The sequence below is a fragment of the Salarias fasciatus genome, chromosome 16 (genome assembly GCF_902148845.1).
Source record: "Salarias fasciatus chromosome 16, fSalaFa1.1, whole genome shotgun sequence".
NCBI lineage: Eukaryota > Metazoa > Chordata > Actinopteri > Blenniiformes > Blenniidae > Salarias > Salarias fasciatus.
Genome location: NC_043760.1, coordinates 14,410,852 through 14,525,108, shown reverse-complemented (window position 1 = coordinate 14,525,108; position 114,257 = coordinate 14,410,852). Strand labels below are relative to the sequence as shown.

General features: G+C 41.7%; 4 protein-coding genes across 4 annotated transcripts; 1 reads left to right on the top strand and 3 right to left on the bottom strand.

Annotated features, from left to right (window-relative positions):
• Positions 1-1,242: 1,242 nt before the first annotated feature.
• On the bottom strand, positions 1,243-8,071 carry LOC115403425 (lactase-phlorizin hydrolase-like). Its single transcript, XM_030112309.1, has 12 exons — positions 7,418-8,071; positions 6,683-7,331; positions 5,046-6,605; positions 4,514-4,782; positions 4,098-4,388; positions 3,271-3,469; positions 2,900-3,090; positions 2,677-2,783; positions 2,316-2,450; positions 1,976-2,199; positions 1,582-1,815; positions 1,243-1,442 (listed from the first exon to the last, which is right to left on the bottom strand). The coding sequence occupies exons 1-12, from the start codon at positions 8,069-8,071 to the stop codon at positions 1,243-1,245; spliced, it is 4,713 nt and encodes a 1,570-aa protein (XP_029968169.1).
• Positions 8,072-33,067: 24,996 nt separating this feature from the next.
• Positions 33,068-45,191, bottom strand: LOC115403422 (lactase-phlorizin hydrolase-like). Its single transcript, XM_030112305.1, has 13 exons — positions 44,538-45,191; positions 43,803-44,451; positions 42,157-43,716; positions 41,625-41,893; positions 41,209-41,499; positions 40,562-40,760; positions 40,264-40,454; positions 40,042-40,148; positions 39,718-39,852; positions 39,381-39,604; positions 38,990-39,220; positions 38,756-38,887; positions 33,068-33,156 (listed from the first exon to the last, which is right to left on the bottom strand). Exons 1-13 carry the CDS (start codon positions 45,189-45,191, stop codon positions 33,068-33,070), a joined length of 4,731 nt encoding a protein of 1,576 aa, XP_029968165.1.
• Positions 45,192-66,169: 20,978 nt separating this feature from the next.
• Positions 66,170-72,783, bottom strand: LOC115403421 (lactase-phlorizin hydrolase-like). Its single transcript, XM_030112304.1, has 12 exons — positions 72,130-72,783; positions 71,396-72,044; positions 69,747-71,306; positions 69,213-69,481; positions 68,797-69,087; positions 68,145-68,343; positions 67,847-68,037; positions 67,624-67,730; positions 67,300-67,434; positions 66,968-67,191; positions 66,577-66,807; positions 66,170-66,378 (listed from the first exon to the last, which is right to left on the bottom strand). Exons 1-12 carry the CDS (start codon positions 72,781-72,783, stop codon positions 66,170-66,172), a joined length of 4,719 nt encoding a protein of 1,572 aa, XP_029968164.1.
• Positions 72,784-80,342: 7,559 nt separating this feature from the next.
• On the top strand, positions 80,343-112,439 carry LOC115403419 (lactase-phlorizin hydrolase-like). The gene is made up of 18 exons (XM_030112302.1): positions 80,343-80,410; positions 95,263-95,825; positions 96,663-96,694; positions 96,792-96,882; positions 98,403-98,487; positions 98,581-99,235; positions 99,322-99,970; positions 100,058-101,611; positions 101,701-101,969; positions 102,075-102,365; positions 102,463-102,661; positions 102,781-102,983; positions 103,063-103,169; positions 103,283-103,414; positions 103,524-103,747; positions 104,460-104,706; positions 104,784-104,893; positions 111,943-112,439. Exons 1-18 carry the CDS (start codon positions 80,343-80,345, stop codon positions 112,437-112,439), a joined length of 5,976 nt encoding a protein of 1,991 aa, XP_029968162.1.
• The last annotated feature ends 1,818 nt before the right edge of the window (positions 112,440-114,257 follow it).

Genomic DNA, 114,257 nt, shown 5'->3' with positions numbered 1-114,257 from the left:
AAAAGCAGTTTTTCACAAGCTGATTGGTGTGGTGTTCCAAGGACATTCCTTTGTCAAAAATAACACCCAGATTTCTTAGGCTGCCTTTAACTGAACAGTTCAGGTCACCAAGATGGTGTTTTATGGCAGACATGGCGCTGTCTGGGGCAACAATCAGAGTCTCCGTTTTGTCTGAATTCAGCTGCAGACTGTTTTCACTGAGCCACTCCTTAATTTTGGCCAGACATCTCATCAGCGACTTAAGTTTTTCTGGCTCAGATGACTTAAAGGAGCAGTACAGCTGCAGGTCATCGGCGTACAGGTGGTAGGACATGTCACTGAACTGCTGAATCAGCTTGCCAAGAGGGAGGATATACAGCAAGAACAAAATAGGTCCAAGAACAGATCCCTGTGGCACCCCCCACTGAAGCTCCACAGGATCAGACATCACATTGTCAACGGAAACACTGAAAGTTCGACCAAACAGGTATGAGCTAAACCAGTCCAAAACAGGACCTGACAACCCAACCCAGTCCCTCAGTCTGTTGATCAGGATGCCATGGTCGACTCTGTCAAAGGCAGATGATAGGTCTAGTAAAACCAGTACAGTGCATTTGCCACAGTCCGCAGCCATCATAATGTCACTAGACACTTTCAACAGGGCCGTCTCGGTTGAGTGAGACTCACGAAAACCAGATTGAAATATGTTGTGTATGTTGTGTGATGGCAGAGTTTGTTTAAATTCTTTAAGTATTTTCTGCAATATATTTCCTTATATCTTATATTTCAGTCAGAAATGATCACTCGTTCATCTGTAAAGAAACTCATACCGAAATAATTGAGGCTGAAGTGAGAGTCAGTTTAAAAAAATAATAGACTGGCGCCCTCCAGAGGTCATTAAGCAACACTGACACTTTGAAATAGTCCATCCACCAATCCAACCACTGAGTTTCATTTTGACTTGAATTATAGAGGGATGAGGCATTTCATATTGCTATCACAGAGGACTGATGAATAATGATATGGCATTCACAGACTGGCAAAGACTCATACAGATTTAACATGTAATATTTATTAAATCATTATTCACAGATGCCACACACTCTATTTTGAACAGCACAACAAAAAAGGTAGACAAGTGAGATATTTCTCAGCAGTTCATGAGCAAATGGTGGTCAAAATAAAGTTAAAGTTAAAGTTAAAGTTAGAGTTCAGTTAACATTAAAGTTAAAGTTTAAGTTAAAGTTATAATGTGAAGTTTCTTCACATTCTCTCCATCTTCATCTCAGAGCTCATTTTCTTCGCCTTCTTTTTAGTTTTCATGACCATATAAACAGCAATAATAATGCTGAGAACGGCTACAAGCAGAAGCGCAAAGAGGACATAAAGTCCCACTTCAGCATCTTCAGGCACAAGTGCCAAACCCAAAAAGTCCACTTTGTTCACGGAGGTTTCAGGCGGGTCTGCACCTGTAGCAAAAGGGTGACAAAAGGAAAAAAACATGATGAATTTCAGGAATTGAAAACAATTTTTTGTGTTTGAATTATTTTTTTATATTAGGAAGATGCTTATTATTATGATGATTATGATTGTAACCAGTACCAGTGCCAGTCTTCAAACACTCATGGGGTCCATGTTCTGGATCTGGAAAGCCGTTGCACTTGATGATGGAGGTATAACGCGCTGCTGATGTTTTGGGGATTCGTGGAAGGTTGGTGTCGGAGAAATTCACATAGAAAAGTCCAAAACGCTCACTGTAGCCAGCAGCCCACTCAAAGTTGTCCATTAATGACCAGGCGGTGTATCCTCTCACATCAGCTCCATCCACAAGACGGGCTGAAAAAACAACAACATTGATCGAGTTCAGACATACTTCAAAAACATTTAAAAATGTGACCAACTAAGATACCATAAAAATCTGAAAAGAAACTAAATATATTCTGCAATAAAGCTCTAATAGTTTTGTCTACTTCTTGTTCCCTGTCCACTTTATTACCTTTCAAGGCTTGGTTAATGTAGTTTTCGTAGTAGTATGATCTGTGAGCGTCGTTTAAGTCCACCTCTCCCCGTTCCGAAACCCCGTTCTCTGTCACATAGATTGGTGGGTTTCCATAGTTGTCCTTGATGAATTTGAGGAGTTTCCTGAATCCGAATGGTGTGATCCTCAGCCAGGTGGAGCCACTTTCAATCCAGGAACGGTCAGAAATGACTCCAACTGACCTGTGTATTTCATGAGAAATTAGTGAGTGTAATTTTTGTTTTTGTTTTGTTTTTTTTGTTGACAATTAACTCCAAAGTTACTGTGTCTCAATATCTTTTTTTTTACTTTAACTTACTTATCGGCTTCATAATCCTGCCACTGAGGCTCAACGTTGATATGGAATGCAAGAACTGATGTGTAATGGTTCAGCCCAAAGTAATCATGAGTCCCCTTGATCCTCTGGATTTCCTCAGGGGTGAACTTTGGAAGACTGCAAAAGAAGAAAAGATGAATTTTCAAACTTGGTCCGAGCCTTCTCACATGTATGACGTTCAGTCCTTCGTTAAGTTTAAACAACATGTTGGTGGGATGGGAGTATGAGTACGACAAAAGGGGATTTGAAGATGAATGTTCTGGCAATGAAGATTATTCTTTACCTAAATCTAAATATAAATCATAAATGCCAATTTTTTCTTTTTTCATTTTAGATTTCTTACCGTGATTCTGAAAATCCTCCAGCAGCGCTTCTTTCATCAACGAGTCTTTTCATCACCTCAGGATAATCGCCAACAAAGATGGGATGAGCAAACCAGCCAAGGAAGAACTGTGGAAGAAATCACAGGTCATCTGATTAAATGAGCAGATTTTGGAAGCAGTGGAGGAGGTAACACCAGGACCAAACAGCAAAGACAGTTTTAAGGTTGACATGTATTTCTGTACCTGCATGTATCGTTCAGCTGCAACCCAGTCCTCATTCTTGTACTTATTTCTTGGATATGAGAAGTCCGAATTGAGGGTGATGGAGATGATTCCCTTTTGTGTTGCACGATACTTGTCATTATAAAGATGCCAAACCTCAGCGTGGGACTTGATCAGGTTGTGAGCTGCAATGTACTGCCTGTTATGAATACCTGTAACAACAACAAAAGAATTATTTTCATTATGTTTTAGGTAATCAGTAATAAAATGTTGAGTGTGCTGAGTGTGCTGAATTTCTAATTTTCGACAAAGGATGAGACATTTCATACAAATCTGACAAAAGTTTCAAATTGTTCAAAGAACAGTTAATTTGACACAGAAGAATGTGTTACCTGGAGGAAAACTGCCATATCCATAGCCAAGGTTGACAATAATGTATGGTTCATTGTGGGTGATCCAAAACTTCACTTTGTGTCCGAGTCTGCTGAACACAACATCAGCATATTCTGTGAAACGCTGGACGATGGTTTCATTCTCCCAGCCTCCCACTTTCTGGAGAGGCAACGGAAGGTCCCAGTGGTACAAGGTAACCTGAAAAAAAAATGAAGGATAGTGTTTACAGACAAAAGTATGATAGGCAACACATAAAAGTGGTTCCTTTTTTACTACGTTTTTGTGGACCAAAGGAGAATATGATCCCCTTTGGCATATTAAACATTACATAAGCATTAATATCAACTTTATTTCAGCATGAGTACTTAACTATGCTTACTAAACTAACGTACTAAACTTTTTTGAAACAGAGGAAATCATACTCATGTCCGACTCGATCTTTATTGAGTGGCCCTAATGTTACAACACCAAACTCACATGACCATGCTGGATTCTTGCAATTCAGGGTTTGGGCAGTCAGTGTAAGTGGACACACAATTACGAAAAAAAAAATAAATAAATAAAAAATAAAAACTTCTTCTTGGACCAAGATACGGTGGGATGAGAGGATGTAGGCAATAACTGCCATTGTCTAGATATTTTTTCTGATACCTCATTAACTTTAGTTTCAACTGATTTCATATTCTCATCAAATCAAAACAACTTGTGCTTGTTTTTGACTTCACTCACCAAAGTAGATGTCTATTCAAATGTGACACACTCCAGAAAATATCAAATATACAGATCAAATCTGTCTGTTAGAGATCCAGACAGTGTCAAAACCTACCTGTGGTTCGATGTTTTCTGCAATCAAGGTATCGATCAATCTGCTGTAGTAGTCCAGTCCCTCCTCGCTGATGTGTTTGTTCGTGCCATCAGGGAGGATTCTGGGCCAAGCGATGGAAAATCGATAGCTTGAAACTTTCAACGTCTTGAGCACTTGCACATCCTCGGCAATCTTGTTGTAGCTGTCACAGGCACGATCGGCAGTATCAGCGCCGTTCACCTTGTTAGGAGTGTGAGAAAACTCATCCCAGATGCTCATTCCTTTTCCATTGGTTCTCCAGGCTCCTTCAATCTGAAATTAAAAGAATTCAAAACCATTCACACAAGACCACATTTCAGTTCCACTCAAAAATGTTTTCACTGCTGCAGGATGAATTATTGTGTGTTGCTGTTGAAAAGACGATGGCGTTGGCCTACCTGATGAGCAGAGCTGGCAGTGCTCCAGCGGAAGTCTTCAGGAAAACTAGCATAAAGAAATTTCTCTTCCTCTGGAATTGGGAATCCATTATTCTTTATCATATCAGCGTATAAATGTGCTGAGCGCTTTGGCGTCCTTGGCAGGTTGGGATTTTTGAAATCTACATAGTGCAGACCAAACCATTGTTGGTATCCTCTGGTCCACTCAAAGGAATCCATGAGAGATGTTGCCACGTATCCTTTCACATTCACTCCATCCAGATTATGAGCTGTATGATAAATGACACGACAGAAATGACCAACAACATTTAAAAAGGTCACTGACACTGTCAAACAAAGTATGTATTATGACTTGTAATCTCATATAGTATAGTGACTACTACAAAAGTCACAAAAAGTGAAAAAAGTAACATGAAGTGGTTGTAAGTTTCACAAAAATTTGAAAAACAAAAAACAATGAATGTGTCGATCAAATATTCACTGCATTATGGAACTTAACAAAAATACTACACAAACTGATGTGCACACTCACCTTTTATAGCCTCAACAATGTAAGTTTGGAAGAAAAAATTTCTGTCCGGGTCATCATATATGGTCACAATATTAGAAGCCTCTCCATTCTCAGTAATGTAAATCTCTGGATTTCCATATTCCTCTTTGATCCAGTTGAGGAGTCTTCTCAAGCCATGAGACACAGATCTCACATTTGGGATAGGCGTGGTTGGTTGATCATCCATTTCCTTCAGTGTGAAGTCATAGTCATTCTCCATGGATGGGGGGTTAATTGCATTTATTGCATGGCCTGCTATTCTTGAGGTATAATGATTTGTACAAAACATGTCAGCAGTTCCCTTGATGAAGTTCTTATCGTCATCACTGAAGGAGGGTAATCTTGACTCTGAAAGTTCTTGGAGTTCACTTTTGTTTCCAACTTGCCACTTCATTGCATCAGGATAGTCACCATTCTTAAAAATGGGGTGGGCAAACCAACCTAATTGGAATTGCATTGCACGGTCAGCAGCATCTACTTCACGGGGATTATTAGCGTCAGTAGGCTCAAACCACTCAGCATTCAGGGCAATGGAGACTTTGCCACCTTGGGAAGCACGGTACTTATCATCATATGTATGGTAAGCTGTAGCGTGAGCTTTAATCAGGTTGTGTGCAACTTGGTATGGAGCTGTTCCTGGATTTCTAATCCTGGGAGGATACTGTCCAGTTCCATATCCTAACCAAGCAATTGTGTAAGGCTGCTGGAAAGTTATCCAAAATTTCACTCTGTCTCCAAAAGTGGCAAAACAGAAGTCAGCATAGTCATTAAAAATATTAATCATTTCAGGATTTTCCCAGCCATTCAGCTCAGTTTGCAAAGCAGTAGGGAGGTCATAATGATAAAGTGTTACTATAGGGGAGATTTTTGCTGCTACAAGGCTGTTAATGAGATTGTTGTAGTAGTCAACCCCTTTCTGGTTCAGGGAGGAACGCCTTCCATTAGGAAAGATCCTGGACCAGGAAATAGAAAATCTGTATGAGTTTACCCTCAGACCTCGCAGCATGTAAACATCCTCTTTAAATCTGTTGTAACTGTCACAGGCTAAATTTCCAGTGGCGTCCTCAGGGATACCACTACCTTGTGCATTAGCAAAGGTATCCCAGACACTGGGCCCTTTCCCATCAACATTCCAGCCACCTTCAATCTGGTAAGCTGAGGTTGAAACACCCCAGCTGAAGTCTTCTGGGAAAGTGCCATAGTAATATTTCTTTCTGTCCAAAACAGATTGACCTGAGAATCTACTCCAAACTTCTTTAGCGCTAGATGGGACGGTGGAGGGTGGCAGTGGTCCTACTTTCTTTGACTTCAGCTTTTTCTCTTGTGAACTATGAAAGACTGTGTTTTGTGGAGCAAAACCATTTTTCTCAATGACATCTGAGTAAAAGTAGGCAGACTGTCTTGGGGTCCTGGGTCTGTCAGGGTCATCAAAGTTGACATAATGCAGACCAAAACGTTCGCTGTAGCCTTGTGGACCTTCAAAGCCATCCAGAAGTGACTGTACAGTAAATCTCTGCACATCTACACTGTCCTGTTTTACAGCTGTTGGAAAAAGAAATGCAGACATTTAGCCACAATACTGTGTTGGATGAATTACAGAATTATTATTCTCACCATACCTTTCAAAGCCTCGTTGATGTAGCTCCTCAGGTACTGTATTCTGCTTTGATCATTGATGACGTCCCCAGTGTTCTCTGTTGGCATCCCATTTCCAGTTATATAGATGGGTACTTTCCTAGTTTGTAAGTACACTGTTGAAATGTAGTTTAGAAGCCTTCTCAGGCCCCAAGGCACAGAGGAGATCCAGTCAGAGGCTGTGGAGCTCCCTGAGGGGTGCACAGCTGATCTGAAGTTACCCACCCCCTCAGGACCTGCGACGCAGCCACCATCAACATGTGTGATTACCCGGGAGGTGTAATGGTTCAGTCCGAAAAAGTCAGCCGTGCCGGCGATTCTCTTCACCTCTTCAGAAGTGAATGTTGGTAGTATTGCAGGCACAGAGGATGGACATGCTGCTCTTTTCGCTTCAATTTGAGTTTTCAGAATTGAAGGATAGTCTCCGGCTCCAAATATGGGATGTGCAAACCAGCCCAGCATAAACTCAAGGTAGCGCTCTGCAGCAGCAACATCTTCAGGTTTGGAGGGATCTGCTGGTTCTGCCCAGTCTGAGTTTAATGCGATGCCCACTTGACCTCCTTGTGCCGTTCTGTACTTGTCATTGTAGACATGCCAGGCTTCAGCATGGGACTTCAGAATATTGTGAGTGACCTGAAAAAATGCAAAAACAAGTATAAGTTGAATGGACCTCACCCCCAGTGAAGCACCAAGATGTTTATTATGAGTTTTATTATCACCTGATAGGCTGCAGTCACATAGTCCTTGACACTAGGAGCATGTTCACCAGTGCCATATCCAGCATGGCTCACCACCCAGGGACTACTGAATGTGTTCCAGGTCTTGACCCGGTCCCCAAATGTAGAAAAACAAAAATCTGCATACTCTTTGAAGGCCTCGACAATGGAAGCGTCAGTCCACCCACCTCTGTCCTGGAGAACCTGGGGCAGATCCCAGTGGTAGAGAGTGACAATAGGTTTGATGCCTGATTCAATGAGAGCGTCGATGAGGCTGTTATAGTAGAGAACTCCATCCTCTGATTGGCTGTCTTTGTAGCCTGAAGGGAAAATACGGGCCCAGGAGATAGAAAACTGGAAGGTGTTGACTTGAAGACCTCGCAGCAGGTACAGTTCATAATCCACCTTACGGTAACTGTCACATGCCGTGTCAGCAGTGTGATTTTCAAAAGCTCGAGCTTCATGCCCAAAGCGGTCCCAAATGGTCTCACCCTTTCCTCCCTCTGACCATCCTCCTTCAACCTTGAAAGACTCACTGGATGTGGCCCACTGGAAGCCAGCAGGGAATGAGTCAGTCAGGAAAGCATCTCGATCAGCTGCAGTTTGATCTCTAAACTTGTCCCACACAGTTTGGTAACTGTTTCTGAGGTCACTCATCTTCCCAACGTCTGGAACACTGTTGGTTGCAATCAGGAGAATGACTTGTGAAAAAAATTAATTCTAAACTGTTAGCCGCTCTTTTTCATCACAAAAATATATATTTATTTCATGATGTCATCCTCAACGTTGCTGTTTGTTTTTCTTTATTTCCATACATAACTACTTTTGCTACATGTTTTTAATGTTGTAAAACACAATTTTCATCTTATTCAAAAGATAATTATCCTGTGTCACAAGCTTTAACCATGTTGTTTGTGAGCTGAACAGTTATAATATCCGATTTTCACATATTTACTTAAATTTTACACAGAAGCATTTTCATAGATTTTCAAGCTTTCTCAAACCATACAATACCTTTTTGACGAAGAGTGCGCAGCAAAAGTGTCCATCGGCAGCTTTTTGTGTCCATGCTCCAGGCTCATGCAGCTGCTGAAAGCAGCTGCCAGAAACACCAAGAGGATATTCCCCAACACAGCCATGGTGTCTTGGTGTGAATGAGCCCAAGCAGGGCTGGCCTTTTATAGGAGACGAGTTTACAAGCTTGAACTTTCATTCAGACATAATTGCCATGGTCATGTTGTATTGATTATTTATGGTGCAATGTTCTGATATAACACATTGGGTCAAAGTAAAGGAATTAATTATATAAATATCTGTATAAAAGTTAAACATGAGGCTGTTTTGTTCACATAACCTAATAATGATTAATTAAATAAAGTAAGAAATATTAATCCATGAATCAAAACTTGGCCTTCAAAAACTGGAGTTTGTTCATGTGCTTATATCATATTTTAATTGTGTTTTGCACATTTGTAACTGGAAAACAATTTTTTCAAAAATGGCCTGCATGCAATACTTTCACTGCAGGACCTCAGACATTCACATTCAGCTTAAATAGGAACTGTTGGATTATCACCTATTATTATGTAAAGAAAATGAAGGAGTTCTGAGAGTGAATGTGGGACTGGCATTGTATCCTGATTTCAACATTATAAGATCTGGATCTAATAAAGACAAAAATAAGTTAATCACACAATAATTTTCCTACTCCCACAACTTTCAGACTGAAATTCATCCTTTACCCTCTTTTTTTTTTTTAGCTGTTTCTAAAACCTAACGTCAATATGTTTCAATTTCTATCTTTAGTTTTTTCATACTATTTTTATTGCAGTAGATTACTGGTTTTAGTACAAATTGTAATTGCTTCTCTATGTGCATTTTCCTGGTGGTAATGTTGTGACGCACCAACATAAAAATGGTTTCATGTATGTATTTACATCCACAAGACATGGACTTAGTTCTCCAATATGTTTGAAGCAACTCTCTGAAGTTCTTTATCCCAAGAAACCCGACCATATGTTTATTCTGGATTCCATGTCCTGGAATGAAACAACCGTCTTCTGCCTGTTTCATTATTAACACAACACTGAGATCCAAACTGAGACACTGGGGATGCTTCTATGAAAGCTTGCTACCTATTTGCAAGAAAAATACCATTTGTCTTAAAGCAATGCTGTTTTTAAAAACATGCATCATGCAACAGCTTTCACAGAATTTTTCTGGATAGTTTGCTATTTTGCACCAAAATGTATCAATAAAAATGGCTACATGTAGAAATTTTGGTCATTTTTGGAAAAATCCTGTGCATTTGTGAAAATATAATCATTTTAATAAAAAAATATATTTTTCCTGGAGGTTAGCTGTGGAAAATACTCCACACTTTCAATGCTTCAGAGGGGTTCTTCAGAGTTTTATTTATTTATTGTTTTGGTTTGATCTGCTGATGAATAAACTGTAATCATGACGCAGTGGAGATTCATTTTGTTGCTACTTGCTATAAAAATGATTCAGCAGAAAAAGACGTGTCAACCTTAGCCCGTTCAAGTTACACCCTGCATTTATCACAGTCTGATAACTGCACACTGATAAGAAAATGGAATGTTTGGAACAGCATGTACCAAAAAATATTGCAACATATTTATACTGCCTATAAAAATGTGCCACTGACGCCTCACTTTTTTTTGGTGGGGGTTGTTTTTTCTGTCTTTCACACACCAGTGTTGGCCTTTTATCATAAAACAGGCTGTTTTTCATCGTGGTGGTGTGTTTCATGATCACAGAAACCTTTGACTGATACATAAAACTATTATTTAACTTCCTGAGATATAAAACAAATTACCATACGATAATCTTAAACTAAGGAGGTGTTGTCAGTTCAGAGTTGAAATGTTCAGATAAAGATGGAGATTATTTCAACGTGCCATTCGTGACTCAATGATAATCATAACTGAGTGGCAACGTGAAAATTTCAAGGTACACAACACACAGAGTACCACTGTGGTAAAATACCCAAACCTGTTATGTTTTTCGTCCAGGCTTTACATATTCATTCAAAAAAATGTGTTCTTTGTAAAGAACATGAGGTTAACCCTGATCATCACTTGGCATCTTTGAAGTAGTCCAGTCTCCACAGTGTCCAAGATGATTACAAAATCTGCTATATACTCATAATCATTGACACATTGCTACACATGCAGGGTGATCAGGTGATCAGACCAGAAAAATCTGAACTTCTCCACATTCAATAGATCTTCTCAAATATATGTTTCAATTTGATCATATAAAAACTAATTTTACAGTATGAATGGTGTCATATTTTGTATTCAATGCCTGTGGTTCCACAATTCATCAAAAAAAAAAAAAAACGTTTTTTTTTTTTTTTTTGGGGGGGGGGGGGGGGGGGGGGGGGAATGTTATGGAGGCCTGGGGGTTCCAGCTGCCCGGTCGGGACAGTCTTCTCCCAACTGATCTGGAGAATAAGCTTTTGTGTTTGTGTGTGTGTGTGTGTGTGTGTGTGTGTGTGTGTGTGTGTGTTCTCGTATTTCTATCCTTGTTGGGGCCAAATGTCCCCACAAGGATAGCAAAACGTGAAACGACGTGCCTTGTGGGGACCTTTTTCCGGTCCTAAGTAGGAGAAACAGTGTTTTCTTGACCATGTTGTTGTTACTGAAAAAAGTAAAAGTGCAAAAACATTTCTTTAGGGTTAGGCTGTGTTGTGGTGTGGGTTAGGGTTAGGGTAAGGGTCAGGGTTAGGGGCTAGACATGAATGGGAGTCAATGGACGGTCCCCACAAGGATAGAAATACAAGACTGAGCGTGTGTGTGTGTGTGTGTGTGTGTGTGTGTGTGTGTGTGTGTGTGTGTGTGTGTGTGTGTGTGTGTGTGTGTGTGTGTGTGTGTGTGTGTGTGTGTGTGGTGAGCAGGTGTGGTTGGTGAGTGGATGTGAGTAGAAGCATACATACATGTGCAAGAATGCGTGTTTGCGCATGGGGATCGTTGTTTGGGGTTTGTAGTTTCCTTTGGTGCTTGAGGACTGTGCTCCCTTCTCCTGATCTCTGGTCTTCCTCTGGCGCTTCCAGCGCGAGGGTGTGATCTTCTCACAAAATCTCTGGCACCACCAAGCCAATTTAGATTTTGCTGGCGCAAAATATACAAGGGAGCTCAAGGAACAGTGCTTAAGAATTTAGCGAGCTCTAGTTTGTTTTGTAATATTTTTTTCTACCTGTCCTGTCCAGCATGGAAGCAGCAGAATGGAGGTCTGGCTGCTGTTATGTGCTCGACAGATTTGCTCTTTCAAGAGGAACTTATAAGTGTAAAGCTCCTCTTGTTAACGTGCTTACTTCATGTATTTTATTTATTTTAAGTACTGATATATGATATTGCTGGACCTGACAGGGGGACAGAAAGAAAGAGACAAGTGGAAGAAATAAACTTGTGAGCAAACAAGCAAACAACAAAAAAAAAGAGTGAAGAGAAGGAAAAGAGTGGAAAGATATGATGGTATTTAATTAATATTGACACTCCAGACGACCATGTACTGCACCTGCATACGGATATGACAGAAGGCATCCTACTGACTTGAAATTACACCAGAGCCACAGGAGAGACACATTACAGATAACTATTAGTCTAACCCACCACAAGAAAACAAATTAACCAAGTCCACATGTAGAATGTGAAGAGTGATTAAAGATCAACGTGATCATGCAAATGTGATAGTGATCATGCATATATGACCTCTGACCCCTGAGAAGATCAGAAGCAAGCCAGAGAGGCCCTCAGGGCCCAGACAATCGGCGGCCATCCCATAGCCCAGTTCCGAGCCACTCCCCCAGGCAGACATCCACCACCGGTCCAGAAGGGGGCAGAGGAAGGCCTTACCTGGGACCTACCTTTGTTAAAATTACCTGGTGCTTTATGGCCAAATCATTATTAGTTCTTTATCACTTTGAACGAACTTCTGTAAGAAATTTAAAAATTAGGCATATTTTGTGTTTTCCTTAAGGCTTTTCACCTGAGAACCTTCTTACAACTAAAAGCTAAAGACTAAGAACCTAAAGAAGAGCGTAAAGAAACTAAGAACTCACTAAAGGGTTAAAAATCAAAAGAAAACTAAAGGAACCAAAAAATTGTGGACAATAAAGGAATTGAAAGAAAACTTAGACTGATTCTTTGAGTGAAATCCTGTTTAACATCCATGCAAAGAGAATGCTCCGTTCAAGCCTGGAGCAGCACAAAAAACTCAGAGGACTTGACAGTGGCTTTTGAAGTGCTTGGCATGATGACTACAATTGATTCTACTTTGGCATGGCGACTATAAAATGCGTAGACAAACTTGTTTTCAGCAACTGTCATAGACAGATTTGTTTCCAGCGATTACCATGTTTTGAATGAAAACCTCTTGAGCTTGCCGATGCTTTTTTATGAATTACGAACTCTTAACAATGTTGAAATCAGCATGTTAAATACATCTCAGCAGAGTTTATAGCACAGAAACAGAGGAACATGAGCAGTGACACACCTCTCTTTGTCACAAATAAGTTGTAGGTTAAGCCATTTCCAATATAAAAGAATAAACCTCGGCTCACCAGGGACCATAGTTGACGTTACATCAGTGCACATGCTGTTTCCATGACAAAACAATACAAAGCACATAGTATGTCTGTTTACTGGGAGAATCTTGACTTCAAGCCTAACCAGCCATTTCCACTCAAATCCAACATTGTAACACAAGGCAGCCCAAGAAGTAAACGGAAAACTTACAAAACACAGCTAGCAAGCCCACAACAAATGCCACCACAATGATCAGTCTCGTGATTCCTTTGTATCAACGACTCTGAATCAGAAACAGAACAACAAATCAGAACATGAAGTCTTTCTTTTCTTGCTGGTAGGCCGGAAATCAAATCAAGCCAATCTTTATTAGGAACACACGTTTCATATTAAAAAGAAAAGCAACACAAAGCGTGTTACAGTATTAAAAATAAAAATCAGCATATAATAAAATAACACAATAGCCACACCTTCACCATAATCGGGGGCATGTCGAATATGGATATATGGATGCTAAAGTTGTTATAAAATCAATACTAGGTCATCAAAGTGCAGTTGGAGCATTCTGTTAGTGAGATTAAAGCACCCATATTATGCAAAATTCACTTTACAATGGTGTTGTAACAATGTGTCCTGAGCCTATCCACAAAACCCCCCCAAAATGAGAAAAGTCTATTCTCTCCTTCTCTTGCTCGCGCCACCTTTCAGCAAACGTGTGCTCAAACACTTGGTTTGGAATTTTCCCCTACATGATGTCAGCAAATGATTTAACTCCTCCCCCTGACTGTGCCCCCGCCATGTGTGTGTGAGAGTGGGAGTGGCCAGATGCGTTCAAGTGCAAACCGGAAAGCAGGCTCTGAAACAGCCTGTTCTGAGAAGGGCTCCTCAGAGCGGCCTGGACTGTTGGATCCTTTTGAAGACTTTTGTTGCTGGGACTAATGGGGTTTTGGGGATCTTAAACCCCTTGGGTGGGGGCTGTGTAGCGACCGTGGGGGTCACTAGGGGCACTAGAGAGCCGCTACCCCAGAACTGAGTGTTCCTCCGCAAAGGATTATGGGAGGCGGGATTGTTTGGGCCGTTCCGGGCTATTTGTGTGTGTTTTGTGCTTTATTTGTGTTTCCTTTTATTATGGTTGTGTTGTGTTTATTGTTATTGTGCTGTGGCCGTGTGTTCATTTACTTTTATTTTCATGTCCTGTTGGACCGTGGGCCAAGGGGGTTGCAGGGGAAGTGACATGGGGCCTACAGGCCACTATTATGTTTCTCTGTGTGGTGGCGTTTCTCATGTTCCCATGCTTTAATTGTTCTAACAATAAAAGCTGGTTGAGCAATAGAGCAATCTCCGCGCCATCTCTTGCCTGAAGTTGCCGCTCGATGCTACTATATATGTATATATGTATATATATTAGGGCTGTCAAAAAGAATGCATTAATTGTGTTAATTAATTTATGTAATTAATCTCATTAAAATGTTTAATGCAGTTTAATGCAAGCGCATCATGACAAGCCTCACCTCTACCAGCGGGTGGCGGTAGTGCACCCGCGTGGAATGCAAGCTGCCTGCAAGCTGCCAGCAACCGAAGAAGAAGAAGAAGAAGAAGAAGAAGAAGAAGAAGAAGAAGAAGAAGAAGAAGAAGAAGAAGAAGAAGAAGAAGAAGAAGAAGAAGAAGAAGAAGAAGAAGAAGAAGAAGAAGAAGAAGAAGAAGAAGAAGAAGAAGAAGAGGAGGAGGAGGAGGAGGAGGAGGAGGAGGAGGAGGAGGAGGAGGAGGAGGAGGAGAAGAAGAAGAAGAAGAAGAAGAAGAAGAAGAAGAAGAAGCCGCCTCGGCGGATTGAGAAGCTTTTTCGGCACTACAGACTGTTTATCTGCTCCTTTATTACGGATTATTTAGCAAAAATTAAGCACATACACTGTCAGTACATTATCATTAAGTATTAAAGGTTATTTAGCCTTTTTTTTCTGTTTCTGAATCGCGGGGGGCGGCGCAGGAGCGATTAGTTACTTTCACTTCTGTCTGCAGACCTCCTCCCTCCAGACAGATTCTGCTCTCTCTTTCCACGAGTTTTTCACTCTTTCGGTGTCTTTAAGTGGAGCCATCAGGCTGGAGCTCTGTCTACTTTCACTTTTACCGTCATGTTTTGTTTGCTGTGGCGCTCTGGTGCATGCGTAGACTGCCGCGATCACACAACGCGGTCTCAAAATCTGGCTGCTGCGCGGACGTCCACGGACCCAAGCGGAAAGAAATTCATGACGATTTTTACGTCACGCGGACCAACGCGCACCCATGCGGACATGTGAAGCGTGGACGGGCAGCAGAAAGGAGGCAAAGGAGGCCTGTCGTCAATTCATTTATCAAAACAGAAGAAGAAAGCAATATGGAGAGAGATAAGCCGGCTGGACCCATGGATTCTACTTCTTTGATTAAAAACTGTTGAAGCAGTTTTCTGTTTTCCACACAAAAGGAAACACTGGCTAAGAATGACCTGTTTAATTGTGTAAGAAAAAAGTGTGGTATCTCTTAGTTTTACTTTTCTTGTGGTACAACATTTGTTACAGACCTGAAAATGTAACTCCTGCCAAAAGCCAACTTTAGAGGGACTGCAGAGGGAGCACTACACACACACAGACATTATGTTATGGTGTGCATGTTTTAGTTTTTTGAATATTTATTTTATTTGGAGCCTTAAATATAAAAAACATCACATGTTAAATATATATAATCATGTCCTGTCCTTACTTTGTTTATGCAATACAGGAAAAAAGGGTATATTTCAGACATAGTTGGAAATTGCGATTACTTGTGATTAATCATGATTAATTAATTTGTAAGTTGTGATCAATCTGATTAAAAATTTTAATCATTTGACAGCCCTAATATATATATAATTCTGGGAACAGCTATGATCCAGTGCAGAACCCTCAAGCTCCTCCCTCTGGTAGAGGACCCGAGCTTGAAGGAGACAGACACAATACCGCGGGGTGGCCGAGAACACAGTTGGTTTGTTTTTATATATATATGTTGATGCAGCACTTTGCCCAAGACAAATTTCCCTGTGGGACAATAGAGTTTATCTTATCTTATCTTATCTTATCTTATCTTATCTTATCTTATCCCAACAGACAGTGTTGTGGAAAGTGCATCCCTCTTTTCGCTGCTTAGCAGTTTAGCAGTTTTATGGCAATTTTCCTAAGAGAATCATGCAAGTGCATGCAGAGGTGGGAAGAGATGAGTCAGGACAAGCTTCATAGACGACCGTGCCCAATAGGGCCAACCAGGTGGTGGGCTAAGGATCAGGCACTGAGTAAAGTGTTTGGGTGCTTTGGGAATCCCCAGAGAGCCTTGTGTCTTGAAGTGCTTATGACTTTACACACCATTGTAGATGACAGAACACAACAACCAACAGTGAGGGCCAAGGCAAAGGGATTCATTGAAGGCCTTTAGAGGTACGAGACAGTGCTCACTGCTCAAACTTTCCTTCGCATTTTTGAGCAGACATCCCCCCTTTCAAAATACTTACAGACCAGAAGAATGGATATCATCACAGCTCAACATCTGGTTGAGGGGACAGAGGAGGGTCTCAGGGAGTATGCTAGGGACTTTGAAGGAGTTAAGTGTGCAGCTGATGAGTTTGAGAAGTGGGTTAAAGGGCAACTCCGGTTTTTTGACACCTGGACCTTATTTATGCTCATATGTGCATACTCATATACTCACTCAGACAAATATCGTGCAGCTCAGAGTCCTTCAGAAGTTATTTAGATCCAACCCATTTAGCCGCACTTAGCAGGGGCCACGGCAATGGAGCTTTAGCGCGGGACATAATCTGCAAGATCACTAATTTCTGCCATATTTTTTCATCCAACGCCAGTGTTATCATAAAATCAGCTCGTCTACCGTTTTCAGGTGGGTCAGCTGACGAGCTGACAGTTTTCGCTACTCAGAGCTGCACGATGTTTGTCTGAGTGAGTATATGAGCATTCACACACCTATAAATAAGGTCCAGGTGTCAAAAAACCGGAGTTGCCCTTTAATGGAAAGCTTCAAGAGGAGGAAGAGTGTGAGCTGGTAGTGCAGACTGCCCTTCCTGAGAGAAGGTTCAGGAAATAGAAAATAATGCCAGGAAAGCTTGCAGAAGATGAGCAGCTAGCATGAGCTGATACTGACATCAAGGTCAAAGTTCACAATGTCATTGCGGACACAGTGACAGGCAGTATACATAGAAGGTTTTCTACCAATGCAAAACTTTGCTCAGATTTTGCCTGTCTAGACCCTTGAAACTTTGCTCATGTGAGGGAAAATAGACTCCCCAGCTCAGCTCTGGAAGAAATAAGCAAATGTCTGCTTAAGTTTGACAATAGAGCTGCATTTGACACATTATGTAGTGAACTCTACAGTCTTGCATGTCAGTGGGGCAGACTAAAGATGTCCCCTCTAGAGGTATACACTGTCAGGACAGCTCGTGGAATGCCACAAAGAAGCGAGAAGGATCCTTCCATGGAACAACAGGATGTTGAACTAGAGAGCAAAATTTGTTCCTCCTGTAAAAACGGTGTCACTTGTGTTCATCTCATCCTCTCCCAGTACAATCTGCTAACTGATGCCTACCATGTGATTGGACTGGCCTACAAGTTGCTATTAACACTGTCCATTACACAAGTAGTCTGTGAGATAAGTTTCTCAACAGTGAAATTCATAAAAAAAAAACAGACTCAGGGGCACTTTGACCCCGAAGAAACTTGAGGCATTCATGCTCATGTGCACTGAGAAAGAAATTCTCATGTCTTTGGACAATGATACTGTCGTAAACAAAGTCACAGAGACCAGTGCACTGCTCACACGTTCATTAATGTTTTAGGGTTGGCCATGTTTCTGTTTCAAATGTTTCTATTGAAAAGCACAGTCAGGTGTACAGATTCTATGATTGTCGTCAACAGATTAAATAAACTAGAATTTGGCACTCAGAGAGCGCAAACCTCCGCCACAGCTCAAATCAGTCACCAACAACCATGAGAACACCATATATAATCAAACAACATTGTGATCGGGGGTGTGATCGGAGTGGAGCGCTGCGGCATGCGGTGCCTCTCTCCGTCGCCTTCTCTCCCTGTGTGTGTGTGTGTGTGTGTGTGTGTGTGTGTTTATCTGAAAAGGAAAACCAAAAAGCAACATAATTTATGTTATTTCACTTGATTTTGATTTGAAAATGGACCGGATTCTCTCGTATTTTCCGTTCCCAACTGCCTGTGTGGTGCGATCTGCTCTGTACAGCCTTACGGTGTGTTTCCACCGGACGCAAATTTTTTGTGCGATGAGATTACATACAAAGTCAATGTAATGACGCGATTGTTGCTCAATCTTGAGCGGCGGGCGGCAGACGGCGAGCGATGACGCGGCGGGCGGCTGGCGGTGAGCGTTTCCAGCGAAAAATCCGCGAGCCTGTCGACTTGCACTGTCAGTCGTCCCCGCCCACTGCTCTCCGCTTCATCGCTCCACGCTTGTCGCTCGAGTTGAAATAATTGAACTTTTCAAGCGAATTCGCGCCAGGACAGCCTATCAGCATGGAGGTCTTCACGGACATGCTGCCGTAGGGCAGCGCAGAATAGTTGGCATAATGCCAAGGCGAGCGGCTTGCGCCAAGTGGCTTGCGGCGAGCGGCGTGCGGCAAGTGGCTTGCGGCGAGCGGCGTGCGCAGTCTCATTTGTTCACCACTTCTGGTAGAAACACAACGTTAGCCTGAAGTAGCGCTGGAACCGGCCGTCCAAACGCAGCTCCTGCAGAAGACGGTGGAACTCACCGAGCTCATACCGCTTCCGTAGGGCAGCATCCAGCCACACACACACACACACACACACACACACACACACACACACACACACACACACAGACAGCCGGTACACACAGGACTGTGGGACAAACATCGGAAGAATCCTGCCCAGAGACGGTGATGAGGAGGGCTGTGATGTTTCTGCAGGATGTTTTGTGTTGCATATTTGTACCAGCGTGACACGTCCCGTGAATGAATTCACACACCAGGGATAAGACTCGGGTGTCTAGCGCGGCACGGTGTCATTTGTCGTGCGAATGCAGTTGCGTTAAACGCGTCCGGTGGAAACACGCCGTTACAACTGGCGGTCCAAGGCACGCGCAGCTCACGGAGAAAATAGAGAGGAGCGGAGCGCCTGCAGTCCAGAGCGTGAGCCGCTACGCACGCGGCGGTCACCCGCGCCTCCTCGATGAACCGTCAGATAGGTTAACAGGGACGCCGATCAGACAGTCGGTGCGCAGCGCTTCCACTTCCGCATCGGAAGCGGCACGTCCTGTGTGAACCAGGCGTTTCTTCCTCCCTGTCGGTGGGCCTGCCCAACTATGTGAAAGACTCCCTATCTCTCAATGATAAAGAATCCTTTAAAAAAATTCCTAGATCCAGGCAGTGATCTGGATATTCACCAAAATTTAATGGATTCTAAGTTAGGCCAAGACCCACCTTTCCACAAAGTTTCATTGCAATCCGTCCATTACTTTTTCCGTGATCTTGCTAACAAACCAACCAACCAACCAACAAACCAACCAACCAACCAACCAACAAACCGACATGATTACATAACCTCCTGGCGGAGGTAAAAATGCAATGAAATTGTTCTCAGAACTAACATCCAAGGTCAACGCATTCTTAGTAATGCAACATTGCGCTGTGCTTCGTTTTCAGTTGTTTTACACATAAGAGAACAAAGAAAGGCTTAGGAAAAACAAAAAAGGGAATACAAAAAACAAAAACAGTACCCCCCCGACTGAGGAATGTCCTTGGAACACCACACCAATCAGCTTGTGAAAAACTGCTTTTTCCAAATTCGGAATATAGCTAAACTTCGCAAAATGGTGTCCTTCAAAGAGTTGGAGTTGATTGTACATGCATTTGTCTCATCTCGCCTCGACTATTGTAACAGCCTGTTCACCTGTCTCAACAAAAAAGAACTGGCACGCCTTCAAGTTGTCCAGAATGCCGCTGCACGGCTCCTGACCCGCACTCGTAGGAGAGCCCATATAAGTCCTATTCTCAAGGACCTACACTGGCTCCCTGTTTCATTCAGGATAAATTTTAAAATCTTGGTATTGACGTTTCGGGCTCTACACGGGCAGGCACCGGATTACATCAAGGGCCTGATCCATCCCTATGTTTCCACTCGCTGCTTGAGGTCCTCTAACCAAAACTTGTTAATGGTTCCCCGCGCATGTTTTAAAACTCGTGGGGATAGATCATTTAAGGCAGTGGCACCGCGTCTTTGGAACGAGCTTCCCTGCTCGCTCAGGTCTCTGGACAATGTCGATTCTTTTAAAAAGCAGCTAAAGACCTTTTTCTTTGAACAAGCCTTTTAGCCTGTATGGTACTGTTTTATCTTGTATATTTATATGTCTTCTGGCCTGCATGGTACTGTTTTATCTTGCATATTTATATGTTATTTTAGTGATTTTATTTTGTATGGACTATTTTTATGTGAAGCACTTTGTGACCCTGGTCTGGGAAAAGTGCTATAGAGGGTTTTCCCGACGTGTCATCAGGCGCATCATTGGCCCGGAAGTCGTCATCTTGGAGGTACTCCGTATCACAACAAAGCACGAGTTCTAAGGAAGATCCAGAGCGTTATCAAGAAAAATGAATGAATGAATGAATGAATGAATACATGAATTTATTTCGAGATACAAAAAATACAAAATATACAATATACAAAAATATACAAAAAAAATGGTAAACTAGAAAAAATTTGCAGTTCCTGAAGAAACTGCAAGTGTGAATGCTGAGCTGAAAATTGTAAACTGTAATGCAAAAGAAGTTCAAGAAGAAAGGTTGAAAAGGAAGTTGAACAAGTTTTGAAAATAATTGAAAAAAGTTGAAAAAGTTTGAAGAGACTGCAAAGAGTTGAAAGCGGTTGAAAAGGGTTGAAAAAGTTTGAAAACACTGCAAAAAGTTGAAAAAAGTTTGAAAAGTTTGAAAACGCTGCAAAAAGTTGCACAAGGTTGAAAAGGTTAAAAAAAAGCGTAAAAAACTTGAAAAAGTTGAAAAAAGTTGAAAAAACTTGAAAAAGGTTAAAAAAGCGGAAAAAGTTGAGAAAGTTTGATTAAGTTGAAAAAAGGTGAAAAAACGTGAAAAAGTTTGAAAAACTTAAAAAAAAGTCATAAAAATCTGAAAATTTTTAAAAAAGGTTAATAGTTGACAAAGGAGGAGAGAACAGTAAACAGCAGTAGAGTCAGTGTCAGAGTAACAGAGGATCAATAGAGCTCCAGTCTGAATGGAAAAATCCAGACTAATCAAGCAGCAGTCAGCACAACAGGTGTGTCTGTTGCAATGGAGACCAGCTGCACAGCAGCCATGACAGTGAATCAGCACTTTTTAATGGAGTGCCCATGGTTGAAGAAATGGCATTTCTCGGGGACCGAGAGGCAAAATTGAAAAAGATATTCACACAGTCAGATTCAGAAGCCTTTCGTGAATTTAATGGTGCAGGAATCATGTCTGTAGGATCATCCATTCAGCCACGGCGATTGTGCGAACACGAATGAAGTTTTGGATTCAGGCGTCTCCAAAATGCATTGGAGCGGATGGGAGAAAATTCTGCACTCTCCTCAAACAAATGCCTCTGGAGAGAGAACCATTTGAGATAGAGACAAAGTGACTCAATTGTACGGGTCACAAGAAAAATTCCTACGTTTTGAGGGGTTATTGTGCAAATTGAGCCAGAAATGTGGCCGTACGGACGAGAAAAGAATTTTTTTTTTGGTTAAATTTCAGAGCCTCCCGCACTCTAACTGCTACTCTCCCACTCTGGCTTCTCCAATACACACCCATTGTAAACTCCAAATACGGCTGAAATTCTCTCCGTACTTGAAGGCTCACAGTTTAAATTGGGTAAAAGATCTGGACATGATATAACATACCTGAATAGAGGACAAAAATGCCTACATTTTGCAAGTAAAATGACTTGTCTACGTCAAAGTATGACAAAGTTGTAAGGGGTCAAAGTTGAAGGAGTTCAAAGGTCAGTTGAAGGGTTTTCCCATCCACTTCAATGTTAAAAATAATTTTAAAAAGTTGAAATATTTCAAAAAGTTGAACAAAGTTGAAAAAGTTTAAAAAGGTCGAAGAAAGGGTTTAAAAAGTTGAATATTTTAAAAGTTGAATGGTGAAAATCGGTTAAGATTTGAAGAAGTTATAAGGTTCCAATGTTTGAAAAAATCTCCATCCGTTAACATGAGGAAAAAAGTTGCACAAAAGTTTAAATATTTCAAAAAGTTTAAAAGATATTAAAAAGCCAGAACATAGCCGGAATGTCCTTAAAAAGCTGCACATTTTGATATCTGAATGGTTCAAATCGGACAAAATTTGTAGGAGGACAAGCGTGCCAAAAAACGGCGGAAGAAGTCAGAAGAGGAATGTAATCCTGTGAATGCCTTCAGCATTCACACAATTATTGCCGTGTCATTGGTTGTACCAATAGGTCAGACCGAGAAAAACATTTGGAATTCTATAGACTTCCAAAAGTTAAAAAAAAAACAGGGTGAGAAATGCCAAAAACTAATCAGAGGAATGGAGGTACTTGTGGTTAGCAAAGCTTAACCAAGATCTACGAGGGAAAAATCTGGACAATATCCGAATTTGTTCGGCACATTTCTTGTCAGGTAAGTGAAACACAGTGCAACAGTTTAAGCTCATTAATGACTTCATATGTTACTTTGATCATTCATAAACGTTTAGCTTCTACTGAAACTTGAATTTTTCTGTCCCTAGCCTTAAGAGATGTATTACTCCTGAAGAAAACAATTTGTGTTAGACTGTAAAATTATTTTATGTAAAGAAAAAAAACATATTTCAGCTATCACACTATTTGTAGCCATCAGCTTGGTAATATTTGCATTTTAATCAATTAATTAGAAGCCCAACCCCAACAAAAGTGCTTGTCCCCACAGTCATTGATCAAAAGAAAGTGCTGTATTTTGAGTTTAAAAATATGCTTCTCGAAATATCGGGCTTTCTCTTGTAACTCAAGACCTTCCTGATATTCCTTTGCTTCTTCAGTCTGTTTTGACAAGCTTTCTTGTGGTTTCGACATGGCTGAATGCACTCAAATTGTTCCATAACACACAATCGCGACTACTGTCAGTATAATTGTTTACACTGAGTGTCTCCAATATGGCGGCGCAGCAAGGTACCGCCCAAGTCGTGACGTCGGTGAAAACCCTCTATACAAATAAAGCTTACTTACTTACTTACTTACTAAGTGACTGCACATTTCAAATGTTTCCAAGAAAGGAGTTCAGTGGTTGCCAATTTTTTTCAAAATCAATCAAATTATCATGCATAGTATATCTTATTTTTTCTGGATGAAGTGTGGCAGTAAGTTCTATGACCCACATCTTTAGAGAACTGGTACCTTTGCCTTTCCAGAGTTGAAGGATAAGTTTCTTTGCAATAATTATAGCATGTGAAATTAGACAACGTTGGGCAGAATCTAAATTTTCAATTTCCTTAAATACTCCAAAAACAATTAGAGTAGTATTTGGCGCTAATTTTATTGTCAGAACTTTGTACAGGAAGTTAAAAATCTCAGTCCAAAAACTCTGGAGTTTAGGGCAAAGTACATGGCTGTGTAATAAGGTGCCTCATTCTACTAGACATTTTTCACACATAGGAGAGCTGTCTGGTTAAATCTTATGAATTTTCTCCCTCGAATAATGTAGTCTATGTATAACTTTATATTGGATTAAGCAATGACGGGCGTTTATGGAAATGGCACCTATTTTACGTAAAGCCTGCAGCCAGATATCATCCGGTAAGGGGTAACCAAGCTCGTTTTCCCATTCTGTTTTAATATGAGCAGTAGATGGGTTGCTTGACTCTTGTAATGAATTGTAAAAATAAGAGATGCTCTGTTCTAAACCAGAACATTCACTCAGACATTTGTCCACGAAGTCAGTTTCAATACTCTGAAATTGTGGCAAGTGGGAACGGACATAATTTCGAATTTGAAGATATCGGAAAAAGTCAGAGCCTGGTAGCCCAAACCTCTCTTGTAACTGCTGAAATGTCATAAAGATGTTGTTTAGATACAAGTCTTTCACAGAGTATAAGCTTGATTCTCTCCATAAGTTAAAAGCCCCGTCTACACAGGAAGGATGAAAAGAGGGATTTGATGAGATGGGTATGTTAAAGAAAGTTTTTTGAGTTTGAAATGATTCATAATTTGTTTGAAAATTCTAATATTACTGGGAATTATGGTGTTAATGTTGTAAAGGACACTGGCTATAGGCGTAGATGATAACAAAATGGCACAGACAGAGGAAGGCAGTCTTCCTGTTCCATTTGCAGTCCTTTGGAAAGCAAGCTGATTCATCAAGTACAATTGAGATGTTTTTTTTTATATTTGTAGCCCAATAGTAATACATAAAGTTAGGTAATGATAGTCCTCCCAGTGATTTATGCTTGGTAAGATGTTCCTTTTTGATTCTATGGGACTTGTTCCATATGAATGGTAAAATAATTGCATCTAACTTTTTGAAAAAAGATTTTGTTAGATAAATTGGTATATTTTGAAGCAGATTTAAGTACTGTGGGAGAAATACCATCTTTATTGCATTTATTCGACCTACTAGTGAAATTGGGAGTGTCTTCCAAAACTGAATATTATTTTTAAGCTTCTCTAACAGTAGATTGAAGTTTTCTTTTAGAAGAGAGGTATATTTTGTTGTTATTGTAATTCCCAAATATGTAAACTTTTCAGCGGTCACTTTAAAGGGATGATTTGTGAGCCAATCTGAATTTCCCAATTTTGCAGGCATTATCTCGCTTTTTCCCCAATTAATCCTATATCCTTGGTTTGGATTCATATACACAGGCCAGAGGTTATTTTTCCTACCTTGACATGTTTCGGCTGCCAAGCTGCAGCCTTCCTCAGAAGTGTCATGTGATGTTGTCTGGTCGGCTGATTTATACAGGCTTTGGCGCCAGCTTCCTAATGGGTGCAGTAGGATGACAGCGCCATCTGCAGTCCGACTTCTTCAATACTGTGTCCCAGGTATGGGAAAGTTGATACGCCCCCTCTGCCCGGTTCACAGTCTGGGGGGCGCGTTTCCGGATCTCGATGGCCTCCCTGATCCAGCGGTGGTACTTGTTGCTTTCCGTGCCGATGATCTGGGCATGATCCCAGTCCATGAGGTGGTTTTCCCTCTTGCAGTGTTCGGAAATGGCAGACTTCTGAGGAAGGCTGCAGCTTGGCAGCCGAAACATGTCAAGGTAGGAAAAATAACCTCTGGCCTGTGTATATGAATCCAAACCATGAATACAAAAAAAGGCCTAATGGAACCTTATCGGACTAATCCTACATGTATATCCTGCAAAAGTACCGAAGTCATCAATAACAGAGAGAATAGCTGGAATAGATGTTTGAGGCTGTGATGCATACAGTAAGATGTCGTCAACATAAAGTGAGATTTTATTCGCCGTGTATACTGTGTTGTACCCATGTATTACAGGGTGCTTTCGAATGGTCTCTGCCAAGGGTTCTAACGCCAGTGAGAACAACAAGGGGCTAAGTTCACACCCCTGCCTTGTGCCTCTACCAAGCTTAAACTGTGTTGACATAATTTATTTCTGAGGATTGTAGCTGTGGGGTTTTTATATAGTAATTTTATCCATGAAATGAAATCTTCGCCCAACTGAAACTTCTCTAGGACTGCAAAAAGGTATGGCCATTCGACTTGGTCGAATGCCTTTTCTGCATCCAAGCTGAGTATTGCAAAGTCCTGTGGAATACTGGGTGAACAAATAATATTAAACAGACACCTTAGGTTATTCAGAGAGCTTCTATCCGGGACAAACCCTGTTTGATCTGAGTGTACTGGCTTACTCATCACAGTGCCGAGCCTTATGGCTAATATTTTAGCCAGAATCTTTTGATCAGAATTTAATAAAGAAATTGGGCGGTAAGAAGCTACCTGTTCCAAGTCTTTACCTTTTTTAGGAAGTACGGTGATAACTGCTTCATTAAGTGTTGGGGGTAAATTCTTGTCCTCATATGCTTGATTGTACATTTTTAATAGGTATGATGTCAGCTTAACTTTCAGGAATTTATAGAATTCGTTACCAAACCCATCTGGGCCTGGACTCTTACCATTTTTTAATGAACCAATAGCTTTATTAATTTCTTCACTAGTAATCTTGGCATTAAGTATTTTACGATCTTCTATATTCAGATTTGGCAAATCACAATCATCAAGGAACATTTGCATCTCTTCATGATTAGCAGTTGAACTAGATGTATACAGTGATTCATAAAATTGTTTAAACTTATTATTTCTTTGTGAGATGTCAAAATTGTTCCATCAGTAGATCTAATTTTGTGAATTGACCTGTCACTTGCATTTTCTGCCTCTAGCTCTTCTATTTGCTTTTGTACTTTGTTTGTTCAGCTTTATTTTGTTTTCTTTGAGAAGATTGAAAGGATATTACACACGCTGGGTTGGCCATGTTTCTTCGAAACTGCTCTTATGCAGATGAAAAAAAAAATAATGGCATCATTACAAAGTACAGAGAACAGTGGAATGATCATTTTATTCTTTATTCATAAGGACTACATATCATATTGGAGATTTGCCCTTTAACTCATCTTCTCATATGTGAAATCAAAGTTGTGATGGAACTGTTTTCTTTATTTTGCAGAGGAAAAAGAGATTATAGTGTTATTAGAAAGTGCAACACTTTTTATTTTATGTTTTACTTTTTAAATGTAATATTAAATGATTTCATTTTTAAGATTTGGATATCTGTGAACAGTTATTTGAAAAGAATATACCGTATTGGCCCGAATATAGTGCGACTCTGATTACAAGACGACGAATGTTGAAGAAAATAAGGCTACTTATAAAATAACTTTTTATTGTACAATTATTCTAAACTCAAAAACTCACAACAGAGATAACATTTCACGTGATTTAAGATAAAAAAAATATTACTGCAGTATTAAATAAAAAATATATTCTCTTTCTCAAAATAAGCAACAACAAGCAACAATTAAGTAGGCTCAAAGGTTCAATAACTGCATTGATGTAAATAACTTTATAACCATCAAATTCAACTTCATGAACATTAATAATTTAGCCCTCCGTGAATGTTGGATTCAGTTTAGCATGTAGAGAACAGTTCTTCAGAAAGAAAGCATGAGATTTCAGCTGGTCTGAGCTTTTATTACTTTCTCCTAAAGGCACTGTTTTATTTATTTATTTGCATTGCATACCATTTCAAGTTTGCTCTTTTGTTGTATTTATTTTATATATAGTTTTATAATGTCCTCACGCTGCCATAGAGGATGCCAAACAATATTTCACTGTACATACCTGTTGTCTAACAAGTTTTTATAGTGACAATAAAGCTCTATCTATCTATCTATCTATCTATCTATCTATCTGTAAAACTGAAACAAACAAGACATACATATAAGTGAACATATACACAAGATGTATCACAACATGCATCACTGTCTAAAAACAAAACAAGTCAGTATCTAAAATCAAAGCCGCTAGCTCAACGCTAACTATTAATGGAAACGCCATTGATATGCTAACGGAATTAGCATCTGTGTTGAAACTTCAAAACAAACTGACAAACTCACAAGTGTCAATTTCACCTCTATCCTGAACATCAACTAAGTATATTAGAGTACTTACAGGCAGATATTTTCGATGTGCTGTTTGAGAGGAACCTCTCCACACTTGCTCAGTCTTGTTTTCACACTGCTGTAGGTTTACACTCTGTCCAGCTCACTACCTCCCCCTAACGGAGCGGCTGAGCCACTGCGTGCAAGCAGAGGCAGTACAGGTCACCGGTACTTTGGCTCTATCTAGTGGCGCGGATGTGAAATGACAATCTAGTCCTCGAACCCATTTTTGAGAATACAATTTCTGGAAAAAAAAAATCGTCTTATATTCGGGCCAATACGGCAGATTAATATAGATATAGAATAACGCTGGAGGTGTGCACTCATCTTGAAATAAATCTACATTGTGAAACAACTGTAAATATTTTTGAAAAATATACTGAATGACAAGGCTTTACAGAACAGTGCACTATTATAAACTTAACATGTAAAGTTATAATTGCATTATTTTTTTTTTATTAATACCTCCTGATCTTAAGTGGGCCGGTCTGAGGCATAAAACTCCAGAGCTGAAAATGAGTCCCACTCCGGCCCTGCTGAGTGTTGAAAGAAATGGGAGGTCCGTGCCTGTTTTACTGCATTATTGTAAATTTTGAGTTGTTGACGTAATGATGTAACTTGGTTTCCTCCACATCCTTTCAGCCCTCCTGCAGTTTCTTTTCAATTTGTTGCTCTTATCGTTTTTTCTCCATGGGGGTTTGGATTGTCCTTTGATTGTTGTAGTGAAAAGTGGAGCTACTGAGTCCAGGCTGGACTTCAGTTTACTTTTAAAATCATCAAGCAGGTAAAATCATGCAGGTGAGATCACAGCAGGAGTGCTCTGTAAAACCTTTATAAAATCTGCAGCCACTTCAGAATTGAGGTAGCGTCTCCTCACTGTTCTCACCGGGGCTTCCTGCTGGTTATTGGTGATGTTAAAAAACACACAGTAGTGGTCAGACACAGCCAGGTCAACACCAGAGGACACACTGATGGAAAGACTGTGGTGTGTCCTCTGTTGTGAGTCGGCTGGGTGACATGCTGTTTAAAATCTTAACAGTTTAAAAGATTCAAAAATTCTCTGGACATTGAGTCCGAGATATTATCAATGTGCAGATTAAAATCACCAGTTATCAAAATTCATATTAGAATGAATGTTATATTTAGAATGACTGGCTAAAAGTTACGAATATTCACTAATAAACAGACTAGAGTAATTGGGGGTAGGGTGGTGGGGGGGGGGGGGGGGGGGGGGGGTGTCAATGTGCAGATTAGGGGACTGCTAAAAACAAAGGTGTGGTGCAGAAATGAAACTGTTAAAAACCACTGCACCAGTGACGTGCAGTCAGGGGAGGCAGGGGAGGCACGGCCTCACCTGTCATCACGGAAAGAAAAAAATATAAAATGAAAAAATAAATCAAGTGGTTCTATTTATTTAGCAATGTGCACTTTAAAGTTATTTTCCATGTAACCTCGCCATTTTTAGATGTTTTTTTTTTTTTTTCAAAATCGCTGAATTTTCACATTTACCGTTCAAATACTAAGAAGAGACGTGCTGTGAGGCAGCAGCCGGCTGAGCCTCACCATGGATTGCGCAATGACTGCAGTGAGACGGTAATACTGTCGCTCTGTGTGTCGCTATTAAATTTTTAAATATTTTTATTATATGAACTAAATTTACATAGTTTAGCGGATGTATATAATATACAGTGTTTTTAAATCAACAACTGTATGTGTGTATAACGTGTTTCTTGTGCTGAGCATTCATAAAGCGCCTGCGAAGAGGCACTTGGTGAGGCACGCAGTTCTCCTGCCTCATGCCAGGGGGCGCTGGTTACCCCAGGGATTCTTCTTACTACTCCACAGCGGCAGAACTATAGAATTAGTGACAGCAAACCACGGCAGACAGTTAGCAAGTCAGATGCAGCCGTCCAGATAGTTTTTCCTATTGCTTGGATTATATTCAAAATGAAGAAAGATAAGGAGGACTTCTACAAACAAGTTATTGATGCTTTTCTTCAGAAGGAGCGGCGCATGGACTTAATTTATAAGTAAAGGTAGGACGATAAAAAACGTTTTTTCTGTGCTTTTTTCTGTGCTGTAGTTTGTATATGTAAAGAATGCTGATATGAAATTTTAAACAAAACACGTTAACAGTTGCCAGTCAAATGGTGAATAAGCTACTCTGCAGGCTTCATGTTTGTCAATCTGACTGATGACGTCAGTGCCTCACCAGCCATGAACCTCACCGCACGTCACTGGTCAAAACAGATTCCAAAATAACCTAAGTCACATAGTTGTTTCCTCTCAGCAGTGAGAAAATGGGTTACAATTCACATGAAACAACTTCTAACAAAAACAATGAGTATTCTGACACTGTGGACAGATTAAGAGAAGACACGTTAGTTTGGCCATAGCTCACTTTTTTTCTGTAAATACACCCACGAGTTGCCCCTCCAGGCCAGTGTTTCTCAACTGGTGGGTTCTGGGCCTTGCCAGGTGGAAAAAAAAAAAAAAAGTTCAGGAAAAAAGTCTTGAAGGTCCATTTGTACTCCCGAACACTAGGTAGTGCTAATTCCCTATAATGCAGGTTGACACTCGCTTCAGGAACAACCTGGAGCTGAACACTAAGAAGACCAAAGAGATGGTCATTGATTTCAGGAAGCATAGAGGGAACCATGCCCCACTACCCATCAATGGGGTGTGTGTGGAGAAAGTGGCCTCCTTCAACTTCCTGGGGACCCACTTAACAGAGGACCTCACCTGGACAGCCAACACAGCAGCACTGGTTAAAAAGGCGCAGCAGAGACTCCACTTCCTCAGGGTGCTGAGGAGGAACCACCTGGAGGAAAGACTGCAGGTGTCCTTCTGTCAAGCCACCATAGAATCAGGGCTGATGTACTGTGTGACTGGTTCCCAGCCTGCACTGCTACGAACAGGAAGGCTCTGCAGAGGGTCACCAGAATGGCAGAGAGAATCATCGGCTGCTCTCTGCCTTCCCTGGACAGCATCGCAACCTCCCGCTGCATCAGTAAAGCGAGAAGGATCTGGGCAGACACCACCCACCCTGGCCATCAGCTTTTAGCCTGCTGCCATCAGGGAAGAGACTCAGATCCGTAAAATACAGGACAATCAGGGCGATGAACAGTTTCTATCCTTGGTCCGTCAGAGTCCTGAATTCAAAACAATAATCAATGTGAAGTCACTTAAATCTCGTGTGCAATAACTGTATATATCCAGACTCCTTTTGTAGTCTTGTTTCATGTGTACATTTGTTTTTTATTTTATTTATTGTTGTTTTATTTTTTCATGCCAATGCACCGCGCTTTGTGGCAGCTACTTAGATTTTGTCAAGCCCCCCATGTATGATGACAATAAATCATTTCTATTCTATTCTATTCTATTCTATTCTATTCTATTCTTTTCAGCTAGATCTACATAAATTGAGATTCTTCTTCCTCTTTTGAATACTTCAACATAGCTGTGCTTTTAATGTCATGTATTTTGCATGAAAACACACAGTCTGTTGAAAAAGTCTGGTAATGAAATGTGTGGTTGTTGTTCCAGCCTCATGATTAATGCCTGAATAAGTGACTGAATAGTTTTAACAAGATTCTGTTGTTTTATTTATCTATCAAGTGGCTACTCACCTAAAGCTACATATTTTGAGCCTTTTTGAAATGACAATATGAAAATACATTTTATTTGAAAAAAAACAAAAGAATATTTCCCTCTGCAATGTCAACACTTGTTAGTTGTTTTAGTTCATCATGGAACTTGTTTATTGTGTTGACATACTGTGATTTTATGGTCATTCTCTCAGGTCCAAACTGTCCTGTCATTTGGTAAATTTGAGAAGTTAAGTGTTCAGAGGTTTGGTTCCTGACTGGTCAGTTAGGGCTGATGGTGGGTCCTCAAGTCAGACCAGTTGAGAACCACTGATCTAGGCTTGACAGTCATGCTGAGAGCACCATCTGCTGGCTTGCATGTGTCTTCTCCCCAAAATACAAGACATTAGCAAATACACAAAAAGATGAGGGGGTGTTTTGTTCCTTCTAAAACTTTAGATATATATAGTGTTTTCAGCTTAACTATATTTACAAACAGGAGATACCCTTCCTCTGCCAGTGTTTTATCTCATTAAAGTGTTGTCTGACTCAGGTGTTCATATGAGCAGTTCATCAAAGTTTTACACACATTAATCAGTTTGACCTGAAAACATTTCATGAGACAATGAGCACATGTGTTTTCCTCCCATCTGACTCATACCCCACACTGACAGTTTCTGGGGTTTCAGATGCGAAACAGACCCCTTGTTGATCAGAGGTGGTGAGGAGAGAGCAGCATGCAAAGCAAATACCCAGCATGCCTGATTCTTACATCCTGTTGAGATGGATGGTCACCCTGGAGACGGGGAATAGTATATTATCAGGTGGGAGCAGAGGAGATGTGTCCTTGCCCTGCTTGGCCGTATTTGTGTGGATGTTGTAACTGAGCAGAAAAGTAGAGCCATGTCTTGCTTCCTGATGCTTGTGATGGTTTTATTCAATGTGCACTAAAGGAAGACCTGTTGAATTGAGTCTTCATTGAAACTGCCTCAAATCTCCAGAGCAGATTAAAAGTAAACTTGAAAAAGATGTACTAAGTTAAAGAATATGACGTCATTTTGTTTGCACAGCTCCTCCTGGCCGAACAAAGTTTACTCGCCTGGCCCCCTTATCCTGCGCAAAGTTTCTTCGGCTGGGTGATCCGCAGAGTCTTCTGTGATTGGTCAGATTGTCCTGCTTTACCTCAGCACTCCGTATTTAATATGAAAATAGAGCAGACTGAAGAGACCAGGCTGTAATAAATGAAGCATGAAGCTTCCACTTTTCCGTCAATCACTCATGAAGTCAATTGAATTCATATTCGTTTAACTGTCCTTGTTGAGATTTACATTACCTATACCTGTTTTTGTTTAACAAAATGTCATTAATGTTCAATGGAGAATTGCCTCTTTGGGTTATTTGTACATTGGAAATTAATTCTGGACTCACATCGTGTTGTAAACTGATTTTATTGTCTGAAGTGAACACATTTTCGAAGGATGGATTTCATGACTTTGATAATGTTCTTCAAACATAGTGGTTTGATTATACATTGCCAATATACCACAAACACTGAATACCCCCAGAAAAAAAAAATAAAAAATACAACTTGCATAGTCTTCACATAGCTCCAAAAAATAATGAACCAGAATTTAAAAAAATTATATAATTCTAAATCGAAGTACTTTCAATGGCATGCCAGAAATTATTCACATTGATTGCTATATTTAAAATATTTTTATTGTATTAGATTCTTAATTCTAAACATGATTAATACAGCCTCTATAATTCCCTCCTGCCAGGCATGAGTCCATAATTTGTCGAGAAAACTCCAGAAAGTCATTTCTTGTTCCTGGGGCTCCCGAAGATGTTCTGAGTCCCAACGGTCCCACTGGTCCTGGAGGTTGCTGGTTCCTCTGCCTTCCACACTGCCACGAAGCAGAAGCAGCAGTGGAGGTGGAGTTGGTCACATCGTAATATGAGCATTTTCAATGCCTTGGACATTAATTAAAGAGCGTCTCCTTCAGTCTGAGACTAGATCTAGAGTTGGATCAATAAAACACAAGGCGTCCTAATTCCAGTTGATTTCATGGTCAAAGCAGGAGTAGAAAAATCATGTAAAAATTACAATATATTTGAAAATAATTTCATATTAATGCAAAAATAAAATACATATTATTTATAGACTGGAATGTGCATAAAAACATAAATGAGTTTTTAGTTTGGGAAACAATATTACAAAAACAATAAATGGATGGAATTAATCAATTAAATTGTGCTGCATGTCAAGTTATAGTGGCATACTGTATCTGTCGACATTTTTTTAACAAGTATGGCTCCTTGGCGTCCTCAGCAAGAATAGTTTAGACAAGAATGACTTATATTAAGTTTTTGGGGAAAAATATGACTGGCTAAATTGAGTAAAACTGAAATGTTACTACATAATGATACATACCATAATACAAATAATGCTGCAGGGGTCTATTTCACCAAGCAGGTTGAAAAAACTCTGAGTGAAATCCTGAACTCTGTGTTGATCTCCTCTGAAAGGGAAAATGCTGGGTTTTCAGTTACACAACAGCTGATTTGAGTTGGATTACTCAACTTCAAGTAGTTTCACCTGGAGTTTAGCACGTGCACGACAACTATAAAAAGCCAGCATCAATGGAGCGCCGATTCGACAAGTCACCGTGGCAACAGAGTAGCGGAGAGCGGCAGCAGCGAAGGAGAGGGAGATGCCATGGCAGCTGCCCGTGTCAATGCGTAAGTTTAAATGTAGTCCTTTATATCAGAATATTATTGAATATTAAATATTATTACAGGGAAACTGTATCATTTAGTTGTAATCCCGCGCGGAAGAAGCGCAGCAGCTAAAGATGAAATATAAAAACATTTCTTACCAGCCAGCAGGGTCCCTTTAAATGGACTACACTTGTATAGCGCTTTTACCCTGCTTGACAGAGCCCAAAGCACTTCACACTGCAATATCACATCAACCCTTTCACACCATACTTGGTGGTGGTAAGCTACGACTGTAGCCACAGCTGCCCTGGGGCAGACTGACAGAAGCGAGGCTGCCAATCTGCGCCATCAGCCCCTCCAACCACCAACAACCATTCACCCTCACAACTTTCATACGAGGCAAGGTGGGTGAAGTGTCTTGCCCAAAGACACAACGCCAGTTTTACGCCTGCGGGAGCAGGGATCAAACCGCCAACCTTCCGGTTATAAGACGACCCGCTCTACCAACTGAGCTACTATCGCCCTTTAAGAAATACGCCGTGCTGGTGACGTAGGGAAGTTTTGGCGGACACAGTAGCAAGAGGGAGAGAATTGATGCCGCAGAGTGAGCAGCAGGATTTATTTCAGTTAAAAATAGCTTAAACAGTGCATAGAAAATTACCGGCCCAAGTTGTGGATTGTTTATCTCTGTGGAGACCCTAAATAAATGTTGCACCGCTGGAGCACCTCCTTCGTCTCTCTTACTCCTTCTACACCACCGGGAACCCTGGGCGCCAGTTCCCAGCAACGAGCAACGGTAAATAAACCAGCTCTCCCAACTATGGTTCGGGGACAGACTGGGAGTAACGGCGGTAACACATTGTTCAAAAGACCTCGGCATTATCTCATTGAGGTACATCATTTTAAAGTCCGAGTTAACCAAAATCAGCCATTTTCTTCTGAACACCTTAAATAAGTCATAAATGTGTTTCTTTACAACATATAAAAGCCATTCCTCCATTTATGATTTAATTTTGGAGGTAGACTTCACAGACTTTTTTCACCGCTTCTGTGTTCAGGATTTAATGAGCAGGTCAGAAATGAGGGCCGCGTTACGTAACACGGCCCTCATTGGCATAAACCCGCCCCCCGGATGCTGAGCGATATAAAAACATTTAGCGCATTCGCATCAGAGGTTTTCCCACTAGCTTTCGAGTCTCGGATAGCATCTCCTACGACAGTTTGCAGCTAGCTAACCAGTCAACCAGTCAGCTAACCAAACATGTCACCTCCATGTCGCTCGTGCATCTTCCCTGCGTGCCACAGTGTGCAGGGTAACGCTGCCGTGAGTTAAATACACCCGCACGGCCCGCCTCGTGGGTTGCCCTCGTCCCCGGGGGGCGTCGGCTCACCCCGGGCCCGTGACCGCGCCGCCGGGTCCGGGAGGCCTTCTCCCCGGGGGTCGCGGGGGTTCCTCCGCGGGGCGGTGTCCGACGCCGCCGCGGAAGGCGGATCAGTTTCGGAGGGGGTCGGGTCGGCGGCGGCGACTCTGGATGCGCGCCGGGCCCTTCCCGCGGATCTCCCCAGCCGCGGACCCACGGCTCCCCCGCCCGGAGCCGCGGGTCGACTCGGCTGGCACTGAGAACTGGTGCAGACCGGGGGAATCCCACTGTTTAATTAAAACAAATAAATGACCATTCTGATGGACACTGTGAGGAACGAGGCTGAGCACTCTCAGCATCTGACTCAGATTCAGTTTTGGCTCTGATGGCTCAAATTGGTAGGGCTGGGTCCATCTCGGACCCAGCTGGAGGCGGCTCCCCTCCCGCGTGTGGGCGTCACTCCAGCGCTTCTAACTGACACGCCCCCAGCGTTTCACAGCAGAGAGAAGTGCTTGTTTTTACACGATTTTGAGACCTTATTTTATGTACTTGGCAATTTTTTTAATCATTCAAATTTGGCTCAGTGGTTAATGACATGTTTATGCAGTGTGACAAACTCATAACACAAATTTATTTCTGCTTAACTCGGACTTTAAGCATATCTAACATTGTAAAGTAGCATAAATACTAAGTGGCTGATGGACTGTGCAGTTGTTTCACGTCACAAATCTATATCATGTTATGTTAAATAATTGATCCTATTTAATCTAATATTATTTTCTATTATTTGAGTGTAATATTTTAAAAATGTTATTGATACAAATATTTATCTTGTCTTTCATGTCCTTTTCTTCTTTTGGCCCAGATTATGAAGGTTTTATCTGCCTGGTGGAGCCCCTTCATTTACAACCAACCTTGAAACTGTCAGGAGGAAATACTCAAAATATTTTTGCCAAATGTTAGTTTGGAAAAATATACGCAAATATAGTGAAAGATGTCATTTATCTAGGATGAGGAGGACGCATGTCTGCTGCCTTCACAGAGGATCCAGAAAGTCATAGAGGTGTGTTACTGATTGTTCTCTTCCCATTAAAATTTTGAATACTCCTGTGGAACATAGAGCTTGATATTTAGCCAACACTGAAAATCCACTTACCGGTACTTAACAAGATAGAGAAATCCCATAAAGAACAGCAGCATCTGGACCTCCAGATGAAGAAGACAAAATTGGAAATTGAGATACTGGAGCACAAGTTGCAGGTGGGTTCACGGTCACAAGTGAATTATGTTCACTATTGGAACATGAACTAAACCCTTTATTTTATTTTATTTTTGTAGGAAATAAAGAAGACAAAATTAAATGTGTGTCATGTCTTTTATTTGCTGTGATGGTAATGATGGTGGTGATTTAAACTCCTACGCGCTCTGCATCTCCAATCTACGGTGGCCGCCGTACCAATGTTATATAAAAAAACTCCCATTTGCGAAGAACCGCAGCGCAACAAACAATATCTGCTGGGATGTGAGTGCGCGACTACGTTTGGTTATGTAGCAAAATATGGACGGAAAAGATTGTGAAATGTAGCGTATGGATTGAGACGTGAAGCGGTACCGTTCAAAAAGATAACTGTCCGGAAATGCCAAAACATCTATGCACGGTCTGTAAATAATCTCCCCGCGAATATTCAAATCACGCTGCAGTAATGCTGCTCCTTCATCTGCAGGATTGATGATAAAAGGACATGACATTTTGACAGCTACACAAAAACTCGCCAGCTGACTGAATGAATGAGGAAATGGAACAGCATGTGTGGCTGAAAGGGGGCGGAGCCAGAGAGAAACTTCAGGGTTGACTGAGAAAAGCCTGCTTCCGACCAGGTTTGAGTCACAGAGTGTGTTACTGCGGTAACTGACAGACAGTTTAAGTTACCTCTCCTCGTGGAACAGGCTGGAGTTACTCCTCTGTCTCTGGTTTGAGTTATCTCCCTTTGTGGAATGGAAATCTCAGAGTTTCCCCGGGTTATTGAACACAGAGTTTTCTTAAAACCTGCTTGGTGAAATAGACCCCAGGAGGGAAAGAGTTCATAGACTACAAGAGCGACAATGGTTGGTGACACATAGTAATGAAACATGTCGAGTAAGAAAGAAGAGAAGTGATCTTCTTCATAGTAAGAGCTCGGGGTGCACCCACTGTGTCCAGGTTGTTTCATTCCATGAATGGATCAGCTGTTTTGATTGATGCCCAGTGAGAAACTGTTTGCACCCATTGGGTGCAAGTACTTCGATGAAGTCAGGGGGACGTCAGGATGTCAGAGCTCAACCTAAACCTCTGCAATTGAGTATGTTCATGATCAGCATATTTGATGGATTTATTTAAGTAGTGGGAAAGAAAGAAAAAGAATGGATAAAGACAAGAATGATATGACCCCTTCCACCCTGACAAAAAATGCATGACTTGCATAACAGTCTTTTTCTATCTTGAAGCTTTTTTTGCAACCTATTCCCTTATTTTTATTTTCAGTCAGAAAGGATCCCTCAGTCATTTGTAATGAAACTCATACCTAAATCATTGAATAAACAACTGATCGAGAGGTCATTCAGCAACACTGACACTTTGAAAAAGTACATCATTCCATCCATCCATCCATCCAGTTTCATCCTTACTTGGAGTATAGAGGGGTGAGACATGATTTTTCTATCATTGGTGGATGATAACATAACATTCACAAAATGGCAGAAACTCATAGAGATTTGACAAGTAATATTTATTAAATTATTCACAGCTTCTTAACTGTCACATGTTCAATGTTGAACAGCACAACAAAAAAGGTAGACATTACATAGATTTCTTAGCAGAATAATCCCACAGACAAAAACAAAACATAGTGGTCAACTTAAAGTTAACCTTCCTACTCATATCAGATCAATAACTTCTCTATCGATGTTTCGACATGCCATTTACAGTCATCTTCAAAGCATCTGTAACTGCTATTAGATTATTCTTGGATGGGTCTTTATTGGAGCAATGTCATACAAGTGCAGTATGGTATGATGTATAAACAGTGACTTGAAGGTTGGTTGAACATTGAGAGCAGGTCTGTGTGTGTGTGTGTGTGTGTGTGTGTGTGTGTGGGTGGGGGGGTTTATTCCGTTGCTTTTTGTTGTTTCTAGTTTTGATGTTCTTGTTGTTGCACTACAGTAGATTTGTTGTTCTGACTTTGCACCTGTACGATTCATTTTCAGTTAATGTGGAGGTCCCCCTTGAAAACGAGATGGCTCATCTCAAGGGGCAATACCTCTGTTTAAAATGTAAATAAATAAAATATATAAATAAGGAACAAAAAATTCCTGACAGTGGGAAGTTGAGTACCAGAACTAGTAGTAGTAGCAGTAGTGGAACCAGGAGTAGTTGAAACAGCCGAACCAGGAGTAGTTCGAGGAGTAGTAGTTCCAGGAGCAGCAGTTCGAGGAGTAGTAGTTCCAGGAGCAGCAGTTCTAGGAGTAGTAGTTCCAGGAGCAGCAGTTGTAGCAGTAGAAGGTCTGGGAGTAGTTGTGACTAGAGCGAGATAACAGAAAAAAATATGGGGAATGTTGGTACACCAGTTGCTGACTTATTGCATTGTTTTTTTGGTTTTTCTTAACTATGACAACATCTTACCATCAGGTTTCAAACACTCATGGGGTCCACTGGCTGGATCTGGGAAACCGTTGCACTTGATGATGGTGGCATAACGAGATGCTGATGCTTTGGGGATTCGTGGAAGGCTGGTGTCGGAGAAATTCACATAGAAAAGTCCAAAACGCTCACTGTAGCCAGCAAGCCACTCGAAGTTATCCATTAATGACCAGGCGGTGTATCCTCTCACATCAGCTCCATCCACAAGACGGGCTGAAAAAACAACAACATTGATCGAGTTCAGACATACTTCAAAAACATTTAAAAATGTGACCAAGTAAGATTCCATAAAAATCTGATAAGAAACTAAATATATTCTGCAATAAAGCTCTAATAGTTTTGTCTACTTCTTGTTCCCTGTCCACTTTATTACCTTTCAAGGCTTGGTTAATGTAGTTTTCGTAATAGTATGATCTGTGAGCGTCGTTTAAGTCCACCTCTCCCCGTTCCGAAACCCCGTTCTCGGTCACATAGATTGGTGGGTTTCCATAGTTGTCCTTGATGAATTTGAGGAGTTTCCTGAATCCAAATGGTGTGATCCTCAGCCAGGGGGAGCCACTTTCAATCCACGCACGGTCAGAAATGACTGCAACTTCCCTGTGTATTTCATGAGAGATTAGTGAGTGTAATTGGTTTTTTTTCTTTTTCTTTTTCTGACAATCAACTCCAAAGTCAATGGGTCTCAATATCTTTTTTTGACTTTAACTTACTTATCGGCTTCATAATCCTGGAACTCAGGTGGAACGGTGATTGGGAATGCAAGAACTGATGTGTAATGGTTCAGGCCAAAGTAATCATGAGTCCCCTTGATCCTCTGGATTTCCTCAGGGGTGAACTCTGGAAGACTGCAAAAGAAGAAAAGATGAATGTTCACATTTGGTACGAGCCTTCTCACATGTATGACGTTCAAGATGTTGGTGGCATGGGAGTATGAGTACGACAACGGGGGATTTGACTGAATAAACTTCAACAGCATGCTCTGGCAATAAGGATTATTCTTTACAAAAATCAACCATCATTTTTTTATTTTTTACCGAGATTCTGAAAGTCCTCCAGCAAGGCTTCTTTCACGAGCGCGTGTTTTCATCATCTCAGGATAATCGCCAACAAAGATGGGATGAGCAAACCAGCCAAGGAAGAACTGTGGAAGAAATCATAGGTCATCTGATGAAATGAGCAGGTTCGGGAAGCAGTGGAGGAGGTAACACCAGGCCAAATAGCAAAGACAGTTTTAAGGTTGACATGTATTTCTGTACCTGCATGTATCGTTCAGCTGCAACCCAGTCCTCATTGTTGTACTTATTTCTTGGATATGAGAAGTCCGAATTGAGGGTGATGGAGATGAGTCCCTTTTGTGTTGCACGATACTTGTCATTATAAAGATGCCAAACCTCAGCGTGGGACTTGATCAGGTTGTGAGCTGCAATGTACTGCCTGTTTACCCTACCTGTAACAACAACAACAAAAAAAATTCATTGTGTTTTAGGAAAGCTGAAGTGAAAATGTTTCCAATTGTTCATAGAACAGTTCATTTGACACAGACGAATGTGTTACCTGGAGGAAAATTGCCATATCCATAGCCAAGGTTGACCACAATGTACGGTTCATTGTGAGTGATCCAAAACTTCACTTTGTGTCCGAGTCTGCTAAACACAACATCAGCATATTCTGTGAAACGCTGGACGATGGTTTCATTCTCCCAGCCTCCCACTTTCTGGAGAGGCAATGGAAGGTCCCAGTGGTACAAGGTAACCTGAAAATTAAGGATAGTGTTTACAGGTGGAAGTGTGGGAGCCAACACAGAGGAGTGATAGAAGTGATTCCCTTTTTTGTTTGTTCATTTCTATTTTAATATTGTGTGGCCCAAACCAGAACATGATCCTCTTTGGCATATTAAACGTCATATCAGCTTATATACCAGCTTTATTTTAACACGAGTGTGACAAGCTTTTTTTTTCAGACAGATGAGAAGATGTAGTGCAATGACCACCACGCCACTGTCTTGATATTTTTTTTTCCAACATCTCATTAACTTTGGTTGCAACTGTTGTCATATCCCCATCAAATCAAAACAGCTTGTGCTTGTTTTTGACTTCATTCGCCAAAGTAGATGTCTAATCAAATGCGACACATTGCAAAAACAATATCAAATATAAAGATCCAATCTGTCTGTTAGAGATCCAGACAGTGTCAAAACCTACCTGTGGTTCGATGTTTTCTGCAATCAAGGCATCGATCAATCTGCTGTAGTAGTTCACTCCCTCTTCACTGATGTGTTTGTTCGTGCCATCAGGGAGGATTCTGGGCCAGGCGATGGAAAATCGATAGCTTGAAACTTTCAACGTCTTGAGCACTTGCACATCCTCGGCAATCTTGTTGTAGCTGTCACAGGCACGATCGGCAGTATCACCAGCGTCCACCTTGTTAGGAGTGTGAGAAAACTCATCCCAGATGCTCATTCCTTTTCCATTGGTTCTCCAGGCTCCTTCAATCTGAAATGAAAAGAAATCAAAACTATTCACACAAGACCACATTTCAGTTCCACTCAAAAAGGTTTTCACTGCTGAAGGATGAATTATTGTGTGTTGCTGTTGAAAAGATGATGGCGTTGGCCTACCTGATGAGCAGAGCTGGCAGTGCTCCAGCGGAAGTCTTCAGGAAAATTAGCATAAAGAAATTTCTCTTCCTCTGGAATTGGGAAGCCATTATTCTTTATCATATCAGCGTATAAATGTGCTGAGCGCTTTGGTGTCCTTGGCAGGTTGGGATTTTTGAAATCTACGTAGTGCAGACCAAACCATTGTTGGTATCCTCTGGTCCACTCAAAAGAATCCATGAGAGATGTTGCCACGTATCCTTTCACATTCACTCCATCCAGATTATGAGCTGTATGATAAATGACACGACAGAAATGACCAACAACATTTAAAAAGGTCACTGACACTGTCAAACAAATTATGTATTATGACTTGTTATCTCATATAGTATAGTGACTACTACAAAAGTCACAAAAAGTGAAAAAAGTAACATGAAGTGGTTGTAAGTTTCACAAAAATTTGAAAAACAAAAAAAAATGTATGTGTCGATCAAATATTCACTGCATTATGGAACTTAACAAAAATATTACAAAAACTGATGTGCACACTCACCCTTTAGAGCCTCAACAATGTAAGTTTGGAAGAAAAAATTTCTGTCCGGGTCATCATATATGGTCACAACATTAGAAGCCTCTCCATTCTCAGTAATGTAAATCTCTGGATTTCCATATTCCTCTTTGATCCAGTTGAGGAGTCTTCTCAAGCCATGAGACACAGATCTCACATTTGGGATAGGCGTGGTTGGTTGATCCAACATCTCGGTCAGTGTAAAGTCATAGTCATTCTCCATGGATGGGGGGTTAATTGCGTTTATTGCATGGCCTGCTATTCTTGAGGTATAATGATTTGTACAAAACACATCAGCAGTTCCCCTGATTATGACCTTTTCAGCTGAAGTGAAGGAAGGCAATCTTGACTCTGACAGACCTTGGAGTTCACTTTTGTTTCCAACTTGCCACTTCATTGCATCAGGATAGTCACCATTCTTAAAAATGGGGTGGGCAAACCAACCTAATTGGAATTGCATTGCACGGTCAGCAGCATCGACTTCACGGGGATTATTAGCGTCAGTAGGCTCAAACCACTCAGCATTCAGGGCAATGGAGACTTTGCCACCTTGGGAAGCACGATACTTATCATCATATGTATGGTAAGCTGTAGCGTGAGCTTTAATCAGGTTGTGTGCAACTTGGTATGGTGCTGTTCCTGGATTTGTAATCCTTGGAGGATATTGTCCAGTTCCATATCCTAACCAAGCAATTGTGTAAGGCTGCTGGAAAGTTATCCAAAATTTCACTCTGTCTCCAAAAGTGGCATAACAGAAGTCAGCATAGTCATTAAAAATATTAATCATTTCAGGATTTTCCCAGCCATTCAGCTCAATTTGCAAAGCAGTAGGGAGGTCATAATGATAAAGTGTTACTATCGGGGAGATATTTGCTGCTACAAGGCTGTTAATGACATTGTTGTAGTAGTCAACCCCTTTCTGGTTCAGGGAGGAAAGCCTTCCATTAGGAAAGATCCTGGACCAGGAAATAGAAAATCTGTATGAGTTGACCCTCAGACCTCGCAGCATGTAAAGATCTTCATTGAATCTGTTGTAACTATCACAGGCTACATTTCCAGTGGCGTCCTCAGGGATACCACTACCTTGTGCATTAGCAAAGGTATCCCAGACACTGGGCCCTTTCCCATCAGCATTCCAGCCACCTTCAATCTGGTAAGCTGAGGTTGAAACACCCCAGCTGAAGTCTTCTGGGAAGGTGCCATAGTAATATTTCTTAATGTCCAAAACAGACTGACCTGAGAATCTACTCCAAACTTCTTTGGCACTGGATGGGACGGTGGAGGGTGGCAGTGGTTCTAATTTATCTGACTTTAGGTATTTCCCTTGTGAACTATGAAAGACTGTGTTTTGTGGAGCAAAACCATTTTTCTCAATGACCTCTGAGTAAAAGTAGGCAGACTGTCTTGGGGTCCTGGGTCTGTCAGGGTCATCAAAGTTGACATAATGCAGACCAAAACGTTCGCTGTAGCCTTGTGGACCTTCAAAGCCATCCAGAAGTGACTGTACAGTAAATCTCTGCACGTCTACACTGTCCTGTTTTACAGCTGTTGGGAAAAGAAATGCAGATATTTAGTCACAATACTGTGTTAAAACATTTTTTAAATGAATTAAAGAGTTATTCTCAACATACCTTTCAAAGCCTCGTTGATGTAGCTCCTCAGGTACTGTATTCTGCTTTGATCATTGATGACGTCCCCAGTGTTCTCTGTTGGCATCCCATTCCCAGTTATATAGATTGGTACTTTCCTAGTTTGTAAGTACACTGTTGAAATGTAGTTTAGAAGCCTTCTCAGGCCCCAAGGCACAGAGGAGATCCAGTCAGAGGCTGTGGAGCTCCCTGAGGGGTGCACAGCTGATCTGAAGTTACCCACCCCCTCAGGACCTGCGACGCAGCCACCATTAACATGTGTGATTACCCGGGAGGTGTAATGGTTCAGTCCGAAAAAGTCAGCCGTGCCGGCGATTCTCTTCACCTCTTCAGAAGTGAATGTTGGTAGTATTGCAGGCACAGAGGATGGACATGCTGCTCTTTTCGCTTCAATTTGAGTTTTCAGAATTGAAGGATAGTCTCCGGCTCCAAATATGGGATGTGCAAACCAGCCCAGCATAAACTCAAGGTAGCGCTCTGCAGCAGCAACATCTTCAGATTTGTGGGGATCTGCAGGTTCTGCCCAGTCAGAGTTTAATGCGATGCCCACTTGACCTCCTTGTGCCGTTCTGTACTTGTCATTGTAGACATGCCAGGCTTCAGCATGGGACTTCAGAATATTGTGAGTGACCTGAACAAATGCAAAAACAAGTATAAGTTGAATGGACCTCACCCCCAGTGAAACACCAAGATGTTTATTATGAGTTTTATTATCACCTGATAGGCTGCAGTCACGTAGTCCTTGACACTAGGAGCATGTTCACCGGTGCCATATCCAGCATGGCTCACCACCCAGGGACTACTGAATGTGTTCCAGGTCTTGACCCGGTCCCCAAATGTAGAAAAACAAAAATCTGCATACTCTTTGAAGGCCTCGACAATGGAAGCGTCAGTCCACCCACCTCTGTCCTGGAGAACCTGGGGCAGATCCCAGTGGTAGAGAGTGACAATAGGTTTGATGCCTGATTCAATGAGAGCGTCGATGAGGCTGTTATAGTAGAGAACCCCATCCTCTGATAGGCTGTCTTTGTGGCCTGAAGGGAAAATGCGGGCCCAGGAGATAGAAAACTGGAAGGTGTTGACTTGAAGACCTCGCAGGAGGTACAGTTCGTAATCCACCTTACGGTAACTGTCACATGCTGTGTCTGCAGTTTGATTTTCAAAAGCTCGAGCTTCATGCCCGAAGCGGTCCCAAATGGTCTCACCCTTTCCTCCCTCTGACCATCCTCCTTCAACCTTGAAGGACTCAGTGGATGTGGCCCACTGGAAGCCAGCAGGGAATGAGTCAGTCAGGAAAGCATCTCGATCAGCTGCAGTTTGATCTCTAAACTTGTCCCACACAGTTTGGTAATTGTTTCTGAGGTCACTCATCTTCCCGACGTCTGGAACACTGCAGGTTGCAATCAAGAGAATGACTTGAAAAAACTGTTCGCCTCTCTTTTTCATCACAAAAATATATTCTCATTTAATTATCTCATCCTCAATGTTGCTCTTTGTTTTTTATGTCCATACATAACTGCTTTTGCAACATGTTTTTACTGTTGTAAAACACAATTTTCATCTTATTCAAAAGACAATTTTCCTATGTTACAAGCTTTAACCATGTTGTTTGTGAGCTGAGCAGTTATAACATCTGATTTTCACATGCATTTACTTAAAGGTGTATTAAGGAGTTTTACAACCTTAAAAATACTTATTTTCCTCCATAAATATGTTACACATTTTTAGACATTACACATACGTACACATTACACATATGTTCAATGTGCCCTGACATATTCATTACAAGAACCTCCAGCAGCGCTAAATTGTCACTTGAAAGTTGCAGTGCCGGTCCGGCACCAGCATTTTTTTGGGGAGAATTTGAAAGGAATGACGTAATGCGCGCTCCGGCTGGTTAAGTTTCATTTTGTCCGCCATTACTCCGTCAGATGCTTAGTGAGCAACAACTGAGCAGGATCTTCCAGAAAGTAAGAAAAGACTGGCTTCTGGCACTGCCACAACTCCAGCACAGACTCCACCAGGTAAAAGAAACTTAAATGTTACTTGAGCGCTACTAAACGAGCGAAGAAGGAGTTCCCCTCTTCCGTGCACGCGAGCCACAGGCACGAGTTTTTCACTAAGCTGCATTACGCCCAAGGCCTGCAGGGGGCGCTGTTTTGCATAAAACGTGCAAACTACTTAATGCACCTTTCAAGGATAAGTTCGGTTTAAACAGTTTTCATGATGTTTATAGAATGAAGTACAACGATATACTCACCCAGAAGGCTTTTATGATCCGAACATTGCTTCGGGAGAAATTTTGATCCAGAATCGAGCGGCGCATATCCCTATACTGTTAGCAGACATGTGTATAGCCGCTCCTAAAATGGCTTTAATCCAAAAACTCATTAGTTTCACCAATATTTCATCATGGTCCGCTCACGCCTCTCCTCCACGACAGCCCGGTGTCGCGAGATATGTCATATATGCAGATATATGTTCGATTTGAATGAACTACTTGGTGGGCACGCTTATCTAGACACCTACATCTAGATATCTATGTCTATATGTCTAGGCGGTAGTGTGACGTAAGCAGGGGCTACGGAAGCCGCAGTGTTGTTGTGTGTGTGTGTTTTCGAGTGCCGATGCTAAATGCTAATGCTGCTGTTGCTAAAGAGAAAATCATTCAAAGTTCTCGTCCACAGCATCTTTATCCGACAGATAATCGTCCATTTTACACTACACTGGAAAAAAGCACTGTGTGTAGCCTCAGGTTGCCCCGGAAACAATGAGCCGTGCTGCGCATGCACGTGGCAGCCATAAACGAGCTTTCAGTTCAGAGGTCAGCAAAACAACCAAAATATTAATCTCTGTAATATGCTTGAAAGAAGTCCAGAGGCATTTGGTAGCGTCAGGATGTTTATTCCAAGACCAGGTATCAGAAACATGCGTTAGCATCGGTCCTCTTTTTTGAAATTCAAAATATGGTCACCCTAGACAACATATTGATCCGTGAGATAGTTTCTCACGTGCATTAATCTTAGTTTTAATCATGTTGGCTAACGTGACCAGAATTAAGACAACGGCATCCACACCTGGTGCGACCTGCGAAGGAGAGCTACACAAACTTTAGCTGTTCCACTTTACTTTATGAAGCTAATTTTTAAGTTATGCGTGATAAATCAGTGGAGTAAGCCAACCAAATAATATTTCAGTGTTTGTAACGTGCTACTAGTGCAGGACAGCTCTGCTAATATTAGTTGTTTCACTCCATTTAATGACGTTTGCTTTTAACTTGTGCTTGGTTAATCAGTGGAGCTAATATAAAGCAGAGATAAATGACATTTCACTTAATGTAGTGGAACAGTAATCGTTGTGAGACAGGTTAGTTTTACCCTACTGATGATGTGTTGTTGCAATAGTAATTGCACCTCATAAAATTAATTATTGTGGTTATCAAATTGAATTATCAAAGAGATGGAGATTAATATTTGTCAAAGGTGGAACGCTCCCACGGGAAAAAAAGTTATCTTGAGTAACTTATGGAGCTGGTAATGTGTAATGAGTAAGTTATTTAAATGCACCAGAATGTATCTTAAACGTGCTAGCTTGTCTGTGAGCTAACTACGTATATGTAAATATAGGAATGACATTCTCTTGTCTGCTAATTACTCAGCAACACACTGTCATGCAAACACACTGACAGAAAATTATTTGCTCTCCTGTCACACACACCGTGACACATTACCTGGAACTTTACTTATCTGATTTTGACCACAGTGCTGCCTGCTCTTTAAACTGTATATAAATGAATGTATGGCTAGTTTATTCCATAAACAACAAAAAATGAAAGACAGTGGCTCCAACACCATTCTTACACCAACATTAGTACGTAAACCTAGGTTTTATTTTTTCTTTTAAATGTGGCTGAACTTGCTGAATAGCTCATTGACTCTTATGTAAACTCAATTTAGTGTAATCAGTGGTATGCTTAATGGTTTTTTAGCACAGGTGTGCATTTTTCTCTGATGATGAAGTCACTTTGAATGATTCTGTTTGTTTGACTTATGCTTTATGTATATTTTATGCAGGTGGATAGCCACAGTGATGCCACTCAGCACATCTTCAAAATCCTGGTCGTCCATTGGGCTGATGGAGAGGATCCTGTCGATGTGTCCATCCTTCTTGAAGGCAAGGATATGTTGCCAGGATGCGGGGCTACTTCTAAAGCTTGTGCACTGCTTATAAGTCTGATTTATGCCCTCAACCTTGCATATCTGCCAGCACTTTTGAGGTGTTTCAGAAACATTTCCTGGAGCTGGATGGGATCAAGTTGTCCCAGAAGTACAAACATTAAAATCGAAGTTGCTGTCTTAAATGCTGTCATCACAGCAAGCATGTCACCTCTTTTGGACCCTGTGTTTACATTCAGCAGTACAGCAGCTTGTCTTGATATGGACCTTCACTCTTGATATATACACTTGGAACAAAAAAATCCAAACTTTTTAGGTATTTGTGAAACTGTAAAATGGTAAATGATGTTCTGCTTATACCGTTGTTAAGAATTGGCAGCTCACCTCTGAGTTCACCTGTGCCCTGGCTAACTAACTTTGGAAAGTTTGTTTCCCATTTTGTGTAGACTAATGCACCTGGTTTTTTTCTGTCATTCTTGTTTACAGATGTATGCAAAAGATAAAGTTAACATTTTATTCTGTTTAATAGCTACTTTTTTTAGTTGTTGATGTTTTAACACCTAAAGGTTGTAATTTGCAAACCTCAAAGTGCACTAATCCCGAGTTGCTGGATTGAGTGGCTGGAGACTGGCTGAAAGAAAATTAACATTTACAAAATTACAGTGAGTAAATCAACTTAAAAAATGAGTAATGAATTGTTCAACAAATAAAAACTACTTAATTATTTCATAACATTAAATACAGATTTATAATGTTAATATTATGTTGCTGTCTGGAAAAAAAAGTAATTCACTTTACTTGATTATTTTAAATAAATATAACTTCTAACTTTATGATAATGAAGTAACATTTACTTGATGTCTTCACATCTGTTACTTGTAATGGTACGTATATGTCACTTGTTTCTGGGAGGTACGTTCTAATTGATTTCAAAGCAGTAAAATTTACTTAAGAGTTAGTGCAAATTGTTACCAGGATTTTTTTAAGTAAATCTTAAAAGTTATTTTTTTCAGTGCATATAGACATATATATCTAGATGTAGGTGTCTAGATATGTGTGGACACCAAGTAGTAAATTCAAATCGAATATATATCTGCAGATATGACATATCTCGCAACACCGGGCTGTCGTGGAGGAGTGGTGTGAGCGGACCATGATGAAATATTGGTGAAACTAATGAGTTTTTGGATGATTAAAGCTGTTTTAGGAGCGGCTATACACATGCCCCGTCTGCTGACAGTATAGGGATGTGCGCCGCTCGATTTTGGATCTAAATTTCTCCCGAAGCACTGTTCGGATAAGAAAAGCCTTCTGGGTGAGTATATTGTTATACTTCATTCTATAAACATAGTGAAAACTGTTTAAACCGAACTTATCCTTTAAGTTTACACAGAAGCATTTTCATAGATTTTCAAGCTTTCTCAAACCATACAATACCTTTTTTGCGAGGAGTGCGCAGCAAAAGTGTCCAACGGCAGCTTTTTGTGTCCATGCTTCAGGCCCATGCAGCTGCTGAAAGCAGCTATCAGGAACACCAAGAGGATATTCCCCAACACAGCCATGGTGTCTTGGTGTGAATAAGCCCAAGCAGAGCTGGCCTTTTATAGGAGACGAGTTTACAAGCTTGAACTTTCATTCAGACATAATTGCCATTGTCACGTTGTATTGATTATTTATGGTGCAATGTTATGATATAACACATCGGGTCAAAGTAAAGGAATTAATTATATAAAGGTCTGTACAAAAGTTAAACATGAGGCTGTTTTGTTCACATAACCTAATAATGATTAACCAAATAAAGTAATAAATATTAATTCATGAATCAAAACTTGGCCTTCAAAAACTTTAGTTTGTTCGTGTGCTTATATCATATTTTAATTGTATTTTGCACATTTGTCGCCTGCCAGCGGAGCCGGGCCTGGAGGCTAGGCCGCTGGGTCAGGGGAACTGTCCGAAACGGCGGTGGCACTGGGCGCCGTGCCGGGCGGGGGACCCCGTGGCGGCTCCGGGTTGCCTTTCGGTCCAGGGTTGGATGCTCAAAGCTCTGCTCTGCTCTGCTCTGCTCTGATGGGGTTTGCTGCGCTTCGCTCTTCTCTGACACCATGCTAACTTAGCCAGAATTAGCTCGGATGGGAACGTCACGGAGCTCCTCTCCGCCTCCGTGGTTATGCTGCGGGTCCCCACGTGCTCCGCGGCCGGCACGGAGCGTGTCTCCACCTGGGAGCAGAGATCCGGAGCTCTCCCGTCAGCCTCCGTGGAGCTTGACCCCTGGAAGGCGCAGCCTGCTTTACGCGCCTCCGTGGAGCAAGCCGTGGCACGGCAGCTCCGGATCTCCGCTCCCGGGCAGAGACGCGCTCCGTGCCGGCCACGGAGCGCGCGGGGACCCGCCGCATAACCACAGAGGCGCGTGAAGCAGGCCGCGGCTGCTGGAGCTCTCCCGTCGCCTCCGTGGAGCAGCTCCGGGCCGTTTACCCAATCGGCCCCAACTCTGCCCCTGGAAGTCAGGCACACAGGCGCCGTGACAGCTGAGGCCGACTCAAAGTGCTTCTCTGCTGGGGAGAGGAGCTCCAACGTTCCCATCCGAGCTAATTGTTGCTAAGTTAGCGAAAATTGTCAGCTGACCCACCTGAAGACGGTCGACGAGGATGACGATGGATGAAAAAATATAGCCGAAATGAGCAATTTTGCAAAGATTATGTCCCGCGCTAAAGTTCCATTGCCGTGGCCCCCGCTAAGTGCGGCTAAATTGGTTGGATCTAAATAACTTCTGAAGGACTCCGAGCTGCACGATGTTTGAGTGAGTGTATGAGCATGCACACACCTATAAATAAGGTCCAGGTGTCAAAAAAACTGGAGTTGCACTTTAAATACTACTCCTAGGAGTAATTGGGCATATTTTGTGTTTACCTTAAGGTTTTTCAACTGAGAACCTTCTAACAACTAAGAACAAAAGGCTAAGAACCTAAAGAAGAGCCCAAAGAAACTAAGAACTCAATAAAGGGTTAAGAAATCAAAAGAAAACTAAAGAAACCAAAAAAATTGTGGACAACAAAAAAATTGACAGAAAACTTGGTCTGATTCTTTGAGTTAAATCCTGTTTAACATGCTCCATTCAAGTCCGGAGCAGCACAAAAATCTCAGAGGACTTGACAGTGGCTTTTGAGAAGTGCTTGGCATGATGACTACAATTGATTCTACTTTGGTATGGCGGCTATAAAATGCGTAGACAGACTTGTTTTCAGCGATTGTCATGTTTTGAATGAAAACCTCTTGAGCTGGACCCATGCTTTTTCATGAATTACGAACTTCTGTTCTTCTGTCACTGTCCATAGCTGCCAGAGCCAGAGCTTGTTTCAGGCAGATGGCTCAGTAGCAACACCGCCTGCATTAAGGCACACTTTGTTTTTTTTTGGGGGGGGGGGGGGGGGGGGGGGGGGGGGGGTCAGGGGAGGGGAGTGGTTTGTAGGCGCAAAATGTCAGCTTGTTAATGTAATTGTTAGCTATGTAATTCATTGATAACACCCCGAATTTTAGCCTGTGTCAACTGGTCACCCTACAAGATGTTGAACGTCGCCTGCAAACCACCATTCACGTTAATTAATTATCAAGTCAATTGTGTGGCATAAAACATAATGTTATATAATAGTATGATGTCGCATAACTGGGAGGCTTTGTCTTGTAGCCCCTCAGAGTCAGAAGCGAGATCCAGCACCAAGCACCAGCCGTGAGCCCACAAGTCCAGAGAGGGCAGGTAGGATTGCTTATTAACTGATTATCATTAGAATTAATATAATGAAGAGTATAGTGTAGACCTGGATAAAAGTAAAATGAAACATACCTGCATATTTTGTCATTCAAAATATCCTAATTGGTTAAGTCAAAATGTGTTTTACATATTAAATGTGCTAAAGCCTGACAGATTATTATGTTTTATTGTGATACAGGTGCATGAGAGTCCAGGGAAACTGGAGGAAGTGTGAAAGGGAGAGCAGAAACTTTCCTTTATCCCCATGTCTATCGTATTATTGAACAGCCGGCATATGGTAAACCGCTCCAACTAGGGCACCGGCTATTGAAGGACGGACATTTTTGCCCTGTGTTGCTTCACGGGAATGTGAATCTACATGTGTGTTCTTCTCATAATGTCCTACTTTTGTTACTGTTGTTTTTATATGTACGTACATTGTTTTTATATATATATATATATATATATATATATATATATATATATATATATATATATATATATATATATATATATATATATATATATACATGTTGATGTAGCACTTTGCACTTTGCTCTAGATAAATTTCCCCGGTGGGACAATAAAGTTTATCTTATCTTATAACAGACAGTGTTGTAGAAAGTGCATCCCTCTTTTCGCTGCTTAGCAGTTTGATAGCAATTCTCCTAAGAGAATCATGCAAGTGCATGCAGAGGTGGGAAGAGATGATTCAGGACAAGCATCATAGACGACCGTGCCCAATACGGCCGACCAGGTGGTGGGCTAAGGATCAGGCACTAAGTAAAGTGTTTGGGTGATTTGGGAATCCCCAGAGAGCCTTGTGTCTTGAAGTGCTTATGACTTTACAGACCATTGTAGATGACAGAACACAACAACCAACAGTGAGGGCCAAGGCAAAGGGATTCATTGAAGGCCTTTTGAGGTATGAGACAGTGCTCACTGCTCAAATTTTCCTTTGCATTTTGAGCAGACATCCCCCCTTTCAAAATACTTACAGACCAGGGGAACGGATATCATCACAGCTCAATGTCTGGTTGAGGGGACAGAGGAGGGTCTCAGGGAGTATGCTCGGGACTTTGAAGGAGTTAAGTGTGCAGCTGATGAGTTTGAGAAGTGGGTTAAAAATGGAAAGTTGCAAGAGAAGGAAGAGTGTGAGGTGGTAGTACAGACTGCCCTTCCTGAGAGAAGGTTCAGGAAAAAGAAAAGAATGCCAGGAAAGCTTGCAGAAGATGAACAGCTAGCATGAGATAATAATGACTTCAAGGTCAAAGTTCACATTGTGGACACAGTGACAGACAGTATACATAGGTTTTCTGCCAATGCAAAACTTTGCTCAGATTTTGCCTGTCTGGACCCTCAAAACTTTGCTCATGAGAGGGAAAATAGACTCCCCAGCTCAGCTCTGGAAGAAATAAGCAAATGTCTGCTTAAGTTTGACAATAGAGCTGCATTTGACATATTATGTACTGAACTCTACAGCCTTGCTTGTCAGTGGGACGGAATAAAGATGTCCCCTCTGGAGGTATACACTGTCAGGACAGCTAGTGGAATGCCACAAGGAAGGATCCTTCCATGGAACAGCAGGATGTTGAACTCGGGAACAAAATTTGTTCCTCCTGTAATAACTGTGCCATTTGTGTTCATCTCATCCTCTCCCAGTACAATCTGCGAACTGATGCCTACCATGTGATTGGACTGGCCTCCAAGTTGCTGTTAAAGGACCTATATCATACAAAATCCACTTTTTTAAGGTTTTAAGCATGCCACAAAGTTGATTTCCCCTTAAAACCACTCACAAAATGTTATTTGCCTTCATCCACACATGTCTGAGTAATCTTTTTCAGTCTGCTTTCAGTCTTTTACAGCAGCCCCTCCCTTCGGGTAGAAAACAGCTCGTTTGAAACTCTTCAAACCTAAGTACGTCACAAAAGTTGAACTCCTCCAAACCACTCTTCTCCCACCTCACCCCCGTGCAGACAACACGCAAACTCTCCTCTGACCAGCACGCAGCTGATTCGCATTTTCCACTGAGGAGACCCCCCCCACACACACACAGAATGGCATCATTACAAAGTTAATGTTATACTGTGAATAACAAACTTGCAGAGAACAGTGGAATAATTATTTATTCTTTATTCATAAGGATTAGATATCTATAAACACTCATTTCATTTAGCAAAAGGACATTCTGAAGTTGTGAAGAATCGTGTTGGAGATTTGCTCTTTAACTCATGTTCTCATTATGTGAAATCTAAGTTGTGATGGAACTGTTTTCTTTCTTTTGTGGTAGAAAAAGACATTATAGTGTTATTAGAAAGTGCAACACTTTTTATTTTGTTTTTTGAATGTAATATTCAATGTTTTCATTCTTTTATTTCATTTTAAGGGTTGGGTATCGTTATAGTTATTTGAAAAGAGTATAGATTGATATAGATAGGCTATAGAATAATGTTGGAGATGTGCACTCATGCTGAAATAAATCTACATTGTGAAACAACCCTTACTTGCACTGAATTGTAAATATTTTTGAGAAATACACTGAATGACAAGGCTTTACAGAACAGTGCGCTACTATAAACTTAACATGTAAAGTTATAAATGCATAATTTTTTTAATAATACATCCTGCTCCTAAGTGGGCCGGTCTGAGGCATGAAACTCCAGAGCTGAAAATGAGTCCCACTCCAGCCCTGCTGAGTGTTGAAAGAAACGGGAGGTCCGTGCCTGTTTTACTGCATTATTGTAAATTTTGAGTTGTTGACGTAATGATGTAACTTGGTTTCCTCCACATCCTTTCAGCCCTCCTGCAGTTTCTTTTCAATTTGTTGCTCTTATCGTTTTTTCTCCATGGGGGTTTGGATTGTCCTTTGATTGTTGTAGTGAAAAGTGGAGCTACTGAGTCCAGGCTGGACTTCAGTTTACTGTTAAAATCATCAAGCAGGTAAAATCATGCAGGTGAGATCACAGCAGGAGTGCTCTGTAAAATCTTTATAAAATCTGCAGCCACTTCAGAATTGAGGTAGCGTCTCCTCACTGTTCTCACCTGGGCTTCCTGCTGGTTATTGGTGATGTTAAAAAAACACACGGTAGTGGTCAGACACAGCCAGGTCAACAACAGAGGACACAATGATGGAAACTGTGCTTTATAACCAGGTCCAGAGTGTGTCCTCTGTTGTGAGTCGGCTGGGTGACATGCTGTTTAAAATCTTAACAGTTTAAAAGATTCAAAAATTCTCTGGATATTGAGTCCGAGATATTATCAATGTGCAGGTTAAAATCACCAGTTATCAAAATTCATATTACAATGAATGTTACATTTAGAATGACTGGCTAAAAGTTCAGAATATTCACTAAAAAACAGACTACAGTAATGGGGGGTCTATACACTGTTAGACAGAGGATTGGGGGAATGCTAAAATGATTTGTCACGGTTAAAAACCACTGCACGCACACTCAATAAGTTTTTTTTTTTTTTTAATAGAAGCTGTCCATTCACTCCTCTTACTCTGTCTGGGTGAAATTAATAAAAATTATAATCAAATAAAAATTAAAATTTGGTGGGGAATCAGTGAGAATAACAGGTGCATCAGTGGCAACTAGCCATGTCTCGGTTAAAAGCAGTCAAAACAGATTCCAAAATAACCTAAGTCACACAGGTGTTTCCTCTCAGCAGTGAGAGAATGGGTTACAATTCACATGAAACAACTTATAACAATGACTATTCTGACACTGTGGACAGATTCACAGAAGACACGTTAGTTTGGCCATAGCTCACTTTTTCCTAAACATACACCTTCGAGATGTCCCTCCGAGCCAGTGTTTCACAACTGCTGGGTTGCGGGCCCGTTTTAAGTCGGTTCCTAGTCTTTGCCAGGAGAAAAAAAAAAAAGTACAGGAGACAAATCTTGAAGGTCCATTTGTACTCCCGAACACTAGGTAGTGCTAATTCCCTATAATGCAGGTTGACACTCGCCATTTGACACCATAGACGTCCGGGAAATAATGGGGTAGCCGCACACGCTTACCTAATGTGTATATACAGAAAGTTGCAGAATGGTTGTCTGACCTGGAGCCCTTCTCCAAGGATGAAGACAATACAGAAAATGGGGGAGACTACAAAACACACTAGATGGGGACAGGTAGGTTTAACAAAAATAGATCATCAATCTGTTGTCTGGGCTAAGAAGGAAACAAAAAAACCTCAAAACTTCAGACAAAGCGTCAAAACTTGCCAAAAGAACAAGTGTCCTCTCCCACACAGAAACACAGGGGACAAAGCCATATATATAGGGGCAGGACTGGAGGATGAGTGGATGATGGCTGATTAGATGACTGGTGACAGGTGTCCAGGATGATTACTGGCTGGATTGGTGATGTCATGAATGAAGGGATAGGAAAAAAGGAAAGACGCCACGACTGGATACCTGAGGGAGACAAACATGACCAAACACTAAACATGTAAAGGCAGCAGCCATAACAAAGACCATGGCTGGTTTTGATGAGCTGACTGAATATGAAGAAAATCAGGTAAGACTCAGGCTGTGTTCGAATGTCCACACTATTCCCTATATATAGGGCACTACATAGTGAAGATGCCATTTGTAAGGCTGTCCAAATGCCCAGATAGCAAAGAAGAAGGGCACTAGAAATTTCCCACAATGCATCTCGAAAAGTAGTGATCATCGATTGTCCCTAGATGGCTCAATATTACCCATCGTGCATTGCGAATCTCCAGCAAAATGACGGAAGAGCAGCAGCGCGAGCCGGGAATAATTTAATAATATATTTTTATTTATTCTTCAATGATCAGAAAGATGACAAGAAAAGTAAAATGCAGAATACGAGCGCATTAAAACAAAAATACACACAGGGACTGGCCTCCAGGCCTCCTGTACGCATTCCCTCCAGCCCACCTCTTAGCCCCGCTGTTATGCAGGGTGAGGACCCAGAACCTCCATGCGATAGTGGTGACCCCGGACACCCCGAGTGCCCGGTGGTTCCCGGACCTGGTTCAGCTGGCGGTCGGGGACCCGTGGCCAATCCCCAACGGGCCTGACGCGCTGCTGCAGGCAGGGGGCGCCCTCCGGTCCCACCTGTCCTGGGCGGGAGACTCTTGGTCTGGAAGCTGAGAGGGTGAGATTTGTGGAACTAGATCTCCCCCCAGCAGTGATTTCCACCATCCAGAGTGCCAGGGCCCCCTCTACTGTCAAGGCCTACAGGTCTCGGTGGCAGCTCTTCACGTCGTGGTGCTCGAAGAGGGGTCTGGACCCGGTCTCCTGCACTATCGGTGCAGTATTGGAGTTTCTCCAGGCCCTGCTGGACAGTGGTCGCGCTGCATCTACTCTCGTGGTATTTGCATTGGCCATTACGGCGGGCCATGGCGGTTTCGGCCATTTTTCTGCGCGCAATCACCCGCTGGTGAAGCGCTTTCTGTGAGGGGCGTGTCGGCTGAGGCCGCCCCCCAGGCATGTGGTTTCCCCGTGGGACCACCACACTGTGCTGGATGGTCTGAGAGGGCCCCCCTTCGAGCCTTTGGAGCAGGCGGAGGACCACTTTCTCTCCTTTAAGGCTTCTCCTCTGTTGGCGCTGGCCTCTGCCAAGAGAGTTGGGGACCTCTGCGCCTTGTCGGTCCATCACTCCTGTATGGTGTTCAGTCAGGATGGGGGACTAGTGCACCACTGGCCTAACCCGGCCATTCATCCCAAGCTGATCACATCGGACTTCCGGTCATGAGTCATCTGGATCAGGGCGCTTGGCTCCACGCCTGGCTCGTCTGGGGACAACCCACGGCTGCGGTTGCTTTGCCCGGTCAGGGCTTTGCGCTGCTATGTTGAGCGCACAGCTGGCTTTCGCACTACAGACCAGCTGTTTGTGCGCTTCGGGACCAGGGGGCGTGTAGCCTCGCTGTCCTCCCAGCGTCTCACCCACTGGGTTGGAGGCGCTATTGCAGCTGCCTATGAGGCGCAGAATCTCCCGCCGCCAGCGGTGATTCGTGCTCATTCCACGCGGAGCATGGCTGCCTCTGCGGCCCTGTGCAGAGGTGTCATGGTGGGTGACATCTGCCATGCTGCCTCCTGGGCTTCCGCATCCACCTTTGTGCGCTCATATCTGATGGATATGTGCACAGACACTGTGGCCATGTCGGTTCTCAGCGCGAACGGGGGTTCTGTCGCTTAACCATATTGGCCCTCGTCCGGCCCCGGTCTGCCTCCCGTGTGGGGTCGCGGACCAGGGGTTTTCCCGCCTGCCGTTGTGGCTCTGCCCCGGCCGGAGCATGTGTGTCGCTGTGGCGATGCTTATGCACGTTGCGGGCGGTGCCTCAGTGTGAGGCTGCCTGCCCTAATTTTCTTGGAGGTTATTGTGGCCGTGCTGGACGTACGGCCTGTTTACTTCTGTCTTTTCCGCACCAATCCTGTCAGCATGCCAGCTGGGAGTATATTCACCCCTACGGCCTCCGCCTTGGTGAGTACAGGCGCCAACCTCCGCTCATAAAACATGAAGATAATGCGGAAGTGCAAAGAAACTGTAATTCCGGAGAGATTCCAGCAGGGGGCGATGATGCTGGTTTCAAAAAGAGCCCAGGTCCCATTGGAACCCATTCAAAAATACAGATTTTCAGAGTGCAAATAAACATATAAAGCGCCCAGTTTCAGGACATATTTTGGTCTCTATCACTAGTTTCTATAAACGTGCTGGCTTCACCAGACTCTGATTTTCACATAAATCATCTGTTGATTTTATATTACGAGTTAAAGTTTTGCATAAATCGCCCTATCGCAGCGCCTCCTCTGTCCACATGATGCGGTCACGTGACAGGCGGGACCAATCACATTTACATCCGGTTTCAAATATTCAATGTGGAGACGTCCTGCTGGACTCGCTAAAGTCTTCAGAACGGCAGTTGGGAACTCTATGGGTGACGTCAAGGTCTATCCATTTATATACAATCTATGGGTGAGTACCAATAGCGAAGCCCGTAAGTGGGCTAAGCATAGCACGAAGTGAAATTAGTTGTTACTGAACGTAACTCCAGTTCTACGAGTGTATGCATGCCCACCTACCTGCTGGCCCAGCTGTCTGCTTCCTTCTTGGCTGTTCAGAAGAAGGGAGAGCGACGCTTGAGCCGCTAGGGATATATCCTCGGGGAGGGGCATGGCGATGTGCCAACGCGCGGCTAGAATTGGTGCGCAGGTTTCAGTTTTTGTCTCAGTGATTGGCTGGCGCCGAGAGGAGTACCAATAGCGAAGCCCGTCGGTGAGCACGCATACACTCGTAGAACTGGAATTAGGTTCAGTAACTACTAATTCTCCATTACTTCCTCCAAACTCAGAGTTACATTAAATCCCGAGTGCTGCTTCATTTATTTACTGAGAAGGTCATCAAAACAAAAGTTAAGTTTGAATATTAAAGGTGCTGTAGGCAGGATTTTGCTAGTCAGTGCTAATTTTTCTGTGTTTTCTTTGGATTAAATGTTAGAGTATCCATTGATAATCCTTTAGGAGTGTAGCATAATTGCACTACTGTGAGGGCGCAGCGTTTCCATCTGTGTCTGTTCTGAGCTGAAAAGCAATCTCGACAGCTCCAGGTATCTTTGACCAATCAGAAGAGCCCCTGAGGCTCTAACCGTGATTGGTCGAGGGGCGTTCGTCACACGTTCTTGTGGGAGGGGCTTAACTTGCGTAAGGGCGTGATGTCGGAGAAAACAACACAGGATTGGCTGTGCTGGGTTTCAAATCACCATCTTGCTTAGGTTTACCTAAGCAAGATGGCGGAGATGCTGAATCCTGCCTACAGCACCTTTAAATCCTTTTAAATTGCACTTTTGTTTGAATTTATTTTGAATTTGACTTTCAATACTGCCACTGAAGAAATATGTTTTCTCCATAGTCCAGTGTTAGTAATAATACTAGAGCTGGGCAACGATTAAATTTTTTAATCGTGATTAATCGCACCCCAATCCTGGAGTTAATCATGATTAATCGCGATTAAAATGGCTCAGTTGAAGTCTGCCGATTCCATTCAAAATGTGTGTGTTCCATAAATAATTTTACAATTCATCAAATATGATTTATAAAAGCTTAAAATACCAAGTCTTTGCCCCCAACACACACACACACACACACACACACACACACACACCAACACCACCAATAACAGAGCAGATGAAAAATAGAAGTTTCTTATGAGCGCTCACTTACTCAAACTTCATCCTATCTCCAAGACAGCCTAAATTCAGTCACGCCGAATTTTGCCTCATACTTACCTTTATTAAACCAGATTGTGTGTTGAAGGGAAATGTACTTTATTTTGCGCCTGAAAAATGCCCAGCTGGCCGAAACACTGCACCGACAAAACACGCAATTTAAGTTTCACTTTCATTTTCTTCATATTTGCACTCCTTATTTCAGTTTGTGCCTCATACCAGCATTTTCCTCATGATTTTTCTGATAATTCGGCCGAGTTCAATATGGCAAATAATGAGGAATGGACCGTATTTCACCGTTAAAAGCGCATGTGTGGTTTTTTGACACTCAGCTGGAGCGCGGTGTGACTCTCCTGGGGCCACAGGACAGATTAGATTACCGGCGACAATTTTTTTCTCGAACGATAAGACTCTCGCGATAACGCAGCACATTATCGCCGTTAACAGCCCAGCTATAAATAATACGTTCAGCAAGTGAGGATTTTCGGCTAGATCTACATAAAATGAGATTCTTCTTCCTCTCTTAAATACTTCAACATAGTTGTACTTTTAATTTCATGTATTTTGCTTGAAAACATAAGCTCAGTCTGTCGAAAAAGTCTTTTAATGAAATATGTGGTTGTTGTTCCAGCCTCATGATTAATGCCTGAATAAGTGACTGAATAGTTTAAACAAGATTCTGTTATTTTATCAAGTGACTACTCACCTAAAGCTACATATTTTGAGCCTTTTTGAAATAAGAACAATCTGAAAATATGTTTTTTGTTTTGTTTTTGTTTTTTTTTAAAGAAGAATATTTCCTTCCCCAGCGTTGACACTTGTTAGTTGTTTTAGTTAATCATGGAACTTGTTTATTGTGTTGACATACTGTGATTTTGTGTTCATGATCTCAGGTCCAAACTGTCCTGTCATTTGGTAAATTTGAGAAGTTAAAAGTGTTCAGAAGTTTGGTTCCCGATTGGTCAGTTAGGGCTTATGGTGGGTCCTCAAGTCAAACCAGTTGAGAACCACTGATCGAGGCTTGACAGTCATGCTGAGAGTAACATCTGCTGGTTTGCATGTGACTTCTACCCAAAATACAAGACATTAGCAAATATACAAAAAAATGAGGGGGGTGTTTGCATTACCGCGGGAAGTAGGGGTGCTGCGGGGGCTGCAGCACCCAGCACCCCCAGTTGTCGATTAACACAGGAAGTGTTAATCGACACCTACTCGGTAAGCTCCTCGGTGGCAAGGCACCGGGGGTGGATGAGATTCGCCCTGAGTACCTCAAGTCTCTGCATGTGCAGGGACTGTCTTGGTTGACACGTCTCTATAACATCGCGTGGCAGTCGGGGAAGGTGCCTCTGGATTGGCAGACCAGGGTGGTTGTCCCCCTGTTTAAAAAGGGGGACCGGAGGGTGTGCTCCAACTATAGGGGGATCACACTCCTCAGCCTCCCTGGGAAAGTCTATTCCAGGGTACTGAAGAGGAGGATTTAACTGATAACCGAACCTCGGATTCAGGAGGAACAATGCGGTTTTCATCCTGGTCGTGGAACAGTGGACCAGCTCTATACCCTCCATAGGGTGCTCGAGGGTTCGTGGGAGTTCGCCCAACCAGTCCACATGTGTTTTGTGGACTTGGAGAAGGCGTTCGACCGCGTCCCTCATGGTGTCTTGGGGGGGTGCTCCGGGAATACGGAGTCCAGGGCCCTTTGTTAAGGGCTATCCAGTCTCTGTATGACCGGAGTAGGAGTCTGGTCCGCATTGCCGGCAGTAAGTCGGACCTGTTCCCGGTGCACGTTGGACTCCGGCAGGGCTGCCCTTTGTCACCGGTTCTGTTTATAATCTTTATGGACAGAATTTCTAGGTGCAGCCAGGGGCCAGAGGGGGTCCGGTTCGGGAACCACAGGATTTCATCTCTGCTTTTTGCAGATGATGTTGTCCTGTTGGCTTCATCGAACCCAGACCTACAGCATGCACTGGAGCGGTTCACAGCTGAGTGTGAAGCGACAGGGATGAGGATCAGCACCTCCAAATCCGAGGCCATGGTCCTCGACCGGAAGAAGGTGGCTTGCCCTCTCCAGGTCGGTGGAGAGATTCTGGCCCAAGTGGAGGAGTTCAAGTATCTTGGGGTTTTGTTCACGAGTGGGGGACGGATGGAGCGTGAGATTGACAGGCGGATCGGTGCAGCGGCTGCAGTGATGCGGTCGTTGTATCGGTCCGTTGTGGTGAAGAGGGAGCTAAGCTGAGAGGCGAAGCTCTCGATTTACCGGTCAATCTACGTTCCCACCCTCATCTATGGTCATGAACTTTGGGTCATGACCGAAAGGACAAGATTCCGGATACAAGCGGCTGAAATGAGCTTCCTCCGTAGGGTGGCTGGGCGCTCCCTTAGAGATAGGGTGAGGAGGAGCTCAGTCACCAGGGAGGAGCTTGGAGTAGAGCCACTACTCCTCCGCATCGAGAGGGGCCAGCTGAGGTGGCTCGGGCATCTGTTTAGGATGCCTCCTGGACGCCTCCTTAGGGAGGTGTTCCGGGCATGTCCCACTGGGAGGATACCCCGGGGAAGACCCAGGACACGCTGGAGAGACTATGTCTCGCGACTGGCCTGGGAACGTCTTTTTGTTTTTATGACTGTTTTTACTGTTCAGCACTTTGCGTTGTTTTTATTAATATGAAAAGTGCTATATAAATAAAATCTGATTTGATTTGATTTGGGATCCTCCCAGAGGAGCTGGAGGAAGTGTCTGGGGACAGGGAAGTTTGGGCATCCCTGCTGAGACTGCTGCACCCGCGACCCGGTCCCGGATAAGCGGTAGAAAATGGATGGATGGATACCCTTCCTCTGCCAGTGTTGTATTAAAGTATTGTCTGACTCAGGTGTTGATATGAGCAGTTCATCAAAGTTTTGCACACATTAATCAGCTTGACCTGAAAACATTTCATGAGACAATGAGCACATGTTTTCCTCCCATCTGACTCATACCCCACACTGACAGTTCGGGGTTTCAGATGCAAAACAAACCTGTTGTTGATCAGAGGTGGTGAGGAGAGAGCAGCATGCAGAGCAGATACCCAGCATGCTATTGAGCTGTTGACCCAGCATGCTTACATCTTGTTGAGATGGATGGTCACCCTGGAGACGGGGAATAGTATATTATCAGGTGGGAGCAGAGGAGATGTGTCCTTGCCCTGCCTGGCCCTATTTGTGTGGATGTTGTAACTGAGCAGAAAAGTAGAGCCATGTCTTGCTTCCTGATGCTTGTGATGGTTTTATTCAATGTGCACTAAAGGAAGACCTGTTGAATTGAGTCTTCATTGAAACTGCTTCAAATCTCCAGAGCAGATTAAAAGTAAATTTGAAAAAGATGTACTAAATTAAAGAATATGACATCATTTTGTTTGCGCCTGGCCCCCTTATCCTGCGCAAAGTTTCTTTGGCTGGGTGATCCGCAGGGTCTTCTGTGATTGGTCAGATTTTCCTGCTTTACCTCAGCACTCCATATTTAATATGAAAATAGAGCAGACTGAAGAGACCAGGCTGTAATAAATGAAGCATGAAGCTTCCAGTTTTCCGACAATCACTCATGAAGTCAACTGAATTCATATTTGTTTAACTGTCCTTGTTGAGATTTACATTACCTATACCTATTTTTGTTTAACAAAATGTCATTAATGTTCAATGGAGAAGTGCCTCTTTCTCTACCATCATGTTGTAAACTGATTTTATTTTCTGAAGTGAATACATTTTCAAAGGATGGATTTCATGTAGGGATGCACATGGTTAACCGTTTAACCATTAACCAAAAACAGGAACTTTGACTGTTTACTACTATCGGTTTTTTTTGTTTGTTTTTTTTTTAAGCTCCAGCTGGAGCAGAGCTCTCCACAGAGCCGTGCGTCTTCATGCAGCTGGCATTAAATTTCAGATATCAATGACAGCGCTGCAGATGACACCTTAAGTCACTGATTAATTCCATTTGCCTTCATGTTGTACAGTAGGGGAGGGTGTGTACCGTATTGGCCCGAATATAAGACGACTCAGATTATAACACAACCCTTATTTTTCAAAGATCATTTTGTGAAAAAAAATGCTGAAGACAATAAGGTCACCCATAAAACAACTTTTTATTATACAATTATTATAAACTCAAAAACTCACAACTGACATAACATTTCACGAGATACAAAATGAAAAAATATTACTACAGTATTGAATAAAAATGTATTCTCTTTCTCAAAATAAGAAACAATAAGCAACAAATTAGAAGCCTCAAGGGGTCAAAACTGCATAAATGGTGTAAATAACTTCCCAGTGCCTTCAGCTGAATCACGGCTCTGGTGGTGGACATTCAGTCTTTCTGTTTTTCAGAGACGTATTCACTCACCCTTCTATCAGTCTCTCTGAAGCGTCGCTTACAGAACCACGGAAAGCTTTTCTCATAGTGTTAGCATCTGTAGGCGTTTTTTCTGTGCTCTCCAATAAGAACGAGGCTCTGCTACACCATATCTCCTGGCGGCTTGGCAGTTGTTTGATGACTCTGCTGCGTTGATCACCATCAGTTTAAAGTTGGTATCATAACTTCGCCTCTGTTGTTTGCTCAGTTGTCCAGCGTTCGAGCCCCTTTGTTCCAGATGATCCGTCATTTTTCATCTCATTTCATCGCTCCACTCGCTCTCTGGTCAGTGATACTTTGGCTTCATCAAGCGGCGCGGATGCGTATTGACCATCTACCGTAAGTCCGCGATTATAACACGACCCAACTTTTGAGGATGCAATTTCTGGAAAAAAACATTGTCTTAGATTCGGGCCAATACGGTACATTTATGCGCATTTACGCATGTGGCACAAAACTGGTGTTACATTGAATATTATTTATCTCCAGACACGCCGTGGGTCGTCCAGATTTACAGTGAAATAGTTCGGTATGTAGCCGCGTCATCCAGATAAACATTAAGCTCCATCAGAACTGTATAAAAATCGGATTTCAGAAGCTAAAACTTTATTTAGGAAATTAATCAGAACACACAAAGAAATCACTGGTGCGCTCACTCTCAACGTAATTTAAAAACAATAGGAGATGATTGAAGCCCACAGTACTGTTAATTATATCTAAATCTTGTAGCTTTTCTTACATTTTAGATGAGAATTTGCTGTCATTGTAAATCTGCAGTTAAACACTGGACAGCGCCGAGTCAGTCACTCGGAACGCACATTTCCTTGTCGGAATGGCGGGACGTTTGCGTGTCGGAATAGCGGTATTTCGGAATGGTGATATGTCTAAATGATGGTACGTCGGAATGTTGGAGTGGCAGCATATAACCACTCAACAGGGCGTTTAAAGGTCGTCCATGCTTCGCATTGCTTTGAAGCTTCAGCGCTCCACTGATGCGCACGCTCTTTCTCCCAATTCTGGGCTCAGCTGTGTGCGTTCCAGGCGCACTGTTCCATACATCGTCGAGAAGCTTTTCCGCCACTACAGACTTGTTTATCTGCTCCTTTATTACAGATTATTTAGAGAAAATTAAGCACATACATTGTCAGTACATTATCATTTAATATTAAAGTTTATTTAGCCTTTTTTTTCTTTTTTCTGAATCGCGGGGGCGGCTCCGGAGCGATTCTGTCGGCAGACCTTCTCCTCCCTCCAGACAGTCTGCTGTCTCCATCCATGAGATTTTCACTCTCTGGTGTGTGGAGTGATCAGGCTGGAGCTCCGTCTGCCTTCACTTTTACCGTCATGTTTTGTTTGCTCTGGCGCTCTTGCGAGCGCGGTCACAAATTCTGGCTGCTGCGTGGACGTCCGCAGATCGGTCCGCGCAGACCAATGCGCAACGCACACCCACGCAGACATGTGAAGCATGAACGGACTTTAAATCTTATCGGTTAACGGTTATTAACCGGTTAAAGGCCGTCGGTTATCAGTCATAAAAAAAAATATAAAATGTGCATCCCTAATAAAGACAATTAAGAATGATATGACTCCTGCCACCATGATTTTTCTATCATTGGTGGATGATGACATAACATTCACAAAATGGCAGAAACTCATAGAGATTTGACAAGTAATATTTATTAAATTATTCACAGCTTTTCAACTGTCACATGTTCAATGTTGAACAGCACAACAAAAAAGGTAGACATTACATAGATTTCTCAGCAGGTCATGAGAATAATCCCACAGACAAAAAAACAAAACATAGTGGTCAACTTAAAGTTAATGTTAAAGTTAAGTTTCTTCACATTCTGTCCAGCTTCACCATCTCAGAGGTGACTTTCTTCACTTGCTTTGTAGTTTTCATGAGCATATAAACAGCAAAAATAATGCTGACTGCACCAACAAGGACAAAAGCAAATAGGACATAAAGGGCCACTTCAGCATCTTCAGCCAAAAGCGCCAAACCCAAAAAGTCCACTTCGTTCCTGACAGTAGGACGTTGAGTACCAGAACCAGTAGTAGTAGAGGAACCAGGAGTAGTTGAAACAGCCGAACCAGGAGTAGTAGTTCCAGGAGCAGCAGTAGAAGGTCTGGGAGTAGTTGTGACTAGAGCGAGATAACAGAAAAAAATATGGGGAATGTTGGTACACCAGTTGCTGACTTATTGCATTGTTTTTTTGGTTTTTCTTAACTATGACAACATCTTACCATCAGGTTTCAAACACTCATGGGGTCCACTGGCTGGATCTGGAAAGCCGTTGCACTTGATGATGGTGGCATAACGAGATGCTGATGCTTTGGGGATTCGTGGAAGGCTGGTGTCGGAGAAATTCACATAGAAAAGTCCAAAACGCTCACTGTAGCCAGCAAGCCACTCGAAGTTGTCCATTAATGACCAGGCGGTGTATCCTCTCACATCAGCTCCATCCACAAGACGGGCTGAAAAAACAACAACATTGATCGAGTTCAGACATACTTCAAAAACATTTAAAAATGTGACCAAGTAAGATTCCATAAAAATCTGATAAGAAACTAAATATATTCTGCAATAAAGCTCTAATAGTTTTGTCTACTTCTTGTTCCCTGTCCACTTTATTACCTTTCAAGGCTTGGTTAATGTAGTTTTCGTAATAGTATGATCTGTGAGCGTCGTTTAAGTCCACCTCTCCCCGTTCCGAAACCCCGTTCTCGGTCACATAGATTGGTGGGTTTCCATAGTTGTCTTTGATGAATTTGAGGAGTTTCCTGAATCCAAATGGTGTGATCCTCAGCCAGGGGGAGCCACTTTCAATCCACGCACGGTCAGAAATGACTGCAACTTCCCTGTGTATTTCATGAGAGATTAGTGAGTGTAACTGTTTTTTTTTTCTTTTTTTGACAATCAACTCCAAAGTCATTGGGTCTCAATATCTTTTTTTGACTTTAACTTACTTATCGGCTTCATAATCCTGGAACTCAGGTGGAATGGTGATTGGGAATGCAAGAACTGATGTGTAATGGTTCAGGCCAAAGTAATCATGAGTCCCCTTGATCCTCTGGATTTCCTCAGGGGTGAACTCTGGAAGACTGCAAAAGAAGAAAAGATGAATGTTCACATTTGGTACGAGCCTTCTCACATGCATGATGTTCAAGATGTTGGTGGCATGGGAGTATGAGTACGACAACGGGGGATTTGACTGAATAAACTTCAACAGCATGCTCTGGCAATAAGGATTATTCTTTACAAAAATCAAACATCATTTTTTTATTTTTTACCGAGATTCTGAAAGTCCTCCAGCAAGGCTTCTTTCACGAGCGCGTGTTTTCATCATCTCAGGATAATCGCCAACAAAGATGGGATGAGCAAACCAGCCAAGGAAGAACTGTGGAAGAAATCATAGGTCATCTGATGAAATGAGCAGGTTCGGGAAGCAGTGGAGGAGGTAACACCAGGACCAAATAGCAAAGACAGTTTTAAGGTTGACATGTATTTCTGTACCTGCATGTATCGTTCAGCTGCAACCCAGTCCTCATTGTTGTACTTATTTCTTGGATATGAGAAGTCCGAATTGAGGGTGATGGAGATGAGTCCCTTTTGTGTTGCACGATACTTGTCATTATAAAGATGCCAAACCTCAGCGTGGGACTTGATCAGGTTGTGAGCTGCAATGTACTGCCTGTTTACCCTACCTGTAACAACAACAACAAAAAAAATTCATTTTGTTTTAGGAAAGCTGAAGTGAAAATGTTTCCAATTGTTCATAGAACAGTTCATTTGACACAGACGAATGTGTTACCTGGAGGAAAATTGCCATATCCATAGCCAAGGTTGACCACAATGTACGGTTCATTGTGAGTGATCCAAAACTTCACTTTGTGTCCGAGTCTGCTAAACACAACATCAGCATATTCTGTGAAACGCTGGACGATGGTTTCATTCTCCCAGCCTCCCACTTTCTGGAGAGGCAATGGAAGGTCCCAGTGGTACAAGGTAACCTGAAAAAAATGAAGGATAGTGTTTACAGGTGGAAGTGTGGGAGCCAACACAGAGGAGTGATAGAAGCGATTCCCTTTTTTGTTTGTTCATTTCTTTTTTAATATTGTGTGGCCCAAACCAGAACATGATCCTCTTTGGCATATTAAACGTCATATCAGCTTATATACCAGCTTTATTTTAACATGAGTGTGACAAGCTTTTTTTTTTTCAGACAGATGAGAAGATGTAGTGCAATGACCACCACGCCACTGTCTTGATATTTTTTTTTCCAACATCTCATTAACTTTGGTTGCAACTGTTGTCATATCCCCATCAAATCAAAACAGCTTGTGCTTGTTTTTGACTTCATTCGCCAAAGTAGATGTCTAATCAAATGCGACACATTGCAAAAACAATATCAAATATAAAGATCCAATCTGTCTGTTAGAGATCCAGACAGTGTCAAAACCTACCTGTGGTTCGATGTTTTCTGCAATCAAGGCATCGATCAATCTGCTGTAGTAGTTCACTCCCTCTTCACTGATGTGTTTGTTCGTGCCATCAGGGAGGATTCTGGGCCAGGCGATGGAAAATCGATAGCTTGAAACTTTCAACGTCTTGAGCACTTGCACATCCTCGGCAATCTTGTTGTAGCTGTCACAGGCACGATCGGCAGTATCACCAGCGTCCACCTTGTTAGGAGTGTGAGAAAACTCATCCCAGATGCTCATTCCTTTTCCATTGGTTCTCCAGGCTCCTTCAATCTGAAATGAAAAGAAATCAAAACTATTCACACAAGACCACATTTCAATTCCACTCAAAAAGGTTTTCGCTGCTGCAGGATGAATTATTGTGTGTTGCTGTTGAAAAGACGATGGCGTTGGCCTACCTGATGAGCAGAGCTGGCAGTGCTCCAGCGGAAGTCTTCAGGAAAATTAGCATAAAGAAATTTCTCTTCCTCTGGAATTGGGAAGCCATTATTCTTTATCATATCAGCGTATAAATGTGCTGAGCGCTTTGGTGTCCTTGGCAGGTTGGGATTTTTGAAATCTACGTAGTGCAGACCAAACCATTGTTGGTATCCTCTGGTCCACTCAAAAGAATCCATGAGAGATGTTGCCACGTATCCTTTCACATTTACTCCATCCAGATTATGAGCTGTATGATAAATGACAGGATAGAAATGACCAATAACATTTAAAAAGGTTACTGACACTGTCAAAGTATGTATTATGATTTGTAATCTCATGTAGTATAGTGACTGCTACAAAAGTCACAAAAAGTGAAAAAAGTGACATAAAGTGGTTGTAAGTTTCACAAAAATTTGAAAAACGAAAAACAATGTAATCAAATATGTCGATCAAATATTCACTGCATTGCAGAACTTAAAAAAAATATGACAAAAACTGATGTGCACACTCACCTTTTATAGCCTCAACAATGTAAGTTTGGAAGAAAAAATTTCTGTCCGGGTCATCATATATGGTCACAATATTAGAAGCCTCTCCATTCTCAGTAATGTAAATCTCTGGATTTCCATATTCCTCTTTGATCCAGTTGAGGAGTCTTCTCAAGCCATGAGACACAGATCTCACATTTGGGATAGGCGTGGTTGGTTGATCATACATTTCGGTCAATGTAAAGTCATAGTCATTCTCCATGGATGGGGGGTTAATTGCAGTTATTGCATGGCCTGCTATTCTTGAGGTATAATGATTTGTACAAAACACATCAGCAGTTCCCCTGATCATGACCTTGTCTGCTGAAGTGAAGGAAGGTAATCTTGACTCTGACAGACCTTGGAGTTCACTTTTGTTTCCAACTTGCCACTTCATTGCATCAGGATAGTCACCATTCTTAAAAATGGGGTGGGCAAACCAACCTAATTGGAATTGCATTGCACGGTCAGCAGCATCTACTTCACGGGGATTATTAGCGTCAGTAGGCTCAAACCACTCAGCATTCAGGGCAATGGAGACTTTCCCACTTTGGGAAGCACGGTACTTATCATCATATGTATGGTAAGCTGTAGCGTGAGCTTTAATCAGGTTGTGTGCAACTTGGTATGGAGCTGTTCCTGGATTTGTAATCCTTGGAGGATACTGTCCAGTTCCATATCCTAACCAAGCAATTGTGTAAGGCTGCTGGAAAGTTATCCAAAACTTCACTCTGTCACCAAAAGTGGCAAAACAGAAGTCAGCATAGTCATTAAAAATATTAATCATTTCAGGATTTTCCCAGCCATTCAGCTCAGTTTGCAAAGCAGTAGGGAGATCATAATGATAAAGTGTTACTATAGGGGAGATATTTGCTGCTACAAGGCTGTTAATGACATTGTTGTAGTAGTCAACCCCTTTCTGGTTCAGGGAGGAACGCCTTCCATTAGGAAAGATCCTGGACCAGGAAATAGAAAATCTGTATGAGTTTACCCTCAGACCTCGCAGCATGTAAAGATCTTCATTGAATCTGTTGTAACTATCACAGGCTAAATTTCCAGTGGCGTCCTCAGGGATACCACTACCTTGTGCATTAGCAAAGGTATCCCAGACACTAGGCCCTTTCCCATCAGCATTCCAGCCACCTTCAATCTGGTAAGCTGAGGTTGAAACACCCCAGCTGAAGTCATCTGGGAAGGTGCCATAGTAATATTTCTTAATGTCCAAAACAGATTGACCTGAGAATCTACTCCAAACATCTTTGGCGCTGGATGGGACGGTGGAGGGTGGCAGTGTTCCTAATTTATCTGACTTTAGGTATTTCCCTTGTGAACTATGAAAGACTGTGTTTTGTGGAGCAAAACCATTTTTCTCAATGACCTCTGAGTAAAAGTAGGCAGACTGTCTTGGGGTCCTGGGTCTGTCAGGGTCATTGAAGTTGACATAATGCAGACCAAAACGCTCGCTGTAGCCTTGTGGACCTTCAAAGCCATCCAGAAGTGACTGTACAGTAAATCTCTGCACATCTACACTGTCCTGTTTGACAGCTGTTGGAAAAAGAAATGCAGACATTTAGCCACAATACTGTGTTAAAACATTTTTTAAATGAATTACAGAATTATTATTCTCACCATACCTTTCAAAGCCTCGTTGATGTAGCTCCTCAGGTACTGTATTCTGCTTTGATCATTGATGACGTCCCCAGTGATCTCTGTTGGCATCCCATTCCCAGTTATATAGATGGGTACTTTCCTAGTTTGTAAGTACACTGTTGAAATGTAGTTTAGAAGCCTTCTCAGGCCAAAAGGCACAGAGGAGATCCAGTCAGAGGCTGTGGCATTCCCTGAGGGGTGCACAGCTGATCTGAAGTTGCCCACCCCCTCAGGACCTGCGACGCAGCCACCATTATTGTGTGTGATTACCCGGGAGGTGTAATGGTTCAGTCCAAAAAAGTCAGCCGTGCCACGGATTCTAGTAATTTCTGCAGGAGTGAATGTTGGTAGTATTGCAGGCACAGAGGATGGACATGCTGCTCTTTTCTCTTCAATTTGAGTTTTCAGAATTGAAGGATAGTCTCCGGCTCCAAATATGGGATGTGCAAACCAGCCCAGCATAAACTCAAGGTAGCGCTCTGTGGCAGCAACATCTTCAGATTTGTGGGGATCTGCAGGTTCTGCCCAGTCAGAGTTTAATGCGATGCCCACTTGACCTTGTTGTGCCGTTCTGTACTTGTCATTGTAGACATGCCAGGCTTCAGCATGGGACTTCAGGATATTGTGAGTGACCTGAAAAAATGCAAAAACCAAGTAAGTTGAATGGACCTCGCCCTCAGTGAAACACCAGGATGTTTATTATGAGTTTTATTATCACCTGATAGGCTGCAGTCACGTAGTCCTTGACACCAGGAGCATGTTCACCGGTGCCATATCCAGCATGGCTCACCACCCAGGGACTACTGAATGTGTTCCAGGTCTTGACCCGGTCCCCAAATTCAGAAAAACAAAAATCTGCATAATCTTTGAAGGCCTCGACAATGGAAGCGTCAGCCCATCCACCTTTGTCCTGGAGAACCTGGGGCAGATCCCAGTGGTAGAGAGTGACAATAGGTTTGATGCCTGATTCAATGAGAGCGTCGATGAGGCTGTTATAATAGAGAACCCCATCCTCTGATTGGCTGTCTTTGTGGCCTGAAGGGAAAATACGGGCCCAGGAGATAGAAAACTGGAAGGTGTTGACTTGAAGACCTCGCAGCAGGTACAGTTCATAATCCACCTTACGGTAACTGTCACATGCCGTGTCAGCAGTCTGATTTTCAAAAGCTCGAGCTTCATGCCCAAAGCGGTCCCAAATGGTCTCACCCTTTCCTCCCTCTGACCATCCTCCTTCAACCTTGAAGGACTCGGTCGATGTTGCCCACTGGAAGCCAGCAGGGAATGAATCAGTCAGGAAAGCATCTCTTTCAGCTTCGGTTTGATCTCTAAACTTGTCCCACACAGTTTGGTAACTGTTTCTGAGGTCACTCATCTTCCCGACGTCTGGAACACTGCAGGTTGCAATCAAGAGAATGACTTGTGAAAAAAAAAAAATCTCCTTTTCTGTCACAAAAAATATATTGTTTTTTGATTAGCTCATCTTCAGTGTACTTCTATAGTCTTTTTTCCATACACAACTACTTTTGCAGCTAGTTTTTAATAGTTGTAAAAAAAACAATTTTTCATATTTCTGTACTTTTGGTAAAGCTGTGTTCAAAAAAGTATTCATACTATGCTATAAGCTTTAACCATGTTGTTTGTAAGTTAAAAAGCTATAATATCTAATTTTCACACATTTTATTTTGTAAGTTGACACAGAAGCATTTTTATAGATTTTCAAGCTTTCTCAAACCACACAATACCTTTTTTTGGAGGAGTGCGCAGAAAAAGTGTCCAATGGCAGCTTTTTGTGTCCATGCTCCAGGCTCATGCAGCTGCTGAAAGCAGCTATCAGGAACACCAAGAGTATATTCCCCAACACAGCCATGGTGTCTTGGTGTGAATGAGCTCATGCAGGGCTGGCCTTTTATAGGAGACGAGTTTACAAGCTTGAACTTTCATTCAGACACATTTTCATAACTATCATGCCCATGTTGTATTCAGGATTTATGATGCGAGTTTCTGATATAACACAAAGGTGCAAAGTGAGGAGCTTTAGTATATAAAAATCTGTTTAGAAGCTAAACATGAGGCTGTTTGGTTCATGTATTCTAACAATGAATAACCAAATAAAGACTGCAGAATGTGTTTTTTTCCTTCAATATTCAGTCAAACCTTTTGACCTTCACAAACAGGAGTTTGTTCCTGTGATTATATCATACTTTAATAATGTTTTGCACGTGAACCGCTGGAGCACTGATTTTCACCCCAAACTATTACATTTTTTGTTCCATCACCATGCATTTCTCTGAGGCATGCTGCTGACTCCGCTGCAGGAGAGAACAAGGACCTCAGACATTCACATGCAGCTTCAATTTGAACTGTTTATTATTATTCACTGTCATTACATGTTAAGTAAATGAAGGAGGTCTGACGGCTGATAGTGAATGTACGACCTGCATTGAATCCTGATTTCAACATTATGAGGTCTGGATCTAATAAAGACAAAAAAAACTAATTCATGCTGCATTTCCTTCTGTTACTTTCACACCGTTCAGACTGAAATCCAATATTTTATATATTTTTATCAATTTTTTTTAAACTAACCTGTGATGTGTTTGAATTTTTTATCTTGATTTTTTGATGTCATGGATATCACATAGCCTCATAAACCAGACCCGCCCACTCCTTATCCACATTTGGATTTGGAGTTAAGCTTAGTCTGGATAGGAGCCCATTGAAACTTCTTGCGGGGGGTGTTGGTTACTCCTTTGACTGACAGTGCACTTCAGCCAATTGGCGCTTCAAAACAAATACGTCATCAAAATGCGTTCGCTTCTCTAAGGGTTAGCATTAGCTCATTAGCTCTAGCTTCCTTACACTCAAAGACACACAAAAACGTCTTTTCCTGTTAGAAACTCACCAAGCGCAGACTCTTGCTCTTGCTTGACTGTTGTAATTCTTGGTATTTTGTCTGTAACTTTACTTTTTGCAGCTTTCAGACGATGGTTAAAGTTAAAGTCCGTAATCTCCGCTACGAGCAGCGATAGCGTCACTTCCGGTTTAGCCACCGGAATTCGCCAAAAAAAATTTGAAAACAAAAAGCGGCAACGCTGATTGGCTCGGTCGTTTCAGACCGATTGAAATCCCCTTCTATGGGCTCCTACCCAGACTGAGTTCAACTCCAAAATCCAAACGCGGATGAGGAGTGGGTAGGGCTGGTTTATGAGGCAAGATATCACAGTGGTTTTCATACAAATTGTAATTGTTACAGAAAATGAATTTTTGCTGTTGCTTATTCTGTGAATCACCAAAATAAATTCCTGCATGTATGTATTTACATCCACAAAATATGTACTCATGATGTTGTACTCCAATTTGTTTGGAATAACTCTCAAAAGTTCCTTTGGAAAAAAATGTTTGCAAGTTTCTCAAGAAACCTGAACATATGCTCATTTCAATGTCCTGGACTTTTGTCAGGATTAAAAAAGAACTGCCTCTCCAGTTTCTTTCAGCCCTAAACTTTCATCACACCTTGCCTGTGTTGAATAGCTTGTGGGTCAAATATTTGGGTGTCAAACACAAGACCCTTGGCCCAAAAACAGCATGCAAAATGCTCCAATCCTGTCCAACACACCACCAAGCAAATAAAAAAAGATGTGTTGATGTTACTCCCTTTTTGGTGGCAGTTTTTGGCTCCGTGAAACTGTTAACACTTTATTCAAATAGCACACAGCAAATATCTCCGCAGCAAAGGAAAATCATGTTAACGGTCTTCTCAAAGTGAAATTGGAGAACTGAAATGAAATGTGTGGATGAAAGGTTCTGTAAAAACAAGTCGAGAGAGTAAAGAGTATGAAATAGTGTAAGTGTCCAAATGTGGTGTATTTTCTATGGAAAACATTTAAAACAAAAGTTATCATATTAATCATACTGTAGCGCTGAAGAGAGGGAGACTGAGGCGTAGTGTCGAAAACTGGAGCAAACCTCTTTACTGACATGAATGGAATGGGAAGCCAAAACGTTACAGCACATGTAAAACGGTAAAACAACAGTCCGTGCGGAACCAACCTACGAACAATGTTCCGTGGGTGAATTATGCCACCCCACTACACAAGCCCCCCAGAATTCACCCATAGTCAAAGTCCAGGCTCGGGGGAGGGATAACAGCCCGACCCCGTAGGGTGCTGACGCACCCCCGGACGGTCTACCAGTCCAAGAGGTAAAGGCCTTGCAGGGAAAACAGGGTCTGGGGGGAAACGGGACAAGGGGGGGCGGCCCCTGTGCGGCGTGCGAGCCAACTCCAACGACCCGGAAAGATCGACGTGGGTAGGTTTAACCGTCGATGGACACATTGTCCTGCTGACCACCAAGGTCCACGATCAGCCTCTTGCACCCGCACCGCAGGACCCGAAACGGCCCGTCGTAGGGAGGGCGCAGAGGTCCCCGGTGGGCATCATGACGAATGAACACAAAATCCGCTGAGCGTAGGCCGGAAGGCACGTTGGAAACAGGGGGGCCGTGCCGCGATGTGGGAACAGGAACGAAAGCCTCCGCAGTCTCCAACAGGGAGGAACGCTGCTTGGCAGCAGACCACGGAGCTGTGGCCTCTGGAATGAAGTCCCCCGGAACGCGCAGCGCCTGGCCATAGACCAACTCCGCAGACGAGGCCTGTAGGTCTTCTTTGGGGGCGGTCCTGAGGCCAAGCAAGATCCAGGGAAGCTTGTCCACCCACTTTCCGTCAGTCAAACTGGCACGCAGGGCGGCCTTCATCGAGCGATGGAACCGCTCGCACAACCCGTTAGCCTGGGGATGATAGGCGGTCCTGTGGTGCAACCTGACCCCCAGACCATCAGCGACCGTGTTCCAGATCTCCGACGTAAACTGCGTGCCGCGGTCAGATGAGAGGTCGGAAGGGGTCCCGAAGCGGGCGACCCATGCCCCGACGAAAGCCCTGGCCATGCCAGCAGACGATGTCGAGGCGAGGGGCATGGCTTCCGGCCAGCAGGTCGTTCTGTCCACCATGGTGAGGAGGTAGGTGAAGCCGTGGGTCGGGGGCAGGGGTCCCACCAGGTCGATGTTAATGTGGTCGAACCTCCTCTCGGGGACAGTAAACGGTTCCAACGGGGCTTTGGTGTGGCTGTGCACGGTTGCGCGTTGACAGTTCAAAAGTCTTTAGGAGATAAGCTTTGAGACCTGCGTATGTATCCCGGGCGGGGGGAGCCGTGATGAAGGCCACTGCCCTGGCTGCGGTGGAGCTCCCGAGCGCCAACACAACGTGGTAATAGAGCGCGGTGTCGTCCGTAATGTCCCGGAGGGTGAACTGAGCCTCTGCCTGCGCGAACCACGTGGTCGCGGATGTCTCCCAAAACTCCGGTAGTTTCAGAACGGTGGCGTGTGCCATGCTGCTCTGTTCAAAGTTCTGTTCAGTCACTGAAACTTCAACAGGACTGACGTCGGGGTCACCAGTTTAGCGCTGAAGAGAGGGAGACTGAGGCGGAGTGTCGAAAACTGGAGCAAACCTCTTTACTGACATGAATGGAATGGTAAGCCAAAATGTTACAGCACATGTAAAACGGTAGTGCAGCAACAACAACAGTCCGTGCAGAACCAACCTACGAACAATGTTCCGTGGGTGAATTATGCCAACTCACTGCAATGCTAATAATTTTCACAACAACATATCTGTTAACAGAGCTGAGAATTAATCTCATTATTTCTCTCAATATGTGAAAGATTACAGCTGTAAGGCGTCAAAGAGGTTCATTGGATTTAGTTTTTTTTTTTTATTTGCCGATGAAGAAACTTGCACGATCACAATGCAATATAACTGCTCCTTGCTATAAAAATGATTAATCAGAAAAGGAGCTGTGTCAACTTTCCCCCCTTGCAAGTCACACCCTGAATTTATCACATGTCATAACTGCACACAGATTAAAGTATGAGAAGTTTGGAACAGCATGTACCAAACAGTAATGCGGCACATGCACTGTCTATGAAAATGTGAAACTGACGCCCCACTTTTTTGGTAGGTTGTTGTTTTTTTTTGTTTGTTTGTTTTTTTAACACATCAGTGGCTTCATCATAACACAGGCTGTTTTTCATTGTTTCTGAGTTTCATGATCACAGAAACCTTTGCCGAACACATTAAAAAAAACAATTATTTAATTCCATGGGATGAAAAATTGCCATATTGTAATCTCTGAGCTCATGATTTCAAGAATTTGAACTGTTTACAAACAAAATGAAGAAAGCTTTTATAACTTTAATGGTGTATGTGTTTTTATTGTAGCCATATCCTTGGATGGAGTAAATGTGCAGCGATTCACAGTGCAGTCACTCACGGATGGATTTGAAGGAAATCAAGGCTACAGCCAAAGATTTGGCTTTCACTATGTTGACTTCGAAGATACCAATAGTCCACGAACACCAAAGCAATCTCCACAGGTCTATGCAGAAATTATCAATCAAAATGGTTTCGGTTCACCTAAAAGTTCACATCACCCTCAGATGTACCTTCTCAGTCAAAAGTAGTCTGGGAAAAGTTTTCACACCAGTCAAGTTTGTATATGATGATAAGTATCGTGCTTCCCAAGGTGGGAAAGTCTCCATTGCCCTGAATGCTGATTGGATCAAGCCTGTCGATGCTAATAATCCTCGTGAAATTTATGCTGCTGACCTTGCAATGCAATTTCAATTGGGTTGGTTTGCCCACCCCATTTTTAAGAATGGTGACTATCCTGATGCACTGAAGTGGCAAGTTGGAAACGAAAGTGAACTCCAAGAGTTCAATAAGCGCTTCATCAGGGGAACTGCTGACATGTTATGTGCAAATCATTATACCACAAAAATAGCAAACCATGTAATAAATAGGAATACCCCCCCATCCTTTGAGAAAGACTGGGACTTTGCACTGAAAGAAGAAAGTGATGCACCACCCACGGACATCAGTGAGCAGAGAGCTGTGGCTTAGGGTTTGAGGAGGCTCCTCAACTGGATCAAGGAGGAATATGGAGATCCAGAGATTTACATTCCATCACAAAGTGCAGTATCCCAGGTTGCTGCTGCTGCAGGAACCAAGCAATTAGCTCATCGCCTGCACCTCCGGAGCCTGACGAGAAGGCATTTTGTCAGCCAATCCTCCAAAGCACCTGAAGGGATTTCTGGAACTTTTGTTGTATTTCCTTTAGTTTCAAGTACCTTTTGGCCGTTGTGTTTGTGAATCGATAACTCGAGTTTATGAGTCTATTTTTGTTCCCATTTAATCATACTTTTGTTAATAGATAACTTTATTTTCCACATAACATCTGTGGCCTTCATGTTACTGCCTTTTTCCCTTCTCCAAAACGAGCTGGTCGTAGCAGTTATGTAAAAGCAAGTCGAGAGAGTACATAGTGTCAAATAGTGTAAGTGTCCAAATGTGGTTTATTTGACATTGAAAACATTGAAAATAAAAGTTATCATATTATTCATATTAAAATTTTTCAAAAAAACATATCTGGCAACAGAGTTGAGAGTTAATCTCATTATTTCTCTCAATTTGTGAAAGATTACAGTTTCAAGGCATCAAAGAGGTTCATTGGATTTTTGTTTGGTTTTTTTGTTGACCGATGAAGAAACTTGCACGATCAAGTTAACTGCTCCTTGCTATAAAAATGATTCAGCAGAAAGGAGCTGTGTCAACTTTCCCCCCTTGCAAGTCACACCCTGAATTTATCACATGTCATAACTGCACACAGATTAAAGTATGAGAAGTTTGGAACAGCATGTACCAAACAGTAATGTGGGACATGCACTGCCGATGAAAATGTGAAACTGACGCCTCACTTTTCAAATGGGGGGTTGTTTTTTGTTTGTTTGTTTGTTTGTTTGTTTTTTTAACACAGTGGCTTCATCATAACACAGGCTGTTTTTTATTGTGTTGGTGTTTTTCATGATCACAGAAACCTTTGCCTGACACAAAAAAAAAAATTAGATGAAAAATTGTCATATGTCAAAAAGCCCTCTTTCATAATCCTGATCCTTTCATAATCCTCTGAGCTCATGAGGTGTCGTTGGTTCAGAGTTCAGTGATGGTTATCTGGACAGCGTGCCATCCACAACTCAATGATCCTCACTACGAAGCGAATATGGGAATATTTCAAGTTTCACAACACACACAGTGCCTCTGTGGTAAAATATGCATACCTCTTATATTACTGGTCCATTGTTTGAGCATCCATAATGAAAACAAAACAAAAAAAAAAGTAATGAACATGAAGTTAACCCAAATCATCAATTGGCATCTTTGAAGTAGCTCTCAGTCTCCATGATGATTAGGAAATCTGCTGTATGATCACTGACACACTGCAACACATGCAGAGTTATCAAACAGAGGCCAGAAAAATGTTTCTGGTTGATTCAAGTAGATCAGAGAGAAAAACAAAGAAACATTTTTCATGGTTTATATTCCGTAATGATGATTCCTCAGACTAATTCATGATTTAAAAGAAGAAGCTATGTTAATTTCTTTGTCTAATCACCCACCGACTTTTCTACTGAAGAACTTTTAATAGTTTTGAACAACAATAATTCAAACTGTTGTGTTTTACTGAGGTGCAGGAGACTCAAGGTCACACGTACACATGCCCACAGACAAGACTTTTACCATTTTGGTTATATCAAATTATGGTGTCATATATCAAAAAGCCCTCTTTCATAATCCTGATAAAGGTCCAGTTCAGCTGGCTATTTACACAAAGGTTCAGGTTGGGAGTTCAGTTATCTCTTCTTGTGAGTCCAGAGTCTTTCCAAACTACATGATATCCTTCTGAATTGCATAAGAATCCACTAAGAACAGAACTGTTGGTTCGAGGAGTTTGGCTTTCAGCAGATAGTGAAAGTTCATCCCTTCAAAACTGCAACAGGGAATCTGTTGTTGGTTTTGTGTCTGAACTTGTTTTGCAGGTACAGATGTCAGAGTTGAGCTCAGAGGACTTCAATCCGAATGCAAGTTCTGTGACGATGCAGAAAGACAAGGGGTGAGCAACGCATTCATCCGATTCATTTCCACAACAGGTAATTTGTGGCTAGGCTGTTTTTTTTTTTTCTTTTCTTGATTAGGACCGTCTTATCTTTCTGTCATTGCAGTTATTATTTAATCAAGTGGACATCTTGAGCTGGCATTGGCTCCTGTTCCACATGATCTCTGCTTCAAACGGGTACAGGTTAAGGACAGACTAATCAATTATTGACATCAGAAATCTGCTTTATGACCAGCTGAAATCCAAATCAGTCATAATGATGATAACTTACGAGTGTGTCGTCACAGGAAACACTCTGGGTGATATCAGTATAATAACCTTGTATGTGCCTCACTGCACACCCGTGCCCAGTCAGTTTTTTTCAAATCAGATGTTCCTTGTTACAAAATGAGAAATAAGTATCTTCCCAGGATATCACACCACATTTACACAAGTAATTCACAGGACGACTGGTATTTGAATTGACAGTGAAAAGATTCACCTCCTTTTCCCACATTCAAGTGTCAACAACATTAAAGGTGCATTAAGGAATTTGCACGTTTTATGCAAAACAGCGCCCCCTGCAGGCCTTGGGCATAATACAGCTTAGTGAAAAACTCGTGCCGGTGGCTCGCGTGCACGGAAGAGGGGAACTCCTTCCTCGCTCTTTTTGTAGCGATCAAGTAAAATGTAAGTTTCTTTTACCTGGTGGAGTCTGTGCTGGAGCTGTGGCAGTGCCAGAAGCCAGTCTTTTCCTACTTTCTGGAAGATCCTGCTCAGTTGTTGCTCACTAAGCATCTGGCGGAGTAATGGCGGACAAAATGAAACTTAACCAGCCGGAGCGTTCATTACGTCATTCCTTTCCTGCAACTTTCAAGTGACAATTTAGCGCTGTTAGAGGTACTTGTAATGAATATGTCAGGGCACATTGTACACATCATTAAAAATGTGTAACATATTTATGGTGGAAAATAAGTATTTTTAAGGTTGAAAAACTCCTTAATGCACCTTTAAGATACAACACATCTTGTTTTTTTAGATACAAAATTTTTTTTCTATACACAGAGCATTTCAAAATTGCCAATCATTTCTTGAACTTCAGTGACACTGCTGCTACATGCACATTATGTTATGTTGCAGACATCTAGTATAACGTTATGATTCACAAGATTACAGTTTATAATTGTACGTGGTATAAGCAAGCCTGAGCTGTCGACTGTGAGATCATAAACTTTTACAGTACAGTTATCACATAATCCATGAGTTTGCAGCATAAAGACTTATCAAAGGACAAAAATGGTTTCCTCTTGCTGAGGGCGGGCATTTTACCTTGTGAATCAGTTGAACTGTGGAGTACAACCTAAAGACATGCTTCTTACAATCGGTCCGATTCACAGTCTGTTTTAATTGGAATAACCAACTGTCATCACTTGAATGTAAGAAGGAGATTTTAAAAGCTAGTGGGCAAGATGAACATTGAAGCACACACTCCGCATATTTCAGCTGTAACCTAGAGAAAGAAAAATGTGTATTGGCACAAATCAGCATCATGCCTTATTTTATCACACTCTTGTATTGTATAAAATTTGGTTAAGTTTGTCTAAATTATTGCAATTGAAATACATTTTCCAAAGAGTGTGTCGAACTCATTTGTGTGTCAGCAAACTTGTTTGATTAAAGTTGTTCGCAAACTTTGCAGAGGAGCTAAAAAGACTACAGGTACACAAGATGTAGCATTGCGCTTTTTAGAGCTTTGATAATGGTTCTCCAGAAGGCCATTATACCGCTGTTACAAACATATTATGCTGTGTTGTAGGAAACTGGAAGTTTGTCCATCCTGATATGCAAGATGACAGTTCATTATTGTGCTCACAGTCAATACCAGCTTCTTGGAGAGTTCCTGCAAGGTAAAAATCATTTCAATTCATTTTTTTCTACTTATTTTTGTTCCATCTTCTAAGTAGACAGTATTGATGGTGTGTATTTATGTGGAAACAAAATGAAATGCTTTCTATACAGCCATCATTACATCTCAGTTTTCCCATCAGTTAAATACTTGATAAAAGTGGGAATCTGATTACATGCACTGTCCTTTAACTTGAATTTTGAGAATTCTTGTTTATTTTATCTTACATTTAAACAACATTAAAACAAGTCCTCTCACTGCCTTTGAAGTTGTTTTTTTAAGTTTTTAAAGACCAGACAGATTACAGCTGAGTTGTAAACTGCAGTTTAATAAACATTCACAATACAATAATCATCAAAGCTGTAAATCTTGTCATAGGCCATTGAGTTTGGTTTCTTCTTGCTGTAGACTGGTAAAGTTTAACAAAGCTTATCATTCATTGTGGAACAGAAGGAGGGACAAGTGTTTTACAATTATTGCAGCTGTGAATTCATGCTGTTCAAAATAAACATCCAGCATGGCGAGGGTGTGAAAAGGTGCTTGTAAAAGTGAGTGAGCAAGATGAAAACTTCACAACATGGGCTTCAGGCATCAAGGTCAAGGTTTTGAAAAACGGACTGCTGACCTGGCATGTGACAGTTACCGCAAGGTGGATTATGATGTCTACCTCCTGCGAGGTCTCCAAGTCAACACCTTCCAGTTTTCTATCTCCTAGGCCCGTATTTTCCCTTCAGGCTACAAAGACAGCCAATCAGAAGATGGGGTTCTCTTCTATAACAGCCTCATCGACAATGAATAACCAAATAAAGACTGCAGAATGTGTTTTTTCCTTCAATATTCAGTCAAACCTTTTGACCTTCACAAACAGGAGTTTGTTCCTGTGATTATATCATACTTTAATAATGCTTTCACGTGAATGACTGGAACACTGATTTTCACCCAAAACTAATACATTTTTTGTGTTCCATCACCATGCATTTCTCTGAGGCATGCTGCTGACTCCGCTGCAGGAGAGAAGAAGGACCTCAGACATTCACATGAAGCTTCAATTTAAACTGTTTATTATTATTCACTGTCATTACATGTTAAGTAAATGAAGGAGGTCTGACGGCTGATATAGAACCTGCATTGAATCCTGATTTCAACATTATGAGGTCTGCATCTAATAAAGACAACAAAAAAAACTAATTCATGCTGCATTTTCCTTCTGTTACTTTCACACCGTTCAGACTGAAATCCAATATTTTAGATATTTTCATCGATTTTTTTTTTAAAACATACCTGTAATGTATCTTGATTTTTTGATGTCATGGATATCACAGTGGTTTTCATACAAATTGTAATTGTTACACAAAATGAATTTTTCCTGTTGCTTATGCTGTGAATCACCAAAATAAATCTGTTTTCGGTCGATGTCATCTATGTTACCGGTCTACTCAAGGTGAAATTGGTGAACTGCAACGAAATGTGTGGATGGAAGGTTCTTGTAACGACCAGCTCGTTGAGGAGATGGGAAAAAGGCAGTAACATAAAGACCACAAATGTTCCGTGGAAACATCGGTTCTGTGTTTTTGGTTTCTTCATCCTTTGTTGTAGTTCCTTTAGTTTTAATTACTTTTTGGCCATTGTGTTTGTGAATCGATAACTCTAGTTTATGAGTCTATTTTTGTTCCCATTTGATCTTACTTTTGTGAATAAATAACTTTATTTTCCACGTAACACCATGGCCTTTATGTTACTGCCTTTTTCCCCTCTCCTAAAAACCTAGTCGTAACAGTTATGTAAAAACAAGTTGATAGAGTTCAGTGTGAAATGTTGAAAGTGTCCAAATGTGGTTTATTTGCCATGGTAAACATTGAAAATAAAAGTTATCATATTAATCATACTAATAATTTTCAAAAAAAAAAAAGAAAAAAAAAACATATCTGGTACCAAAGTTGAGAGTTACTGTTATTATTTCTCTCTCAATATTTGAGAGATTACAGTTTCAAGGTGTCAAAGAGGTTCATTAGATTTTAGTTTGTTTGCCAATGAAGAAAATTTAATCACAATGCAGTGGGTATTATATAACTGCTCCTTGCTATAAAAATGATTCAGCAGAAAAGGAGCTGTGTCAACTTTCCCCCCTTGCAAGTCACACCCTGAATTTATCACGTCATAACTCCACACAGATTAAAGTATGAGAAGTTTGGAACAGCACGTACCAAACAGTAGTGCGGCACATGCACTGTCTATGAAAATGTGAAACTGACGCCTCACTTTTTTGGTGTTTTTTTTGTTTGTTTTTTTTAAACACATCAGTGGATCACTGGCTTCATCATAACACAGGCTGGTTTTCATTGGGTTTCTGAATTTCATGATCACTGAAACCTTTGCCTAACACACACACACACACAAAAAAAAAAAAAATTAATTCCAAGGGATGAAAAGTTGCCATTTTGTAATCTCTGGGCTCATGAGGTGATGTTGGTTCAGAGATCAGAGATGGTTATCTGGACATCATGCCATCCGCGACTCAGTGGTCACACTCTTGATCGACTCTTGACACACAATCTGCCTCTGTGGTAAAGTATGCATCCCTGCTAAATTACTAGTCCAGAGTTTGAGCATCCATTATGAAAACAAACAAAAAAAAAAGGTCCTTGTAAAGAACATGAAGTTAACCCTAATCATCAATTGGCATCATTAAAATCGCCCTCAGTCTCCAAGATGATTAGGAAATCTGCTGTATGATCACTGACACACTGCAACACATGCAGAGTAATCAAACAGAGGCCAGAAAAATGTTTCTGGTTGATTCAAATAGATCAGAGAGAAAAAACAAACAAACATTTTTCATGGTTTCTTGTTTTATATTCCGTATTGGTGATTCCTCAGACTAATTTATGATTTTAAAAAAAGTTATATTGATTTATCTTTCTAGTCACCCATCAACTTTTCAACTGAAGAACTTTTAATAGTTTTCAACAACAATAATTCAAACTGTTGTGTTTTACTGAGGTGCAGAAGACTCAAAGTCACACGTACACATGCCCACAGACAAGACTTTTACTATTTTGTTACATCAAATTATGGTGTCATATATCAAAAAGCCCTCTTTCATAATCATGATAAAGGTCCAGTTCAGCTGGCTATTTACACAAAGGTTCAGGTTGGGAGTTCAGTTATCTCTTCTTGTGAGTCCAGAGTCTTTCATGATATCCTTGATCTGATGTCCATGATCTCTGCTTCAAACGGGTACAGGATACATGATATCCTTCTGAATTGCATAAGAATCCGCTAAGAACAGAACTGTTGGTTCGAGGAGTTTGGCTTTCAGCAGATAGTGAAAGTTCATCCTTTCACGTCTACAGCAGGGAATCTGTTGTTGGTTTCGTGTCTGAACTTGTTTTACAGGTACGGATGTGAGAGTTGAGCTCAGAGGACTTCAATCCGAATGCAAGTTCTTTGACGATGCAGAAAGACAAGGGGTGAGCAACGCATTCATCCGATCCATTTCCACATTTGTGACTAGGCTGGTTTTTTTTCTTGATTAGAACCATGTTATCTTTCTATCGTTGCAGTTACTATTTAATCTTGAGCTGGCATTGGCTCCTGTTCCACATGATCTCTGCTTCAAACGGGTACAGGTTAAGGACAGACTAATCAATTATTGACATCAGAAATCTGCTTTATGACCAGCTGAAATCCAAATCAGTCATAATGATGATGACTTACGAGTGTGTCGTCACAGGAAACACTCTGGGTGATATCAGTATAATAACCTTGTATGTGCCTCACTGCACACCCGTGCCCAGTCAGGTTTTTTCAAATCAGATGTTCCTTGTTACAAAATGAGAAATAAGTATCTTCCCAGGATATCACATCACATTTACACAAGTAATTCACAGGACGACTGGTATTTGAATTGACAGTGAAAAGATTCACCTCCTTTTCCCACATTCAAGTGTCAACAACATTAAAGGTGCATTGAGGAATTTGCACGTTTTATGCAAAACAGCGCCCCCTGCAGGCCTTGGGCATAATGCAGCTTAGTGAAAAACTCGTGCCGGTGGCTCGCGTGCACGGAAGAGGGGAACTCCTTCCTCGCTCTTTTTGTAGCGATCAAGTAAAATGTAAGTTTCTTTTACCTGGTGGAGTCTGTGCTGGAGCTGGTGCAGTGCTAGAAGCCAGTCTTTTCCTACTTTCTGGAAGATCCTGCTCAGTTGTTGCTCACTAAGCATCTTGCGGAGTAATGGCGGACAAAATGAAACTTAACCAGCCGGAGCGTTCATTACGTCATTCCTTTCAAATTCTCCCAAAAAAAAATTCTGGTGCCGGACCGGCACTGCAACTTTCAAGTGACAATTTAGCGCTGTTAGAGGTACTTGTAATGAATATGTCAGGGCACATTGTACACGTCATTAAAAATGTGTAACATATTTATGGTGGAAAATAAGTATTTTTAAGGTTGAAAAACTCCTTAATGCACCTTTAAGATACAACACATCTTGTTTTTTTAGATGCAAAATTTTTTTTCTATACACAGAGCATTTCAAAATTGCCAATCATTTCTTGAACTTCAGTGACACTGCTGCCACATGCACATTATGTTATGTTGCAGACATCGAGAATAACGTTATGATTCACAAGATTACAGTTTATAATTGTACTTGGTAGAAGCAAAACTGAGCTGTGGACTGTGAGATCATAAACTTTTACAGTACAGTTATCACATAATCCATGAGTTTGCAGCATAAAGACTTATCAAAGGACAAAAATGGTTTCCTCTTGCTGAGGGAGGGCGTTTTACCTTGTGAATCAGTTGAACTGTGGAGTACAACCTGAAGACATGCTTCTTACAATCGGTCCAATTCACAGTCTGTTTTAATTGGAATAACCAACTGTCATCACTTGAATGTAAGAAGGAGATTTTAAAAGCCAGTGGGCAAGATGAACATTGAAGCACACACTCCGCATATTTCAGCTGTAACCTAAAGAAAGAAAAATGTGTATTGGCACAAATCAGCATCATGCCTTATTTTATCACACTCTTGTATTGTATAAAATTTGGTTCAGTTTGTCTAAATTATTGCAATTGAAATACATTTTCCAAAGACTGTGTCCACCTCATTTGTGTGTCAGCAAACTTGTTTGATTAAAGTTGTTCGCAAACTTTGCAGAGGAGCTAAAAAGATTACAGGTACACAAGACGTAGCATTGCGCTTGTTAGAGCTTTGATAATGGTTCTCCAGAAGGCCATTATACCGCTGTTACAAACATATTATGCTGTGTTGTAGGAAACTGGAAGTTTGTCCATCCTGATATGCAAGATGACAGTTCATGATTGTGCTCACAGTCAATACCAGCTTCTTGGAGAGTTCCTGCAAGGTAAAAATCATTTCAATTCATTTTTTTTCTACTTATTTTTGTTCCATCTTCTAAGTAGACAGTATTGATGGTGTGTTTTTATGTGGAAACAAAATGAAATGCTTTCTATACAGACATCATTACATCTCAGTTTTCCCATCAGTTAAATACTTGATAAAAGTGGGAATCTGATTACATGCACTGTCCTTTAAGTTGAATTTTGAGAATTCTTGTTTATTTTATCTTACATTTAAACATGGCAAACAACATTAAAACAAGTACTCTCACTGCCTTTAAAGTTTTTTTTTTTTTTTAAGATTTGAAAGACCAGACAGATTACAGCTGAGTTGTAAACTGCAGTTTAATAAACATTCACAATACAATAATCATCAAAGCTGTAAATCTTGTCATAGGTCATTGAGTTTGGTTTCTTCTTGCTGTAGACTGGTAAAGTTTAACAAAGCTTATCATTCATTGTGGAACAGAAGGAGGGACAAGTGTTTTACAGTTATTGCAGCTGTGAATTCATGCTGTTCAAAATAAACATCCAGCATGGCGAGGGTGTGAAAAGGTGCTTGTAAAAGTGAGTGAGCAAGATGAAAACTTCACAACATGGGCTTCAGGCATCAAGGTCAAGGTTTTGAAAAACGGACTGCTGACCTGGCATGTGACAGTTACCGCAAGGTGGATTATGATGTCTACCTCCTGCGAGGTCTCCAAGTCAACACCTTCCAGTTTTCTATCTCCTAGGCCCGTATTTTCCCTTCAGGCTACAAAGACAGCCAATCAGAAGATGGGGTTCTCTTCTATAACAGCCTCATCGACAATGAATAACCAAATAAAGACTGCAGAATGTGTTTTTTCCTTCAATATTCAGTCAAACCTTTTGACCTTCACAAACAGGAGTTTGTTCCTGTGATTATATCATACTATAATAATGCTTTCATGTGAATGACTGGAGCACTGATTTTCACCCAAAACTAATACATTTTTTGTGTTCCATCACCATGCATTTCTCTGAGGCATGCTGCTGACTCCGCTGCAGGAGAGAACAAGGACCTCAGACATTCACATGCAGCTTCAATTTAAACTGTTTATTATTATTCACTGTCATTACATGTTAAGTAAATGAAGGAGGTCTGACGGCTGATATAGAACCTGCATTGAATCCTGATTTCAACATTATGAGGTCTGCATCTAATAAAGACAACAAAAAAAAACTAATTCATGCTGCATTTTCCTTCTGTTACTTTCACACCGTTCAGACTGAAATCCAATATTTTATATATTTTCATCGATTTTTTTTTTTAAAACATACCTGTAATGTATCTTGATTTTTTGATGTCATGGATATCACAGTGGTTTTCATACAAATTGTAATTGTTACACAAAATGAATTTTTCCTGTTGCTTATGCTGTGAATCACCAAAATAAATCTGTTCTCGGTCGATGTCATCTATGTTACCGGTCTACTCAAGGTGAAATTGGTGAACTGCAACGAAATGTGTGGATGGAAGGTTCTTGGAAGCTCGTTGAGGAGACGGGAAAAAGGCAGTAACATAAAGACCACAAATGTTCCGTGGAAACATTGGTTCTGTGTTTTTGGTTTCTTCATCCTTTGTTGTAGTTCCTTTAGTTTTAATTACTTTTTGGCCATTGTGTTTGTGAATCGATAACTCTAGTTTATGAGTCTATTTTTGTTCCCATTTGATCTTACTTTTGTGAATAAATAACTTTATTTTCCACGTAACACCATGGCCTTTATGTTACTGCCTTTTTCCCCTCTCCTAAAAACCTAGTCGTAACAGTTATGTAAAAACAAGTTGATAGAGTTCAGTGTGAAATGTTGAAAGTGTCCAAATGTGGTTTATTTGCCATGGTAAACATTGAAAATAAAAGTTATCATATTAATCATACTAATAATTTTCAAAAAAAAAAGAAAAAAAAAACATATCTGGTAACAAAGTTGCTGTTATTATTTCTCTCTCAATATTTGAGAGATTACAGTTTCAAGGTGTCAAAGAGGTTCATTAGATTTTAGTTTGTTTGCCAATGAAGAAAATTTAATCACAATGCAGTGGGTATTATATAACTGCTCCTTGCTATGAAAATGATTCAGCAGAAAAGGAGCTGTGTCAACTTTCCCCCCTTGCAAGTCACACCCTGAATTTATCACATGTCATAACTGCACACAGATTAAAGTATGAGAAGTTTGGAACAGCACGTACCAAACAGTAGTGCGGCACATGCACTGTCTATGAAAATGTGAAACTGACGCCTCACTTTTTTGGTGTTTTGTTTTTTTTTTGTTTTGTTTTTTTTAAACACATCAGTGGATCACTGGCTTCATCATAACACAGGCTGGTTTTCATTGTGTTTCTGAATTTCATGATCAGTGAAACCTTTGCCTAACACACACACACACACACACACACACACACACACAAAATTAATTCCACGAGATGAAAAGTTGCCATATTGTAATCTCTGGGCTAATGAGGTGATGTTGGTTCAGAGATCAGAGATGGTTATCTGGACATCATGCCATCCGCGACTCAGTGGTCACACTCTTGATCGACTCTTGACACACAATCTGCCTCTGTGGTAAAGTATGCATCCCTGCTAAATTACTGCTCCAGAGTTTGAGCATCCATTATGAAAACAAACAAAAAAAAAAGGTCCTTGTAAAGAACATGAAGTTAACCCTAATCATCAATTGGCATCATTAAAATCGCCCTCAGTCTCCAAGATGATTAGGAAATCTGCTGTATGATCACTGACACACTGCAACACATGCAGAGTAATCAAACAGAGGCCAGAAAAATGTTTCTGGTTGATTCAAATAGATCAGAGAGAAAAAACAAACAAACATTTTTCATGGTTTCTTGTTTTATATTCCGTACTGGTGATTCCTCAGACTAATTTATGATTTTAAAAAAAGTTATATTGATTTATCTTTCTAGTCACCCATCAACTTTTCAACTGAAGAACTTTTAATAGTTTTCAACAACAATAATTCAAGCTGTTGTGTTTTACTGAGGTGCAGGAGACTCAAGGTCACACGTACACATGCCCACAGACAAGACTTTTACTATTTTGTTATATCAAATTATGGTGTCATATATCAAAAAGCCCTCTTTCATAATCCTGATAAAGGTCCAGTTCAGCTGGCTATTTACACAAAGGTTCAGGTTGGGAGTTCAGTTATCTCTTCTTGTGAGTCCAGAGTCTTTCCAAACTACATGATATCCTTCTGAATTGCATAAGAATCCGCTAAGAACAGAACTGTTGGTTCGAGGAGTTTGGCTTTCAGCAGATAGTGAAAGTTCATCCTTTCACGTCTACAGCAGGGAATCTGTTGTTGGTTTCGTGTCTGAACTTGTTTTACAGGTACGGATGTGAGAGTTGAGCTCAGAGGACTTCAATCCGAATGCAAGTTCTTTGACGATGCAGAAAGACAAGGGGTGAGCAACGCATTCATCCGATCCATTTCCACATTTGTGACTAGGCTGGTTTTTTTTCTTGATTAGAACCATGTTATCTTTCTATCGTTGCAGTTACTATTTAATCTTGAGCTGGCATTGGCTCCTGTTCCACATGATCTCTGCTTCAAACTGGTACAGGTTAAGGACAGACTAATCAATTATTGACATCAGAAATTTGCTTTATGACCAACTGATATCCCAATCAGTCATAATGATGATGACTTATAAATTATTTTACCGGTCACAGGAAACACTCTGGGTGATATCAGTATAATAACCTTGTTTGTGCCTCACTGCACACCCGTGCCCAGTCAGTTTTTTTTTTCAAATCAAGACGTTCCTTCTTACAAGATGAGAAAATAAGTACCTTCCTAGGATATTACATCACATTTATACAATTCACCGTACGACTGGTATTTGAATTGAGAGGTAAAAGATTCACCTCCTTTTCCCACATTTAAGTGTCAACAACATTAAGATACAGCACATCTTGTTTTTTTAAATGCAAAAATGTTTTTATATACACAGAGCATTTTAAATTTGCTGGTTATTTCTTGAACTTTGGTGACACTGCTGCTATAAGCACTTTATGTTATGTTGTAGACATCCAGTATAACGTTATGATTCACAAGATTACAGTTTATAATTGTACGTGGTATAAGCAAGCCTGAGCTGTCAACTGTGAGATCATAAACTTTTACAATACAGTTATCACATAATCCATGAATTTGCAGCATAAAGACTTATCAAAGGACAAAAAAGGTTTCCTCCTGCTGAGGGAGGGCGTTTTACTTCGTGAATCAGTTGAACTGTGGAGTACAACCTGAAGACATGCTTCTTTCAATCGGTCCGATTCACAGTCTGTTTTAATTGGAATAAAAAAACTGTCATCAGTTGAATGTAATAAGGAGATTTTAAAAGCTAGTGGGCAAGATGAACATTGAAGCACACACTCCGCATATTTCAGTTATAATGTAAAGTAAGAAAAACGTGTATTAGCACAAATCAGCATCATGCTTTATTTTTTCACATTCTTTTATTGTATAAAATTTGGTTAAGTTTATCTCAATTATTGCAATTGTAATATATTTTCTAAAGACGGTGTCCAACTCATTTATGTTAGGACTTTTTGAAGAAAAGTTATGGGAATTGAATAATCTTATTTGTATTACTATTTTTTAATTGGCCATGTTTCAGCAGGTTTACAACCAGGCTTACCAGATCTCACTCACCATTTTCCAGCCCAAACACAACATAAATCCCACCCAACTCAATAACATTCAGCCCAAATCTCAATCTGTAAACTCATGTTAAAATCGTAAAATTCATTTTCACATAGTAAGGACCACATCATGGGCACACAACTGCACCAAATAAAGACAACAGACAACACAAGTTCTCAATCACTTGTTCATTGCAACTGCAAAAAAAATGGTGTCCAGGACTATCATGAAACATGAGCAATCAAATTCCTAAATCCAACTTACTCTAATTGATATCGTTAAACATGATGCATATGACTCCCAATAACCTCTCTCTGTCTCTCTCTATCTCTCTCTCCCTTTCTCTGACCCGCACAGCACGTGCACAAGCACGGTACGAGCACGAGTGCACAACACGAGGGCACAAGCACGAGTTCACACACAACACAGAGATTAACCTTATCAATTCAGTGAATGTAGTGAATTTTAGCCAATCAGAGACAGAGTAGGGCGGGCGTTGTGGTCAATCTGGCTCATATGCTGAGTGGTGCATTGTGGGGATTTAGAAGTGGGTGTGAGCAGTTTCTAAAATTGGCAAATTATATGAAAAACCAGCCCAAGTTTTATCAACCCTGCCAATGCTATTCGATAAAACCAGTATCAAAAGATGCCCAGTGAGGCAGGAAGCTGCCCAATCTGGGAACAGTGTTCATAACCCAACAACATAGGCAGAAGTAAGCTTAGAAACAATTACCAAAATGTGTTGGGAAGAGTTTGAATGTTTTCAACTCCACTCAGTCCATTGGAGGACTTCCTGTGAGGGAGAGAGTAAAATATAGACAAAGTTTCCACCTACCACTGTGGCTGCTTTACAAACCAATACTGTTTCCTACCCACATTTTGATTGTGTTGATGTTAGGCCTTGTATAGCCAGTAGGCCTTGTAATACACTAGATTTCCTTCTATGTTTATGAGAAAACCTTTCTTGTGCTCTTATTCAGAGTAGACACCAGCTTGTAGCTTTAAAGGAAAACTTCACACAAAAAAACGATTTGGCTTCATTTTCTACCCACCCTCATGCTGAGCAACATTCTGGAACACCTTTTTGATATCTCAAATGCAGCCGGAGGTCCGTGGGGATTTTCGTTGTCAACAAACTTCCATATAAAAGGGACCTTTAGAGCCCGAAAGAAAAAGGTCCATAAAGTCCACAAAAAAACATGCCTATTTTCCTTCATGCTGCTCGTCCACTGTAATCCAAGTGTCCTGAGCGGTAACGTCCATAATTAATTCTTAATGAGGTCATTTAGTACATTTTTAGAGCCTAAACAGTGCTCTCTCGTACTTCCCCAGTGCACATCTGTGCGTGCACCCTGAACTATGGAAGCTGTGGCAGACCAAGCCAGACGCTTGCGCGCTTTCAGCGGCTACTTTTCTAAATTGCAAGCGTAGAAGAAGAAGTTCCGCTGTTTATATTCTGCTGTGAGTGACCGAGCTGTGGACAATCACAAAAGTGACTGGCTACTGTTTTAAAACTTTGACTTCGGTGTCCTGCTGAAAGCGCGCAAGCGTCTGGTTTGGTCTGCCGCGGCTTCCGTAGTTCAGGGTGCGCGCGCAGACGTGCACTGGGGAAGTACGAGACAGCACTGTTTAGGCTCTTAAAATGTACTAAATGACCTCATTAAGAATTAATTATGGACGTTACCGCTCAGGACACTTGGATTACAGCGGACGAGCAGTATGAAGGAAAATAGGCACTTTTTTTGTGGACTTTATGGACCTTTTTCTTTCGGGCTCTAACGGTCCCTGTTATATGGAAGTTTGTTGACAACGAAAATCCCCCCGGACCTCTGGCTGCATTTGAGACATCAAAAAGGTGCTCCAGAGTGTTGCTAAGCATGAGGGTGAGTAGAAAAGGAGGCCAAATTGTTTTTTGGATGAAGTATTCCTTTAAGCTTCATGGCAGAGTGATAAAAGGTGTAAAAAGTCTCCACCCTCTATAGTGTTGTCCTGCCTTATCAGAATTATTAACCCCAGAAGAGTCTATTTGTGACTCAGCATGGATAAAGGTTGGAAGTCGGAGATGATCGGAGTTTCAGTTGCATGTGCCTTTAGTCCTTTGGGGTCAGTCTGACGACAACTTGTGTGAGTGTGTGTTGTTCGTTTTAGAGGTGTTCATAGCTTAATGCCTTGCTCTCTGGAAAGCTAGATATCGAAAAAGCTAGATAGCTAGACATGACGATAAAAGAGAATGGATTACATTAGAGCCAATAATGGGTGAAAACGTTATGAAGAAACATCTTGCAAGTCATGCGCACCAAACTCAGTACCAGGGTTCATATCTTATCTTTCAACAGAAATTTATTACTGCAGGCATAAACAGCAATTTCTTTCTGACTTAGAAGGTGTCCAACAACCAACCACAGTATATACAACCAAAGACTTGCTGACAGTTTTAGCTGAATGCCAGCAAAGAATGGGTCTGGTCTGAATAGAGCATGAGAAATGTAACCTGAAGGAAAATGACTTATTGCATTTTTAACAGCTATACAAATTGTGCCACATGTAGGTTAATAGACAAAGTCTTCCCTACTTTGCATTTATTTTTATTTCAAAATTAAACATTTTCCCTTTCCTTCATGATGCTGAAAATAGGAATGGCGTATCTCGCTATTTCAGGGTTGTCAACATGAGCACAGGCTGGGGATCCAGTTATCATTTGCCTGAGTCCAGAGTCTTTCTAACCGTATCGCAGCACTGCAATAAAACAACACAGATTACAATATTGGGACATGATACCTTTCGTGTGTATGAATGCATTAAGAAGAAGATCATCGGCGATTAGCAGACAGCAGAGGTTCATCTTTTTCGTTCCACAATGGAAAATCTGTTGAGGGTTCTGTGTCTGTATTTGTTTTTTCTGTACAGTTGTGAGAGCAGTGACCTGAGCTCAGAGGAAGACTTCATGCTCCTTGCAGGTCCTCTGACAAAGCAGACAGGCGAGAGCTCAACTTCCAAGGTGAACGACGCCTTCGACTGCAGCGAACCCATTCCTCAGGGGTCTAAGCAGTACTTCCGGTACCTGCAGAGCAGAGGGGTGACACATTTCAAAGTGCCACTGTCATGGGTTCAGCTGCTCCCCAAAGGTCACCCCAGCCAGCCCCAGCAGGCTGTGGTGAGATGCTATCGAACCCTGATGGAGCAGCTGCACGAGGTGGGACTCGAGCCTCTGGTCATCATCCACGGTTCGCGGATTCCAGACTCTCTGAGGTCGAGCTTCGGAGGCTGGGAGAGCCCGGATCTGTTAGACATGTTTCAGAAGTATGCAGAATTTGCCTTCCTGGAGTTTGCAGAACTTGCACGCTCATGGGTGATGTTCAGCAGCTTGGAAGGCGACTGGGAGGCATCAGGCGCTTCCAGTGTGCAGGAAAACATCCTCAAGCTGAGCCGGAATATTTACCAGTTCTACCATGAAAACTTCCCTGAAGAAGGTGAGTTTCACCAGGTGAAGGGGTGGAGGATTACAGGCATGAATGCTTTTATTTCTAAAGGTCATTATGATTATGCTGTGGCTAAAATTAGATTTATTTGTCATCTTGTTTCTGCCATTTCAAATACTCTTGAAGCAATAATTTCTCAAGCATCGCGCTCTGCTCGTATTGAGTTCGTATAGGCTGCAACTCTATATCACCCCCAATTTAAATAGGATTAATGGGGGTATAGGTGATGGAACAGTGTGTCCTCAGAAAGCTGTTTGATGACCAACTGATACCGAAGCCCTTCGTGATATTAATGATAACATTGATGACTGATATAAATGATTATGGTTGTCTTAGTAATCAACTATTGTGAAATCAGAACATTAATCTTTTATGCTTCTCATTGCACAATTGCCCAATCACATTTTTCAAATCATGTTTTTGAATTAAGAAAACTAACACCTGTCAAGAATAACACAAAGCATGGAAATAATATTTGCAGGGAGACAATTGTCATTTGGCTTGAGGACGAGTGATATGACTGCCCTAACCCGCATGAAAGCTTCGACAACAGTAAGATGCATCTTTTTTTTCCTTTAAAGTGCATAAATGATACCTTTCAACTGTAAAAATTGATATTTTCAACCACCATTTTGAACAGGATTGAAAGGTTTGCTTTGTTAAACATGTCAGAAAGGTTTCTAAGTTGTTCAGTGCTTCTACCAATAGATGTCATGAAAACTGAATCTCAGTCAGGAAAAAGACTGCAATGATCTGCTGTGTTGTGGTTCATGTCTTCACAGATGGATTTTCTGACACTGCACATTGACTATTCCTGTGATTTGTCAGCAAACTTTGCGGAGGAGCTAAAAAGATTACAGGTACACAAGACGTGGCATTGCGCTTGTTAGAACTTTGATAATCGTTCTCCAGAAGGCCATTATACCTCTGTTACAAACATATTATGCTGTGTTGTAGGAAATTGGAAGTTTGCCCGTCCTGATATACAAGATAACAGTTCGTGATTGTGCTCACAGTCAATACCAGCTTCTTGGAGAGTTCCTGCAAGGTAAAAATCATTTCAATTCATTTTTTTTCTACTTATTTTTGTTCCATCTTCTAAGTAGACAGTATTGATGGTGTGTTTTTATGTGACAACAAAATGAAACACTTTCTATACAGCCATCATTACATCTCAGTTTTCCCATCAGTTAAATGCTTGATAAAAGTGGGAATCTGATTACATGCACTGTCCTTTAACTTGAATTTTGAGAATTCTTGTTTATTTTATCTTACATTTAAACATGGCAAACAACATTAAAACAAGTACTCTCACTGCCTTTAAAGTTGTTTTTTTAAGTTTTGAAAGACCAAACGGATTACAGCTGAGTTGTAAGCTGCGACATCATAAACATTAACAACGCAATAATCATAAAAGCTGTAAATCTTATCAAAGGCCATGGATGAGTTTGGTTTCTTCTTGCTGTCGACTGGTAAAGTTTAACAAAGCTTATCATTCATTGTGGATTAAAAGGAGGGACAAGTGTTTTACAATTATTGCAGCTGTGAATTCATGCTGTTCAAAATAAACATCCAGCATGGCGAGGGTGTGAAAGGGTGCTTGTAAAAGTGAGTGAGCAAGATGAAAACTTAAGAACATACTAATCAATTGTGACTTTAAACTTTGTCACAGTTTCATAAACCAGTCGCACTTGGATCATCCGTTTAGTTGTCATCAAGAAAAAATTTCATTTGTTTTATGATAGTGATTGCATTTATGTAATGTTTCTCTATGACGTTTCAAAAGTTTGGAAATTTTTTAAATTTGCAGATGATAGAAATGTGTTCGGCTTGGGGTAAAATTTACCACAGTATTTGGATGAAAATTACAGCAGAGATGAAAAACATAAAATGTGGTTTGACTCAAACAAATTGTCCTTAAACTTGAACAAAACGAAACGTGTTATTTACCAGTCGTAAAAGAAGGGAAAAAATGTAAATTATGGTGGATAATGTTGAAATTAAGCAAGTCTGTCAAAGTAAGTAGTAGTAGTGACTAAGTAGTAGTAGATCATATATTATACTGGAAACTACTTAGAACATATTTGGGTATAAAAATGGTAAAGAGCATTGAATATCTGAAGAAAGCTCAACACATCCCTAAACAATGTTATGTTTTGTCACAACTTGTAAATGTGTTTATGCATCAGTTTGTGAGGTTATTTTATAGAATGCACTGTGTTAAGAAATCCGACTCAACTGAACTATGAAGCATTTTAAAAGGTGATACAAAGATGCAATTAATGCATGACATGAAAAATAGTGAGATGAATGTGAAGCACATCCAGGGTGATTTAGTGATGTAGTTGTATTTTTTATGAATATTGTGTTATGATTATTGATAATATTTTCTCATCATTTTTGGTACTACCAATATTTGTGGTATTGTTTCGTTCTTTAATCTTGAAACAAAAATCATTTACATGATTGTAAGTTTTTTCAATTCTCGTGATTTGTGTTTAAAACATCTAAAATGACACAATGTGATGCACCAACATGTGATTTTTTTTCTATTTGTATACACCTCAGCCTTGAAAACCAGTGAACTGAATATTATGGGAAGTGATGTGATGGACATGTTAGGTGAAATGAACATTGAGGATATGCCAATCAAGTAAGAGTTTAATTTTAATGATAAATTCGGAAGTTCAAAGGTGTAGAAATTGTTGCTGTTTTCACAAGTCATTCTCTTGATTCCTACCTACAGTCTTCCAGACCTCAGAAACAGTTACCAAACTGTATGGGACAATTTTAGAGATCAAACCGAAGCTGATCGAGATGCTTTCCTGACTGACTCATTCCCTGCTGGCTTCCAATGGGCCACATCCAGTGAGTCCTTCAAGGTTGAAGGAGGATGGTCAGAGGGAGGAAAGGGTGAGACCATTTGGGACCGCTTCGGGCATCAAGGTCAAGCTTTTGATAAACAGACAGCTGACCTGGCATGTGACAGTTACCACAAGGTGGATTATGACGTCTACCTCCTGCGAGGTCTCCAAGTCAACACCTTCCAGTTTTCTATCTCCTGGGCCCGCATTTTCCCTTCAGGCCACAAAGACAGCCTATCAGAGGATGGGGTTCTCTACTATAACAGCCTCATCGACGCTCTCATTGAATCAGACATCAAACCTATTGTCACTCTCTACCACTGGGATCTGCCCCAGGTTCTCCAGGACAGAGGTGGGTGGACTGACGCTTCCATTGTCGAGGCCTTCCAAGAGTATGCAGATTTTTGTTTTTCCAAATTTGGGGACCGGGTCAAGACCTGGAACACATTCAGTAGTCCCTGGGTGGTGAGCCACGCTGGATATGGCACCGGTGAACATGCTCCTGGTGTCAAGGACTACGTGACTACAGCCTATCAGGTGATAATAAAACTCATAATAAACATCTTGGTGTTTCACTGAGGGCGAGGTCCATTCAACTTATACTTGTTTCTGCATTTTTTCAGGTCACTCACAATATTCTGAAGTCCCATGCTGAAGCCTGGCATGTCTACAATGACAAGTACAGAATGACTCAAGGAGGTCAAGTGGGCATCGCATTAAACTCTGACTGGGCAGAACCAGCAGATCCCTCCAAAGCTGAAGATATTGCTGCTGCAGAGCGCTACCTTGAGTTTATGCTGGGCTGGTTTGCACATCCCATATTTGGAGCCGGAGACTATCCTTCAATTCTGAAAACTCAAATTGAAGAGAAAAGAGCAGCATGTCCATCCTCTGTGCCTGCAATACTACCAACATTCACTTCTGAAGAGATGAAGAGAATCGCCGGCACGGCTGACTTTTTTGGACTGAACCATTACACCTCCCGGGTAATCACACACAATAATGGTGGCTGCGTCGCAGGTCCTGAGGGGGTGGGCAACTTCAACTCAAGTGTGGACCCCTCTTGGAGCTCCACAGCTTCTGACTGGATCTCCTCTGTGCCTTGGGGACTGAGACGGCTTCTAAACTACATTTCAACAGTGTACTTACAAACTACCAAAGTACCAATCTACATAACTGGGAATGGGATGCCAACAGAGAACACTGGGGACGTCATCAATGATCAAAGCAGAATACAGTACTTGAGGAGCTACATCAATGAGGCTTTGAAAGGTTAGTGTTAAGAATTTGAACTGTTTAAAACAAAATGAAGAAAGCTTTCATAACTTTAATAAGTTACTGTATGTGTTCATATTGTAGCCATATCCTTGGATGGAGTAAATGTGCAGCGATTCACAGTGCAGTCACTCATGGATGGATTTGAAGGAAATCAAGGCTACAGCCAAAGATTTGGTCTTCACTATGTTGACTTCAAAGATGCCAACAGACCACGAACACCAAAGCAATCTGCATACATCTATGCAGAAATTATCAATCAAAATGGTTTTGGTTCACCCAAAAGTGGAGTTATGACAAGAGGTGAAATGTATCCCCATCCCTATTCAGGCTCTTTATCACCCTCAGATGTACCTTCTCAATCAAAAGTAGTCTGGGAAAAGTTTTCACACCAGTCAACTTTCGAGAGAAAACTGTACCACTATGGTACATTTCCCGATGACTTCGGCTGGGGAGTTTCTTCTTCAGCTTACCAGATTGAAGGTAGCTGGAATGCTGATGGGAAAGGGCCCAGTGTCTGGGATACCTTTACTAATGCATCTGATAGTGGTATCCCTGAGGACGCCACTGGACAAGTTGCCTGTGATAGTTACAACAGATTCAATGAAGATCTTTACATGCTGCGAGGTCTGAGGGTAAACTCATACAGATTTTCTATTTCCTGGTCCAGGATCTTTCCTGATGGGAGGCGTTCCTCCCTGAACCAGAAAGGGGTTGACTACTACAACAATCTCATTAACAGCCTTGTAGCAGCAAATATCTCCCCGATAGTAACACTTTATCATTATGACCTCCCTACTGCTTTGCAAACTGAGCTGAATGGCTGGGAAAATCCTGAAACGATTGATGTTTTTAATGACTATGCTGACTTCTGTTTTGCCACTTTTGGTGACAGAGTGAAATTTTGGATAACTTTCCAGCAGCCTTATACAATTGCCTGGTCAGGATATGGGCTTGGAGAGATTCCTCCAAATGTTAAGAATCCAGGAACAGCACCATACCAAGTTGCACACAACCTGATTAAAGCTCACGCCACAGCTTACCATACATATGATAAGTATCGTGCTTCCCAAGGTGGGAAAGTCTCCATTGCTCTAAATGCTGATTGGGTCGAGCCAATTGATGCTAATAATCCTCGTGAAATTTATGCAGCTGATCGTGCAATGCAATTTCAATTGGGTTGGTTTGCCCACCCCATTTTCAAGAATGGTGACTATCCTGATGCACTGAAGTGGCAAGTTGGAAACAAAAGTGAACTCCAAGAACTTTCAGAGTCAAGGCTACCTTCCTTTACTGACGCAGATAAGAGCTTCATCAGGGGAACTGCTGACATGTTTTGTGCAAATCATTACACTACACAAATTTCAAGCCATGTAATAAATCAGATTACCCCCCCATCCTTTGAGAATGACTGGGACTTTGCACTGAAAGAAGAAAGTGATGCACCAACCACGGACATCAGTGAGCAGAGAGCTGTGGCTTGGGGTTTGAGGAGGCTCCTCAACTGGATCAAGGAGGAATATGGAGATCCAGAGGTTTACATTACAGAAAATGGAGTGGCCACAGACTCAACAAAAACATGGGATGATATTGAAAGAGTATTTTACTACAAGACCTACATTGATGAAGCCCTCAAAGGTATGCAAAAATAACTTTTCCATGTTACATACAGTTGCTTGTAGTGGAAATCATGCCCTTTTGTGTGTCTGTGTTTCTTTTAACAACAGCCTATGAACTTGATGGAGTCAAAGTGAAGGGATACCTCGCAACTTCCCTTATGGATTCATTTGAGTGGTTAAATGGATACAAAGTGGGGTTTGGGCTGCACCATGTGGACTTTACCCACACTAATAGACCAAGAACACCCAAATACTCCGCTCATTTCTACTATCAAGTCATAAAAAATAATGGCTTCCCCACACCAGATGATGAGAAGATGATTTATGGGTATTTCAGAGAAGGATTCATTTGGAGCACTGCTACTGCATCATATCAGGTAAGTACAGACGTGAAAACATTTCAATCTTGGCAGACAACGCATACAGCATGTTCTCCTGGGTTTCATTGTTGATAACCCCTGTTGTGTCTTTCTTGTCATTAGATTGAAGGGGGATGGAGAGCAGATGGAAAAGGTCTCAGCATCTGGGACAAGTTTGCACACACTCCTCTCCGGGTTTTTGATGATGATGTTGGGGACATTGCCTGCGACAGTTACAACAAAGTTGAGGAGGATGTTGCTATGTTGAAACAGCTGAAGGTGACCCATTATCGTTTCTCCATTTCCTGGTCAAGGGTGCTTCCTGATGGCACCACAGGACACATTAATGAGGCTGGACTCAACTATTACCACAGACTGGTAGATGCCTTGCTTGCTGCAAATATCCAGCCTCATGTAAGTGCAAGTCTTTTTGGCATCTCATCCAAATAAATGCTAGTAACTGAAAGTTTCTGACTTTATTAAGGCGTAAATGATTCTTCTTCGCTGTCAGATCACTTTGTACCACTGGGACCTACCACAAGCTCTCCAGAAAGTTGGAGGCTGGGAAAATGACACAATTATTTCAAGATTCAAGGATTATGCTGATGTTATTTTCAGCGCTCTGGGTGATAAAGTGAAGCTTTGGATCACCATCAATGAACCATACAATATAGCTGCTGTAGGTCATGGCTATGGTGTAGCTGCTCCAGGTATGATTCATGGAACACTATTGCCAAAAAAAAAAAAAAAAAAAAAGAGAAAAATCTAGACTAAAGTTTATATCTCGATCTGCCTCAATATTAATTTCTGTCACTCTCCATGTGTCAAGGTATCAGTTTCCGCCCTGGCACACTGCCTTACATTGTTGGTCATAACCTACTTAAAGCCCACGCAGAGGCCTGGCACCTCTACAATGAAAAGTATCGACCCAGACAGAATGGACGCATTTCCATCACTATTAACTCTGACTGGTCCGAACCGAGAAATCCCCATAAACAAGAGGACGTTGATGCTGCAAGACGTGTGGTGGAGGTACATCAGGATTCTTCCATATGTAACAGCTGAGGTGTGTGGTAAAAGTTTTGAGTAAGTAATGTCTCTTCTTGGACAGTTCTACATTGGATGGTTTGCCCATCCCATCTATAATGGTGACTATAGCGACATGATGAAAACAATCATACGGGAGAGAAGTCTTGCTGCTGGCCTGTCAAAATCCAGGTAAAACTGAAAATTAATTGAAATCATTTTCTGATAAATATATAGTTGTCTTCGGAACTGGTGTACTTTTCCTTGACTTTCATTCACTTCAGTGTTTTTCCCCATTTTTCCAGGTTACCTGAGTTTACTTCAGAGGAGATCAAAAGGATTAAAGGAACCTATGATTATTTTGCGTTCAACCACTACACCACTGTCCTGGCATTTCCAGTGGAATATGGTAATCTTCAACACTATGATGCCGACAGGTAAACAAACAAGGAAGAGAAAAAAAGAGCACATTATCACCATCCCTTTGGTAGTTGAACTAAAATGTTTCTCTTTCCATATTTCAACTTCTATTCACAACAATTGTAGGAGTGCAGGAACAATTGCTGATCGTACCTGGCTGGATTCGGGTTCATCCTGGCTCAAGGTCTCCCCGTTTGGTTTCCGAAAGATATTAAACTTCATTAAAGAGGAATATGGAGATCCGCCAATCATCATTACAGAAAATGGCATTTCAGAACGAGGCACGATTGACCTGAATGATCATCACAGGAGCTACTACCATGAACAATACATAAACCAGGCTTTGAAAGGTATTTCATCTCTCCTATGTACTGTAATTAAGACCACAGCCAGTCATACAGAGACTGAGACCCAGTTTGTACAACATTTTCAAGTAAAAACACAAAACTTGACTTGTGTTTTGAGTGGTCACTTATGCAGCAATGGTGCTTGGAGCCACTGAAAACAGCAAATTTTGAAAAACACTCCAACTCAGTATCTATGTACAGAGCAGAAATGCTGCTACTGCACATGTGCACCATGTTCGTGCTGCACGTTTAACAAGAAGTTTAACACGTTCAGAGAACAACATCACAGCTGACAGTCAGAGCACATTGAGCAAAACAACAGTGCCCCCCCATGGCAAAAGTATTATATTACAACAGTTCGTACTCACCATTGTAAAAAATGTATAGTGTATTGTTCTCTGCTCACGTGTGTGCTTTCAGTACAACAACAAACAATGGCACCCAGGAGTAATCCACCCAGGAAACTAAATAGTTATTAGCATTTCTCTCATTTCTGGGTAAATTCACATTGTTTTCAAAATGTTGTTGCGTAAATGCGAAACTTTTCTGGAAAAAAAAAATGCAAAATTGGTGTGGTTTTACTTGAAACGTTGCATAAAAAGAGTCTAAGTAATATTAGCATTTGTGGTGAATTTAAACCTCGAAACTGATTTTCAAGTATTGAAATTCATTTTATTTAGTTGTATGTTTAAAAGTGTCAATACTCCTCTTCCAGCTTACCTGTTAGATGGTGTGAACATCCAAGGTTACACAGCATGGTCACTCATGGACAATCTGGAATGGGCCACTGGTTTTTCAGAGAGATTTGGCCTCTTCTATGTCAATCGTTCGGACCCAAAACTTCCTCGAATAGCCAAGTCCTCAGTCTCTTCATACTCAACAATAATCAGCTGTAACGGATTCCCTGATCCTGCTTTAGGACCCAATGACTGCCTGTCAGACGGTAAAACCGACACACTCAGGTCAACATTTATTGATAATAAAGGTTTAAAAAAAAAATGACCCTCTGATACCTCTGTGTCTTTCCTGTAGGAACAAGTTCACCAAACACTGACGACAGTGTGAATTTCCTTGGAATGACGCTGACGATCGCCGATGCTGAAACTGGACTGTACACCACATTTGCTCTTCTGATTGTTGTGGTATTGGGTTTAATTTGTACATTTTTTTTCTTCTTTCGTGCCAAAAAACATTCCAAAAAAAACAAGAAGATGATTAATTAATTAACATGGTGAATAAATTTGAATGAGCTTTAATGAAACTCCTCAAAACAGATATGTGAACGCCATTCTTTTGTAAACTTTAATGCTACTTGGTAGGTTATGTGTAACATACTTCGATCCTGTTTAATGCTGCTGTTTAGAATAAATACAGATCCTATGATCCATGATTTCGTCCTTTCAACGTGCTGTTGTTGTGTCACACTGTGAGTGGAATGATTCCAGCTTCCACCCATATTTCATTCAGACATCAGACATTTATGTAAAGTTAAATGGTAATTTATTTTGTCTGTACACGTAAAATGAATCAACCTTTATTGCCTTTTATGGCCTCAGCAGACTGTTTATCTTGCAATTACCCGTGTAAAGCTTACAGAATGAGTCATAACCTCTTCTTCTTGATCGTAAATTATATAAGTAAGCATGCCAGCAGCTTTAAGCACTGGTTCACTTCTTATCTCACAGATCGATGTTTTTATCTTAGTATGGATACATGTTCCTCAGGAAGCCATGAAATTAGGTGTGGGATTCCCCAAGGTTCAATTTTAGGTCCCGTACTTTTTAATCTACATGCTTCCACTTGGGGACGTCATCAGGAGACACGGCATCATTTTCCATAGTTACGCTGACGATACTCAGCTGTACATCGCTGCGTCTCTTGATGACTCAGGGCCAATAGAAAACCTTTTTAACTGTATTTCAGACATCAAGTCATGGATGGCAGTGAATTTCCTACAGCTCAACCAGGACAAGACTGAGGTTTTAGTTATCAGTCCCGAAGGCTGGAGAGAGAAACTTTTACCAAAATTACTTGATTTTAAACCAGCACAATCGGTTGAAAACCTGGGTGTGATTTTTGACTCTGAGCTAAGTTTTATTCCACACATTAAAAACATAACTAAGATTGGATTTTATCATCTGAAGAATATAGCCAGAGTCCGCCCGTTTCTCTCTCAGGCCAGTACAGAGGTGCTAATGCATGCTTTTATCTCCTGTTGATTAGATTACTGTAATGCCTTGCTCGCTGGTCTTCCCAAACAGAATATTTCAAACCTACAATTATTACAAAACTCAGTCGCGCGTGTGCTGACGAGTACCAGGGGGCGGGCCCACATTACACTGGTTTTACAGTCGCTGCATTGGCTCCCTGTCTGCTTCAGGATTGATTTTAAAGTTCTCTTATTATTTTTTAAATGTCTTAACGGCCCTGCACTTTCTTATTTAGCTGATCTATTTTTACCCTATCGACCCTCGCGGGCCCCGAGGTCCTCTGGCAGTGGTTTACTGCGTGTTCCAAAAGCAGGAACAAAGACCCATGGTGAGGCGGCTTTTAGCCATTACGGCCCCCGCCTGTGGAACAGCCTGCCGGAGAACCTCAGGACCGCAGAGACCGTTGATATTTTTAAAGGGAGGTTAAAAACACACCTTTTTAATCTGGCTTTTAATTGACCTTTTATAGTTCTCTTATTTCCATCATTTTTTAATGTAATTTTATTCTATTTTATTATGTACCTCTAACTGACTTTCCTTTTTTACTTTATAATCTTATCTTAATTTGTATCACATCCTCTTAAATTTTTAGCTGTTTAATTCCAGTGTTTCCTGAGGGGGGTCCTTCACACTGGGAGTTGGTTCCGGTCCTCTGCTGAGGTCACTGCGCTCAGGTCCTCTGATCCCGCCTGGCCTGGGGGTCTCCACACTTAAGTGTGCTGGTTCCCTTGGTCTGGCGGGTTTGGGGGTCGGGCGCTGGAGCCCTAGTATTAATGACCCTCGACTTCTCCCGATGTGGGCGGTGTGTCAGTTTGTATGTGTGTGTGTGTGTGTGTGTGTGGTGCGTGGTGCATGCTGATTGATGGTGCGGTTTTTGTTCTTTTCTGTTTTTATGACTGTTTTTACTGTTCAGCACTTTGCGTTGTTTTTATGAATATGAAAAGTGTTCTACAAATAAAGTTTGACTGATTTATGGATTTATTGATTGATTTATTGAAGCAGTGTACTACACCTAAAGTGTATGATACAGGGATTTGCAACATTGCAATTACAAAATAGACACATTTTTTTTTCTTCAAACAAATTCAGTATAACATTTTTTTATATATATAAATCATGCAACACGCAGACCCTGAAATGTTTTTACAGCTTGTGACATGTTATGAAATAATTTTTCCCTCACTTTCTTCTACACTACTTTATGACTGCTGGCATGGACAGCAAAATGTTGTGAAACAAAACCATTCCCTGTTACTTAACATTTCCCTGTAATTTAATTGAATAAAGCTAAAGGTAACACCTCGGTGGCAGTTTGGAACCGTTCGGAGACCTTTTATCATCAGCAGGGATTAGCTGCAGTGCCCTGTTGCCACGAACTGGGACTCTGATCGCTGTAGAAATCTCCCGCTGCCACTAGAGACTGCTGCAGGATTGAACAAAAGATTCATCTTCATCTTTCAGAGCTCTCTCCTCTTACTGTCCTGAGAGTTGGAGCTTGTCTGAGGTGGAATAAATGCTGCATATGTCCTTGACTAGTTATCAATCCTTCACAAAAACTGAGCGGAAACACAGGTAGAACATGAAAACTACACTCAGATAGTCCCAGACTCAGATCTGAACTACAGCGAGGGAGAGAGAGAGGTAAGCCACGGTGATTTGAACTCAAATCATCACATAGCTGATTTGTAGGGGGATTTTTTATTTATTTAATATATTTATTTAACCAGGTCAGTCCCACTGGGAAGCCTGGCCAAGACAGCAGCAGTTTTCAAAGTTCAAATGAATAATGCAGAGTCCACAGAAAATACAAATCAAACAACATAAAAACAAAAATAAAGAAGTCAAAGCAATAAAGTTAAATAACGGGGCTTTCGTGTACAGCAAGAGCAGGAACGGTGGGAGGCTGATTCCAATTCCCCCCAAAGGTTAAGATTCCGAATTTTCCCTACAGAATTTAAAGCAGTGGGTGCAGAATATATAAAGGAGTGTTGGCCGAATTCAGTGCATGGGCGGTGTCAGTAGTTTGGTTTTAGAAATGTTTAAGATAAGTTTCAAATGCATAAGCTGGCGTTCCACAAGGGTACAAGCAAATTGCAAGGAGACAAGGGCCTCAGCAAGGGTAGAGCGGTCGCAGTAAATGACCGTACTGTCAGCTTTAAAATGGAATTCAGCATCAGAAATGTCAAGTGTGTCCATATATGTAAATTATGTAATTATGAGGGTGTGGTTGATCAGTCTGTGACAGCTTTGCAGAATATGCCTACAATTCTACATGTTTTTGTCAGAATTTTGTTGTTAAAGAAGCTTACAAAGGAATTACTGCTTAAAGTTAAAGTTAATACAGGGTTTGACAAAGCTGGGACTTCTTGTCAGCCTGGCTATAGAACTGAAGAGAAACCTAAGGTTCTTTTTTTCCTTCTTTAGAGAAGAAGGGCTTTTAACAAAGTATCTTGAGTGAGATTTCTTTTCCATTTTTTCATCCCGACTTCATTACTGAAACGTGATGACATGAGATTGACACCTGAGATTGCTTAAAGGAAGGACATTTACATAAATAAGCAAGTTATCCTCTCCAGCTTACCTCAAATGCAGATTTTTGGACTGAGAGAAAATCAAACCATCCAGATAAAGCTCCACAGCTCAGGTTCAAAATGGGATGTTCCCAATGAGGAGAAAGTACAACTCTAATTTAAGCCTTTATTGGACAACCAGCCGTATTTGGTGACTTTTGCATTTCTTAGTTTTACCTTGAAACTGATGAATAAGTTCATTAAAGTGGCACTGGACATCGGACAAGTAAACCTGCATAGCTTTTCCACGATTTCTACAATCAGTCAGAATCATGAAAATCAACAAAATTTGTGTTTCACATTTGTGCTTTGTCTCTTGTGACACATCCCTGCAGACACCAACACTCCTTTTCATTGCACACATTTAAGCTACAAATTGACTTACATGGCAAAAGAACACTATCTAACAGGATCTGAACACATCTACCAGGGAAATGGAACGGATATTTATTGTGGAATTCAAAAGGTAAAAATAGAATATAAGATATTCAGTTACACGTATGAACACAAACTTTTAACAACACAAATACATTCTGGTTTCAAAGATAACCATGAATTTCAAATTATTATTATTATTGTTATTATTATTATTATTATTATTATTATTATTATTATTATTATTTCTGTAGTCTGTGGCGCCCTCAGGTGGTCGGGTAGGGCATTCCACAGCCTCAGGGTAGCAGAGGAAAAGGTCTGATCACCCTTTGGACATGACTCTGGATGCACTGGTGGGTAAGGAGGGAGACCATGTTCTCAGTTCTGAGAGGGGCATGAAGACATTTTTTTAAATGAATAGAAATGCAAAGAAAGAAATGTGTTAACTTTATCTTCAAGTATATTCAATAGCATTTTAGGGCATTTGTTTGTTTTGTTTTTTTTCAAATGCATGATAATGTACATCAAATCTTTTGGCCCACACAAGGAAGGAAAAAGAGACAAGGAGCGAGCAAAAAAAAAAAAAAAAATTGATTGTTCAGGGAGATTCTATAGAGCATTTGTATCTTTACACCAATTATTAAAACTGCCTCTAAATTCAATGAAAAAAAAAAGCAATTTCAAAACATTATTGTATCTACTACAGCTTAACACCAGTACAACTGGCCTGGACCCACCATACCAGTATTATCAGGAAATAATTCCGGGAAAACATCATTCTACACAACAGCTGTGATTGGTGCACATCGATGGTGCACACTTGCATAGCAACTTGAAATCTATGAACAGGGGTGCACATAAGCAGTGCGTTGGTGTGCATGCGCTACTAAATTAAAAAATGCGTGCCAGATGAAACGTTGCAACGCTCATTTGCATACCAAGATTTGGAGATAGCAAGGTGCACATCTGTGTGTCAGAGAGGCCAATGAGCCGTTGCTTTAGAACGTTATCAAATTGTCTAAGAAGCAAGCTCCATTAAGCAACTATTTTGGTGTTCTGCCACCCCCAAAGAAGCGCCAGACTGAGTCAGAACAGCAAAAGAAGCGCGTGTTCTCGGAGAAGTGGTTGCAGGAGGTCAGCTGGCTTCAAGCTAATGATGAACGCACGGAGACGCGGTGCAGAGTATGCCCTGAAAATCCCACTGTGGCTGACAAAAACGGTGCCTTTTATACAGGTACTAAAAACTTCAATCATTCAGCTTTTGATAAGCACACCAATAGCAGAGAGCATCAGAAAGTTCAAGCGATTGATAACGAAAACAGACGCATCCAGGACCAGAAGTCCAGTGGTCCCCTCGACAAATGGAAAGACAAACTGAATGAAGAGCAACATCAAGCACTGCGTAATGTTTTTCTTTTAGCCTTTCACAAAGCGAAACATGGACATCCTATGCGTCCATATGAGGAAGATATTCCGTTTCTGAAGAGGCTTGGAGTAAATGTGGGGAGCGCGTATCGTTCTCGAGAGGGGGGAAGCCCCATCATGGAGTGCATCTGATCGCACAGTCTCATACTGTCAGTCATTTAATCAATCAACTGTGAAGTTGCTAAGACTTTACTTAAAGAAAGGTGGTGCAAAACGAATTGCACAACTAAAGAGCATATGCAAAAAGAAAGGAATAGCTTTTGCCAAATTAGGAAAATTTCACAACATCAGATGGTCTGCATGGAGACAGGAGACTCTATTGAAAATATGGAGAATGTTACCTGCCATTCAGATTCAAGTGGCAACAAGTGATGACATGCTTGTTTCCTAGCAAACGTTCTTGATATTGGTAATGTTTTAAAGCTCACCTCCCTCAAGTTTCAGCAAGAGAATCTAACTGTTGGTGAATGCAAAGATGAGCTCATGGTTGCTGTTGGACAGTTTACTGATGGAGAGTTGAGGGCAAGTTCAGGAAAGAGACTGGGCCACATGCTGATGCTGACAGGGACAAGATCAATGTTTTGAGAGCTCTGATTCATGAGTTTGAATAGAGATTTGAATCCCTAAAATCATGTGATCAGTTTCTGATTTTTGATCCAACAACTTGGCCTCTTGAAATGAAAGATCTGCACAGTTTTGGCAACACAACTCTTAGTAACATCCTTGAGAAGTATGAAGCCAACATGCCTGTTGACAAAGACACCACTTTAAGAGAGTGGATGAGTTTAAAGCAAGCTGGAAAACGTCTGGCAGCCTCCTCTGTGCACGACCTGGTGAATGTAGTGAAGACAAGCAATCCTGACAGTTATTCTAACATTCAGAGGGTTCTTTTCTTGGCCCTTACACTGCCCCTGAGCAATGCTGCATGTGAAAAGGGGTTTTCACAGCTGGATATCATAAAAAGCAAGTACAGATCCTGCTAATCAGACTCTCGCCTCTCATCTCTAATGCACATTCTGTTGTCTAAGTTCACCACGCAGACCTTTGACCCAACTCCAACTGTTGTCTTGTGGATGCAAACAGCTAATCGCAGCCTGAACCAAGGAGAAAAGAGGAGGCATGGTAAATCCACATCCTCTCCTGTTTGTGAAATAGAGGAAGGTCAGAATGACACTATTAAAGTGGCATTATTCTACTGGGTCTGCTGATCTTGGAGCCTCAAAAAGGAGGAAAGCCGACACCAGAGTGTCGTCTCCAATAGCGCTGCCTACAACCCATGCATGGCGGGCTGGTATCGCCACCACATACACCCCCAATGTGAACGGGGACCGGGCTAAGGCTCCAAAAGACTGCAGAAGTCAAGGACCATGGGGACCGGACAGAGCACCAGGTCCTCCCCACGGCCGTTGCACCCCTGTGCAACCAACCGCCACCCACTATCACACAGCCGCCTGGTAGATGGCGCCCTAGCATTCAAGGCAGTTGCCTGACAGGCCCCGAACAGCTGCTCAGCAGCGACTTGGGCCCCTCAGTAGCCAGGAGCAAAACAGAGACGGTGAGGGCGGGGGTGCCCCACCCGGCCACCATGCTGATACAGCAGACCCCTCCTGCTGAGAAGGTGCCACGGTCGGCTGTGGGATAACCTGCGGAGCAGAGGAAACCAAGCCCACACCAGCCAGTAGAGGGCCACCAGCAGCAGTGTGTGCCCCTCTGAAGCACCCTGATGGGCGTCGGCCAAAGCAGAGGGGTCAGCGGGAACGCCTACAGAAGGACCTGTGGCCAGGAGTGCAAGAGAGCATCCTAGCCCAGAGGCCAGCGGCTCTCAGGGGGTCGAGCGGACAGTGGGCCGCTTCCTTAAGCAACCCCCAGCGCACATCTCCCCTATGGAGGCACCACCCCACCTGGTCGAGGATTCCACCGGGAGAGGGAGTCCGTCAGCGCGTTGAGGCCTCTGCAGGTACACAACCTGCAGGCCGGCCGGACAGGTCGCCATCCATCCGCAACGCCACTGGGAGGCCTGCAATCACCCCAGACGGGCCTGTCCGTGAAGCCCGGCTGAAGCTATGTCCAGGAGGGGGATGGACCCCCAGGCAGGGACCACAGCCACCGCCCTGAGCTGACCCCACAAAGCCACAATAGTAGGGTCTGTACAAAGCCTGGGGAAGGGCATAGCATGACCATCACTAAGATAAGAAAGTTTTTCGAGAAAGTAAGTATTGATAGTATTGATCACTGCTGGGAGTAACAGCTAGTTAGCACCAGCTAACAGCAGGAAGTCCCATGTTATTAATAAACCCAATGCTCCTTGTCTGACAAATAAAAACCTGACTTTAACATTATAGACCAGGGTTCTCAAACTTTTAGGAACCAAGGACCTCTTACAGGGTAGAACATTTTTCAAGGACTCTTCATCATCTTCATGTTAAAGGGACTTAAGGCAAGATTTGTGAAAAACTACACATGCATTTCCACTTTATTCAATGCTAATGGATCGTGAAGCATTAAAAACCTAAAATAACAGGCCAATCCGCGTATCTGTCTGTTGCCTTATACAGGCTGTGTGCCAAATAATTTGCTGCTGTTCGGGGTCCGAATTTCCCGCGCAATCGTGGGGATGTGACGTAAATTGACGTTGTATGCGCGTTGCCGAACAGGAAGAACATGGCCGCCATGGACACGGACTCAAACACTGCTGGGATCAGGGGCGGGCAGTGTTGCCAACTTGGTGACTTTCTCGCTAAATCTGGCGACTTTCCAAAGCCTCTTTTCGACTTTTTTTGTCAAAAGTAACTAGCGACAAATTTAGCGGCTTTTTCTGGTGCTCTGGAGACGTGACAGGACGTCTCCGCTGTTCTCAGCAAGCAGTGGGTGCTGCGTGAGCCCCTCCCCGTCCCAAAACACTCACAGGCGGCCAGTCTCAGCAGCGCTCCCTGCTGAGTTGGGGTCGATTGGGTAAACGGCCCGGAGCTGCTCCACGGAGGTGACGGGAGAGCTCCAGCAGCCGCGGCCTGCTTCACGCGCCACCGTGGTTATGCGGCGGGTCCCCGCGCGCTCCGCGGCCGGCACAGAGCGCGTCACCGCCCGGGAGCGGAGATTCGGAGCTGCCGCGCCGCGGCTTGCTCCACGGAGGCGCGTGAAGCAGGCCGCGGCTTCCACGGGCCGAGTGGAGCTGCCCCACGGAAGCTAACAAGAGAGCTCCGGATCTCTGCTCCCAGGTGGAGACGCGCTCTGTGCCGGCCGCAGAGCACGCAGGGACCCGCCGCATAAACACGGAGGCGGAGAGGAGCTCCGCGACGGATTTAAAAATGAATCGTTAGATTAATCAATGCATCGAAGAACTATTTCCTAGATTAATCGATTACAAAAGTAATCGTTTAACGCAGCCCTATTATCAGCGTTATCTCGTGAGTCAAAAAAAAATAAATAAATAAAAATAAAAATATGACCGAAGCCGGGCTGGCACCCGAATAAATATTGGATATGCGTTTGATTCATAGAGGGAACTTCAGCTGCATTTGGGAGTGAAAATGGATGCTTACAAAAATCACATAATATGCACTGTGGTCCTGCAGTAATCCGCGACATAGTAAACAGCATGAGCATCCCTGGTGCAGTGCTGTGAAGACGGACATTCTGTAAAATGTTTGTGCGCGCTCCCGTGCTGCCTTGGCTGGTGGCTGCAGTTACCCGCAGCACCTATCGCGGCAGCACTGAGGTAAATTTTGAAAAGTTGCCTTAAGTCCCTTTAATTAAACACAATCTGCCATTTGTAACCCCAAATGCTATATGAGTTATCTACTTTTTAAACATTCAAACTAGGGATGTGCGAGTACCGATACCAGGTATCGGTATCGGGCCGATACTGGCCTTATTTCAAGGTATCGGGTACTCGTGAAGCCTACCGATGCCAGCCGCCGATACTCACGGCAAGAA

Bases quoted from the DNA above. Each gene is read 5' to 3' on its own strand.
- LOC115403425 (XM_030112309.1), bottom strand. From the start codon at position 8,071: ATGAGTGACCTCAGAAACAGTTACCAAACTGTGTGGGACAAGTTTAGA. The intron at 6,606-6,682 runs GTATGGTGAGAA...TTTTTCCAACAG, and splicing joins CATCAACGAGGCTTTGAAAG to CTGTAAAACAGGACAGTGTA. The intron at 2,200-2,315 runs GTAAGTTAAAGT...TGAAATACACAG, and splicing joins CAGGATTATGAAGCCGATAA to GTCAGTTGGAGTCATTTCTG.
- LOC115403422 (XM_030112305.1), bottom strand. From the start codon at position 45,191: ATGAGTGACCTCAGAAACAATTACCAAACTGTGTGGGACAAGTTTAGA. The intron at 38,888-38,989 runs GTAAGATGTTGT...ATCTCGCTCTAG, and splicing joins TGAGTGTTTGAAACCTGATG to TCACAACTACTCCCAGACCT. The intron at 33,157-38,755 runs GTTCGGCTGTTT...GCTTCGTGGCAG, and splicing joins TACTCCTCGAACTACTCCTG to TGTGGAAGGCAGAGGAACCA.
- LOC115403421 (XM_030112304.1), bottom strand. From the start codon at position 72,783: ATGAGTGACCTCAGAAACAGTTACCAAACTGTGTGGGACAAGTTTAGA. The intron at 68,038-68,144 runs GTAACACATTCG...TTGTTGTTACAG, and splicing joins ATATGGCAATTTTCCTCCAG to GTAGGGTAAACAGGCAGTAC. The intron at 67,435-67,623 runs GTAAAAAATAAA...CTTCTTTTGCAG, and splicing joins GGAGGACTTTCAGAATCTCG to TCTTCCAGAGTTCACCCCTG.
- LOC115403419 (XM_030112302.1), top strand. From the start codon at position 80,343: ATGTCAGAGTTGAGCTCAGAGGACTTCAATCCGAATGCAAGTTCTGTG. The intron at 99,236-99,321 runs GTGATAATAAAA...GCATTTTTTCAG, and splicing joins ACGTGACTACAGCCTATCAG to GTCACTCACAATATTCTGAA. The intron at 104,894-111,942 runs GTTTAATTTGTA...CCTGCTGAGAAG, and splicing joins TCTGATTGTTGTGGTATTGG to GTGCCACGGTCGGCTGTGGG.